The sequence below is a fragment of the Sus scrofa genome, chromosome X (genome assembly GCF_054392235.1).
Source record: "Sus scrofa isolate SSC_HxYL_T2T_F1_AM1 chromosome X, Sscrofa_HxYL_maternal_Yorkshire_Landrace_v2.0, whole genome shotgun sequence".
NCBI lineage: Eukaryota > Metazoa > Chordata > Mammalia > Artiodactyla > Suidae > Sus > Sus scrofa.
Window position 1 is genome coordinate 97,330,718 of NC_139401.1, and position 108,399 is coordinate 97,439,116.

Consider the following 108,399-nt stretch of genomic DNA (forward strand, 5'->3'; position numbering starts at 1 on the left):
CTAAAAAGACAAGAAAAAAAAAATCTCTGTGGAACTTGAAGCCACTTAAACTACTTGGCCTTTGTTTTCTTATTTGTAAAATTTGAAAAATACTGTCCCATCCAGTTCTATGATTATTTTGCCATTTTAATATAGTTATTAAAACAGTGAAAATGCCTTTGTGTTATTTTCATGAAAAATGCGGTCTTCTGTGAAGAACGTTTTAAAGTTATGATGAGATCATTACCAATTATAGCAGCTCATTATAACAAAAAAAAATGAAATTTGAGGGTTTTTGGCCTTTATTTTTTTTTTTTTAGGGCCACACCCGTAGCATATGGAATTTCCCAGGCTGGGGGTCAAATAGGAGCTTCAGCTGCTGGACTATATCACAGCTCATGGAAATGCCGGATCCTTAACCTACTGAGCAAAACCAGGGATTGAACCTGCATCCTCATAACCTGCTGAGCCACAACAGGAACTCCAAAAATTGAAGTATTTTAATCCCAGTTATTTTTACTGCTAATGTTCTTCCTAATTTGTTGCCTACTCAGTGATTGATACTTGTATGTATTTTTTTCAAAATAGAAATCTGAATTATTTTAGCTTTTTTAAAATCATAGGCACATTTTCATTGAAAATCAAGTAATTTTTTTTTAAAAAATTGAGTACTTATGCTATTCTGAGGTTATTGTATGTGATTCCAGTAGCTTAAGAACTGTAAGTTGCCCCTAACAAGGTTTTAATATCTATTTTTTTAGATGGGGACCTGAAACAGAAAAAGACTAAATGATTTAATGTAAAATTGTCAAGGCAATTAAATTGTTTGGGCTTATAACTCCAACATCTGTTTCTTTAAACTCTAAATTGAGCACAAAGTAAAGCATTTGAGTAGTTATTTTCAGTTAGCATATCAAGTTACTGTGAGATAAACTTCTCTAAATCCTGGGGCTCATAAAAATAATAGCCCAATTACTGCGTCACATATTCAGATATTTGAGTGGCCACTCTGTGGCAAGCAATGGATTTGCAAGAGGAACACAACACAATACAAGCAAAAACAGTCGTGGCCCCTGCATTCATAGAGTTGTAGAGGAGAAAGACATTCAAATAAATAATTTGAAAAATGTCAGAAAGGAAAGATACGTGGTTTATATTAGAGCTTTTTAACAAAGGAAGGTGAGGGTGGGGGAGAGGCACTGGGAAAGTCTTTCCTAAGGAAGTGAACTTGAGGTGCAAAGGCCATGCAGCACAAGGCGTGCTTGAGAACTTGAATGAGAATCGATACGGCTGGAGGGCAGAAAGTAGGATACAAAATGAGACAGACAAGGGCTCTTGCAAATTACTCAAAGCCTTATTGTAGTCCGTGGTAAGGATTTTACTTTGTATCTTCAGAGCACTAAGAAGCCATTAAATGGTTTGTGACCAGTGGATGTGCCATGATTCAATTCATCTTTTAGGGTGGTCACTGACTCCCAGAAGGAGAATGGATTGTGAGGAGGTTAGCAGAGACTACTAGCTGTACCCTAATATCCATTCTCCTCTTCTATAGTAATAGAGCGCTCCATTTTTAGCTAAGCATATGGCTATCTAGAATAAAGAATACTTTCCCCTGCTTCCTTTGTAGCTAGATATGGCCTTGTGACATTTAGACCAATGGGAATGAGCCTAAGTGCTATATGTACAATTTTGAGCCATTCCTATCAAGAGAAAATGCTCTCTTTTCCATTTCCCCACCACCACCACTTACTGCTGATTAAAATGTGAGCCTAGTGGGAATTCCCATCATGGCTCAGCGGGTTAATGAACCTGACTAGTATCCATAAGGATGCAGGTTCCATCCCTGGCCTCGCTCAGTGGGTTAAGGATCTGAGAGTTGTGTTTTAAGTCACAGATGCAGCTCGGATCCCGAATTGCTGTGGCTGTGGTGTAGGCCGGCAGCTGAAGCTCTGATTCGACCCCTAGCATGGGAACTTTGTATGCTACAGGTGCAGCCCTAAAAAAAAATTTAAAAAAATGTGAGGCTGGTGGTGAGATAATCTGGCTAATGCTGATAAGAAGGAAAAATTTTAAATTAATAATTTCAAGGAAGAGCTCTGGCGGCTCAGCAGGTGAAGGATCCAGCATAGTCACTGCTGTGGCTCAGGTCGCTGCAGTGGTAAGGGTCCGATCCCTGGCCTAGGAACTTCTGCATGCCATGGGTGTGGCCGAAAGAAATTGATAATTCTGAAATTCCCATTGTGGCACAGCAGAAATGAATCCAACTAGTATCCATGAGGATGCAAGTTCTATCCCTGGCCCTACTCAGTGGGTTAGGTCTCTGTTGTTGCCATGAGCTGCAGTGTGGGTCACAGATGAGTCCCAGATCCCACATTGCTGTGGCTATGGCATAGGCCTGCAGCCGTAGCTCCAATTTGACTGTGAGCCTGGGAACTTCCATATGCTGTGGGTGCAGCCCTAAAAAGAAAAAAAATTTTTTTTTAATTAAAAAGAGAAATTGGTAGTTCTGAAACAATTTTCGTAGAGTTCTAGCATGGTCAAATCTGGGAAAAACCTGATAGGTAAATTCTAATCCAACCTCTTTCATTGTGTAAATGAAGAAAAGTTTCCAGGAAAGGTTTTTATTTTCTGAAGATGTGACCCTAGCTGTTGCAGTATCAGCACTTGGACAACCTTTTGGTTTGTAAGGTAACTTCAAAAATGTCCAGGGCACCACCTAAAGAAGAAGTAAACATGAAAACTTTTTAGATTGGAAATTGAAGTACAATGAGGTCAAAATAAAATGACAGGAGCAGAAGTTCCCATGTGGCGCACAGAAACGAATCTGACTAGGATCCATGAGGTTTCGGGTTCGATCCCTAGCCTTGCTCAGTGGGTTAAGGATCTGGTGTTGCTGTGAGCTGTGGTGTAGGTCAAAGATGTGGCTCAGATCTGGCGTTGCTGTGGCTGTGGTGTAGGCCAGCAGCTGTAGCTCCGATTCAACTCCGTAGCCTGGGAATCTCCATGTGCCTCAAGTGTAGCCCTAAATAGCTAAAAAAAAAAAAAAAAGACAGGACCTAATCTGTCAAAACTACAACTAGTTCCTGCATTATTCATCATGTGCAAGTTACATTATCTGAAGTTCTTAAACTGTAAACATCTGTTTTTTTTTTTTTTTTAACCTGGACATCTGTTTAAAAGATGAGTCCCTAGATATTCCTCTCCGATGTTGATTCAGGATGACTGGGGGTAGGACCTGAGAATCTTCACTTTTAATAAGCTTCCAAGTGAGTCTGATGTAGGTGTTCCACAGACAAAATTTTAAAAGTGCTGAATAAATGCTAAACCATTCACCCTCAGGCAGTTACCCTAAGAGTAAACAGGAAAAGGAGTTCCCATCATGGCTCAGTGGTTAACAAATCCAACTAGGAACCATGAGGTTGCGGGTTCGACCCCCCGGCCTTGCTCAGTGGGTTAAGGATCCGGCGTTGCCATGAGCTGTGGTGTGGGTCACAGATGCGGCTCAGATCCCGAGTTGCTGTGACTCTGGTGTAGGCCGGCGATTGTAGCTCCAATCAGACCCCTAGCCTGGGAACCTCCATATGCTAGGGGAGCGGCCCTAGAAAAGGCAAAAAAAAAAAAAAATGAGTAAACAGGAAAATTGCATTGATGAGCATTTACTATTATAGGACTAATTTTGCTTAACTGCAAAATTTTAAAAACAATCTAAAATTATCTTTGTACGTTATGGCGCTCTCCGAAGGCCATAAAAGGAAACAAAAGCACTTATATACAAGGTATATAATGCTGCTTACCATATAAAGCCATGCACTACAACTTTCAGAGCACTTTAAAATAGTGTAGCAAAGTTCTCTTTAATAATGCCCCAGCACTGCTACAAGGTGCTATGGAAAGTTGTCATTTTAAAAGCATAGAATGAGGAAGTTTCCATTATGGCTCTGTGGGTTAAGAACCCGACTAGTGTCCATGAGGATGCGGATTCCATCCCTAGCCTTGCTCAGTGGGTTAAGGATCCAGCATCGCCACAAGCTGCGGTGTAGGTCACAGACACAGCTTGGATCCCGCGTTGCTGTGGCTGTGGTGTAGGCTGGCAGCTGCAGCTCCAATTCAACCCCTAGCCCCAGAACTTCCATAGGCTGTGGGTGCGGCCCTAAAAAGAACAGAAAAAAAAGCATATAATGGGAAGTGACCTTGTGGTGCAATGGGTTAAGAATCCGGCGTTGCTGTAACTGTAGCACAAGTTTGATCCCTAGTCCAGGGACTTCCACGTTGCCACAAGTGTGGGGAGCGGAGAAAGCATATAGTGTTTTTCCTTTAGAAGCAATATAATAACTGGCAGAAAAGATGAAATCAAATTTCTAGGAATTTACTAATGAATCGCCCCTTGAATGCGGATGTAGAATTTGTCGCTGATGTCTGTTAGCAATCAGCAAACCAATTTCGACAATAACACTTCTGTTCCAGTTTGATTGTTCTCTTCGTCTAGGGAGTACAGGCTTTATTATGAGTTTTAACATCAAAGTGGTAGTGCTGCTAGCAAAATAACAAACTATTTGAGTTTACTCTGACATAGACCGTAAGCTAAAACACAGGACATTTAAACTTTTCAGTTCAATTCCATGAATAATAGTTAAGTAATTACTGTGTAGAAGTTGCTACAAATACCAGGTCCCGTGAGGGAGGGATACACCAATGAGTCATCAACCGCTATAACCGGATAGAAAGGTTTATATTTGCATTGTGCATCCGCTGAGATTTATTCATCAGGTGCTACTGCAGATTCCCTCAGCTCCTCCCCTCTGCTGATAATTGTTGGTTCCCACTTGAGGGGTCCGCTCCAAAGCTAATCCAAGAAAGGACACGAAGTGGGGAGATAGCTCCTTCAATGATGTCTCATTTTCTTATTTTCTGTCGTCCTGTCCCCTTGACTCTCATGGGATTCCTGATTCCAGACTATTTTCCTTGGATTTCCAACTACCATCATGTCTGCCTTCCTTTTGACCTGCTGCTTTCTGCCTCTCTGAGAGCATGATGCCTGTTTGTCTAGTTTGCTGACTCTTGGCCCAGTCAGATGCCTGATATCTCTGTTTGTCTTGACCATTCATCTCCTCCTTCCCCAGCCCTTGGCACACATTGAAATCTCCCTTTTCCTGCAACTTACCCAGTCCAGTTGACCCCATGGCAGTTATGTCCAGTTTGCTAATGTCCAGTGTACTCCTGATTAAAAAACAGAACCTACAATAAAGGAAGCAGTGAAATAACTAACAGGAATGCGTTTGAAAGAACCAGAATTAAAAACTCTTAAATGTTGGAGTTCCCGTGTGGCTCAGCAGGTGAAGGATCCAGCAGTTGTCACTGCAGTGGCTTGGATCGCTGCTGTGGTGCATATTCCATCCCTGACCCGGGAACTTCCATATGCCATGGGCGGGCAGCAAAAATAAAATTCTAAATGTTAAAAAATAAACGAGGAGTTCCAGCTGTGGCTGCAGTGGGTTAAGAATCTGACGGCAGCAGCCCTGGTTGCTGTGGAGGTGTGGGTTCTATCCCTGCCTTAGCACATTGGGTTAAATATCCGATGGTGACAGCTGTGGCCCGGATTCAGTCTCTGGCCTGGGAACTTCCATATTCCTCAGATGTGGCCAATAACTAACTAATTAAACACATAAATAAATAAATAAATAAATAAATATAAACCCAGAACAGGATTTTGTTTGAGTATAACACGTGGGTCATAAAAATTAATGGAATGCATGGACTCAAAGGTATGAATCAATGAATATTTGAGTGCCCACAATAGGCAAGGCATTGTATTTAAAGGGAAAGGATCTCCAGCGACTGGAAGATGTTTGCTTTTCAACAAATAATCAAGGTTGCAGAAGATACTCCTTGGGGAGCCTGTTAAGAAAAATTCCACAAAGAAACAAGGAAGAAGAAAAAAAAAAAGACTATGAAATCGATTCTACTGATGCAGCAGCAGCTTAAATGATGGATCTTAACTTACTTCCCGCTGAACTGGTTGATGGCATATTTCAGCAGGGCTTGGAAAACCAGTTTGGTGTTTTAGATATTCTGAGAGAGGTGACTTTCAGTTTATCACGTGGGATTCCCAAGAGTCCAGTTCCTCATTCCAGTCCACTCCATGTTTACGAACGTTCATTAGCTGGAACAGTAGGAAGCAAAAAAAAAAAAAAAAAAAAAAAATGGCAGGGCAGGAAGTTATCCAATCCTGATAAGTTGACCTGTAGAATAAAGTTGATGGTGTTATTTATTGCTAAGGTAGTCCTGGTGAAGGGTTACATGTGTGTACAGTTGGAGGAGGGGCAGGCAAAAGAGAATGTAGATAAGTAAAGTGAAATAGAGCTGATGTATTCAGAGCTTAAGTTGCCAGAAGTGAGATCAGTTACCTCCTTGCAACTGAAATTTCAAACTTCTGCTAAGCGGGGACCTGAGTGGACGAGTGGTGACTGATAGTTGAAAATATCAGCAGACATCTTAAATTTTATGCTCCAATGAATGAGCAATGAACCAGGAGAATAAGTCCAGTCGTTTTCGGCTGCTGCTAGTTTTTACCGTTTTATTTAAAATCACAGCGCCTTTTTCAATGAATGCCTATGTGACTGTGACTTATTACAATGAAACCAGCAACGACACTTCGACAGAGACATGCGAGTGTGGTGTTTATGGATTAGCCTCGCCAGTGGCTGATGCCGTGGGGGTGGTGGGCATCCCTAAGAACAATAACTACCAAGCTTGTGACTACAACACCGAGTTTACTAATACCAAGAAACCCTGGATTGCGCTGATAGAAAGAGGTAATTGTACATTTTCAGAAAAAATTCAAACAGCGGGCAGAAGAAATGCTGATGCTGTTGTGATTTACAATGTTCCAGAGACTGGCAACCAGACGATACAGATGGCGAATTTCGGTAAGTAATAACTGGCTCCCAAAGAGGAGGGGTCATATCTTTGTTTATCTTAAAATGGTATTTCCATCTAGGACTACTCTAGGATCTGGCCATGAGGTTGTAAAACAAGAGTATTTTGAAGTTTCTTGCCTGGCACTACTCGGAATTGCTCCTCTATTACTTAATATTTGTAATTAATTTGTTCCAAGGACAAAATAACCCATGAAGTGGTTTCTGTTTTCTTTCACGATGTTCTTAGCTCTCTTAGTGTTCTCAGCGTGTATTTTAAAACTGCTTTTTAATAAATGTGCCTTTACCTGTAAGCATGCAAGGAAATATAAATATTTTATTTCATTCTTCATTTGTGCGTTTCATTTTGATTCATTTTCTCATGCAAAAAGGGTTTGTATGTATTCAAGTATGCAGTTAACTGCAAAACCGATTCATTATTATGATTAAACAGTGGCATATTGTAAGTGTGCAAAATGTTTCCAGAAATGAGAATTTGACGCCCTGCTGCAGGGAGGTGAGATTTTGATGTTTGTGGATCTGAGATATATATTTATATATAACTATTCTGTAAGAAATATTACACATTGAAAACAATATGGCTGAAATAGGATACCACTATAATTCACATCAAAAGTAGAGATTTACCTTTAAAATGTTTACATATGACTTCTTAAGTAAATATAATCATCAACTTATTAACTTTATAAAGGAATATACTTCTTAGAATTGCTGTTTTTATTTTGTTTATTTTGTAAAAAAAAAAAAAAGCCACTTTCCTAACAAATGGTACAAATGGTTTTTAAACTAGTGAAGAAGTAGACTTCTGACCCAAGCTGTCTATACTGTGGATGGGTATAGGTATTTTTGACCCCAGTCTTGGCCCAAGGAAAAAATGGTAATTTCAAACAAGGTAAGAGCTGATAGAACACAGTATCAGGATAATTGGTAATGTCACCAGCAAATCTGGCCTCTGAGAAAATTAATATAAATTGAATCAACCAGATTTCAGAATAGTGAGAGAAAATTGAATTTGTGTTAAGAGTAGAGTGATTGGACCATCCAGGTCGTATACACAATCTTACGATTTTGTACTAAAGTTTGATAATTAAGCTGCTGGTTTCTCTGTGTATCAAAAAATCAGGTAGGATGCTCTTTAGCAGTGCAAAATTATTGTAACTGAGCAAAACTCTACCTGCTACCTTTTGTAACATTACCCAAACTCAGGTATTCACGTTATTTTTTCCTTTAAAGAGCATTCCATAAGCATTTCCTGAAAGTTCCTATATTTTTTTACAAGTGACTTTTACTTCTGTAGAAATAAAATGAGGCATCTTCCTGTTGAAAATTGGAAACGAAGCCTGTTCTAAGAAATCTACTTCCTTTATGGTTCAAGTTAGAAATTATGAGTAGTCTAGGTTTCTTTTGCATGGACAATCAGATTCTGTTGTCCACTCCCCTGCTTTTTTTTTATTACTCAAATGAATTTATCACATCTGTAGTTGTATAATGATCATAACAATCTGATTTCACAGGATTTCCATCCCCTGCTTTTTTAAAAGTATGAACAGTGTCAAACAAAATAGTAGTCATGTTTTCAAAACTTGCTTTGCAACATTCAGTAGGGGCCAACTAGTGGAAAGTAGGTACCCAGCCACTGAAATTAAAAGACTGACCAAGAGTTGTTTTGTGGCTCAGCAGGTTAAGGATCCTGTGTTGTCACTGCAGTGGCTTGGGGCGCTGCTCTGGTGCAGGTTTAATCCCTGGCCTGGGAACTTCTGCACAGCCAGAAATAAACAAACAAAAAGACTGAACAAAAGAGTAAATCTCTCCAAAAGGCATATCTATCTCTGAGCAGAGTTTAAGAAACAAAGCAGTTACATTTATCATTGAATATATACTTTCAGTATAATCAAGGATTATACCTGATCAAAGACATTTTTTCAAAACTGTGGCATTGCCCTTGTTTTAAAATAAGCACATTGGGGAATTCCCAGGTGGTAGGGCGGAGTAAGGACCTGGCGTTGTCACTGCGGTGGCCTGGATTGGATCCCTGGCCCAGGATCTTCCGCATGCCTTGGGCGTGGCCAAAAACAAAATGAAATTAAAATTAATAGTAACATAAAATAAGCACATAGGAAAAAACAGCATGATCATAGTAATTGTAAGAGTTAATATCTATTGCCATTTAATATATAGCAGGCACTGTTTTAGACTATTTTTTTTTTTTTTTGTCTTTTGTCTCTTTGTTGTTGTTGTTGCTATTTCTTGGGCCGCTCCCGCGGCATATGGAGGTTCCCAGGCTAGGGGCTGAATCGGAGCTGTAGCCACCGGCCTACGCCAGAGCCACAGCAACGCGGGATCCGAGCCGCGTCTGCAACCTACACCACAGCTCACGGCAACGCCGGATCCTTAACCCACTGAGCAAGGGCAGGGACCGAACCCGCAACCTCATGGTTCCTAGTCGGATTCGTTAACCACTGCGCCACGACGGGAACTCCTAGACTCCTTATTTAATAAATATTGACCCTTAACATTGAAGCGTCTCAACCTCGAAGAATTTAGACCTGTCAACTAGTGTGTCACTGGAGTTCTTCCTTCCTAGAAATTTCTCTTACATAGACAGGATCCTATGATGCAGCTGAAAAACATAGGGAAGGAAATGTGGATATGACAAATCTATGACCAGCCCCCAGACCCTTAAAGATTAAGTCCTTATTTTATAACACAAGCCAAAATGTTGTTTGTTTTTTGCTGTGTTTCATTAGAGTTTTGTTTAAGCATGACAGCAACAATTCCCCTTCCAAAAGCTCCAGACTTTATCTTCCATCACCTTATCTTGTATCACCCCTAGAAAACACCTTTTCAGCAAACCCCACTCTAGGACCCCTCAGGCCTGTGGCCTCTTTCCACTTTCTTGGTTCATCCATGCCGTCATTCCTTCAGTTCCACTTTTCTGAAGCCTTCCTAGGCTTTCCACCATGTTACACATCTTTACACCTTACTGACGTCAGTGTCCTCAAACCAGAGCCCACTTGGAACCAATCTGCAGTTGAAAACGTTGGGTTTCTTACCTATTGCAGCGAAGGGAGAATACACACCATGGGGGGGGGGGGGTCTCAAGAAGAGGGTGTTTGAAAGGATTTCTAGAATATGGGCTTGCTTCAGATGACTTGGGGGAGGGTTTAAGGAAACAGGCCATTGACCAGTCATGCCAGTTTGCCTGAGACTGAGGGATTTCCTGGAACATGGGACTTTCGGTGCTGAAACCAGAAAATTCCTGGGAAAACCAGGCTGAGTAGGTCACTGTAGCTGGCTTTGTTCTGGATTCAGAGGCTGTCAGAAAGTGGGGGGTGGGGAAAGGTAATTCCAAGATTGGATTTCTAAATAAATCTTATTCGTGAGTGGGGAAGACTAACCTGAAGCTACAGATAAAATTGACAAAGAAGCAACAGCCACTCGGAGCTCCCCGGCCTGGCACAGTGGGTTAAGGATTTGGCATTGCTGCAGCTCTGGTGTAGGTCCTGACTGCAGCTGGGATCTCACCCCTGGCCAGAGAGCTCCATTTACAGTGGGACAGCCAAAAATGAAAGAAAAAGAAAAGCGACAGTCACTCATGTTAGCCAGGATGGGAGATGTTTCATCATTTTTGTGGCTTTGGTGCTGTTTGTATTTTAACTGGGTTCAGACATAATTACAAAAAGGCCTTATATTTGTCTTGACCCATCACATTCACAGAATGCCCTTTTCTACTATTGATGCTCTGGGAAATTATGTTCAACCAGAAAACACCTGATTGGGAGTTCCTGTCGTGGCTCAGCAGTAACAAATCCGAGGACACAAGTTTGATCCCTGGCCTCACCCAGTGGGTTAAGGATCCAGCATTGCCATGAGCTGTGGTATAGGTCACAGAAGCAGCTCAGATCCCTCATTGCTGTGACTGTGGCGTAAGCTGGCAGCTACAGCTCCAATTCAACCCCTAGCCTGGGAACTTCCATGTGCCACGGGTACAGCCCTAAAAAGACAAAAAAAAAAAAAAAGGAAAGAAGAAAGAGAAAGAAAGAAAGAAGGAAGGAAGGAAGGAAGGAAAGAAAGAAAGAAAGAAAGAAAGAGGGAAAGGAAGGAAGGAAGGAAGGAAAGAAAAGGAGAGAAAGAAAGAAAAAAAGAGAGAAAGAAAGAAAAAAAAGAGAGAAAGAAAGAAAACAGCTGATTGGTAGTGCCTGGCCAGGTCCCACATGTCAGCAGCCGATTGTGTCTTTCTCACTGACAGTACCCGATGGCCATGCTTTTACTGTTGTGCAGATACATTCTCTCCCTCCCTTTTACATATCGGTGCTTCCCCATCCCCTGTAGCCTGCCTTCAAGAACCCTAAGGAGCCTAGGCGATGCTTCTGCACCCCTTGTCTCTCATGGTTTCATGATGTGGCTACAGAATACTTTTTTTTTTTTTTAAGGCCGCACCAGAGGCATATGGAAGTTCCTGGGGCAGGGATTGAATCCAAGTCAGAACTGCAGCTATGCCAGATCCTTTAACCCACTGTGCCCGGCTGGGGATCAAACTCATGCATCCACATCCACCAGAGCGGATAGAGTCAGGTTCTTAACCCACTGCACCATAGCGGGAACTCCCAGAATGTCTTTACTCCTGGGCCCAGTCCATTCATAGCCCTCCTTCTAGCAGAATCTTTTTTCTGGAGGGGACAACTTCAATCTGAGAAGTGCTCCCACTTTGGAGGAATGGGATATAGCCTAGTACTTGGAGGTAAACTTTTTTTAAGTTTTCCAGTTTGCAGTGTGTTTTGATTTGTATTTTGATGCGGTTGGTTATCGAAAGATACGCTTATGGAGTCCTTAAGTAATTATGTAACTTCTTAACAACGCTTTCCAAATGCTTCAGAGATATCCAACTAGTTCTGTACTAGATGTGCAAGAAAAGGCAGGACTCCCCAGTTATCAAAGCAGAAATTTTGGAATCCGTTCAGTACTTGCTTGCTGACCAAACAGGTTTTGAAAGTTAAATATGCTATTCATAGGTTAATTGCCCTAAGAAACGATTTGATATGAATGTGGTTTATTTCAGCAGTTGGTAATTTGAGAGGGATAAAATAGTTCTTACATTTTCCTCATTTTGGCTGTGTTCAGCAAAGTAGATTACAGGGTGAGGACTGTCTGCAGCATTTCAGAATCCTCCAAACTCACCAATTCTAGAGCAATTAACTGCATGGAAAGGAAGGGTTTTTTGTTTTGTTTTGTTTTTTCGTCTTTTGTCTTTTTCGGGCCGCTCCTGCAGCATATGGAGGTTCCCAGGCTAGGGGTCTAATCGGAGCTGCAGCTGCCGGCCTGCACCACACAGCCCCAGCAACACCAGATCCAAGCCTCATCTGTGAACTACACCACAGCCCACGGCAACGCCGGATCCTTAACCCACCGAGCAAGGCCAGGGATAAAACACACAACCTCATGGTTCCTAGTCGGTTTCATTTCCACTGCACCACGATGGGAACTCCGAAAGTAAGGGTTTAATCAGAGCAGGGAACTCACATATTTTCATAAAACGTTTTCTAAAAATGAAAGGGGAAATAAAAACATAGTAAGTAAATGAAGTGAGAAGGTAATAAAAACATCAATAAGGGAGTTCCCTGGTGGCTCAGTGGGTTAAGAATCTGGCTTGTCGCTATGGTGGCTCAGGTCACTGCTGTGGTGCAGGTTCAATCCCTGGCCTAGGAACATCTGCTTCCCACTGCTGAGGCAAAAAAAAAAAAAAAAAACTTCAATAAGTTTTAGACTTAGATATATACCAACTAATCAGTTCCACTTCAAATGAATCTCCAATCTGTCTAGCTACATCTATCTCCAAGACTGCATCCTCAGACCAATGCAATAACTTCCTAACTCATCTCCCTGCTTCTCTTGTCCCCTTTCAAGCCCACTCCCCACACTGAAGCCAAAGTGGCTTTAAAAAAAAAAAAAAAAGAAAAGAAAAGAAACTGGAGTTCCCGTCCTGGTTCAGTGGTTAACGAATCCAACTAGGAACCATGAGGTTGTGGGTTCGATCCCTGGCCTTGCTCAGCGGGTTAAGGATCCAGCGTTGCCGTGAGCTGTGGTGTAGGTTGCAGATGTGGCTCGGATCCCGCGTTGCTGTGGCTCTGGTGTAGGCTTGGCAGCTACAGCTCCGATTTGACCCCTAGCCTGGGAACCTCCATATGCCGTGGATGCAGCCTTAGAAAAGGCAAAAAGACAAAAAAAAAAAAAAAAAAAAAATCACACCCTGTTTAAAATCCTTCAGTAGCTTCCCATTGCCCTTAGCGTAAATTCAGACTCCTTTCTATGTCCTTATCCGGCCATGAATCACCTGGCTCCTGCCCACCACTCTGATCTCATCTCCTCTCACCTCCTCACACGTCCCCCCGCCTCCCCTACTGGGCTCCAGCCACACTGGGCTCCATTCAGTCCCTCCATCCCACTGAACCCTTCCCTGCTGTGAGTCTGAAAGTACTTGAAACCGCCCGCTTCTTCACACTCCCACATCTCATTAAACATAAAATCCTGTTGATTCAAGCTCCAAGCATTTCTGAAATCCACCCCTGTTCCCACCTCTGCTGCTTCCATCTAAGCCCAGGCTGATATCCTGTCTCACCTAGACTATGGCAATAACCTCCCGGGGTGGGGGGGATCTCACTCCTCTCTCGCCCCTCTACAGAGTCTTCTCTTCCACCTGGCAGCCAGAGTGATCCCGTGGAAAATGTACTTCAGTCCCCATGACAACAAAAGCAAGGCTTCATGCCATGTCCTCCAAGGCCCGATGTGATGAGACCAGATTCCACACCCTTCTCCCCTTCATGACTGTGCCTCCGCCACTCTGGTCTTCTGTCTGTTTTTCTAAACCAACAGAGAATGGTTAGCTAGCTTTTTTTGCATTTGCTGTTCCCTCTCCCTAAGTCATTGCTCTTTCATATTTTCACATAATGCTGCCTCCAAAAATATTACCATGTCGCTACCCCCAGTCCAGTGCTGGCTCCTAGCATCTCTCATGCCGACTCCTGCAAACGGCTTCCAACAAGGGCTTCTGCTTCCACTCTTGTTGTGTACCCCAGATTTACTCAACCTGGCAGCTGGAGTGATCCTCTAAAAATAGAGGTCAGATCACATTGCTCCTCTTCTCAAAACCCCCCAGCGACCTTCCATTGTTCTTGGAATGAAATCGAAACTTTATCACACCTAAACGGACTTGCATGATCTGGCCGCTGCCTACCTTCTCCAACGGAGCAGTGCCACTCACCCTCCTAATGCCTAACTGCTCTGACCTTCAGATGTGTTCTCCAACACACGAAGCTTTTTCTGGGAGGCTCTCTGTGCTTGTTTTTCTCCCCATCATCACCATCACTATCAGACATAACAGGTTATCCAAATCCCCGGGGTTTTTTTGTTTTCTTTTTAGGGCTGCACCCGAGGCATATGGAGGTTCCCAGACTAGGGGTCAAGTCAGAGCTGTACCTGCTGGCCTACGCCACAGCCATGGCAATGCCAGATCCGAGCCTAGTCTGCAAACTACACCACAGCTCATGGCAATGCCAGATCCTTAACCCCCTGATCGAGGCCAGGGATCGAACCTGTGCCCTCATGGATTCGTTTCCACTGAGCCATGAAGGGAACTCCCCAAATCCCAGATTAAATGTCTTTTCTTTCAAGAAATTTCCTTCTGATCAAAACCCACTGCTCATTTCTGTTGAAATCTCTTATAATGGGTAATGATTCTCTTACTTGCTTGTTATCTGGCTCTTGCACTCGATTGTAAGTTCCAGGAGGGCAGAGACCATGACGTCCATTGTATAGAGCATGGTGTGTGGTCTTCATAAGTTGTTAAATGAATGAAAGTTTAAGAAACTAGAAAGCAATTCCTTTTTGTAGCTGAAAAGATGGATGAGTTTAAAAGAAGTCGATTCGGTGAATTCAGCAAATTATTGCATTTTAAAATTGTGTTTATTTTTACTTGTACAAGTAATACTTTCTCCTTTAAAAAAAAAAAACACAAGATATAAAGACCTCCTTGACTATTTCTCCCCATCTCAGGCTAGCTATTCATTCAGCAGGTCACCTTTCAGTGTTTTTAAAAATTAATTAAAAAATTAATTTTTATATATGTATACCTATAGCAAATACAAAGTCAACCTGTGTTTTATTTTTATTTTAATTTTTTATAATGATTTTTATTTTTTCCCTTATGGCTGATTTCTGTGTTTTATTTTTAACATTAGCAAATGTATTCTTCAGCTTGCTTTTGTTACTTAATACTAGGAACTGCAGTTATTTCCACGTCAACAAATTTACATTTAGACCTAATCCATTTTTAACTACTGCATAATATTTCATAGCGTGAACAGACTCATAAATTAGTTAACTACTCCCCTATTTAATGGGCATTTGGGTTGTTTTCACCTCTACTCTTTTAGTGACAATATGTCAATGAACATAATTACTGATACTGACCCTGCATCACTATTGATGTTGATCTTGCATCTGGCCACGATGTTGAATGCCTTTTCATTTTAATAGTTTGCCTGCTGAGGCTCTTGAATTTTCAAGATAAATCACCATTTCCGCTACAAAGTTTTTCTTCATCTTTTATATTAATCGGACCTCTGCATTCTTTCCTGTGGTCTTATTCTATTGCCTAAGGCTCCAATAGAGGTAGTACGTACAACTTTGACTTATTTCTGCTTTTACTAAAAATATGCTCTCCCTGCTCCACCATTAAGAGTGTTTGTTTGTTTGTTTGTTTGTTTGTTTTTTGTCTTTTTTAGGGCTGCACCCACAGCATATGGAGGTTCCCAGGCTAGGGATCAAATCAGAGCTGTAGCCGCCAGCCTACACCACAGCCACAGCAATGCTAGAACCCACTGAGCGAGGCCAGGGATTGAACCTGCATCCTCATGGATGCTAGTCAGGTTCATTAACTGCTGAGCCGTGATGGGAACTCCCCTGTTATTCGATAGAAGATTCTGGGAGATACTATTTGTCAAGTTTTGGGATTTCAGTGAGGCTTGCAAATCTTTTATTCTTACTGGCAAGCTATAATATAAATACATATGTATATATACGTATATTTATATATGTATGTGTGTAGGTAGATATAATTACAGCTATAGTCACTATTGTAGGATATTACCCAAAGGGGAAATCCAATTAGTTTACTGTCAGCTAAGGGTAAATAAGAAAGTGATATACAGAAGCAATAGCTAAAAGGGACAGCTTTGTTTTTTAAGATATTGTTTTATTGGCATCCTGGTTAAAAGGATTGAAAATGTTTTTGTTACTTGTACATCTGACTCCAAGGTGAGTGTCAAATCGTAAGCCACAAACAAAATGGAAAAGCATCTCGACGAATTAGAGATACTGTTTATTAAAACAAAATGAAGTACCAAAGGGAACGGTAAAAGAATAACAAAGGTAGAGACATATAAAATAGAAAGAGATGGGCAAAAAAGACACGGTTATAAGGAAAATATTTGCCTGTCACACGGGACCACAAATTAAATAAAGAATGACACGGTAATTTTATTTTTTAATTTATTTTATTTTATTTTATTTTATTTTATTTTATTTTATTATTTTCCCACTGTACAGCAAGGGGATCAAGTTATCCTTACATGTATACATTACATTTACATTTTTTCCCCACCCTTTGTTCTGTTGCAACATGAGTATCTAGACAAAGTTCTCAATGCTACTCAGCAGGATCTCCTTGTAAATCTATTCTAAGTTGTGTCTGATAAGCCCAAGCTCCCGATCCCTCCCACTCCCTCCCCCTCCCATCAGGCAGCCACAAGTCTTTTCTCCAAGTCCATGATTTTCTTTTCAGTGGAGATGCTCATTTGTGCTGGATATTAGATTCCAGTTATAAGTGATATCATATGGTATTTGTCTTTGTCTTTCTGGCTCATTTCACTCAGTATGAGATTCTCTAGTTCCATCCATGTTGCTGTAAACGGCATTATTTTGTTCTTTTTTATGGCTGAGTAGTATTCCATTGTGTATATATACCACATCTTCTGAATCCAATCATCTGTTGATGGACATTTGGGTTGTTTCCATGTCCTGGCTATTGTGAATAGTGCTGCAATGAACATGCGGGTGCATGTGTCTCTTTTAAGTAGAGTTTTGACACGGTAATTTTAAAACGAGTATGATCGTGAGATGTACCAACAAGTACATAACATGTGAGGTCTCCCTCTCCCTCTCTCCCCCTCCCTGCCCCCGCCTCCCACCATACAGGCACACACATGCATAACTGCATTTAAGAGTTGATATTTTTATAAGGTAGTGAAAGATACAGTACATCTCAATGCTGGTTTCCAAAAAAACAAGCAAAAGAAGTAAAGTCACTATGAACTCTTTAAAGTACATTTCATCTCCTTTTCTCCATTTAAAAATGTAGAAATAGGATTCCCCTTGTGGCGCAGTGGACTAAGGATCCCGTGTTGTCACTGAAACAGTGTTGTGGCTTCACTTCCTGGCCCGGGAATTTCCACATGCCCTGGGCCTGGCCAAAAAAAAAAAATTTAGGAGTTCCTGCTGTGGCATAACAGGATATGGGACTCGGGTTTGATCCCCAGCCCGGCACAGTGGGTTAAGGATCTGGTGTTGTGGCAGCTGTGGCTTAGGTTACAACTGAGGCTTGGACCTGATCCCCAGCCCAGGAACTCCATATGCAAGAAAATATTCTGGGAATATTTATTAATCTAAGAATACTTTGTAAGAGTCTAAACATATGCTTTTTGTTTTTTGATATATTCTTTTATTTTATTTTTAAAATTTTATTTTTTTATATAACGATTTTTACTTTTTTCCATTATAGCTGGTTTACAGTGTTCTGTCAATTTTCTGCTGTACAGCATGGTGACCCAGTTACTCATACATGTATAGATTCTTTTTTCTCACATTATCAGGCTCCATCATAAGTGACCAGACATAGTTCCCAGGGCTACACAGCAGGATCTCATTGCTAATCCATTCCAAAGGCAATAGTCTGCATCTATTAACCCCAAGAACCCCATCCATGCCTCTCCCTACCCTGCCCCTTGGCAACCACAAGTCTGTTTTCAAAGTCAATGAGTTTCTTTTCTGTGGAAAGGTTCATTTGTGCCATATATTAGGTTCCAGATATAAGTGATATCATATGGTATTTGTCTTTCTCTTTCTGACTTACTTCACTCAGGATGAGTCTCTAGTTCCATCCATGTTGCTGAAAATGGCATTAGTTTGTTCTTTTTTATGGCTGAGTAGTATTCCATTGTGTATCTATACCACATCTTCCTAATCCAATCATCTGTTGTGGACATTTGGGTTGTTTCCATGTCTTGGCTACTGTGAATAGAGCTGCAACGAACATGCGGGTGCATGTGTCTTTTTCAAGGAAAGTTTTGTCCCGATGTGGGCCCAAGAGTGGGATTGCTGGGTCATATGGTAGTTCTATGTATAGATTTCTAAGGTACCTCCATACCGTTCTCCATAGTGGTTGTACCAGCTTCCATTCCCACCAACAGCGTAGGAGGGTTCCCTTTTCTCCACACCCCCTCCAGCATTTGTTATTTGTGGACTTGTTAATGATGGCCATTCTGACTGGTGTGAGGTGGTATCTCATGGTAGCTTTGATTTGCATTTCTCTAATAATCAGGGATGTTGAGCAGTTTTTCATGTGCTTGTTGGCCATCTGTACATCTTCCATGGAGAAATGTCTGTCAGGTCTTTTGCCCATTTTTCCATTGGGTGGTTGGCTTTTTTGCTGTTGAGTTGTGTAAGTTGCTTGTATATTCTAGAGATTAGGCCCTTGTCAGTTGCATCATTTGAAACTATTTTCTCCCATTCTGTAAGTTGTCTTTTTGTTTTCTTTTTGGTTTCCTTGGCTGTGCAAAACTTGTCAGTTTGTTTAGGACCCATTGGTTTATTTTTGCTTTTATTTCTGTTGCTTTGGGAGACTGAACTGAGAAAACATTTTTTCTTTTCTTAACTTTTATTCTATTCCTCTTCAACTTTTAATATTTTATTTATTATGAATTGCTGCTATTACATTGATTTTCCCCCAAATTACTGATAAGTGCAAGGAAAGAATGTGCACACATACGTGTGTGTGTGTTTAAGTACAGAGAAATGCCCAAATGGGATTGCAGAAAATAAAATAGTTCCTCTTAAGTACCCTCTCCCTCTCTTTTCAGCATCCTTGGTTTCAAAGTCCTCTTACCCCAACTTACCCCATCTACCCCTCTTCCGTCTCTCAAGCCTACCTTCCCTAGAAAGCAAGGACTTTGTGTACATCAATTATATCCATTTCCATCTAAACTTGCAAGTCCTATTTAGGTCATTGTTTGACATGCTGGAGCTACTTTGATAAAGTATCCCAGGGTAACTTCACTTTCTGTACCTAGAAACAGTGTGACAAACAAAGAAACCAGATGATAATATCAGGACCTTTGATAGAACTGCAGAGCAGTAAATTGGGGGAAATCGTATTTCAGGGCATCTTTATCACAACGTATAAGCAACAACCTACTCCACATAATGTTTTAGATTTTTAGATGTTTGTCATATTTCTATGCAATTTTCCCCTTTTTTTGACTACACCCATGGCATATGGAAGATCCCAGGCAATGCCACAGAGGTAAGCTGGATCATTAACTTACTACGCCACAACAGGCACCCCATCCACATCTTTCGATAATCTATATAATCGTGTGATCTTCGAATGACTTCACCATTCCATGATTGTGGTCCGATGTGGTTAAATAAATTAGTCTCAGACAGTAATCAATTGGCATCTCCTCAATGGAAAGTACGACTAAAAGGAAATGAAAATTTGCTTAATAATCCATTTGCTTTCAATTTCTGTTTTAAATGACTGTCTCTGCATTATTATTCCTAGTATGTGGAGCTCTTCCTTTTCTTTCAGTCTTGCACAGAATTCCTATTAAAATCTGTTTTTCCTTGCCCTTGGGAAGGCAACTGTTAACGGTAAATATTCTATTAGCTATGTGCTGCCCATTCTTCTAAATGTAATTAAACATTTCGACAATCCATGAGGTACAAAATGTTAGTATCCCCACTTTATATATAGGGAAACTGAGACTTAGAAAGATGATAGCGAAGAACTCAAAGATCAGCAGTGAGAGTATAAACAGGAGAGCTCCAGGGTAGGCAATCAGAAAGTGGGATATTTCTGTCATGATTTCAGAAGTTGAACAGGAGTTCCCGTCGTGGTGCAGTGGTTAACGAATCTGACTAGGAACCAGGAGGTTGCAGGTTCGATCCATGGCCTTGCTCAGTGGGTTAAGGAACCAGTGTTGCCATGAGCTGTGGTGTGGGTCGCAGACGCAGCTCAGATCCCGCATTGCTGTGGCTCTGGTGTAGGCCAGTGGCTACGGATCCAATTCAACCCGTAGCCTGGGAATCTCCATATGCCACAGAAGCGGCCCTAGAAAAGGCAAAAAAACAAACAAACAAAAAAAGAAGTTGAACAGATCAGGATGATAATAATGTCCAGAGGACGGCTGAGGCAATGGGGTGACTATAGTGGAACAGAGACAAAGGTCCCTAGAGTTGAATAATAATGAGGCCTGAGTGTTGGATGACGGAAGAACTTAGGGTGGAGAGAGTGATAATGTGATCCAAATGACGAAGTCTTCATATACGTGGGGAAATGACTAGGAGGTTGGCCCATGACCAAACAGGAAAGGAAGGCATAGAAGGTGATAAAACCAAGGACCATGAAGCCTCTTGACTGCCATGATTCTCCAAGAAACAGGTTTTACTCATGAAGGCAGGGGAAAGTGGTCTGGAAACAACCATATGGGAGTAGGGAGACTCTTACAGCCCTGAAATATGTGCAGTACAGAAGGATGAGCTGCCTCTCCTAAAGTAACTCAAGGAGAAGTGGTGTCCTCTGGAGTAAGATGGATCAGAGACCATAAGGAAATATTAGAAGCTTCAGTATTATCCTCAGTGAAGAGGAAGTGAAGGACTCTTACCAGGTAAGCATGGGTCATGCAACCAGAGATCTAGAAGACCCAGTGGAAACTTTGGGGGAAAGAGAGGTGGAAGAAGAAAGTAATGGACGGTACAGAGAGGGGAGCACAGAAATGAAGATTAAACAGGAGTTCCCATCGTGGCTCAGTGGTTAAGAAATCCGACTAGGAACCATGAGGTTGCGGGTTCGATCCCTGGCCTTGCTCAGTGGGTTGAGGATCTGGCATTGCCGTGAGCTGGGGTGGAGGTCGTAGATGCAGCTCAGATCCCGTGTTGCTGTGTCTCTGGTGTAGGCCGGCAGCTACAGCTCCGATTCGACCCCTAGCCTGGGAACCTCTATAGCCCGCGGGAGCAGCCCAAGAAATGGCAAAAAAAAGAAAAAAAGAAAAGAAATGAAGATTAAACAAATGAGCTTCCATTTGGGGCAATAACTAAGGATGACATGACCATGAGATCAGGAAGCATTAGTGTGAAGGTTTCAAACCACATTTTGGAATAAAGCTGTCTCAGACAAATAGAGGACTAGGTTTGCCAGTGTAGAAGGCTGGCAGTGTAGATAAAACATAAGACAATTAGTCACACAAGAGAGCAGGCATTCTTGCAGGAGCTGAGAAGGGTAGAGATGAATAGGTTGGAGATGAAAATATGAAAGAATTTAGATTTGTGGGGTCCTAGAGCTGTAGCTGTAGATCACAAGGGGGAAAGAGGGCCATGTTAAAGTTTGGCCAGGAAGGGGGGAAATACACTGGAAGGTAATAGGTGTTGAATGACCCCGATACAAAATTAACCAGCCCTAAATCTCCGCATGGAACTTCTTTAAAGTCATTTTTTTTTTTTTTTTTAGGCATGGGAATATATTTTTTATTTTTAAATTTATTTATTTTGATTTGGATGTTACAAGGATAACTGGAAGATGTTTCATAAAAATATGAAACCCTTATAAAGAATGAGTACAGGACAAAGTTCTTTGGGGCCATTTTAATAAATCAAATGTTCTGGGAAATGATCTGTTTGCTATGACTAATGCTAATTACCTATCTCTACATTCAGGAGGCTTTTAGTAAAAACTGGTAGAAACCTAGTCAAGGCCTTAGGATGTCAAAATTGCAATGATTAAATGCCTGGATGTTCTGCATTCCAGAATTGAATTAAATCCAATCGACATTTACTTGTGTATATTTTTAGCTTTTAAATGGAAATGTAAATTGAGTTCTTCTCCTCAAAGCAGTCAATTCAGTGGAGGAGGCTGAGGAGGAGGAGTGGAGAATTAGTCAAATAGGATGTTGACATTATATCTGAGCTCCAAAAAAAAATGCCCGCATGGACCAACTAACCATTTGTCAAACTTATTTTCCACTGATTATTTTTATTAACCTTATAGACGAGAGAACATGCATCTAAAGACTCAGTAACTTGTGTGTGGTTACGATTAGCTGCAGTTGGAGGCTACAGTGGTCAATTCTGAGAAATTCAGTCCTATTCCAACCATACAGGCGAATGTTCTTAGAGAATTAGTCTTGTCAAAAAGCCAGGATATGCAAAAAGGCTGTATTTACCAAAGGGCTTTGTGGAGAATTCTTGGAACAGAACGCAGATGGAGAGAGGGGTAGGTTGCATTTTGGCTAAAGGAAGATGTGTGGTTTCTCTGACCATTTCACAAAGAACGCATGCTTTCTCCCCCGGAAAACTGTAGCCCTTTGGCTGAACAAGGGAAGCTTAAAGAAGCCCTAAAGAGAAATACTAGGGTTCTAACCTGATGCATATTACCACAGGACACCTCAACCACCTGGGATCCTAGGGGTGAGGTTAAACACTAGGGCACAAATTCCCCGGGGTGCTATTTGTTCTTGTTTACATATCCATAGCCTGAGCCTAGGGATAGCTCTGCAGTGACTAAGAGGTAAGCACTTAGGGAGGGCAAGCTCTAGCTTACAATTGGGAATAAAAGAAGACAGAAAAAATGTGGGGTTTGGAGTTCCTGCTGTGGCACAGTGGGTTAAGAATCTGACTGCAGAGGCTCGGGTTGCTATGGAGGCATGGGCTTGATCCACGGCCTAGCACAGTGGGTTAAAGGATCCAGCCTTGCTGCAGCTGCAGCAGAGGTTGCACCTGCTGCTCAGATTGAATACCTGGCCTGGGAACTTCCATATGCCACGGGTGCGGCTGTTTTAAAAAATAAATAAAATTAAATTAAAATAAAATGTGAGGTTTTCCTTTCCCTTTCATCTAAAAAGCAAGGGTTTGCTTATTCATTCAACAAATATTTGCTGAGGGCCAATGATTTGTCCTATCGTCCCAAGTTTTCCATTTCACAGGTCTCTCTCTCAGCCTTCAAGAATACAACATGGGTTCTATGAGAAGCAGTGGCATGTGTAGTGATTTAGGGTATGGGCTTTTAGGGATACAGATCTGGATTTGAATACGAGAATCTACTATTTGTTTTCCAGCTGAGTATTTTTTTTTCTCTTTTTTGCCATGGTGTGCAGTGATTAGATGTGAGATCTCAGTTCCCAGTTCAGGGATTGAACCCGGGCCGCAATGGTAAAAGAGCCGAGTCCTAACCACTAGACCACCAGGGAACTCCCATTAACTGTGTGATCTTGAACAAGTTATTTAACTTCTCTGAATTCCAGTCTTCTCATCTGCGTCATCTCATCTGTAAAACGGGAAAACTATTTTTGAGTACTATTACTGGGTGATTGTAAGGATAGAATGAGATAACACATGTAGAGCACTTAGCACGATGCTGATTCTATAGCAGACAAAAAATGGTAGTAGTCGGAGTTCCCATTGTGGCTCAGTGGAAACGAAACCGACTAGTATCCATGAGGATGCAGGTTCGATCCCTGGCCTCGCTCAGGGGGTTAAGGATCTGGTATTGCTGTGAGCTGTGGTGTAGGTTACAGATGCGACTCAGATCCCGAGTTGCTGTGGCTGTGGTGTAGGCTGGTAGCTACAGTTTGGATTCGACCTCTAGCCTGGGAACCTCCATATGCCATAGGTGAGGGCCTAAAAAGAAAAAAAATTTTGTTTTAAATGGTGGTAGTAGTAGGATGATGATGACTAAGTACTTCCACTTCTCCCTTTATTCTCCCTCTTCTTTGCTTATCCATTTCCTTCTCACTTTAAAATCTTGGACAAAATTTATGTCCTAGGAAGTTCCTGTTGTGGCAGAAACGAACCCAACTAGGATCCGTGAGGAGGCAGGTTCAATCCCTGGCCTCCCTCAGTGGGTTAAGGATCCAGCGTTGCCATGAGCTGTGGTATAGGTCACAGATGTGGCTCGGATATAGCATTACTGTGGCTGTGGTGTAGGCTGGCAGCTCCAATTCAACCCTTAGCCTGGGAACTTCCATATGTCGCAGGTGTGGCCCTATTTAAAAAAAAAAAAAAAAAAAAAGGCTATAAGGTCATTGAGTCCCTGTTTAAAAGGCACATGGTCCTGGGAGAGGTAACATCTTAACCTTCACAACGGATACCACAGCAAGGATTGATTCATTGATAGTGAGCGGAGTGCAAAATAGCAGATAGGATGAAGTGTGTGACCAGGAAGCTGTACTAGACAGTGGAGATCCAGGGACCTTGTTTTGTGCATCTCAGTAGAGCACTTAGCACAGTGACCGACTAACACTGGGCCCTCAGTGATGAATGAATGAATAAATGAATGAATGAATGTGGCTGAAAAGGAGAGCATGTGATCTCGCAAACAAGTATTACCTACTTCACAATTCTACCTCCAGCCCAACAGAGTGTGGTAATACCAGAAATATTGGGGTTCGCCAGCTTAATGACAGCCTTGCTGGCTATTGGCTATTAACATGTTCTTTTTATCTCCATTGCCTCTCCCCGAAGCTATGTGGTGTCTCACCTTCAGCTGGCAGTCAGGGACATGACTTCTTTGTTAGGCTGCTTCTATATAAAGCTCTGGCAATAGGCACTGCCTAGATTACGACCAGTGATTCACACACCTACACAGAGTGCCTATGCCCACACGGGGTCATGGAGTGAAGGAAGCAGATTCCAATTCAGGTCTGGTTTCACCGCACAGTAGTGTGGAATTAAAATTCCTCTTTTCACTTTTTTATATCATGGATTGAAGATGCAGGGCTCTGCATCATACCAGGTGAACTGGGGTAGAATAAAAGGAAAATCTCATTAATTCTCACCAGTGTTTAAATTAAAAACCTGGGGTTGACGCTTAGAGAGAGGAGTGGGGAGATGATTAGCTGCCTTCAGAGAATAGAAACCCTTTTTATGCAGTACATAAAAGCAACTATTTTCCTGCAAACAATCTTTGCCTGTTCATTAAAGGATCTCCAGCAGCGCTTCTCTTCAGCATGATTTTAGCACCAGTTCATTGATGTTCTTGTATGACCTGAAAATAATAAAGCTGCATTTTGTATTTTGTTAAAATTTTAACAGGAAGGCCTGTCTGACAGGAAATGTCTGAACCATGCAAGGGCATTTTTAAGCCTATTTTTCAGACATATGCGGTAATGTAATCAAAGCTAATGAAATATAGAAATCTGCTTCAAAGAACAATGTAAATGATTTAAATTAACAGTCCAATTGCTTTTATGTAAATGAATACTTCCTAAAGCACTAGAAAAATTGTGGGTTTTTTTGTGCAAGGTAACTATTCGCAGTGCAGAGCTTATACACATTGTAAATTTTCTTTCATCATAGTATGAGTCTTAGCCCTCCTCCAAAATAATGAAATATCACTATAGTCTACAATTCCAATTATAGAATTTGCCAACTTCAAGCAAATCTGATTTAGTAAAGTTTTATTCTGTTTGCAAAATAATTTCATAATGAAAGTAGAATACACTTTTCTTTATTCTGTATGCTTTGGCTATACTTTTGGCACTGAAAAACGTTAAATAAAAAGAATATCTATTTTGTTCCTTTGTGAACATTGATTAAACTATTGGATATCCTGTGAGTACTTCTCTGAAGAAACCAATATCCATGGCCCATTGATCCTCATTCTGAAAATAATTAAAATATTAGCAAAGTGGTAAATACTGACAGTATGTGTCTTCTCTAAGCAGTAATACCTTACAAATCTGGTACTGTAGCCTTCCATTTGAAGGACCTATGGAGTTCCCAGTGTGGTGCAGCAGAAACGAATCTGACTAGTATCCATGAGGATGTGGGTTCAATCCCTGGCCTCGCTCAGTGGGTTAAGGATCCAACGTTGCCGTGAGCTGTGGTGTAGGTTGCAGACGTGGCTCAGATCCCTCAGATGCTGTGGCTGTGGCTGTGGCTGTGGCTGTGGCTGTGGCATAGGCCGGAAGCTGTAGCTGTGATGTGACCCTTAGCCTGGGAATTTTCCGTGGCCCTACAAAGCAAAAGAAAGAAAGAAAGAAAGAAAGAAAGAAAGAAAGAAAGAAAGAAAGAAAGAAAGAAAGAAAGAAAAGAAAGGGACCTGTGCCTTTAACCTATATTTTAAAAACATGCAGTTGTGGGAGTTCCCATCAGGGCTCAGAGGTTAGTGAACCCGACTAGCATCTATGAGTACGTGGGTTTGATCCCTGGCTTTGCTCAGTGGGTTAAGGATCCTACGTTGCTATGAGCTGTAGTGTAGGTCACAGACATGGCTTGAATCCTGCGTTGCTGTGGCTCTGGCGTAGGCCAGCCACTTCAGCTCCAATTGGACCCCTAGCCTGGGAACCTCCATATGCCACAGGTACAGCCCTAAAAAGACAAAAGACAAAACAAAAACATGCTGTTGTGGTATTATATGGGCTTTTTTTCCTGATATTTATTTGGGACATTTTCATGCTATGACTTCTTATGGGAATATTTCCACTTCTTTATAGTAAGATCTTTACGATGGCATATATTTTTAAAATATCTTCTCAGAATTCCCATCGTGGGGTCAGCGGAAATGAATCTGACTAGTATCCTTGAGGACACAGGTTCCACCCCTGGCCTCGCTCAGTGGGTTCAGGGTCTGGTATTGCCGTGAGCTATGGTATAGGTCGCAGACGCAGCTTGGATCTGGCTTTGCTGTGGCTGTGGGGTAGGCCGGTGGCTACAGCTTCGATTCAACCCCTAGCCTGGGAACCTCCATAGGCTTGGGGTGAGGCCCTAAAAAGACAAAAAAAATTAAAATTAAAATATCTTCTCAAGTCACATATCCTATTTGCACTTTAGAGAAAGAAAATATTACTCAGAGTACAAGGGTAATTCAAGACTTCTTTGCCTTCAGCAAAACAGAATGGCAAAAACAAACAAAACCCTATTATCCTAAATATACCTTCAGATAAATTTACTTACTGCACAGATTGTAATATTCTGATTTCGGAGAGACTAATCAGTAAAGTCCCATGTTCTACTGAAATATGAAAAAATAATCTAAATTCCTTTGATACGTTTGTTTTTCTGTCCTTGAGCCAGTTTCACGCTTGTCATTGACATACCACTAACATTCATAACAAAAGGAAAGCAGTGAAGACTAATACACACCAAAGGCGAATTTCTAGTGCTCCAATCATTATTTTGCACCTGGTTTTATTTATTTCATTAATGGTGTAAGTAATTGGGTGTTTCAGAAAACTCAGAGAACAATGATTTCATTGAGGGCATTGACTTAAGGAAGTCCAGAAGAATCTCTGGATTTTTGTCTAGTTTTGTTGATTTTCTTCTTCTGAAGCTATAGGCAGGAACATGTGGCCAACTAAAACGTGGCTGTGTGTATAATTTACACAACCAAAGTGTATATATTCCCATTTGACTATAAGGAAGTTGTAGGGAAGATATTTGCTGAATATTTGTTACTTTACCATAGAGGATGTTAAAAAATATTTTGATCCAAGAAAAACATGGAAATAATTTTTGTGAAAGAAAACACTGAACCTAAATCCCCATTCTTCTGCATAAGCCAAACACTCTCTTAATTTATAGGAACACCTGCTGATTTATAGGATTTGGTCTCAAAACCCTTGGAATGGGGGCGAGATTAAGTAGAGATGCATCTTTGCAAACCCTGCAAAAATTTGGAATTAAAACCCACCTCTTCACAGATCTCTTATGGCAGAATTATTTAGTAGGTTTGCATAATAACATAATAATTACATAAAACATAATAATGGTAGAAATATTCAATTGGTTTATGGAGAGATTACCTGACTATCTTGCTTCATAAAACACAGAAGAGTCCCAAGCACATAACAAACTTTTTTGTTTCTTTGGGCCTAGATAACACTTCATATCTTCCTTTTGAAACTGAGCCAGACTATGCCAGAAAGAGTCATGAATCTATACTTAGGATTCATTCATCGCATGTAATAGTTACAGTAGAATTCCTTTTCTCAACCCAATGTACAATCAGATGACACAGCATTTTTCTGTTCTGATCTTATAAAAGAAAGGCCCAGCAGAGGGCACGTTGAGCATTTTTATGGCTAATCCAAACAAACACCTTGGCACTTGTCTCAAGGATTTTTAAAGAGTAATGTGCTACATTGGTATCTGAAGTAAAATTTACAATTTTTTTTTTTTTTGGCTGCGCCCACGGTATGTGAAAGTTCCCAGGCCAGGAATTGAACCAGCACCACAGCAGCAACCTGAGCCGCTGCAGTGACAATGCCGCATCCTTAACCTGCTGCCCCACAGGAGAACTTGTCAATGTCTTTTGACATCATATGGCAACTCTTTCAATGAGGAGAATACCAAGATACTCAGTCAAGTTCAGCCAAATAGATTTAAATAAAACAAAAATCAATCTAATTGATTACTTTAAAACCAAGCACCTTGAAGATGTGAATAAATTCCCGGAATGCATAAGACCAGTGAGTTCATAGATCCTCTTTGGTGGTTACATGCTCATGGAAGTAATGTGATACACAGAATATAAATATGCTAAATTATGCCCTTAATTTAATTATCAGAAAGCAGTTAGTCCATTGGCAGTGTTTAAATCTCAGGCTAACTTCCTTGATCACTCAAGCTACTTCAGAGTTACCTCTCGTGGGTCTGAAGGGAATGTCTGCATAAAACATAAGATGAAAATGTGCTGAAAAATGCATTTCAAAGCCAAATCCAAGTGTCTTTGATAATCTGCTCTTTTGTATTATCTACATGACTGCTTCCAGTCTACCAGTATTTGTAGCTGAGATCTGACTCAATTCTTTTTTAGGGAACTAATAGACAACAGCCCTGAGAAAACTACACCTTCAATATGATTGTGCTGTGTACCTAGATTTAAGCAGAAAGTGAAAACCAACCCAAAAAAATTAAAAAGTTGATTTCGATATCGGAAGTAGAGAGCCAGGAAAGCAAGCATATTGTTTATATTTTAAGAATATAATCCTTCTAATAAGGGAAAGATGATCAGTGCTTTGGTAAATGACAACTGCTTTAAGCATGAAGGCCCTCTATTCCTAAATATGTGACAAACTGCAAGGAACCAGAAAACTACTTATTGCAAGACACAAGTTCCCTTACATTTTCTGCCACATTTTTCTGCCTACACATCTAAAACGTTACTCGACTCAGTTATTTATTTTCCCCTCGAGTGGCATTGAAAATTCTGCTCTTCCCTTTGCCACAGTATCACATGTGTTTACATGACACCAAAATAAATAAAAGATACTAGCTGAACAAGGCAACTGAATATTTCACTTTTAACCAATTGTTTTGGTATTATGTAGGTAATGACTATATCCTAATACCTATTCATCTGTATCTGTGTTCCAAAGTTGCTTTCTGCACTTGAAACAATTCTTCTTATTTGCAAGTACCAGCCCTGTCTTCTGCTATTATATATAATAATTGAAATGATAAATATGTAGGGTTTTTTTAGATAAAAATTCAAGGGGATTTCAACTAATCCCTTGGTTAAACCCAATACAAAATAAGACATTTATGGATAAAGTAGAATTCATCTAAAGAGGGGGTTTGGGGAGTTCCCTGGTGGCCCAGCAGTTAAGGATCTGGCACCGCAGGTGGAGGAGTTCCCAGCTGGGGTAACTGCTGTGGCATGGGTTTGATCCCTGACCAGGGAATGTCTTCACATTTCAGGGCAGGTGCACCCCTACCCAATTTTTTAAAATAAATACAAATATATTTAAATAAATAAAGAGTGGATTCTTAGGCTGGGGTCCTTGGAGATGCAGGGAGAGGTCACCCAAGGTCTTTAGGCAGCTGAAGTATACTTGAAGTTAGTATATGTGGTCAATTTTTTAAAAATCAAGTAAATCTTATTCTGAAGGTCAAGAGCCATGCTGTCCAAGAAAATATTCTGCAGTGGAGTTCCCATCATGGTTCAATGAAAATTAATCTGACTAGTATCCATGAGAATGCGAGTTCGATCCCTGGTCTTGCTCAGTGGGTTAAGGATCCGGCATTGCTGTGGCTGTTGTGTAGGCTGGTGGCTACAGCTCTGATTTGACCCCTAGCCTGGGAACATCCATATGCCATGGGTGTGGCCCAGAAAGACAAAAAAAAAAAAAAAAAAAAAAAAAAAAAAAAAAAAAAAAGAACATTCTGTGCTGATACAAACTTCTATCTCTGTGCTGTCCAACACACAGCCACAAGGCTCCTGTGACTATTGAGCACTTGAAATATGGCTAATGTGCCTGAAGAACTTAATTTGTATGTATGTGTGTCTTTTTGCTTTTTCTAGGGCCACTCCCGAGGCACATGGAGGTTCCTGGGCTAGGGGTCTAATTGGAGCTACAGCTGTCGGCCACAGCAATGCAGGATCCGAGCCACATCTGCAACCGACACCACGGCTGATGGCAATGCTGGATCCTCAACCCAATGAGCAAGGCCAGGGATCGAACCCGCAACTTCATGGTTCCTAGTCGGATTCGTTAACCCCTGCGCCATGACGGGAACACCGATTTTTCATTTAATTTAATAATATTTAAATAACATATTTAATTATAGAAAATATTAATGCTATTTAATTATAAATAGCCACATGAGGTTACTGACTACCATACTGAACAGTAGAGCAGTAGATGAGCATCATCACAGGGTCGCAGTATAAATGTCACAAAGTCCATAAAGCTCCTTGAAATTGTGCACCTAACTGTGTGTTCATGTATTCTGCACACAGGTTTCATCACATTTTCGGAAGTAATTCTGACTCCAAAAAGATTAAGAACCATGATAGCAGAACAGAAGTAATTGCCCCTATTTGGGCTCTATGCCTCCTAACAACATCGTTAGAACATGAAACACAGTAGCTTTTACTGTTTTTAAAATTTTTTTTTATGTTATGGAGTTCCCATTGTGGTTCAGTAGGTTAAGGACCCGACATTGTCTCTGGGAGGATGAGGGTTTGATCCCTGGCCTCGCTCAGTGGGTTAAGGATCCAGCATTGCCATGAGCTATGCTGTAGGTCACAGACGCGGCTTGGGTCTGGCATTGCTGTGGCTGTGGTGTAGGCCAGCAGCTGCAGCTCCAATTCAACCCCTGGCCAGGGAAGTTTCATATGCCACAGGTGTGGCCATAAAAAGGGGGAAAAGAAAGAAAAAGAAAGAAGGAAGGAAGGAAGGAAGGAAAGAGAAAGAAAGAAAGAAAGAAAGAGGGGAGGAGGGAGGAAGGGAAAGAAAGAAAGAAAAAAGAAAGAGGGGGGGAGGAAGGAAGGGAAAGAAAGAAAGAAAGAAAGAAAGAAAGAAAGAAAGAAAGAAAGAAAGAGAAGGGAACTGTATGTTATAAGAAAACATCCAAATTCCTTCGCAAAAAAAAAAAAAAAAAAAATGGCCAAAATAATTTCCTGGAGTCAAACCCAAGTAATGTACTGTACTATACTGCAACCAACACATACTCTTCTTTTTAAAAAAAGCACAGGGAACTATACCTAGTCACTTGTGATGGAACATGATGGAGAATAATGTCAGAAAAAGAATATATATATATATACACACATATATATATATATATATGACTGGGTCACTTTGCTGTACAGTAGAAATTGACAGAACGCTGTAAATCAACTATAATGGAAAAAATAAAAATCTGAAAAAAAATAAAAACCTCTTTTGAGAAAATTGTAGATTCACATGCAATTGTATGAAACAGAGACCCCATTTACCATTTACCCTGTTTCGCCGAACGGTATCACCTTATATAACTACAGTACTCACATCTAAGAAATTGACGTTAATACAAGCCACCCACCCTATTTAGATTTTTACGAGCCTTACATGCACTCACTTGCATGTTCTCTGCAATTTTATCACATGTGTGGTTTCATGTGACGACTGCCCCAGTCACGTTTCAGACAATTCCATCACATTGCTCCCTCATGTGGCCCTTTAACAGTCACAGACACCTCCACCCCATACCTTCTCCTTAACTTGGGACAACCACTAATTTGTTCTTCGCTGCTACAATTTTTCATCTCCAAGACATTATAAAATGGGATCCTACTGTATATAATTTGGGGGGATTGGCTGTTTTCACTCAGCATAAGTCTCTGGTGATCCATCCAGATTGTTGCATATATTTGTAGTTCATTCCTTTTAATTGCTGAGCAGGACTCCATGGAATAGATGTATCATAATTTGTTCACCATTCACCTATTGAAGAACATCTGGGTTGTTTCCAGGTTTTGGCAATTATGAATGAAGCCACTATAAACATTTGTATACAGGTTTTACTGAACATAATTTTTCATTTATCCGAGATAAAGGCCCGTGACTGATATTGCTGAGTCATAGGGTAGTTACATATTTCATTTTATAAGGAAGTGCTAGGCTGTTTTCTAAGTTGGCTGTACCATTTTACATTCTCGCCGACAATGTATGTGCATATGTGATCCAGTTTCTCCACATTCTCACCATCATTTGGTGTGATCACCTTTTTCAGCCCTTCTAATAGGTATGACATGATATCACATTGTGGTTTAGTTAGCATTTCCCTCATGGCTAATAATGTTGGACATCTTTTCATGTGCTTACTTACCGTCTGTCTATCCTCTCTGGTGAAATATCTGCTCTTGGCCCAGAAAAAAAGCATCCCAAATAGGAATGTGTTCTTTTTACATAGGAATGTGAATATATTACAGTGGATAATACAGTTTTACGAACGAAAGAAATGCTTTTCAACCAGGATTTTTTTTTATTGGCTATCTGCTAAGACAGAAGCCATAACATTAACTCTTACCCCGGTGAAGATGTTTCTGTAGAGAACCAGGAAAATAGAATCCAGGAACCACATTTGGCTTTTTGATAACTTGCCCATAAAAGAGAATTGAGAGAAACAAATGAATGGAGAGATAAGAGAGCCTTAGGTAAGTATTAGATTCAGTCATCACAGGAACGCATTTTCTAGCAAGCACGGGTAATGCATGTATTTTATATCCTCGGTATGCTATTGCTATACTTATATATATGTCATTTGTTGCCTTGTTTTATGAGTCACAGTTGTATACTCACCCAGATAGAGAACAGTCTACTTCAGCTCAGGCAGGACAGCAGCATTACCTGTAGGTAGAACTATTACTCTCTTCCGGAAGGAGCTTGAATCAAAAACTTGCAATGACCATCCACTGCCTAACAAATCAAGACCAAATTCCTCAATACATTATTCAAGGTCAAAAAAGCCCTAACCTACCTCTTCTGCCCTGTCTTCTGCTACTCCTGCTTTTATGCTCTAAACAAACTGAAAAAAACGTTCCCAAAATCCACTCTGCTCTTTCCTGACTCTGAGCTTTTGTTCCTGCTCTGTCCTTTGCTGAAATATCTTCTCTCACCATACATACCTGCGAAAATCCTACCTATCCCTCAAGGCCTGGCTCAGACAGACGTTACTTTCCCCTTGAAATCACCCCTAATTCCTTAAGTCAAAAGCAAACATTCCTGCCTCAGTGGTCACACAGGACTTTGTACCCTCTCCCAGCACCCATCTCTCTGACCACTCTTGCATTTAAGTGGCATGCCAGCGCAATAACAGGTATGAAGCTCACATTCATTTTACGAAGTGAAAGAAGTCAGACACAAGAAGCAACATACAGTGTGATTCCATGTATGTGACATCCTAGAAAAGGCAAAACCATAGGGACAGAAAACAGATGAAGGGGTTAAGGGGGGGAGGCTTTGACTATAAAGGCATAGTATGTAGAATCTGGGGGGGGCGATGAATGTTTTATATCTTGATCGTGGTAGAGGCTACATGACTATGTATTTGTCGAAACTTACCGAACTGTACACTAAAAAAAAAAAAAAAAAAAAAAAAAAAAAAAAGTTTACTGTATGTAAATTATACCTCTACGAAAACAGTGGAAAATTTTCATACCAGCTGGCCAGGAAACTAACCAGTCCACCAGTCAGTTCTTGCCATCTATATACTTGCTTTTCTCTAATGTACTCTAATGAGCCAGGCTAAAAGCTGAGGCTACAAAGAAGAAATGTACACCGTCCCTTCCCTCAGGGAGCTCAGTCTCTGGTAGAGGAGACATGAAAGTAAATAAATGCAGCATAACACGGCAGATACTCTATATAATACAGGTATATGTCAGACACAATGCCGGTATAAAGGGGAAAGCGGTCAGATGGACCTAGATTGTTCAGGACCTAGTGCTCCAAGCTTAGAAATTTCTGTTCTATTCAATACACAATGAGAAGTGACATAATTGTAGCCATGTCTTAGAACGTACACTATAGCAGTAATATGAAGGATGACAGAGTGGGAGAGAAACTAAAAGCAGGGCGATCAATTAGAAGGCTATTTGCAATAGACTAAGAGAAAATTAACATCGCTTCATTTCTTCCTTAGTACGCAATTGAAATTAGACTAGGCTTTCAACGAAAGCTTCTATTGCTTATGATCTAGATGAACACAGGCAAAAACAAAGACAGGGCTCACCAATTTTTCCTTGGTACAATTTATCCCCAGTAGACTAAGATACTTAATGGAGGGACCCTGTTGCAATTATCAGAAGACTTTGTAGATGTTAGAAGCTCTAAAAATGTTTACTCTTCTAATGAATAAAGAACGGGTGGATTTTCTTTTAAATCCCCGAAACTACAAAAGAGAAAATGATAAGTCCTGTATGCCTAGTGATGATTATCACTTACCATTTTGTACGTCAGACAGCCCAGAGGGTCAAGGTTAGTAAAAATGTTTTCCTAAATGTGTATGCTGACTGCAGGGATCAGGTGGGATTAGTCTAGCACATTTTTTAACCAGGAAAGTCTGGTTGTTCACTGCTACGTGACACGACTTGCAGTGACAGGGCTAAGAGTCTGGGTGGTTTTTCTTTTTTTTTTTTTTTTCTTTTTAAAAAAAAGCTGGAAAACAGCAGGCTTTGTAAATCCACTTTGTTCCAGTATACTACTCTTGAGCAATTGACTATCACTTTGGTCTTGGATCTTGAAACCTCTGCTGAAAATGCCTTATGTAGGGCAAAACTGAAAGCACTGATATAAGATAGCCTGGTTCTTGGAATGTGTGTGCACAAAAGTTTTCATCCTGCCTGGAATCCAAACAAACAGAAGGTCCTAAGACCAGCAGGGTGCTGGGCCCTAAACGCCTTGTAGAGCCCACATGTATGCTCTCATCCGGTCTCTAAACACCTCACCCATCACCACCTAAGCAGAATGAAGACGTTTATTGAATAGGTGGGATTATTGAAGGTAAACTTGACGAACCTCTTCTTCAAACAAACAGGAGCTTTAAGCTTTCAATTTCTGCTCGCTCGCTCTCTCTTTTTTCCCCACAGAAAGCAAACACCGCTGAGCCACTTCATTGCTTCTGGTTAAAAGGCTTTTTGTGGCTCCAGAGTTGACAACATCCAGAATATTAAGCAGTCACTGACTTCTGGGTCCAAACTAGTTTGCTCTGAAGCACATGGAGTATACTGATACCATCTACAGCCAACGTTACACAGAGACGACTTAGAAAAAAGTGTCACTGGCCCCTGTTACCTAGAAGACTGTGAGCTAAGGGAGAAGTGACTCTGTGGATTCCTGGGTGTCCTGTGGTTCAATGGACCTAGGCATTTTTTTTCCTTTCCATTTGTGTTTTTCCTCGTTAAGGTTCCTATGTTTTCTACTGCATGATTCGTGGTAAAGTCAAACCAAAGTAATTGTTTGTCGCCATCAAATTGAAAGCCTTTTTGTTGAAGGCCTGTTTATCCCTTGCCTGTTTCCTGTGACCAGCACAGTCATGACACTTATCTAATTCTGGTGTGACAGAACTTAATTACTGAGTGGGAAGCCGGCTGATTTCAGTTGTCTCAACTATGTGCTAGTACCTAGTCACTTATTGCCAGATATTTGTTTACTCCCAGTTATTGATCGATTTTGCACCCTGGCCAGCTGCGACTAATCCTAATGCATATAGTTGGCAGCTGTGAATTTTTGACTTTGCCCCTTGGAATACAAAGGCTGCCTTTACCCACACTCAGGCTGACTTAACTTCGAAAGGGCAAGCTTTGGCCTCAGTAAGTGATTATGATTATGCTCTTCAATATAACTATGCTTATCCTTAAACTGCTTTTCAGAAGCCCTGGCTTTACTAGGAATTATCAAAGTCAGCTCCTATTGAAAAGGAATTCCAGGGAGTTCCCGTTGTGGCACAGCAGAAACGAATCTGACTAGGAACCATGAGGTTGCGGGTTCGATCCCTGGCCTTACTCAGTAGGTTAAGGATCTGGTGTTGCCGTGAGCTTGGGGGTAGGTCCCAGATGCGGCTTGGATCCCTCATTGCTGTGGCTCTGGCGTAGGCCCCCGGCTGTGGCTCCGATTGGACCTCTAGCCTGGGAACTTCCATATGCTGCAAGTGCGGCCCTTAAAAAAAAGAAAAGAAATGAAAAGGAATTCCATTCTTTCTGCAGGTTAAAAAACAAAAAACTCCTGCTGTATAGCACTGGGAACTATGTTTAGTCACTTTTTTTTTTTTTTGGTCTTTTTTGTCTTTTTAGGGCTGCACCCACAGCATATGGAGGTTCCCAGGCTAGGGGTCGAATCGGAGCTGTAGCCACTGGCCTACACCACAGCCACAGCAACGCCAGATCCGAGCCGCATCTGCAACCTACACCACAGCTCACGGCAATGCTGGATCTTTAACCCGCTGAGTGAGGCCAGGGACGGAACCCAGGTCCTCATGGATCCTAGTCGGGTTCGTTAACCACTGAGCCACAACAGGAACTCCATGTCTAGTCATTTATGATGGAGCATGATAATGTGAGAAAAAGAATGTATATATGTATGTGTGACTGGGTCACCTTGCTGTACAGTAGAATATTGACTGAACACTTTAAACCAGCTATGATGGAAAAAATAAAAATCATTTAAAAAAAAAACCCTTACTGCCCATGTGCATTTTAAAGAACTTAACCCCTCCCTAATTTTAGTAAACTGATCTTGTCCCTGCCTGCCAGGCCTACTCCCTTTCTACAGCAATTCTGTCATTTGTCCTCGACAATGGCAAAATCATAGATATTTATTTTAGATACACTAGCTGATTTGGTAGGCTTGAATCTGAAGGAACACGAAGTGGTTCAAAATATATCTACACGCCTTTTCATTCTGAGTATCCCTATACTGTAGCTGAGAAACAAGAAAGAGAAACTTCCTCGGTGTCACATAACCAGTCAACGGCAAAGTTAAAAATAACAACAGAGACTAGAACAGGGGAGTCCTGTGGATCTCGTCTACTGAGCAGCACAAATGGATTGAAAGTAAACGTCAAATATGTGGCTGTATCTGTAGGGCACAATTCATTAAAAACATATTTTTCTCACGCTTTCCCCAAGCAATTGTTTTTCTTTCCTTTTTAAATGTTTTAATTATAGTTGATTGACAATATCCTGTCAATTTCTGCTGTATAGCAAAGTGACACAGTCACACATATATGTACCTTCTTTTTGCTCAGGCTATCTTCCATCATGATCTATCCTAGGTGATTGGATATAGTTCCCTGTGCTGTATCGTAGGACCTCCTTGTTTATCCATTCTAAATGGAATAGTTTGCATCTACCCACCCCCGAATCCCAGTCCTTTCCACTCCCTCCTCCCTCCCCCTTGGCAACCACAAGTTTTGTTTCTTCATGTCTGTGAGTCTGTTTCTGTTCTGTAGATAGGTTCATTTGTGCCATATTTTATTTTATTTTATTTTATTTTATTTTATTTTATTTATTTTATTTATTTTATTTTATTTTATTTTATTTTATTTTATTTTATTTTATTTTATTTTTGTCTTTTTGCCTTTTCTAGGGCCGCTCCCATGGCACATGGAGGTTCCCAGGCTAGGGGTCTGATCGGAGCTGTAGCCACCAGCCTACACCAGAGCCACAGCAACACGGGATCTGAGCCGCGTCTGCAACCTACACCACAGCTCACGGCAACGCCAGATCCTTAACCCATTGAGCAAGGCCAGGGATTGAACCCGCAACCTCATGGTTCCTAGTCAGATTTGTTAACCACTGAGCCACGACGGGAACTCCTGTGCCATAATTTAGATTCCACATATAAGTAATATCATATGGTATTTGTCTTTCTCTTTCACACAGAAATCTCTTGTGGTCACAGATTTAATGCTTTGGAAGTCTTCACCTTACTAGAAGCCGGAGAGAGGGAGGGAGAGAGAGAGAGAGAGAGAGGGACTGCATGAGAAGAGATGAGTTTCCCAAGTAGGTCATCCTGATACCACGGTGGAGGGCAAAAATCACTCATGTCTATCATTCCCTCCAAGCACCTCCACTGTCCAACTTTCCCCAGGAACCATTGCTGCCCCCATATCGTGGGCCCTTCCCCACTTATCCCCACTTATTGCTAAAAAGCAATCTGAGATCCCCTCAATCATTTCCCCAAACTCAAGAAAGATTCCCCCAGTAGCAATCAAGCTGACACAATTCAGCTCAAATGTTCCACATTGTCCGCTATCTGTACAATTCCTTTCTGTGCCAGTTTTCATCAGTGGACAGAAAATATCTTTTCCACGCATCACATTTGTTCAGGCATTCCTCTCCACACACAGCATGAGAGCGAGTGTGTAAACTGAAGAGTAGACATTTATAAATGATGATGAAACCACTGGCCTAAGTGTACTTTCATAATCTCTGTTATCTAGGATTTCTGAGGTTGCTCAGCAAGAAATCAGATGAGGAGGTTCTTAGTAGGTTAAAGGTGTTACTGGATCTGGCTGAAAAACACCAAATCTTGCCACTGTATAGTGGCATATGATATCCTCACTATGTTGTGCAAAAGCAGTACAGCAGATGAAAACAGCATAGAATTTGGAGTCAAATATACGCCCATGTGAATTCCAGTTCTGCCACTTACTAGCTGTGTGAACTTTGGCAAGATACTTTACCTTTCTGAGCCTCATTTTCCTTCTGAAAATAATAGGATTTTATTACTTTGGTAAGAGTCAGATGATCTAATTAACACATGTAAAGTGGCACATAGTAAGTTCTCAATAAATGTAAGTTTCCTTCCTACTTATTTTTTCTTTCTTTTTTTTTTTTTTATCACACCCTTCAGCATGTGGAAGTTCCCAGGTCAGGGATTGAACCCGAGCCACAGCAGCAACCTGAGCTGGGAACTCCTCCACCTACCTCTCCTTTTTTTTTTTTTTTTTTTGGTTTTTTAGGGCCACACCTGAGGCATATGGAAGTTCCAAGGCTTGGGGTTGAATCAGAGTTGCAGCTGCCAGCCTACACCACAGCCGCAGCAACACTGGATCTGAGCCACATCTGTGACCTACACCACAGCTCACGGCAACGCCGGATCCTTAATGCACTGAGAAGGGTCAGGGATCGAACCCATGTCTTCATGGATACTAGTTGAGTTTGTTACCAATGAGCCATGATGGGAATGCCAACCTACCTCTACTTTTGAAGATGGTGTTATATGGAGTGGAAAGTTTCTTAAGGAGAAGAGTGTAGTTTTGTACCAAGACTTGGAGTCAAATTCCAATCCTATCATTCGGTTATTCCCTAATGGGTGAGCTGAGCAAGTTACTTAACCTGAGTGTGCATTTCTTCTTCTGTAAGATGTAGCATATAATACGTATCTCATGGGTATAAGGAGCCCTAGCAGTCTCTCGATGGCAGCTTTTACTGTTATGGGTGTGAGAAGACTGTTCTGTTTCAGATATAGCACACTGTTGTTAAAACCCTCTCTGAAATTCTGTCTTTTCTTTGATTGCATCGAAGTTTTGTTTAAAAAAAAAAATCCCCTGAGCGTTCCCTTTGTGGCTCAGTGGGCTAAGAACCCAACTAGTATCCATGAGGACGCAGGTTCGATGCCTGGCCTTGCTCAGTAGGTTAAAGATCTGATGTTGCCGTGAGCTGTGGTGTAGGTTGCAGATGTGGCTTGGATCTGGTGTTTCTGTGGCTCTGTTCGCAGGCTGGCAGCTGCAGCTCCAATCGGACCCCTAGCCTGGGAAACTCCATGTGCCTCGGGTGTGGCCCTAAAAAGCCTAAAAAAAAACAAAAACAAAAACACAACCCACTTGAGCTGGCTGAGGTTTACTTGCATGTATTCACAAGTGGTGTTATATTACTTGAAAGTATGCTGCAGCATCACATTTTGGGCTTTTTGTTTTGTTTTGTTGGGCTGCTCACTCTCTTCACACCACCATCATCTTCTTGCTATCTGTATGGCAACTGCCTAGAGAGGAAATGTGTTGCCATCTATTCTCTACACCTATATTGTTGAGCTGTGTGGCCACAGCATTGCTTTGATGCCAGGACACTAGTTGTCCCAGATGGGGCTTTGCCATTTATTCAATGGTAAGAAGCCAGATGTGGTATCTCATTTCCCGCAGACATATTAAACGCAGAATACTACCGTCCATCTCGGCACCGCTACAGAAACTTAGTGTGATCAGAAATTAAATCAGCCACAGTGATACCCTGCTGTTGCTTGGGCAGGATGCTGCTCTGTTTGCCGGTTCATCATTAGATAGTGCACCGCTCAGAATGGCTTTCAGTCAGTGTTGCTGATACAAATAATTTGGCAGGGCTAGACTTTGTGGTAAGATTTGAGGAATTCAAAAAGGCTCCTGGCCCAAATATATCTCCGTGATTGGTCACAGTGCCTGAAATGGATGCAAGAAACATTTCACATGAACTTTCTTGGGTAAAAGGCAATGTTAGAATGCGAATGGCGCTCCCCAGAGAGAAGATATTGGCTATTAGTATATTGAAGAGTGTTGGAATCCTGATTCTGTTACTAGCTACATGAGTTTTGGGGGTTGCTAATTCTTTCCGAGCTAGTTTCCTTTTCTGAAAATGGGGATCATAACAGATGGCGGTGAGAATTTAAGGAGATAACGCACGTAACGAGTATAGCAAATGCTCAATGAACAATAGCTGTTATTAGCCCTCACGACAGTAGGACCCCCAAAGGAATACATCTAGGGCTGGTCAATTTGGTTTGAGGGTCAGGAATAAGGTGAAGTCTGGTACAGGGAAACTGCTCAAAGCAAACGTCCTGGTGGGGTGGCGATAATGCAGTCAGGGAGTAGGATGGAAACTCTGGGGAGCAGGGGTTGGACGAGTTGGGTGGGAGAAAGAGGAAAGATGGAAACAAAATCACACCGCATTTATATGAATGTTCCAACAAGAAAAGTGCAGTACTCCTCAGGATGCAGTTTGCTTTGTGGGGCAGTAAGTTCTGACACTGGGAGTGTTCAAGCAGAGGCTGGGTGCTGGCTACCAGTCAGGAACACTCTAGTCTAGCCCGAGGCTTCTCAGACTTATATGTGCAGACAAGTCACCTGTTCAGATGACTTGTTAAGATGCAGACTCTGATTCAGCAGGGCTGGGTGGAACCTGAGATTCTTCATTTCTCCTGAGCTTGCTGATGAGGTTGATGCCTCAATCAACAGATCTTATTCTTAGTAGCAAGGCTCTGTTGCGGCTTGAAGGGAAGTCACGGCGAGACAGAGGGATATGATTAGGGAAAGCCAGAGAGTTACCCAGACACGTCTCCATAAAGTGGGGGGACTCTAATGCAGTCACAATCTAGGGTCTGGTTCTTAGCCTTGTAAGCTTTGAAATTTGATTGGTAGTATAAACAGAGCCTGGACTCCTGGGGATTGACTCACACTTAACCAAATTCACAAGAGACCAATATATAAGCCAGAATGCCAATTGATTAATTTATAATGAGAAGTATAACTTCCAAGTGGAACAGACACTAGTGTTTGCTGATCAGCGCATTATCTCCCTGTAGGCATATTTACATGAGGAGCTAAATGATAATAAGAAGGTTGCTTGGTGAGGATGGACTCAGAGCAAGGGGAGTTCCTAAGATGATTTTAATAGTCATGTCATCAAGCTCTGACACTCTGATACCTCCGTCTCCACCACAGGGCTAGGCTTCCACCCTTCCCAGTCTCTCTGCTCTTGTCTCACCCTCATACAATCCAGATGATCTATGTAAGCCTAGGTCTGATAACATCAATCACTTGATCCACTGACTTCGCTATACATTCACAGTCTAAACTCATCATTCGAAACAGTTTAAAATATAGAGAAAAGTTGAAAAATATCATCCGTGTGGACCTATATACCCACCATCTAGATTCAACAATTGTTATCCTGGGAGTTCCCTGGTAGTCCAGTGGTTAAGATTCAGCACTTTCACCAATGCAGCAGAGGTTCAATCCCTGATCTGGGAACTAAGATCCCACGTGAAGCTGCTGCATGCTGCGGCCAAAAAAGACCAAAACCAAAAAGCAATTTTCATTTTGTCATATGCATATTATGCACTGAGCCCACACTCTTTTTTGGGGGGGTGCTTTTTAGGGCCATACCTGAGGCATATGGAAGTTCCCAGGCTAGGGGTTGAATCAGAGTTGCAGCTGCTGGCCTACACCACAGCCGAAGCAACGCACGTCTGTGACCTATAGCTCACAGCAACACCAGATCCTCAACCCACTGAGCAAGGCCTGGGATTCGAACCCACAACCTCATAGATCCTAGTCGGGTTTTTAACCCACTGAGCCACGAAGGGAATTCCTGAGCCCACATTCTTTAACATAGTTTTCTAAACTGTTCATGTTCTGGCACAACCCATTTCACTCCCCTTGGCTCCCCCTCTTTAACTTATATCCCAGATATACCTAACTACTGAATATTAGTTCCCGAATGTTCCCTGATGGTCTCATGTAATTTACTATTGCCTATGCCTGAATATCCTCTCTCTCTCTCTCTCTCTTTTTTTCCCTTCAGCTACACCTATGGCATATGGAAGTTCGGGCCAGGGATTGAATCCCACCTTCAGCTGCGACCTATGCTACAGCTAAAGCAATGTCAGATCCTTAACCCACTGAGCCGGGCCGGGGAGTGAACCTGCACTGCTGCAGAGACAATTCCGGCTCTTCACCCGCTGTGACACAGCAGGAACTCCCACTCTCTCTTTTCTTGATTACCTCTATTTGTTCTTAAAGACTCAGCCATGCCTGTGTTGCCATAGCACCATATACTCTTCTCAGTGATAATACGCATTACCCTGGACTGTTAGTTATTTTTGTCTCTCTGACTCTCCTACTAAACCGTGAACTCCTTGAGGGCAGGGACTCTTTCACTGGTGTCTGCCTACCTGCACCTCTCGAATGTCTTGCACTCAGGAAGGGTTCAGGAATCAGAAAATTCAACTGCCTTCCAGAACAGTTCTGCCTAGTTACATCATGGGTACCTTGAAGTCAACATGTCTAAACTGAACTCATTTCTCCTCCTACCCACTCTAGACTTTGAAAACCCTCCTCCTAATTAAATGCCATCCAGTCTTCTAAGCCAAAACCCTCAGAGTAATAACCCCTGACTCTTCCCTGTCATTCATCCTCTGAACAAGTCCTGTTGATTCCATCTCCAAAATACTCTTACCCATCTGTCCATTTCTCTTTATCTCCACTACCTATCTAGTGCAAGCCACCTTCGTTTCCCACCTAGAGCACTGCCAAGAATTCTTTAGCTGGGCTCCCTGCTTCTACTTTGTCTCCTCCAATCTATTTTCCACAGATAAGCCATAATGATCACTAAAATTCAGATCAGATTACATTACTCCCTTAAACCCTGGTTATATTACTTCTTGCCTCTGGATCAAGTCCAAACTCCCTAGCTTTCCCCAAAGGACTTTCAAGAACTGACCCCTTTTTACCTCTATAACTTTATCGCTTGTACTCTGGGTTCCAAACACGTTGTGTTTATAGAGCCTGTGGTACCTGTTGTTTCTCAACATTTTCAGTTTCATGCCCCAATGCCTTTTCTTGTATTGTTCTCTGCCTAGAAAGGCTAATGCGCTCCAACTCAGCCCAGGTGTAACCTCCTCTGGGAAGTTTTTTCTTACTGCCCAGTCTGGGTTAGTTTCTCTTCTCCATCACCCACTTCTGGCCCATGCATATCATAGCGCTTCCACTGTATACATACAGCACTCTATACATATTACAGTTATCAGTTTGCTTGTTTGTCATATCGAAGGTGATTTATGAGCTTTTTGAGAGCAGAGTTAATGCCTTATTTTTTTAATCCCAATGCTTAGACCATGATTGGCATATAGTAGATTGCAATGTCTTTAAGAAAAGAATGAATGCATATGAACAAATGTCTCTCTAAAAATCCTTTTTTTTTTTTTTTCCTGATGGCATGGGATGGGGATGGGGCATGTGGAAATTCTCAGATGGAAGCCACACCACAGCAACCACCTGAGCCACTGCAGTAACAAGGCCAGATCCTTAACCTGCTGTGCCACAAGGGAACTCCAAAAATTGTACACTTCAAGTAAGGAGACATTTTTAAATTTAATTTAATTTTTTATTTTAAAGTAAGGAGAAATCTTATGCAATAGTGCCATGAGTGAATTGTCAAGGCAAGTCAGACTCTTTTTAGTTAGTGGGAAATGGGAAAAGATTAAGTAGTTAAGGTCATGAGTGGTGCAGACATATCCTTTTGGGCAAATCTGGTTTGCGGAAGATGGAAGAAAAGCAGCTTAGTTTTGAGGAGTATGAAAACGGTAATTCTTTTTTGAGGGCTAAGATTACTGTTAGAAGGGGCATCTGATGCAGTATATTTAGCATGAGGTAAGGCAAGAAGTAAATATACAGGTATGACCCTTGTTTGGAGAAAGAAAGGAAAAAGGTTAAAAAAAAAAAAAAGTAACGTGCTCTTCCTGCTCTTCCCTCCCCTCCCAGAGAATTAGTAAACAGCCTGCCTAAGCACCACCCACCTACCCAAATTCTCTTGACTGCAACTCTGACCTTTCGGATCTGTGCTTTTTAGAAGTACTTTCGCACTCTGGCACCCTAAACCTGAAAGGCCCTGTAGGCAAACGTTAGGAGGGACAAATAGATTCTTGCAATTTAAAACGGACTCGAATCCTACCAGCGAGCCTTTCTATTCACTGATTCTCGAGTTCCTCGCCTGTCCGCACCCCCCCCCTTTTTTTTTTTCATAAAACGACGCGACATACCTGACCACACAGCCTCAGACCCTATCCTAATGCCTGCCCATCCTGTTACCCTTTTAAGAGGCGGATCCCGCAGTGTCCTTTTCTCCCTCCCAGCCACCTCTACCCCCAGTCGGCTGGGCGGAGCTTCAAGCTAAAGCCCCGGAGCCCGACGCGGCCGCGGCAGTAGCGAGGAGGACTGGAGACGCCAAGAACTGCACCTGCCGCAACATCTCCAGCGACGCTACGTGCCTCTCGGCTCCGACCCAGCTCGCAGCGCGTGCCAGTCTCTCCCCGCCCCCTCCCCACCTGGCGCGCACCTGGTCCAAGCCGGGGTCCCGCCGAGAGCCAGGAGGGCGCGTGCTAGGGGCCCTAGGGAACCGCAGAGCGCGCGCGCCATGGGGCCGCCGCCCGGGGCCGGGGTCTCCTGCTGCGGTGGCTGCGGCTTTTCCCGATTGCTGGCCTGGTGCTTCCTGCTGGCGCTGAGCCCGCAAGCCCCCGGCTCCCGGGGAGCCGAAGCAGTGTGGACCGCGTACCTCAACGTGTCCTGGCGGGTTCCGCACACCGGAGTGAACCGCACCGTGTGGGAGCTGAGCGAAGAGGGCGTGTACGGCCAGGATTCCCCACTCGAGCCGGTGGCTGGGGTCCTGGTCCCGCCCGACGGGCCGGGGGCGCTCAACGCCTGTAACCCGCACACGAATTTCACGGTGCCCACGGTGCCTGGGGACTGGGGCCACAACGTGCAAGTCTCTTGGCTGGCCCTCATCCAGCGCGGCGGGGGCTGCACCTTCGCAGACAAGATCCATCTGGCTTACGAGAGAGGGGCGTCCGGAGCCGTCATCTTTAACTTCCCGGGGACCCGCAATGAGGTCATCCCCATGTCTCACCCGGGTGAGTGCAAGTACAGCTCCCGAATTGCGCCCCAGGAAACCCCTGCCAAGGCCATTTTCCTTATTTTCTTCAGTGTTCTCCCCGTATCCCTTTGCCCCAAAGGAAGACGAGTGTCCTTTCTGTCCCCACCGAGTGAGGCAGGGTCCTCTCTTCCCGGAGATTCACCCTGCGTGGGGGGTTGGGCGGAAAAAAAATCCTTCAGAATTTGCCTCTCTGGTAGAAAAGGGTAAAAACAAACGGAGTACGGAGGCTGGCCACTCAAGGAGGACTGTTTGGGCTCTTTGCGTCGCCTTTTCCGGGTGGTTCACGAGGGTGGCTTGCATTGGATTGATTGCTTGGTGGTGGGCATTGGCTCTGAAAGGACTGGGAAGAAGCCCACTGAAGAAGCCTGCCTGGAAATCCCTTCCTCAGTCCCTTCCTCCTGTTTAACAACCTCAGTCAGGCCCACAGCAGATTTTTTCCCTCCTCTCTCCCTGTATTTCTCTGCATGTTTCCCAGTATCAGGTACAAGATTGTGTTACTGTGCCCTGTTAACCTCATTGCAGTTTTGGTGGAAACTTTGCTTAGCTCTCCCGTTCTTCTCTGCCCAGGGGTCTTGGGTCCCAAGTGATTGTTGGTATCAGTGCTTTCCTTTGCCTTTGCAAAAAAATCTGATTTAGGTTATTGAATGGCAAAACAGGTGCTTGGTGTTATTTTCTTGAAAAAAGAAGGGGTTTATGCATGAGGCTAGCAAAGGCCTAGACTTTGGAAAATGTAGTCCAGGTAGGTTTTAAATTTGTGCAGAGGAGGTAGGTTACTGTTTTTCCCTCTTCAATTATCCTTCCACAATCCTCCCTATTTGTGATTAGGTGTCCATACCATAGGTACCTAGTGATCCTAGGCCCCAAAAGACAAAGGAAAAAAAATGGGGGAGAAAGAGGCAGAGACACGTAATAGCAGTATATTGTATTTGTTGAGAGCTGGGCCTCAAGTCAGACCTTGGTTAAATTCCGGCTCTATTGCTTACTAGTCCTGTGACCTTGAGCAACTTATTTGAAGTCTTTTAAGTCTGGGTTCCCTCATCAATCAAATGGGAAAGAACTAAGTATGAACCACTCCCACAGGTTTGCCTTGAGGATGAAATGAAATAACGCCAGTAAAAGAGTTTAACACATCATCCTTCTCTGTAAAGGTTAGGTGATAGGATTAGCCTTTTAGGCGTCACTGGAGAGATGAATCTGCTTGTTTAGCTACTAGAGGTTCTGTGTTTTTCCTAAAACAATATGTCTGGCCCTGCCTAGAGAGCACTTGCTTTGAGTGGCTGGGTGGTAGAATGGAAAGAGCACTGAACTGGAACTCAGGGGATTTGAGTTTTAGTCCCTTCTATGCCTCTACCAGCTTGGTGACCTTGTACAAAGTTACTCACTAGTCAAATGATATTATAGAGGTAGGAGGAGGAAGTCAAGTTTGGCAGATCGGGCAGAGACAATTGAGCTAGATGAACTCCCTTCCAGCTCCAAAATGCTCTCATTCTTAGATTTTTATAGTGTGATTAAAGGAGCAGCTGAAGCTCTTTTGGTTGATAATTCATTGATTAGAATGAAATTGCTTTTTAAAGGCTGATAGAAGCGAAGAATAAGGGCTGCGTAAATTTTAAAGTCCTTACAGTTCAATTGGCGACCTAAATGCACGGGTTTGACTTTGCCTCCTCCAAATGAGATTCATTTGCACGGATGATTTGGAATTGAAGAGTGCTCTTTAATTAGAGAGTTCCTGTTTAGACCGCTTTTATCCTACTTTTGTTAAGGATATAAACATATTTATCTGATAGTTCTAGGGGGACAATGAAATTAAATTTGTTGAGCTCCTACTATGTGCCGGGCACTCTACATACATCTTACTTATACTTTATTGAGAGACAGTATGGTGCACCAGGAAAAGCACAGGAATTGTAGTCAACACTGGGAATCAAATTCTGGATTTACCACCCAATGGCTTTGTATCCTTGGTCAGATTATGTAACTTCACTGAGTCTCAGTTTTCCCATCTGTAAGATGGAGAGAATATTTACATGGCCGTGATTATTGGAGATAACATACATAAACTACCTAGCAGATAATAAACACTCAAAGTTAGCTATGATAATAGGCTAACAAGATGCAAAAAATTAATGAGCAAACATATGCTTATGCAACTGTCAAGGTAGAAACATGAATAAATACAATGAGACCCTAAGCATGGCTCCTTTGTTTCAGGATACAATATAGAAATAAAGTCCTAAATATTGATCTCTTAATTAACATCCAGAGGAATTTTTTTTTTTTTGGTCTTTTGTCTTTTCAGGGCCACACCCGAGGCATATGGAGGTTCCCAGGCTAGGGGCCTAATTGGAACTGTTGCTGCTGGCCTATGCCACAGCCACAGCAATGCCAGATCCAAGCCACATCTGTGACCTACACCACAGCTCACGGCAACGCCGGATCCTTAACCCCCTGAGTGAGGCCAGGGATGGAACCCGAAACCTCATGGTTCCCAATCAGATTTGTTTCTGCTGCACCATGACGGGAACTCCTGGAGGAATGTTTTGATACTTTAAAAATGTATTATTATCTAAGATGCTGACTGTAGCAATGTTTACCCTTAGGCTAACTAACTAAAAGAGCTAGCTAGTTACTTAAGGAATGGAATCACATTTCTCCCTTGAACTGTGGAGAAACACAGGGGAAAATCACTGCATTTCATCCACGTTATGCTGTTAAATATTTGTTTGCAAAGTGCTGTGCCGTTTGCTTTGCTCATTCCTGAGAGTAATCCCAGGGTCATTGTAGTCTCTTGGATCTTAATGGCAAAGAGGTGGTATTGAAGTTTCAAGTGTTGATTAACTTAATATATGCCATGGGCCACCAAAGGTGGAAAAGCCATTGCTGCTATTGATAAAAACTATTATAAACTACTTTATTTACCTAAACTATTCTTCATCCACACTCCCACCTGTCACAGGCCTGTGACCATGAAGACCCATTTGTTTCAAGTAACAGAACTAACTGGTTTAAAACAGTAGCTTTTTTTTCCCTTTTATTTCTTTTTAGGGATGTACCTGTGGCATATGGAAGTTCTCGGGCTAAGGGTCGAATCAGAGCTGCAGCTGCCGGCCTACACCACAGCCGCAGCAACACCAGATTTGAGTCGCATCTGTGACCTACGCCGCACCTTGTGGCAATGCCAGATCCTTAACCCACTGAGCAAGGCCAGGGATCAGACACACATCCTCATGGATACTAGTCAGGTTCTTGACCTGCTGAGCCACAGTGGGAACTTCTAGAGACAGTAGATTTAACTTTTGTGTGTTGGAAAGAAACTCCATTTTCCAATCAATTATGAAAATGAGGCTGCTTTTTAATTAAAAAAACTTTTTTTGTCTTTTTGTCCTTTATTTTAGGGCCACACTCGTGGCATATGGAGGTTCCCAGGCTAGGGGTCTAATCGGAGCTGCTGCTGCTGGCCTACGCCAGAGCCACAGCAACGCCAGATCTGAGCCATATCTGCGACCTACACCACAGCTCACGGCAACACCGCATCTTAACCCACTGAGTGAGGCCAGGGATCCAACCCGCAATCTTGTGGTTCCTGGTAGGATTGTTTCCACTGCACCACAGTGGGAACTCCAAGGCCGTTTTTATGTATACAAAATTTTCCCAAAGGGTAGCTGTAGCCTTGCAGCAACCCATGCAGTTTATTTCTTTTGTTTTGCTTTTTTTTTTTTTTTTTTTTAGGGCTGCACCTGCGGCATATGGAGGTTCCCAGGCTAGGGGTTGAGTTGGAGCTGCAGCTGCCCGCTTTTGCCACAGCCACAGCAGCGCCAGGTCTGAGCTGCGTCTGCGGCCTACACCACAGCTCATGGCAATGCTGGATCCTTTAATCCACTGAGTGGGGCCAGGGATGGAACCCATGTCCTCATGGAAACTAGTTGGGTTGGTTACTGCTGAGCCACAATAGCAACTCCCCATTAGGTTTATTTCTGCTTATTATTTTGGTTGTAAAGTATCCAGAAAATCCTGATTCACACAGATTGCAAATGATAGGTTTTTTTTTTTGTTTTTTTTTTTTTTTTTTTTTTTTACTAACAGCTGATCCTGCAATCTCTGGATATTTTTCATTCAAATTGATCCAGAAATTGGGAAGAAAATTCAAAGAAAATTTTGGTTTTACAGTTTAATCACTATTCATATGTCTTATTTAAATAAGAAAATCATGGAGTTCTCTGGTGGCCTAGTAGGTTAAGGATTTGGTATTGTCACTGCTATAGTGAGGTTTCATTCCCTGGCCTGGGAACTTCCATGTGGGTGTAGCCAAAATAACAACAACAACAACAATAACTAAGGTAGGCTTATTTTTTTAAATAAATACCTATGAAAATCAGATAAGAAGCAGCGAAAACAGAGTAAGCAGTAAAGCCATCAAAAATGCAGGATTGTCGCACATTAGCGCATGTTCTTGTTATTGCACAACTAATTAGCCTGCTTTTGCTAAGCAGATGAGCCTGAGCCTTGCACGCTTTCTAATTGAACACAGCCCGCAGGTTGAAGTGGCATGGGTACTTCCTTGTAGAATTTTCCTTGAGTCAACATACACAGGCGTGAATTTATTGAAAGACCTGCACAGAGCGTCACCCTTCATAATCCATGACTGATGTATAAGAACTTGAAACATATGCAGAGGGATGGCAAGAGAAGTATTATTCCCGAGGGCTGTAGCAAAATGAATGAATCAAGCCATTTAAGTTAGGATTTGGTGGTGTTCCATGGAATATAGTTTGCTGTCAGATACAGTTGCTTGTCTACATCATTGAAAGACCTCTTAATAAGGATGGCCTCTGCTACTTACTATTTTTAAAATCTCAGACTGGTATTTTACTTCTCCAAGTCTCAATTTGCTCCTGTGTAAGATGGGCATATAATAAACTTGCTTGACAAGGGTTAATGGGATTAAATGAGATAATACAAAGTGTATAACACAGAGCCTGACATTTAGGAAGCTACTATAATTTTTCTTTTTCTTTTGTTCTTTTTTTTTTTTTTTTTGACTTTTTAGGGCCGCAGGTGCAGCATATGGAAGTTCTCAGGCTATGGATCATATTGGAGCTGTAGTTGCCAGCCTACACCACAGCTGTGGCAACACCAGATCCTTAACCCACTGAGCAAGGCCAGGGATCGAACCCACATCATCATGGATATTAATTGGGTTCGTAACCCACTGAGCCACAATGGGAACTCCAAGATAGTTCAGTGTATTTTAGAAAATGAAAGTTGAATTGAATGTTTGTGGTCTAAAATTTGAAAATGAATAGCCTAGAGTACTTTAGAGTCCATATTACTTGACCTCTAACTGTAACCATTTAGGAATTAGTTGAGTAGACTGGATGCTTTACAAGAAAATGATCTTTTGGCCACTTAGGTTTGTCATCCTTTTCTCAAAGAATTGCTTCTCCCTTGAGCAACCAATCTCTTTCCATTCACAAAGGACTTTGGAATAGGAATTTCCACTGATTTATCACCACCTAATCCCTTCTCAACCACTTGACATTTAGTTTTTATTCTGTTGTGACTGTTGTTGGTGGGTTTTGTTTTTGTTTTTTGCCCCCTAGGAATTTGATATCAAAAAGAATCTTTTTTAAAAAAATTTTTTTATAGCTGCTCCTGTAGCATATGGAAGTTCCCAAGGTACAGGTCGAATCAGAGCCACAGCTGCCAGCCTACACCACAGCCACAGCCATACCGGATCTGAGCCATAGCTGCAATATACCACAGTTTGCAGCAATGCTGGATCCTTAACCCACTGAGCAAGGCCAGGGATTGAACACGCATCCTCACAGACACTGTATCGGGTTCTTAACCTTCTGAGCCAGGATGGGAACTCCTGAAAAGAGCCTTTTATTGATAGAATGATAGGCCGAAAAGAAAATGAGGGCATTACCTTGTGGCACAGCAGATTGGGGATCCAGTGTGGTCATGGCAGCAGCTCAGGTCCTTGCTGTGGCCTGGGTTCCATTCCCGGCTGGCCCAGGAACTTCTGCATGCTGTGGGCACAGCCAAAAAGAAAAAAAAAAAAAAAAGAGAGAGAAAGAAAAATTAAAAAAAACAAAACAGGCAAAGAGATTGGGTGATGATGATTTACCAAGGCATAATAATAATAATACTATTCCAAAATCTGTTCCCACGGGCATCCTTTTTGAGCACTCTGCAGTACTGTATTTAATACTCTTCACCACTCCGTCTTCGAAATGCTTTCCCAAGCAGTCTCTTGCTTCTCTTGTTTCATTCTTGTTGTCTTATTAACACATGTATTTCATACCTCTTCTTCCTTGCCTTCACACTCAGACCCTCAACGCTCTCCTTCCAATAAACATCTGCCACTCCAGTTGATTCCATTATTTTCAGTCTTCTCAGCTATGTTCCTTTCTCCCTTGCAATTGTTATTCCACAGCTTTCAGTCCTAGGTCTTCTCATGAGAACAAATGCTTGGCCTCCTCATTGGTCTTCCTGCCTCCAGTGGTTTCTTCCTCCTGTTCATCTTCCACGTGGCTCCTGGAACACAGCTCTGCTCACACATGTGCCATTGCTCCCAAACCCATTACTCATCAATTTTAGTCTATGTTTCTCAACATAGCGTATCAGACTCTTAGTAATCTGGTCCCAACCTACTTTCGAAGCTTTATATACTTCTTAGCTCATGTTGATCCCTACACATGTTCTCTACCCATTATCATTATCATGGCTTTGTTCATGCTTCTTTTACTTTAAATTAAATTTTTTTTTTGCTTTTTAGGGCCACACCATTGGCATATGGAATTTCCCAGGCTAGGGTTGAATTGGAGCTGCAGCTGCTGGCCTACACCACAGCCACAGCAACACCAGATCCCTAACCCACTGAGTGAGGCCAGGGATCCAACCCTCATCCTCATGGATACGAGTCAGGTTTGCAACCCATTGAGCCACAATGGGAACTCCCTTTGCTCATACTTCCGCTTTTGCCTTCATACCCATTTCTTCCCAGCCTTGCTGGTCAAAACTTACCCTGCCTTCAAAACCCAGCACAGATGCCTCTTGAAGCTTTTCACAGTTCCTTCTTTTTCTCTTCCTGTCACAGCCCCGACACCAAAACCTAAATGATCTCTTCTTTTAGCTCCCAGAGAACTCCATCTCTTATAGTACTTTCTGCATTTTTGCTGGTAGTTTTGGTTTATATATTTTTCCTTCCTACCTGATTGGAATCATTTTAATGTTTTGTTATTTTCATATTCCCCATAGGAACCTTTGTATTGTATCTGCTCTGGAAATGCTCCTTGAGCAGCCTTTTTTTTTTTTTGTCTTTTTGCTATTTCTTAGGCCGCTCCCGCGGCATATGGAGGTTCCCAGGCTAGGGGTCCAATCGGAGCTGTAGCCGCCGGCCTATGCCAGAGCCACAGCAACGTGGGATCTGAGCTGCGTCTGCAACCTACACCACAGTTCACGGCAACGCCAGATCGTTAACCCACTGAGCAAAGGCAGGGACCGAACCCGCAACCTCATGGTTCCTAGTCGGATTCGTTAACCACTGCGCCACGACAGGAGCTCCCAACAAAATAGATTTTAAACAAAGTCTATAATAAGACGGGAACTCCTCCTTGAGCAGCCTTAAATACACAGGAATGCCAGAGGGCCATAAGATTCCTAGAAAAGTATCTAATAGAAAGGGATTGAAATTCAATTCATTGATCAGTTATCAAGAGTCTTTTGTATGCTAGGTCCTGTGCTTCTCGCCTGAATGTACAAAATAAAGAGAAATAAGAGTGTACAAATACTTCAAGCTTGCCGGTTCCCTAATTTTTATGATGGTTTCCATCGCATGCCAGTTTATAAGCTTTTAATGGCAAGATGACCTAGGTAACAAAGAAATAGTGACAGCGCATATTTACACTGAACTTTCCTTGTTCTATTTTTTTTTTGATGTTCAAAAGATTTGATTTACACCATTCAATTTATACCTCCAATTAAAGTGCTTCCCTCGAACATGTTGGTAAACGTGTAATTCCATAACATAAAAATCCTTAAAGAATATAGCTTGATTGATGAAATGTTTTTCTAAGCTCATAAAGAACTATTTCCCTCAGTCCGTGGAAGATACGTGTTTTCTCATACAGAATGCTACATTTAATCTCTATCCTCGGGCTTAAATCGTGGAAATAGAGGACAGTGCCAAAGATATTCTCTAAGTTATTTTCTGATTATGAATCCAACCATGCTTCTTGCAGAAAATTTGGAAAATACAGGCAAGTGTAAAACTAAAGATAAAAGCTACACATAATTCCACCACCCAAAGATAGTACCAGTGATATTATTGTCTTTTGTTCCGTGTATAGGTGTAGTTTTGTATCCTACTTTTATCATAATGGCTATTTTTCATGAATATTAATGGTAGTACTAAGAAAATGCAATTTAAAGGTGAAGACACAAAGCCATAAGTATAACTGTTTTAGTATTTTGAGGTGTTCTGGTTGTCATTGTCTTTGCTCTGCATATATATTATTTAAAGAATTATAATTATATACTGAATATACAGTTTTGGATCTCACTTGTTTTTATTGGCATTTCCCCATATAATTAAACATAAAGAAGTTTCTCTATACCTAGCCACTTGTGATGGAACATGATGGAGGATACTGTGAGAAAAAGAATGTGTGTGTATATATACGTGTATGTGTGTGGTTAGGTCACTTTGTCATACAGCAGAAATTGACAGAACATTGTAAATCAACTATAATAAAAAAATTTGTTTAAGGATTTGAAGAGTCAATGGTATGGTAAAAAGTGGAAGTCATAACTATTGAACATGTACTTGACAAATTTAGTAACAAAAGTTAGATAATAAATAACAAAGAATGGTAAAAAAAAAAAAATAGAAGAGTTCCTGTTGTGGTTCAGTGGGTTAAGAACCTGACATAGTGTCCGTGAGGATACGAGTTCAATCCCTGGCCTCGCTCAGGGGATTAAGGATCTGGCATTGCCACAAGCTTCGGCATAGGTCTCAGATGTGGCTCGGATCTGGTTTTGCTGTGGCTGTGGTGTCGGCCTCAGCTGCAGTTCTGAGTAGACCTCTAGCCTGTGAACGTCCATATGCCACAAAAACGAAGGAAGGAAGGAAGGATGGAAGGAAGGAAGGAAGGAAGGAAGGAAAGAAAGAAAGAAAGAAAGAAAGAAAGAAAGAAAGAAAGAAAGAAAGAAAGAAAGAAAAAGAAGGGAAGGAAGGAAGGAAGGAGAAAAAAGAAAGAAAGAAAGGAAAGAAAGAAAGAAAGAAAAAAGAAAAGAAAGAAAAAGAAAGAAAGAAAGAGGGTTCTCTTAAAAGCTGAAGATGGTGGTCTTTCACTGGGGCGGGAATTGAGCTAGCAGAAAGGAAGTGCAGAATGGTGATGGGGAGGGGTGTGAATTGGAACACTTAAAACAGAAATATGTACCACAGACAGAGCTTTACGTAAAAAGGTACTTACTAGCCATAAGTGTGATCTGGTCTAACCCATATCCATTGCCTCTTGTGGCCTTGGTCTTTTGAAAGGTTTGATCACCATCGATCCTCTTCTCCTATACTGTTCCTCCAGGTGATGTCTTCATCGCAAATGGGCTTTGCACTCAGTTTTCTTGTTACTTGGTTAAGTAGCCCCTCATTGGCTAAAATGGCTTTTCTTTTGCATGATGGCCACTGAACTGTAACCTGTTGTTGGGGTTTGCCCCAAAGATTACTTGATGGGGTACCACAAATACTGCCTCAGGGTGAATACTTTTTGTGTATTGTAAATTTTATTGACGGATAATATACATATCAAACAGGTACCAAAATGATTAACGTGTGGCTCAGTGAATTTTCACAAAATTTTTTTGCACATCTGTGTACCAGCACCTGGCTCAAGAAACAGAACAGTACCAGAACCCCAGAAGACTACCTTGTACCCCAAGGTGAAGAATCTCTGAAGCAGCACAGTTGTTAACTTTGTCTCCTAAGGACACGACTTTTTGCACCTTGGTTATGAGGCCAGTCACCCACAGAGACAAGTCCTGCGCTGCATTGGAGCCAGTTAACTGTGGCGATGCTCTGTAGGGAGCTATTGCCAAGCACAGAGCACACGCACATTTTGACACAGTTACTATGCCAGTTCATAGTTGCCACATTTTGCTGTCAACAGCGGCTTTGGAGCCCTGTGGGCAATGCAGAGCACAAGGGCTCTTTGTTATTTTTCCATTTCCTGTTCTCGTTCAGCTGTATGTATGTCTTTCTCTATATCATGCCATATAATTAGCGCCTGGATTTACCCACAGGCTTGTTACAGCATTGATTTCTTTTGAAAAGAAAGTTGAGTGATTCATGTCTGACTTGATGGAGGCTGTTAGGTTCAGAACCTCGTTGTTATTTACTTGGTTTTAATGCTTGAATGCTCACGTTAGATACACATCAGTGATTCTGAGTTAACTCTATTCATTTTGACCTTTTTGAAAGAAGATGGTACTTGAAGGCACTTATGGGGGGGGGTGTTTCTCTCAAGATATTAATCAATCATTTCAGATGTAACTCACATAACGGCGAATGTGTGTGGTCCTTTCTTGTTAACACTAACTGGTTTCTTCATATGTAAAATGAGCCTTGAACACTAAAGAACTTTAAAGACTGACTTTTTCTATTTTCATATGGAATATTTCTCTTCTCTAGACCCTTTGTATCACAGTTGTTACCCATATATCACCTTTCTTGGTATTTTTGTTACTTTCCCATAGGGGCCAGCTTCCTCTCACTAGTCCCCTTCGATATCTATTCTATTCAATACTTCTAAGATTAGTGCTAAATTTAACGGCATAGTGTGAAGACTCCAATGTATTGGCACTTTTTACCCGTGACACACTGAGTTCATCTGATGACAATAGCTTTTGTCATTCGAGAACAAAGGAAAAAATGTTATGAGGGTAAGGGCAGAGGAGAACCATGAAGCTCTTCTTTGGCACTTTATTAGTGAGATGGAGAACATACACGTGCAATCAAAATTGCGCTTAAGACATCATTAAAATTGAATTACAGATCTTCCTTGACTTACGATGGGGTTACATCCCGATAAACCCATTGCACGTTGCAAATATAAGTGGAAAATGCATGTGACACACCTAACCTGCCTAACGTCAGAGCTTAGCCTTGCCTGCCTTTAACGTGCCCAGAACATTTGCATCAACCTACGGTTGAGCAGAATCATCTAATACAAAGCCAATTTGAGAATACAGTGTTGACTCTCTCATGTCATTTATTGAATACTGTACTGAAATTGAAAAACAGAATAATTGCCTCGGTCCAGAATGGTGAGTGTATCAATTGTTTACCCTCATGATTGCGTGGCTGGCCGCTGCCACCCAGCATCACAAGTGAGTATGTACCACACATCGCAAGCCTGGGAAAAGATCAAAATTCAAAGTCCAGTTCCTACTGAATTCGTGTGACTCTTGCACCCATCGTAAAGTCAAAAAATTGTAAGTCACACCCTCACGAGCTGGGGACCGGCTGTACTCATGTTTAAAATTGGCATTTCCTGGAATTCCTGTTGTGGCTCAGCAGGAATGCAACATAGTGTCCCTGAAGCTGCAGGTTTGATCTCTGTCCTCGCTCAGTGGCTAAGCATCCCGCATTGCCAGGAGAAAAAAAAAGAAGGAAAAAAATGGCATTTCCCTTGAAATAATTTGCTATGTGAAACTCCACAAGTTGGTTTTCACAAGAAAGTCAGATTCAGGGATCGCTTCTGTATCACTTTTCCTCTTAAGGTACATTTTGTGTCCTACTTTTCTTTCTTTTTCTTTTTCCTTTTTTTTTTTTTGTTTTTGTTTTTGTTTTTGCCTTGTCCATGGCTTGCAGAAGTTCCCAGGTCAGAGATCGAACCTGAGCCATAGCCATGACAACGCCAGATCCTTAACCTGCCGCACCAGCAGGTTATTCCATGTGCCCTACTTTTTTACATGCTTCTTTTTCCTCTCATATCTTGATTAATTCTACCTTAGATATTCTGTGTGTGTGTGTGTGTGTGTGTGTGTGTGTGTGTGTTACTTTGCCCCATCTTTTCAAAAATTTTTGAGCTTCTATCTGAAGCCATTTCTTTTGAAGTGAAATTAAACATCATAAGAAACCAGTGCTCTCGGGGTTCTCATTGTGGCTCAGCGGGTTAAGAACCCAATTAGTACCTATGAGGATGTGGGTTCGATCCCTGGCCTTGCTCAGTGGTTTAAGGATCTGGCGTTGCTACAAGCTGCGATGTAGGTCGCAGATGTGCCTCAGGTCCTGCATTGCTGTGGCTGCCGTGTAGGCCCGTAACTATAGCTCCAATTCTACCCCCAGCCCAGGAACTTCCATATGCTGCAGTTTCGGCCCTCAAAGAAAGAAAGAAAGAAATCAGTGCTCTCAATATCTAATGACCTTGAATGTGTCCATAACTCACTCCCAGAACCTCCACAGAAACTTCCCATCAACCGTGTAATCCTCCTGATTAAATATGCATTTTGTCATGTCCGAGTATTTAAGACATTTTAAATGTTTTGGGGTTTTCTTTTTGCTTGAATTATTTCTGTGATTTTTTTTTCCTGAGAACTTTTTTATTGCAAATATGGGTTAAATAAAAACTTTTATTTGCTTGAAAGTGTTTAGTCCTCAAAGCATTTCATATGGAAGTAAGCTGTGAGTTCATTTGGGAACTCAAACACTCTTTAGCAGCATTATTGTGGGAAAATGTACTGTCTCTAATTCCAAACAACTCATTGACCGATGAATTTTTGAAACACAACCCATCAGTGTTGCTGTTGTGGTTATTGTTCATAATGATAGCTCCATTAAATATCATTTATTATGTTCTCCCCAATCATGCTGGTTTAAAGAGTTTTCTCTACTTACTCAGCTTCTGTGTAATGTTGACCAAACCTCTACCCCATCTTTTCCATGTGTTTCAACTTAAGGGCTTTGTGTTTGGTTTTCCTAACCTATGATCATCTCAGAAGTTGGCTTATTTTAATAGCATTTATAATGTCGCCCCAGTTTTAAGAACAGAATTTTGACTTGTGGCTTAGTGAGCCATTAACAGATTTCCCAGGCGCTACCTCTTTTCTCATTTTAAAGGACTTCAACAGTCATTGAGAGGAAGGCTAGACAAGAGTGATTATATTGAGTGAGGTTTTCATTCACAGATCTACAAGCCACCTGTATTTAACACAGTTTCAAAGTGCTTTGAGGTGTAGGAGCATTGCGGGCTTTTGTTTTCCACCACCATCCGTTCATTTTGGCAAAAGAACAGGATATGTAAAAGAAACTGAAACTAGCCAGTGCAGAAGCACCAGTCACCTCCCTTGCCCCAGCCCTCAAACCCCACCACCACCACCACCCATTTTGCTGCTTCTTTCTGGCTGGTGCCTTCTGGTTGAACTGGCAAACAAGACAAGGAAATTGTTTTACCTTGAGTAATATAATTAAAGGCTAACAGATTATCCTTTGATGCTACGGAAAGCTACATGATTGCTCTATTTTTATTTCATCCTGTTGTACCAAAGGCAAATGTGTTCCATTTGAAATTGCAGATAACAGTGCAAGAACAGGTGTCCTTGAGTCAGACTTCTCTGCTTGAATTCCAGCCCTCCCAATTAATAAATATGTGATCTTGGGCAAGCAGTTGACCCTGACTTCAGTTATCTTGATCATAAAAAGGGGGATAATGGCATTCCCCTTGTGGCTCAGCAGAAATGAATCTGACTAGTAACCATGAGGACACAGGTTCAATCCCTGGCCTCATTCAGTGGGTTAAAATCCAGTGTTGCCGTGAGCTGTGATGTAGGTCAAAGATGTGGCTTGGATCCCAGGTTGCTGTAGCTGTGGTGCAGGCCTGTGACTATAGCTCCTATTGGACCCCTAGCCTAGGAACTTCGATATGCCTTGGGTGCAGCCCTAAAAAAAACAAACAAACAAAAAAAAGTGGGGGTAGGGGGTGGGCCCTAATGCCCATTTTTCTATGGAATTGTAAATAAAGTGTTTGGCATGTAGTGGTCATTTTGTAAATGTTGGTTCTCTTAAACCTTTTGCTAAAGATTTTTTACTAATCATTGTATTTCACTGTTGGTTATTATACTGTTCACTACCGCATTTTGAAAGATGTAATTGTTTTATATGTCGACCTGGGGAAAAAAACTTGTGACATCCACATTACTATTTTTATGGCAATTTCTGAGAAATGCAGGTAGAAATATAATCAAGAAACTGAGGAATTCCCTTGTGGTGCAGTGGGTTAATGATCCAGCATTCTCATTGCAGCGTATAGGGTCACTGCTGTGGAGAGGGTTCAGTCCCTGGCCAAGAAACTTCCACATGCTTCAGGGTGTGGCCGAAAAAACCCAAACCAAACCAAAAAGTAATTTAAGCCATGCTTGTCCTTCTCCCATGTGTATTTCCATTTTAAGCAGCAGCAAGACCTTAAAATCATGATGTTAAGCTTTAACAATAGAAATGGCTTTGGACCTTTTAATGGCAAAGTGGTAAAGATAAGGGGACTGAGGAATCAGGTGGATTTATATTTGGATCCCAACTCTATTATGTAATAGCTTTTTGACCTTAGCCAACTTAACCTGTTTAAAACTCAGTTTTTTTTAATCTGTAGTTGGGGGATGATAATTGTACTTCCTTCATATGGGTAATGTGAGTGATAAATTAGATAATATAGATTAGATAAATTATAATATAAAATAGATAAATTAGCACTTGGTACACAGCCTAGTTTGTTTATTTATTTATTTAGCTTTTTTTTTAGGGCTGCACTTGCAACATATGGAGGTTCCCAGGCTAGGGGTCTAATCAGAGTTATAGCTGCTGGCCTACACCACAGCCACAGCAACGCAGGATCCCAGCTGTGTCTGCAACATATACCACAGCTCACAGCAACGCCAGATCCTTAACCCACTGAGCAAGGGCAGGGATCGAACCCGCAACCTCATGGTTCCTAGTCGGATTGTTTCCCCTGAGCCACCACGGGAACTCCCATACAGCCTAGTTTATTAAGGGTAGCTTAACCACCTCCTCACCCTCAGGTAAAGCCCTGTCTTGGGGAAATGTGGGGCTTCTCAAGGCCTCTGATATGCTAACTAAACACTGTTATCTCAAAATACTTAAAATCCGAAATATCATTTGGAAAACACTGATTGCTACGCACTTGATAAGGTAACATCTTTCCTCTCTTCCTGCCCTCTCTCGCTCTCAGATTTGCCTCATATCTTCATTGTATCAAAGTTCTGTCAATGTCGAGAAGCGACTAGACCAGTTATACTGATTGGATGCCTGTAGCTTTTGCACCTTTGGGTTCTGGTGGCAAGGTCAAAATGAATACCCTCTGTCTCAACATAATGCGGTTCCTAATTGTAATGATTAATGCAATTTCCAACCGAATTCCCCTATTGCAAACTATTCCCGAAGAGAATGTACCCAAAAAGCAGTTCTAATTTCAACAAAAAATTTGAACACCCCTTTTTGGCCAGTCTTGTGGCTGGATGTTGTGGTAGGAGAAGAGTGAACAGGAAGTAGCTAAAGATAAACTATGACCTAGTCCTTTCCGTCTAGCCGTCTAGCTTACATTTTCAGCCTATATTGCCTTTTTTTTTTTTTTTTTTTGGTGTGCTAATAATAACATTTTAGTTTGGCACTCATCAATTTAGGTAGGGCTTTTAGACCTCTACCAAAAAAATGTCCCTCTCTAGAGTTTGGTAATATTTAAGGTACAGGGTACATTTCCCTTCCATACCTCCTTGTATTAGTTTTGCCTCATCTGAAAATTGGAGGGTAAGGTGGCAAGTGATGAAGGCCATGTTCAAATTTTAAGCCTAGGCTATGGCCTGTTTTTGTCTCGTGTCTTTTTTAGAGCCGCACCCACAGCAGATGGAGGTTCCCAGCCAGGGGTCGAATCCGAACTGTAGCTGCTGGCCTATACCACAGCCACAGCAACACAAGATCCCAGCCGCATCTGCGATCTACACCACAGCTCACGGCAATGCCAGATCCTTAACCCACTGAGCAAGGCCAGGGATCGAACTCACATTCTCATGGATACTGGTTGGGTTTGTTAACCACTGAGCCACAAGGGAACTCCTGTGGGCTGGTTTTGTGCTCATTCTTCCTCCCTGGAATACAGCAGGAATTTATTCAGTGGAATTCACCTCCTTCCCAAGGTCTCACATTACAGGAAAACAGAATCATTGGCTACAAGGACAAAAGAGCACCGTAATTTCTAATGCTCATTTGTATAAATTTTTTCTCCCTGAAACCTTTCTCCTGCTTATCTTTTTACTGCCCAACAAATGTCTAATTGTTTTTGACCTGTTGTGTATATGTTGTTAGTCAGCAATTACATCGCCTTGAGCCATGAAGTATTCCTACCAGATTCTGAAGAGCTCTGGGTATTGTGCAATTTATTACCCCCAAAGGCTGAATACATTGATGCTGTGGAGTTTACGGACCCCAGCATTCCTCCAGAAAACATTAATAAATCGTAATGACAAATGCTGAATTTGGTTTCTGGAAGTCTGACTACCCCCAAACAAAAACCATGACAATAGAAAACTTTCACGTAAACATTTTAATATAATGGCAGAAGACCCTATTAATCAAATGAGACACACACGACAAATGCTGCGTGGCCTGGCAATAGCATATCTTGTTATTTTCTTTTCTTCGGCATCAGCACAAATTTAAGGATGTACAAACAGTCAACCTGTTCCGACTGCTTCAAGACTTCTCTTTTATGGCCTCTGAACTTCCTCATAAGTGCCTAAACAGCCAGTCTCTTAGTGGAACAGGATGGCTGGGTTCTAAATTGAACTTGGTCCTAAAAATGGCATCTGTCCTAGCTCCCGAATGGAAGTGTGAAACTGCCGTGGGCTCAAGCCCCAGGATGAAAAGGGATTATTGCCCTAGCAGTATGGTGACTTCAATGAGATCAGCTCCTGAGCAATAAGCAGCACACTAAACCCAAGGTCTGTAGAGTAGGATTAGTATTGAACTTGTTATCTGTGTGTAGATAATATGTCCTTGCTGTAGGCAGCCTTGTCTTGAGTATGTGTCATCTTTGAATGTAGGGAGGAGACACATCTTAGACTTTGTTCCCCACAGTTATCTTTCAGGATGAATTTGTTTTCAGACTCAATCAAGATTCAAAGCATCACTAAATATAGCATATTAAAATCGCATTCCTCAAACATTTGTCCGATTTGTGTTATTGTGCCCGGTACTCTGCTAGACGTTGTAAGTTGTAGTTACAGTGATGAAAGACCCCCATCCCTCACCTGAAAGAGTTAGTTCATAGTTAAGTGAACTCAAGTGAACCAGATAACTTCAAGGGAGGCCTGCACTAGACAGTGTCAAAGCCGAATATCCCACAAAGATGAGTCAGGATCTTATAAAAGGAGGTTGAACTTTATTCTGCAGGTGACATGGCGCTCTTTAAGGGCCTTTGGCAAAGGGATAACACAAACGTTTTTCCCATTTAGAAAAATTTATCTGGTAGCCATGAGCAGAACGAACTGGAGGACCAAGACTGGTGTCTAGGAGACCAGTTGGGAGGTTGATACGATGATTTAGGTGACAGACAATGGTGACACCACAGATGTATTGTCACAGGAAAGAAATGGGCCTGTTTCTTATGTGACTAATTTTCAAACTTCCCTCTGTGAAGTACTCACTGAGAAAAACAAGTCTATCGGCAAGAGTTTTTCTATGCAGGGTGAAGGATTGGCATTGATCTGGCTGGAATGACTATAGACTACCTTGAAACTGCTCAACCATAACAGCAGTCAAGCTAGAATCAAACAAGAATCAAACAAGAAAAACAGATCACAGTAGATCTAAGGCAGAAGCAGATCTGAAAATCCAATGCTCGTCTATTAAGTCTGACATTAGAGATTTGCACAAATGTCAGTGCCACTCTAACTGCATTTTGGGGGAAAATATAATTATTTTCAATTAAAATGTTGATTACATTAATACAGCTATTTAAAGTGAATGGATACATAAATATTTGTAAAATTCCTCTGTTCATTTCTAATATGGTTCATGTAAATAGGAATAATCTGTATAAACACAAGTTCTCTTTGGAGTCCTTATTGGAGTATAAAGGAGTTCTAAGTCCAGAAACTGGGAGAAATGCTGATCTAGCTCTTGGGATCCTAACCATATGTTAAACATACCGCAAGTGGAAATTAGAATAGGCCAGGCAGGACTAGTTTTTTAAAGAATAATTCTAAGGATTGTTTACCTGTGAATATGATATGTCATCCACAAATTATGCATCTGTGATCTTTTGAACAGCATTGCTTCTAATTCCCTAGTGTCTTTAATATGCTGTTTCCTGAGGGTTCCATCTGCCAGAGATTTTTTTGGTGCGATGTCAAATCGGTGACCCATTCCCTAGTGTAGTATTACCTTCAAAACCTATAGCAGGAGTATCTGGAGGTACAGGACAGAAAGAAGGGCAACTTGCTGAACTACACATGGCGGGCCATGAGCCTCTGTTGCATTTGTTGGCTTAAAAGGATGATAATAATAAAAGGTGATTTTGTTCATCTTCACAGTCACCACCCCTCCCGCAAAAAGATAATTTGTAACAATGCAAAAAGTTAAGAACCATTGCTTTAACCAACAGGCAACCTGTGCTAATGCCTATTTCACATTTTGCAATAGATTAGAATTTACCTAAAGGTTAGTTAGGAATGGAATGACATAATAAAGAGATGTGCAGGACTGATTTGTCTGGTTCCCAGTAAACCCCAGACATACATTTGCAGGTACTTTTAAGAAATCATTTGTATATTTGTTGAAATGCAATGATAGAACTAATTTTATTAAGTCAAGAGAGCTGCTATGAAGCAGTCAGTTTAAGAAACTAAATTTGGTTCACTGGTGACTGGCAATAACCAAAAAGGGGCAAAAAAAAAGTTTTACAAAACAGGAATTTGAAGAAAGAGCAGCTGGTCTGGCTTAAAATTTTAGGTAATTTTTTTTTTTTACTGGTTTAAAAAAATGGCACTTTCCTGTTGTGGCTCAGCAAGTTATGAATCTAATTAGCGTCCATGAGGATGGGGGTTCGATCCCTGGCCTCACCCAGTTGGTTAAGGATCTTGCTTGCCTAAAGCTGTAACGTAGGTTGCAGATGTGGCTCGGATCTGGTGTGGCTGTGGCTGTGGCGTAGGCTGCAGCTCTAGCTCCGATTAGATCCCTAGTCTGAGGTACCTCCATATGCCACAGGTGTGGCCCTAAAAAGCAAAAAATAAAAATAAAGAAAATGGTACTTAGACATTTGATCAGGCCAATGGATCAGTGACTCGATCTGGGGAGCTTTAGCATCCCTCTTTGTTTTGTTTTGTTGGTCTTTTTGCCTTTTCTAGGACCACTCCTGCGACATATGGAGGTTCCCAGGGTAGAGGCCACAGCCACAGCAACTCCAGATCCTTAACCCACTGAGCGAGGCCAGGGATCAAACCTGCAACCTCGTGGTTCCTAGTCAGATTCGTTAACCACTGCGCCATGACGGGAACTCTGGGGCATCCCTCTTTGAAATACCCTGAACTCCCCCAGTTTCCCAGAGAGTTTGGGCTATATGGGGGAAAACAGCCTTTAAAAGCTCCTGTAGACAAAACGAATATCCAGAAGTTCACTTGAGTTGGTTCCAGATTTTCTAATGGAGGTTTCTTAGAGAATTATGCTGAAATTCTTCACACCTAGAACTAGTTCCCTCCAGACACAAGTGAATTCAAAAGTGCTGACCCTATTGAATTATCAGGATATTGGGCAATCTCGAATGTCTGCTTTGCTTTAAAAGAGCTACTTTGGCCTACAGTTGCCCTTATTGGCTTGTAAGCTGCTCCTGGTGAATACTTCTTTTCTAATATAAAAAGTGGAAAACCGGTTGAAAGGCATACAGGTACAGCTTTCTTCACCTCTTCATATTTTGTGTTTGAATGTCAACATACTGTAAGTATGCCATCATTATACTTAGGATATTTCATATATTGTAAAATGTTTTAGAGTTTATTTCACATTTTGACATGTTAATACTAAAATGTGGAGGGAAAAGATCAAGAAACACAGGGCTCACTGCATGGTTTGCACTTGATAAATAATTTATTCAATGAATTGGTCTGTGTTCACAGATAAATAAGATTAAACCAAAACCACAATATCATTAGTTTTGTGTTTTTTTTTTTTTTAAGAAATGCATGGGGTTGGCCACTAGCAGGATCCTAGGATCAAATATTATATATTATGAATAATAACTAGAAAGTGGTTTGTTGTTGTTGTTGTTTTCTCTTTAGGGCTGTACCTGTGGCATAAAGCAAGTTCCCAAGCTGGGGGTCAAATTGGAGCTGCAGCTGCCAGGCTATGCCACAGCTACAGCAATGTGGGATCCGAGCCACATCTGTGACCTACGCCACAGCTCACGGCAACTCCAGATCCTTAACCCACTGAGCGAGACCGGGGATCAAACCTTCGTCCTCATGGATATTGATCAGATTCGTTTCTGCTGCGCCACAATGGGAACACCCTAGGTAGTGTTTTTTAATCTGTTCCTTCTCTCCGAATACTCTAGAGAGCAGAGTGAAAATGTGAAAAAGGTGAGCAACTCATGTTATTTATGATTTTTAAGTACTGTGCTCAAGGATTCCCTATAGAATTGAGTGACCGCTACATTTGTCCTATCAAGATAAGTGGTCTTTAAGTTTTGCTAGACCCAGGAGCATGTGTTTAAGCAATAAGGGTCCAGATTAGCTCTTCTTTTTTTTTTTCTGTCTTTTTGTTTTTAGGGCCTAACCCACAGCATATGGAAGTTGCCAGGCCGGGGGTCAAATCAGAGCTGTAGCTGCTACCCTAGGCCACAGTCACAGCAACGCAGGATCTGAGCTGTGTCTGCGACCTAAACCACAGCTCACGGCAATGTTGGCTGTTTAACCCACTGAGCAGGGCCATGGATTGAAGCTGCATCCTCATGGATACTATTTGGGTTTGTTACCACTGAGCCATGATGGGAACTCCCAGATAAGCTCTTGTTGACGATTAAATTATCAAGTATAAAGTGCTGCTAATACACTGAAATTGTAAAAATAACAGTTTTTAAAATCAGATACAACGCATTAAAATTTATGAATATGAGTTCCTGTAGTAGCTCAGCAAAAATGAATCTGACTAGTATCCATGAGGACGCAGGTTCGATTCCTGGCCTTACTCAGTGGGTTAAGGATCTAGCATTGCCTAAAGCTGTGATGCAGGTAGCAGACACGGCTCAGATCTGGCGTTGCTGTATCTGTGGCATAGGCCAGCAGCTGTGGTTCCAATTCAACCCCTAGCCTGGGAACTTCCATATGTCAAGGCTGCGGCCCTAAAAAGGCCAAAAAAAAAAATTATGAATAAATCCTTGAAACAAAGTGCAGATTTAGAGAGATTCAAATCCTGAAATGACAGCTGTTCTGTGATCAGGGTTTACACCATAATGGTTTGTTGTCCAATTAATGATCAGTTTTCCTCATCGAACACTTTTAGCATATTAAGGATTTATATTGAAGATTTTTCTTTTTGGGGGGGTGGGTGCAATGATTTTTGGAAAAACAATGAAATTAATAGTTGATTTGGAAATTCTGTAAGGATAGAGGAAGAGATGTAGTCATATAACTTTGTCGGACTTCATTTCAGAGCTTAGTATAGCGCCGTCTCCTTCCGGCAAAAGCTGCAACCCAGTGGTCTGATTCCCACCTCAGGGTTATTTTTGCCACTTTATACTTCCTTCCGTCAAACTCTAGTCTGTTTCTGAGTACCACTTTTTAAAATAAAGAGCACTGCCAAATTCAGAAATATCAAATTAGGAGTTCCCGTTGTGGCTCAGTGGTTAACGAATCCTACAAAGAACCATGAGGTTGCAGGTTCGATCCCTGGCCTCGCTCAGTGGGTTAAGGATCCGGCGTTGCCGAGAGCTGTGGTGCAGGTCACAGGCGAGGCTCGGATCTGGGGTTGCTGGGGCTCTGGCGTAGGCCAGTGGCTACAGCTCTGATTAGACCCCTAGCCTGGGAACCTCCATATGCCGCAGGAGTGGCCCTAGAAAAGGAAAAAGACAAAAAAAAAAAAAAAAAGAAAAGAAAGAAATATCAGATTAAATACAGTTTTTTTATATTCAAATTATTGGACATTAAAGGAAAGTAAGTTGTCTTTTTTAATACAGGAAGCTATTTCTTCTAACCCGGTGTCAGTTTGGAATGTGATTTAGAAATTATTTTTTCTGCTACTGGCCATGGTAATGGATATGCACAATTCGTTTCACTGGCTTAGGTCAGATTGTTCCTGGTGCTGAATGGTTAATATATACCAGACATTTGCAAGTGCCTAGAGGGCAGAGATTATATTTTATTCCTTTCTGTAGCCCCAAGGCCTAGCTAGCACAGTGTCTGGCATGTGGGTAGATACTCAACAAAATACTTAATGAGTTTGGAAGTACTGTCTTCTGGATAACTGATCCATAAGAAGATGACTTGAATGATAGCCTTGATCTTATTAGCACTGTGTTTTAATCAGTTGGGCTGTGCACCCCCATATTTGGCTTCTTATGCCTGGTACTTTTCAAAGGAGATCGTTTTTATAGCAGATTTTGGATAGAAAAGTGGAAAGCTTGACAACTTGTATAAGAGGTTATATATTAGTACATCAGCATTGGTTTTAAAGATCAACTTTTAAGTGGCCCAGTGGGTTAAGAATCAGGTGTTGTCACTGCGGTGGTAGATTTGATCTGTGAACAGGGAACTTCAATGTCTGCAGGCAAAATAAAAACCATCAACTTTAAGAGTGGTTTAAGGAAATAGCAGTTTTTGTTTTGTTTTGTTTTTTGCCTTTTGTCTTTTGTCTTTTTAGAGCCGCACACGCGGCATATGGAGGTTCCCAGGCTAAGGGTCTAATCAGAGCTGTTGCTGCCGGCCTACAGCACAGCCACAGCAACGCCAGATCCGAGCCGCATCTGCGACCTACACCACAGCTCTCGGCAATGCCGGATCCTTAATCCACTGAGCAAGGCCAGGGATCGAACCCGCAACTTCATGGTTCCTAGTCAGGTTCGTTTCTGCTGTGCCATGACGGGAACTCCGGAAATAGCAATATTTTTAAAGATTGTGGTAAAACTATTTCCATTTAATACACTGTTTACTACTGTGAGAGAGTAAACAGATATGCAAAATTCTGCCACATAAAGAACACAGATTCAGTGATATGTTAGTTTTCTGTTAACTGCACTTGTTTCTTAGGTGTCTGAACTCCCGTATTCAAGAAAGATCCAATTCTATTTATTTATTTATGTATGTATGTATGTATGTCTTTTTAGGGCTGCACCCACAGCATATGGAGGTTCCCAGGGCAGGGGTCGAATCAGAGCTGTAGCCGCCGGCCTATAGCAGGATCAGATCTGAGCTGCGTCTTCGACCTACACCACAGCTCATGGCAATGCCGGCTCCCTAACCCACTGAGGGAGGCCAGGGATCAAACCTTTGCCCTCATGGTTGCTAGTCAGATTGGTTTCTGCTGAGCCACAGCAGGAACTCCGATTCTTTTTTCTTTTTTTTTCTTTTCTTTTTAGCGCAACACCTGCAGCATATGGAGGCTCCCAGGCTAGGGGTTAAATTGGAGGTGTCCCTGCCAGCCTACACCACAGCCACAGCAATGCAGGATCCAAGCTGCATCTGTGACCTACACCGCAGCTCCCAGCAATGTCGGATCCTCAACCCACTGAGCAAGGCCAGGGATCGATGGATACTAGTCAGGTTCTTAACCCACTAAGCCACAAATTCCCATCCATTCTTTTAATCAGTAAAGAAGCGCTTTGAGCTTCTCTATCTAGGAAGGGGATGGCAATACCTCATCCTTCCAAATAGGCAAAAGATTGTATTTTAATTATAGCTTTGAAAAGAATGTCATTCTTCACATTTTCTAAATCTTATGTAAGATGAGAAAAACTTCTGGCCTTTGTGTGCATTTTCAGTGTTCCCTTCACTTTATGTTCCTCCACATGCCAGAAATCAGAGAAATTCAACGTTCAGAATAGGTTCTGAATATGACCACATCTATATTATAATAAATGGCTAACTTAAGATACAGAATAAGTTCTATGATGAGAGTCCTTGCACTGAAGCCCTCGAGCTCTCTCTGTAAGACTGTTTTATTCTTTGTTTAGATCCCAGCTTGATTGACTTTTCAGAGTTACACTTTATTGAAGTGTGAAATTAGAAAGAGGGGAGAGATGCTGCTAGAAGCAGCAAGTGAGAACCTCTCTCTCCCTGAAAGAAAATTTCCCAAAGTGAGAACTCAAAAAAGATTCCGACTGGGTGACTTCTAAGGTCCATTCCAGCTCCCCACATCTATAATTTTGGTGATAAATCATACCAGTTTGGGAACAGGTAACCTAACTACGGTATTACATAATGGCTTACAAAAATGATCCCCTGTCAATAACAAACCATAATTAGTAATCGGTATATCCTTGTTAGGAAAAATAGGGCAGCATAGATGACTTTTTAAAATGTTCATTGAAAATGGTTGAAATTAAGAAGTTCCCTGGTGGTACAGCAGGTTAAGGATCTGGCATTGTCACCTCTGGGGCTCAGGTGTGGTGCCGTTTCAGTCCCTGGCCCCAGAACTTCTGCATACCACAGATGCAGCCCAAAACAAACAAACAAAAATGTTGAAATTAAGTAGTTGTATAAGACTTTTTTGTGACTTGGAAATTCTACTTATATGGAATACCTAATTCCCTGACAGTAGCAGATAAACAGAAGCATTACTGTAGTTATTTAAAAGACAGCCTCTGCCCTTAAAATGTTCCTGATTGAGAGAGGGAGCATGGCATGCCAATTGAAAAGCAAAGGAAAATAAAGTACCAGCTAGGCGTTAAAAACGACGTGACCGGGGACCGGAGAAGGAATTTACATTTTTCACTTGGAACTTGGGAAAATAACATTTGAGCTGGGACTTGAGTAATACACAGACGGGCAGAGAAGGAAGGGGGCGTGTCAGAGCAGGTATAAGACGTTTTAGGCTGAGGGAACAGAATGAACAGAAGGCAAGTTCGGAAAAATGAATAACAAGAGCCGATCCCATGTGGCTCGACCTAAGTGTTCATGAGATGGAGTGTAGTGGGGATACATCAAATTGGAGAGGCTGGTTTGCGACCAGATCTTACAAGGCTTTAAATGCTAGGCCCAGGAGTCAGAAATTTAATGAGTAATAAGGAGCCACTAAAGACTTTTGAGCAGGAAAGAGGCGTGATCTAACCAAGTGATGGCAAGAGGCAGCCTGGAAGGTAAATGCCAATGAAACTTTAGGGGAAGGGGAAAAATTGAGGCCAGAGTGACCAGTCAGGAGGTTACTAAAATAGTTTGGGCAAGGAAATTATGAGGCCTATATTATATAGGCAGCAGGAATGGAAAGAAGGATCTCTTAATGGGCGATGCCAAGGAAGCAACATCTACAGGACTGCCTAGGTTAGCAGTCAGTATTCAAACGTGGTTCTGACATTACTAATCCAGGTGACCTGAGCATTGCAATGCCATTAACTGTGATTGGGAACAGTGGGAGGGGAGCAGTTTTTAAAGAGTTTCAAGAGAGTGAGGAGGAGGAGATAAATAATAATGCTTAGAAGTAAGTCTTTTATGGGCGTTCCCTTTGTGGCTCAGCGGTTAACGAACTGGACTGGGATCCATGAGGACGAAGGTTCAATCCCTGGCCTTGCTCAGTGGGTTAAGGATCTGGCATTGCTGTGAGCTGTGGTGTAGGTCACAGTCGAGGCTCGGATCCTGCGTTGCTGTGTCTCTGGCATAGGCCCGTGGCTACAGCTCTGATTAGATCCCTAGCCTGGGAACCTCCGTGTGCCTCGGGTGCGGCCCTAGAAAAGACAAAAAAAAAAAAAGTCTTTTATGTGACTAGAAAACTAATCAACAGGTAGTTGGACTACATATAGCATATATGAATATGAATTGGGACAACTGGAGCACAGCATTGTTCCTTATGTGTAGACAATGTACGTTCCTTGACTATCCTTTTAAATCTCTATTTGACCACAATGGCCAGTATGTTCCTGAGTATACACCCCCACCACCCACCTCATATCTTCTAAAAGAATGCAAACTTATTTCTAGGAGTCAAAAGTATTTAGAAGGGCACAGCTGTGATTTTAAAAGAATTTTTTTTGTCTTTTTTTTTTCTTTTGCTATTTCTTGGGCCGCTCCCTCGACATATGGAGGTTCCCAGGCTGGGGGTCGAATTGGAGCTGCAGCCACCGGCCTACACCAGAGCCACAGCAACTCGGGATCTGAGCCACATCTGCGACTTACACCACAGCTCACGGCAACGCCGGATCCTTAACCCACTGAGCAAGGCCAGGGACAGAACCTGCAACCTCATGGTTCCTAGTCAGATTCGTTAACCACTGCACCACGACGGGAACTCCTAAAAAGAATTTTTTTATGGCTGCACCTGCAGCATGTGGAAGTTCCCAGGCTAGGGATCAAATTGGAGCTGCAGCTGTCAGCCTATGCTACAGCCACAGCACCACTGGCTCTGAGCCACATCTGAGACCCACACCGCAGTTGTAGCAACGCTGCATCCTTAACCCACTGAGCAAGGCCAGGGATCGAACCCAAATCCTCACAGAGACAACTTTGCTGCACATAAGAAATTAACACAACTTGTAAATCAACTATACTTTAATAAAATTAAATAAAAAATAGCCAAAGATATGAAGGCAAAACCAAATTATCATGTGTCCTCAGGCCTCATTTTTAGAATGATCTATGCTTTCAAAGATTATACAGGTTACAATATCAGAAATGAATGCTAGGTTATATAATTAATCAAAACATTATAACCAGAAAGCTTTCCTGCTAGCTTGTCAAGAGAAAACAAATAACGGCAACAAGAATAAAAAAAAACTGAAATAATTTCTGTACTTTTAGCGCCAAAGCTAGAAATTTAAAGGCCCCAAATAAATAGAAAAATGAGCCTCTCTCTTGCAAAAGAGCCAATTCTCTAGGGATATTTGGATTATCTACTGATAGAAAAGATGCAGCAGAAGACACGTCAGCTTCCTTCGCCTCCCATTGCTTTTGAGCTTTTCCTCATGTAAATGAGAAGAGTGAGTCGCCAGTGTTACCAAACTGAGTAATGGCAAATGAGTCAGTAAAGTTATATAGAAGGCTTTAACTCGATGGCTATCATTGGTAAAAAGTGTCTTTTGGCACATCTAGGATCTTTAATAATACTCTACACATATATTTTTTGAATCAATAACTTCAAGTGGGGAAAGGCTGTTGATCTGAAGACTTTGGCCACTGAGGGCTACAGATTTAAAGGATTACTTGGGTAATAATTCTCTGTTCGTTGCCTTTTAAAGCCTCTACTCTTGGTTTGATCATTGAAAGTATGAATACTATTAACATTCAAAGAAGCCTCTTCTTTTCCTAAATATTATTGGTCTCAGGTGATTTAAACTAGAAGGAATATAAACTTTGATAAGCATTGGAATATTGTGAGTAATCTAACATTCCCACACCATTGGGAAAGATAAAGTCTGTCCTTTATTTTTATCACAAGATTATAAAGTCCATAAAGAGAAGAGTGTTACACAGATTTGGCCTTTAGACTAAGACTTAGACTATTAAACAAGTAATAAGTTTATGCAACAGAAGAAAGGGTGGGGGAAAAATGTAATTGTAATGTATACATGTAAGGATAACCTGACCCCCTTGCTGTACAGTGGGAAAATAAAAAAAAATATATTAAAAAAAAGTAATAAGTTTAGTCTTGACCTTAATTGTGGTTGAATAAAAACACATATTTCTATCAATTTTACATATTACAGTCATTACTCACCTGATTAGGTCCACGCAAGACCTTAGAGAACCTTGGACAAATTTTATATTGCTTTTGAGGATATAGAAAAATGGCACATGGACACACACATTTATATACAAATATATATGTTGTACATTTGGGCTTGTAATTATTATTTGTCTTAAATTACTAATCCTGATATGTTGATCTTTATACATTTTAGTAGTGAGCTCATGAGACAATCTATCTCTTTATAAATTGGGAAACATAGAGTTAAATATTTTTGTCTTTCCCAAATCTCAGATTCTCTAGAATGATTCCCTACCATCCAGGTGACTATTTGTCTTTAAGTAAGCCTTCAGGAGTTCCCGTCGTGGCGCAGTGGTTAACGAATCCGACTAGGAACCATGAGGTTGCGGGTTCGGTCCCTGTCCTTGCTCAGTGGGTTAACGATCTGGCGTTGCCGTGAGCTGTGGTGTAGGTCGCAGACGCGGCTCGGATCCCGCGTTGCTGTGGCTCTGGCGTAGGCCGGTGGCTACAGCTCCGATTCAACCCCTAGCCTGGGAACCTCCATATGCTGCGGGAGCGGCCCAAGAAATAGCAACAACAACAACAAAAAAGACAAAAAAAAAAAAAAAAAAAGCCTTCGTATAAGAGGCAAATTGGGCCCCAAACATGATATACTTTTGAATTATAGGGGGCAAACATGAGGTGAGAGGAAGTATTTGTTATATGTCATAGCTTCCTTACTAAACTGTGAGTTCTTAAAGATCAGTAACTAAGTCTCAGTATATTTATATTCCCTGTAACTTACATATGTGTATGTCCCCAAAAATGTTAATTGAGCGAATGAGTATCTTTCCTTTGTCTCACTGGGTATCATTTGAAATCACTTTAGCAATTGGATTTTTATACTAAGAATGCTTTACCAAACTAAAACTGAATTATTCTTCTTTTACAGGTGCAGGAGATATTGTTGCAATCATGATTGGCAATCTCAAAGGCACAAAAATTCTACAATCTATTCAAAGAGGAATACAAGTGACAATGGTCATTGAAGTAGGGAAAAAACATGGCCCTTGGGTGAATCACTATTCCATTTTCTTCGTTTCTGTGTCCTTTTTTATTATCACGGCAGCAACTGTGGGCTATTTTATTTTTTATTCTGCTCGGAGATTACGGAATGCAAGAGCTCAAAGCAGGAAGCAGGTTTGTAATGGTCCTTATTTTCCAATATAAAAATATTTCACTGTTTTAATTGTAGACGCAGTGTCATGCATTTTAATATACTTCACTTGCTAGACAACAATCCATGCATATGTAAGTATGTTGGCTTCCAGCCTCTCATATCTCTTATTTTCTGAAATTTGTTGATGGCCTTAATCCTTCCTGGTTAAGTCTCCTAATACCTCATTAGGGAGCACAGCTGGCATTTAAGTATATATGGGTGCAAATACATATGTTCTTTTACACATTTTTTCTAAATTAAAAAAGCATTTTACATGCAATATAGAATATTTAGAAACCAGAAAGTACAAGAGCAAAGACCTTCACCCCAAACTCCATATAACAACAGAAAAACCGTATTCACCACCCAAAGGGAACCATGGTTATTTTACATATGTGTGTGCCTTTGCATGTGGGGGTAGGGCTGGGAGGAGAGACTAGGCCGACTGTCATGAGCAGGCAAGTTTAAAGATCTAATTGTGCATAATATAGTGCTAGGCTCCAAACAGAGTCACACATTCATAATGTCTCCCATATTTTACCCACTGATGTAGAAACAGGTGCAACGTATAGAAATAATAGAGCAAAAATCCAAAGGTGTTACTGAACAGGGAAGTTTGTATGACATAGATCCTACCACCTTTAAACCGCCCCTCATCCCCCTGACTGAGGGTATTCTCACTTCTCTCCTTACCCAGCTTACTTCTGCGGCCGCTCCCATGCATACATCTTCGGTTTCCTTGGCCCTTCTCTCCCTTTGTTACACTTGCTGTCAAACCCCAATCCGGATTCAATCCTCCTTCCCACCTACTACATGCCCGTTCTTTGCTTGACTAAAATAGCAGAAAAACATTGTTATCTATACAGGCTCATCTCACTTGCAGTTTATGACCACAGACTCAGTGTGAGCCCTTAATGCTGCCCAACAGTCACGCCATGTTTTCTTAGCCATTTCCTCTCCTTTTCTAGGTGACTGATCAAGCATACATATTCCTTTCTCCTTAAACCTCCAACACTTCCTCCAATTTTTTTTCTCTCACATTGTATTTTGGATCCTGTTCCACTGAGAAAATTGAAGTCCTCAAGAGTACACAAGCTTCCACCACACGTACCCATCTAATCTGCATCTATGTCTGTCTGTATCTTATATCTTCTGCCTTGTCTTCTGTGGCTGTAGACACACAAACGTGCTGTTAATTGCTTCCGTTTTCAAAAGAACTTTTCTTGGCCCCAGGCTGGAAGCCTAGGAGTTATTCTTTATTCTTCTCTTTCTCTCATTTCCCATATAACCTCCATCAGCAAGTCCTGTTGTTTCTACCTTCATTATATATCTGGAATCTGAGGACTTCTCGCCACTTTCATTGTTTCCACCCTGGTCCACGCCACCATCATTTTTTTAACCTCTTCTCCCTCTCCAGAATTCTCAACACAAGAGGGGAGCGTTGTGCCACTTCTCCAGAATGCTTACTAGGGTTTTAATACTTTCAACTAACCATATAGTAGGGGCAAGATTGTATTTTATATGTATGGAGAAGTTGTTCCAAACGCAGTGAAATCCTGGCCATTTCATGTACTTTTTTCTCCAATAAGCAAAGATGAACCCAATTTATATGAGAATAGGGGAGCAGTGAAGATTTCTATATGGCAAGAAAATCAATTAAATTTAGGAATGGATGAAAAATTGAAATCTTATTATAAAACCTTGGTGAAGATTTAGACACCAGCATATGGTAATAAGTGATCATTATCTCAATGTCTAGAGTTAATTGCCTTCTGTACTTCTCCTACAGAAGCAGCTTATCACTTTGGTGGCAGGTTCAGCCTGTTACTAGCTGTGGTCAAAAGGATGTTTAAAATTCCTGTGTCAGCCCATTCAATAGCTCCACACTGTGTTAATATTTGCCATTTGTACATTGTGCTGATTTTATCTCTGAGGTTGGAAAAATATTGGTATCCAGTATGACAGACTATTCAAAGGTTATAGTTACAATGTCACTGTGTTTGATTTGGGTATGTTCATGGTGGCATTTGGATTTCTGTACTCCAGGTGGGATAGCGAATCCATTAACATGATATTTAAGCCCCATTAGCTAGTAATATAGTATATAAAGAAATGCCTGGTGTTGCAAAAGTCCCACTGGATATTTAACTCTGGTCTCATCGCTCATTTAAGTCATTTTCATAGTTTGTAATTTATCTTAAGAAAATTAACGTATATACAAATGTTCAAGAATAGCATTAGGAGTTCCCATTGTGGCTCAGCAGAAATGAATCTGACTAGCATCCATGAGGACACAGGTTCGATCCCTGGCCTCGATCAGTGGGTTAAGGATCTGGCGTTGCTGTGGCTGTGGTATAAGCCAGCAGCTGCAGCTCTGATTCAACCCCTGGCCTGGGAACCTCCATATGCCATGGGGGCGGCCCTAAAAAGACCAAAAAAAAAAAAAAAAACCCAAAAAACTTCTTACCTTTGCGAAAAGTCTTTCAAGAGGGCATCTTTCACTACTTACTGGGCTTTATCTGTTTATCCTTTGGTGACTACAACATTAAATATATGACTAGTAATGCCTTTTGCTTATATATACTTGAGAGTGCTAAAATCTTATTTACATGTCTTTTAATTTTCCTGACCTCCTATATATTTTTTAAAAGTAGAGCTCGATGCATATGATGGTTATAAATATCACTAAATATTTAACTGCATTATTCCCATTTTTGCCGGTAGAAATGGTATTGAAACTGAGTTATGGAAATTTACCTTTATTAGAATATTGGGAATTCATTAGAATATTCAGGATATCTTTCCTCTGAACCATTATGACACAGTATATAATGTCAGGCAAACTGATAAATTTCAATGACCAAAATGTCCAAGTATAATGGGCAGCACACGGTGGCCTCATGCCTGTAGTATGATGTATAAGAACACACATCATCCCTGGTTTTGTGAAGGAAAACTTTTAAACAAGATGAAATTATCAATGGGTCGTAAGTGAAAAATAAAATATTAGGCATTACAGAGTGGATTCCTGTCGCCTCTGGGAACAAACCTAACCTAAGACAAGGAAGATTATGGGAAACCTAATGACATACTCAGACTAAACTGCATGTGAGAGTGACCACTATACACTTGACACTGGCGTAGGACACCCAGCATTTTGGGGATAGAGTACATGCACCTTAACCATACTCAAGCAGTCAATACTCACTCAATGGAAACATAGTGTGTGTTTGATTAAACATTGGCAGTGAAACAAAAAAGGGCTCTAAGTGAAATATAAGCTGTCCTTGGTGTAATGGAATAAGCTCAATTTACTTCTTGTTTTTGTTTGTTTGTTTGTTTGCTTTTTAGGCCCCACACCTGTGGCACATGGAAGTTCCCAAGCTAGGGGTCAAATTGGAGCTTTAGCTCCTGGCCTGCGACACAGCCACAGCAACTCGGGATCCGAGCCTTGTCTGCGACCTACACCACAGCTCACAGCCATGCCAGATCCTTAACCCACTGAGTGAGGCCAGGCATCGAACCCGCATCCTTATGGATGCTAGTGGGATTCATTTCTGCTGTGCCACAAGGGGATCTCCCTACTTTTTTGTTTTTGTTTTGTTTTGTTTTGGCCACACCTTCAGCATATGGAAGTTGCCAGGTCAGGGGTCAAATCCAAGCCGCAGCCATGACCTACGCCACAGATGTGGCAACACTGGATCAATCCTTTAAGCCACTGTACTGGGCCAGGGATTGAACCCGCACCTCTGCGGTGAGCCAAATGTCTGCAGTCAGATTCTTAACACACTGTGCCACAGTAGGAACTCCTCTGAATTTACTTCTAATGAAGGGTGACTTTTGGAAGAAATGAATTTACTCTCTGATAGAGAAAGATTGGTAGGGATCATCATCCAAGGGCAGAGAAAAGAATGAAAATCCACTTGGAAAGATGGTAGGACTTGGAAATATGGTCAGGGAGACCCAATACGTAATTCTATAGAATGTTAACACTCAACACTGGGAAAGAGTGTATATACTTCCAATGCAAACCCAAGTAGTCATGGGGTAATGATCTTCCATTTTTACTTAGGGAAGTTCAGGAAGAACATCTTTTTTTTTTTTTTTTTTTTTTTTTGGTCTTTTTGCCTTTTTCTAGGGCTGCTCCCACGGCATATGGAGGTTCCCAGGCTAGGGGTCGAACCAGAGCTGTAGCCACTGGCCTACGCCAGAACCACAGCAACGCGGGATCCGAGCCGTGTCTGCGACCTACACCACAGCTCACGGCAACGCTGGATCTTTAACCCACTGAGCAAGGCCAGGGATGCAACCCGCAACCTCATGGTTCTTAGTTGGATTTATTAACCACTGAGCCATGACGGGAACTCCTGCATTCCTAGTATTTTTTTCCAGTTTTATTGACATATAATGATGCACCGTGTAAGTTTAAGGTGTACAATATAATGATCATAAAATGATCACCACAGTAAGTTCAGTGAACATCCATCGTCTCATGTAGATACTCAGTAAAAAAAAAAAATTCTTTATGATGAGAACTCTTTAAGATTTACCCTCTTAATAGCTTTCATTTATATTGTACAGCAGTGTTAATTATGCTTGTCAGGTCATGCATTACATCCCTAGTACTTATTTATCTTATAATTGGAAGTTTGTATCTTTTGACTACCTTCATTAAATTCTCCCTCCTGCACCCCAACCATCTGCCTCTGGTAGCCACAAATCTCATCTCTTTTTCTATGAGTTTGTTTGTTTTTGAAGTCTAATTGACCTACAAGACTATGTTAGTTGCTAGTATGTAACACAGCAATTCAGTATTTTTTACATTTCAAGATGATCACCATGATTAAGTCTAGTTATCATTCGTCACCATAAAAAGATCTTACATGATTATTAACTATATTCCCCACGACTCATTTATTTTGTTATCTCCCCATATGCAGTGGAATATTACTCAGCCATACAAAAGAATTAAATAATTCCACTTGCAACAACATGAATGGACCTCTAAGATATTATGTTCATTGAAGTAAGTCAGACAGAGAAAGATACATACTGTAGGTTTTCACTTATGTGTAGAATCTAAAGAACAAAACAAATGAAGAAACACAACCAAATAGAAACAGAGTCATAGATAGAACAAATGTGGTTGCCAGAGGGGAGGGTGTGGGGGGAGGAGAGAAATTGGCAAGGGAGATTAAGAGGTACAAACTTCCAGTGACAAAGTAAATGAGTCGTTTTGGGTTTTTTTTGGATTTTTTTTTTTTTTTTTGGTCTTTTCTAGGGCCACACCCACGGCATATGGAGGTTCCCAGGCTAGGGGTCGAATCAGAGCTGTAGCTGCCGGCCTTTGCCAGAGCCACAGCAACGTGGGATCTGAGCTGCATCTGCAACCTACACCACAGCTCACAGCAACGCTGGATCCTTAACGCACTGAGCAAGGCCAGGGATCGAACCCGCAACCTCATGGTTCCTAGTCGGATTTGTCAGCCACTGAGCCACAACGGGAACTCCTAAATGAGTCTTTAAGTAAAGTATTCTTTATGTTAGTGATTGGTGATTTTGTTAAACACATCTGGAGCAGTGGACGATGTTTTACCAGCTTGTCATGGGTGCTTAGCACAACAATCAAGATTGATTATATCGACCCAATTTCATTGTTGAGGTCCTGAATTTTGAGCAGGATGTCTGAATGCTAGCAGATTATCTAGTGATCAGTCCCCCATCTTAGCCCTGGACCCCCACATTGACTTCCTGGGCAGAAATACATCACACATGTCTTTGTAGCATGCTGCCAAAGAGATAGTACTCCTGTGTGGTCTCAGATGAGGAAGAACTTAGTTACATTAATACCTGAAAATTTGTCCTTGAACTTAAAGCATGGCTAAAACTATCTGAAACATTTCTGGTTACATTAAATTTTCTCTACTCTCCTGGTGTATGAAATTAACTGGAAGACTTAGCAGGTATCTGCAAACCGGACCACTATCAATGCATACATATTTGTAGTGGATCTATTTGTGTGCATCTGTTTCTGCTCAAATTTGAGATTTAGCTCCCTTTACAAACACCACTGCTTTGGCTCTTGTATAAGAACAGATTAACAAAGCCTTGGCTGAGCAGGACCTAGTTTTATCGTCTTCTCTGACTTTCTCACTGAACAAAAGGAAGCTCTTATGATGGGTCCCTCGGGATTTTTTAAATATTCACTTACTCTAATTTTATATTGCTATCACTAATTCTAAAGATTTTTATTGTCGTCTTTGGAAAATGCTATGATCTGAGCCATAATCTATCTACTGGGTCAAATTCCCCCTTTTCTCACTGCTCCTCCATACAGTGCATTTCCTCACACTGTTCACGGTGATCACCTTTAGCAAGGTCTCTCCTCCTATTTCTGTCGTTCCATAGACCTATGGGAAACTGTTTTATGGTCTTTACCACCTCTTTCCTTAGGAGTTTTTTGGCTTTATCGTTTTTATTTTTTTTTTATTTTATTTCGTCTTTTTGTCTTTCGAGCGCCGCACTCGAGGCACATGGAGGTTCCTAGGCTAGGGGTCGAATCGGAGCTGTAGCCTCCAGCCCACACCAGAGTCACAGCAACACGGGATCCGAGCCACGTCTGTGGCCTACGCCACAGCTCACGGCAACACTGGATCCCCAACCCACTGAGCAAGGCCAGGGATCGAACCCGCAACCTCGTGGTTCCTAGCCAGATTCGTTTCCGGCTGCGTCAGTCATGATGGGAACTCCGGCTTTATCTTTTTTTAATTGAAGTATAATTGACCTGCAGTATGATACCAGTTTCAGGTGTACAACACACTGATTTGCTGCATAGGTTTTCCACTGGGGGAAAAGTTGATTTCTCTCAGGTCTCATACATCTAAACAGTGACATCACTCAGACTTTGATTTTGTTCACAGGACTACATCTGAGGAAAAGAATCTTCTTACTAAAATTCTTTTTTTTTTTTTTTTTGTCTTTTTGCCATTTCTTTGGGCCACTCCCGCGGCATATGGAGGTTCCCAGGCTAGGGGTCCAATCGGAGCTGTAGCCACCGGCCTACACCAGAGCCACAGCAACGCGGGATCTGAGCTGTGTCTGCAACCTACACCACAGCTCACGGCAACGCCGGATCCTTAACCCACTGAGCAAGGCCAGGGATCGAACCTGCAACCTCATGGTTCCTAGTTGGATTCGTTAACCACTGCGCCACGACGGGAACTCCTTTTTTTTTTTTTTTTTAAACTTTACGTATTCTGTTTTATAAATTCTGAGACAAATTTTTATGAAAAAAACTTTTTTTCTTTTTAAGGCCGCACCTGTGGCATAGGGAATGTCCCAGGCTAGGGGTCAAATAGGAACTGCAGCTGCAGGCCTATGCCACAGCCACCGCAATGCCAGATCTGAGCCACAGCTGTGACCTTTACCACAGCTTGTGGCAATGATGGATCCATAACCCACTGAGTGAGGTCAGGATTGAACCCACATCCTCATGGATACTATGTCGGGTTCTTAATCCCCTCAGCCACAATAGGAACTGCTATGAGAATTTTTATTCTAAAAAGGTAGTGATTTCAGAACAGGAAACTCTAGTTTGCTTATTATCCACCCTCTTTCCTTGCTTTTGCATACCCTGTCCCCCCCCCCCATCAGATAATCATGTTTGACTACACGCCTAGTGTATTCATGTGGGTTTCGGTTAAACTAAAAACTGAACGCCTTAGGACGCAAAAAGCAGGCCAACAAATCACCAGACTGAACCGTTTCTTTTACTTCTTTGGGTATAAATTCACAAATGAACTAGGTAGCATATTTTTTAGTTCACTGTCATTTAAACACTTAACACTGTAATATAGGATAAGAATTGACCTGACTTGTCATTTTCAGCCCAAAGAAAGTGTCACTTAGAACCAAACTATAACTACGTAGCTGAAATTTTTCAGTAACAAGAACCTCCCAGCTTTTGAATAGAGTAATGACATTAAGCTTCTGTTAAGAAAACTGGCTAACAATCAAGCTGCTTTGAATCAGTCTTCTACTCTAACTGCCGCATATTCTCAGACCAAGTATCTCTTAGGATCAGGGAGGAGGCAGGGAACATCAGTTGATATAAAATACTTGTTTAAAAGAGTTTTCCAGGAGTTCCTGTCATGGCGCAGTGGTTAACGAATCCGACTAGGAACCATGAGGTTGCAGGTTCAATCCCTGGCCTTGATCAGTGGGGTAAGGATCTGGCATTGCTGTGAGCTGTGGTGTAGGTCGCAGACATGGCTCGGATCTGGTGTTACTGTGGCTGTGGTATAGGCTGGCGGCTACAGCTCTGATTAGACCCCTAGCCTGGGAACCTCCATATCCTGCGGGTGCAGCCCTAGAAAAGACAAAAAAAAAAAAAAAAAAAAAAAAAAGAGTTGTCCAAATCACAGTAAGTAGCCAATTTAGGAAGGAATTGAAGATGGGATAATAGCTGACTTTGATGGGGGGTTTTTCTTATTTCTTTCATTTATCTCCTTCATGAGGAATGTGGATTCCTTTAAAGGCTTCTTTGCTATTACACAATGGAAGCAGTGTACTATAGTGGAGAGATCATGGGCTTTAAAGCCAGATAGAACCTAGGCTTGAATTGAATCCCAGCTCTGCAACTAACCAGCTGCCTGGACGTTAGTCAACTTTCTGAGCCTTTTCTTGTCTATAAAATGTGGATATTAAAATACCTATTCCATAAGGTCATTGATGATTAAACAAGATGACACATGTGAAAAGCTTAGGGTTAAACCTGATGCATGGTAGGGACCCAATAGATGTTCCTTAAACTTTTCTTTTTCCCAAATTTGATAGAGGAGAGGCTTTTTAATGAGTAATACTGACTTGGATGAGAAAATCATGAAAAACTATTTTTCTAAATTCAGAAGCTATCTTTAAGCAACTATCAGGCATTATGAGAAAAATTTTGAAATGATTCAGGCCCAGTCATCCACCCACTCACTACCTACTAGGAGGAAAAGACACATGAATAATACAACTATGGCATATCATTCGGGGTCAAAACAATATGCTGTTATTAGCATCTAGGGAATTCTGATATAATGGAGACCGTTTATGGCCATACTATCCTGAACACGCCCAATCTAGTCTGATATGGTGGAGAGGTACTGAAAATATGACCAAAGTAATTTGTGTAACAAAGTAGATATGCTCTTGATGTTCTGGTTTTTTGTTTGTTTGTTTGTTTGTCTTTCTGCTATTTCTTTGGGCCGCTCCCATGGCATATGGAGGTTCCCAGGCTAGGGGTCGAATCGGAGCTGTAGCTGCCAGCCTATGCCAGAGCCACAGCAACGCGGGATCCGAGCCGCGTCTGCAACCTACACCACAGCTCATGGCAACGCCAGATCGTTAACCCACTGAGCAAGGGCAGGGACCGAACCCGCAACCTCATGGTTCCTAGTCAGATTCGTTAACCACTGCGCCACGACGGGAACTCCGATGTTCTGTTTTTTAAGGAATAAAATACAAATTCCATTTTGCATTGGGGCATACTGTCTTGAAATGGTAAATCATATTTGGGCACCCAGAAGTTTGACCTAAATAATATCATCCAAATGTATATTTAATATGAACCTCTTGGTCTTAAGGTTGTTCTCATATATCGCTTTTTAGAGGAATAGGTGCATCTTGGAAACTCTTGCTCTCAGCGTGACAATGAAATATTTTAAGTACTAATGGTAGTTTTAAAAATGACCTTTACTCTAAAGGTCTAAAAATGCAGTTATGTGCTTTTTAACAAAACCACGTCGCACATCCATATTTAAAGAAATGGCTTTTCTTTCTAAGAGCTCGGTAGGAGTTATTGGGAATATTCAAATTTCCTTTTAAATGATTTTAAAATTCTAGAGCTGCTTTGTTAAACATTGGCTTATGCTATGCTGCCGGATTTTTTAGAGATCTTTCATAATCAAGTCCTTGCTTAGGATCTTCTGGAATCTTGGATCTTTCCCTACATTTTTTTATTCCTCCCCCACTTTTTTTTTTAGCACTGGTCTTAAAGTAAGTTCCACTTTTCTCATCACCATACACTTGGATAATAAAGTTTGCCTTCGATCTCACCTCTCAAATTAATTTGCATTAGTCTTGGATGTGATCAAAGTTATCGTTAGCATTCATCCCTAATTAATTGATAAGCACTAGCACTGGAAACTCATGCATTTATATTTTGTTGAGTATTCTAGAATGAGAAATCAGACCGTTAGACTTAATCAAGTGAATATACTAAAGATGGAGGACTTCCTTGGGAGTGCATTTCCCCAAATGTGTCATAAAGTTTGTTGCTTAAACCTAAATCAGAAGTGCTCTAAAGACAAAGTGTAAAATGATTGTCAAAGGGAGTTCCCGTCGTGGCTCAGCCATAATGAACCTGAACCCGACTAGTATCCATGAGGACATGGGTTCGGTCCCTGGCCTCACTCAGTGAGTTAAGGATCTGGCGTTGCCGTAAGCTGTGGTGTAGGTCTCAGATGAGGCTCGGATCTGACGTTGCCATGAGCTGTGGTGTAGGTCTCAGATGAGGCTCAGATCTGGCGTTGCTGTGGCTGTGGTGTAAGTCGGCAGCTGCAGCTCCAATTCAGCCCCTAGCCTGGGAACTTCCATATGCCACAAGTGTGGCTTTAAAAAGCAAAAAAGAAAAACAAAGTGATGGTCAAAGACTTATCATGAACTACGTTTTTTTTCTTTGTCCTGTTTTCTCTTGTTGGCTCTGTTTTTGTATCATTTGCATTTTTCTCATCTTGGTGTCTAAATGGCTCATGCTTTATATGAAAATAAAGTAGTCATGTTTGGAAGTCTAGGCCAGGACCAGAATCCTGTGGGCATACTGGCTGTTCGCGCTAAGGACTGGCCACAGTTTGACCGTAGAATCCAAGAGTTGGGAGGACTTCAGAGGGTTTTGGATGGATGTATCATAATGGAATCTTGGACTATGAAGAGCAGATTTCCAGTACTGGCTCTATCATTTAGGGGCTGCATGCCCTTTCAGACAACTTATTTTACTTTTTCCAAGCCTCCACTTGCTTAATGTTAAAATGGAGATATCGTCTCCTTAGGGGATGGTTGTGAGGGTTAAATGAGGTATCAAAAATAATTCTAGGAGTTCCCATCGTGGCGCAGTGGTTAACGAATCTGACTAGGAACCATAAGGTTGCGGGTTCGATCCCTGCCCTTGCTCAGCAGGTTAAGGATCTGGCGTTGCCGTGAGCTGTGGTGTAGGTTGCAGACGTGGCTCGGATCCCGCGTTGCTGTGGCTCTGGTGTAGGCTGGAGACTACAGCTCCAATTCAACCCCTAGTCTGGGAACCTCCATATGCCATGGGAAGCGGCCCTAGAAAAGGCAAAAAGACAAAAAAAAAATTCTAAAGTTTAAAGTAACTATATAAGGAGTTCTCTTGTGGTGCAGCAGGTTAAAGATGAGGTGTTGTCACTGCAATGGCTTGGGTCACTGCTGTGGTGTGGCCAGGGAAGTTCCACATGCCATGGTGTGGCCAAAAAATTTAATGAAATAACTATATAAATACAAGGAAGTAGTAGTACTAGCTTCCTGCTCCAAGCCACAGTGTTTTTTTGTTTTGTTTTGTTTTGTTTTGTTTAAAGTAACTTCCTTGATGTTAGAGTTAAGTGTTCCCAAACTCTGGGCTTCAGTAAGACCAATACTGAGATTTCAAGCAAAGCATTCTTTCTGTTTGGGCATCAGTTTTCTTTTCTTTTCCTTTTTATTTTATTTTTTTTCTTCTCATGGCCACACCCACAGCATATGGAAATTCCCAGGCTAAGGGTTGAATCAGAGCTGCAGCTGCTGGCCTACACCACAGCCACAGCCAACTCGGGATCCGAGCCGTCATCTGACCTATACCACGGTTTGTGGCAACCCCAGATCCTTAACCCGCTGAGCAAGGCCAGGGATCGAACCCATGTCCTCATGGGTACTAGTCCCGTTTGTTACTGCTGAGCCACAAGAGGAACTCTGGGAATCAGTTTTCTTGTCTCTCAGATTAGACATCAGGCTAGGTGAACTCTTAAGAGTTTTTTGAGCTCTAAAGATCCTAAGTCTACTTCCTTTCATTGTCACTCTCACTCTATCATTTAGTTGTGAAGTGTATAACAAAATAGAAGGGGAAATGTTTGTGCTCGAAGTTAGGTACCATCATAGAATGCCCCTTGTGAGTGAAATCACAATTAAGTCCCACAGAGGGAATGAAAGGGCTTCAGTTAGCACCTCTTTCCTTCTAAGGGCTAGACTTTCCTATTAACGATTTCTGTGAGCTATATTTGCCAGTCAGGTAACAATCTGAGAAGTTTCTGCTGTTCCTGTGACAGCAAAGAAATGCTTTGGCAGGAATCCCCCTGGCATCAAGCCAAATACCTTTCATTAAATGATATCTTATTATAGGAGGCGGGTTTGGGCATTAGGAATTTCCTCACATAGATAGAATACTCATGAATTATTCCATACCAAAATATATTTGCTATAGATATGTTTAAATCTGTTATGCTTGTTGACAAATAGTATTTTATATTTTCACTTAATAAATATTTTTAGTGAGTGTCTGCTATAAGCTGGACATTATGCTGGATACTTGACTCAGCTCACTCCATGTCCACTAGGGGTCTCCCTTTGGGGGGCTGGTGGTACATAAGGAAGCTGTTACCATTCTCACAATGACCTCTGGTTCTGAGCACCTCCTGTTGGCTGAATTTCTTTTCTATAAGTACAAAATAGGAAGATTGCTTATCATCTTGCCATGCTGCACATGCTATCTGTCTATCCTACACAGCACCACTCAGGTGTGAGACGTAGCCTCTGCTTCATTTACACATATATTATCTTCACTTGAGGCATTTGTGTTCTGTGGTAGATATTACTGACATGGAAGGAAGATTTATTTGCAGCATCACAAGTAATTTTGCATCAACACTGAAAATCTCATACCACTCATTGATTCTTCTCTTTCACACCTTTCTGTCACCTTTTAGATTTCCCTCTATACCACAACCTCACTTCGGATTCAAAAACATACATATATACACATGCCCTAAATGAGCCATGGCCTTGCCTTTGCATATCTAATGTTATCTAAGTATATGTTTAGTGAAACAAACCGAAAAAAAGGGGTTACCACTCTCAAGTTCCACCTTCCTTATAAGGCAGTAGTGATGATAAACAGCAGTTTTTTCCTAATACCAAATAACACTGTAAGGATTGGTATTATTGTCATTTTATAGGTGAGTAAACAAGCGTAAAGATTTAATACCTTGTCCAGGATTATTCATTTAATAAATGACAAAGTCAAATTTTAAATCTAGGTCCATTTGAATCCAAATCCTATGCACTTTCTACCAAACAAGATACGATTCATAAAAAGAAATTGGAAAAGACACACTTTATAAAAGATCCTCTGGGCTTTTGAAAATAGGAAAATTGCTTTGAAAATTCATAGCATCTGAATCCATTTGGAGTAGGGACACATAGCTTTACCATTGTGGCCCAAAGCTGCTGTTTAAGAAGGTAGGGAAACATAATAGGTGAAAGGTTTCAGTAATTTAAAAAAATCCTGTTTGATATCAGATAAATGGACATTTATTATGGTTAATTTAAAATTCACCTATACATTGACTTTTGCCTGATAAATATTTATTAATACTCTCTACCTTTTTATGGTATTTCTTTTAAAAATAGTTTTTTGTAATACCTGTTTTTTATTACAGAGACAATTAAAGGCAGATGCTAAAAAAGCTATTGGAAGGCTTCAACTCCGTACACTGAAACAAGGAGACAAGGTGCGTTTGTATGACTTTTAAATGCCATTTGTTTAAAGCAATGCTACCAAGCCATTGTTAAAAGCTAAATGTTCTTTAGGAGTTCCCGTCATGGCTCAGGGATTAATGAATCTGACTAGGAACCACGAGGTTGCGGGTTCCATCCCTGGCCTTGCTGAGTGGGTTAAGGATCCGGTGTTGCCGTGAGCTGTGGTGTAGGTTGCAGACGCGGCTCGGATCCCATGGTGCTGTGACTGTGGCTTAAGGCTGGTGGCTACAGCTCCAATTCGACCCCTAGCCTGGGAACCTCCATATGCCACAGGAGCGGCCCTAGAAAAGGCAAAAAAAAAAAAAAAAAAAAAAAAGCTAAATGTTCTTCTGTAGCATGGTTTTCATTGGAGTTTATAAATCTTAGTGATATTTTAAATCTATTTGATGCTGGAGGTAGGCTGAATTCATCTAGGTCCTAAGTTCCCCAAATTCATCTCAGTTCTAATCCCTAAAACCTGTAAATGTTCCCTTCTGTGGCAAAAAGAACTCTGCAGATGTGATTAAGTTAAGGATCTTGAGATGGGAAGATTATCCGGGATTATCCAGGTGGGTCCTACATATAATCACAATGTTTTTATAAGAGGGAGGAAAAGGGAGATTTGACTGCAGTTCAGTAGGAGATGTGACAATGGAAGCAAGAAGTTGGAGTGATGTAAGACAGGGGCCATTGAGCAATAACAGTAAAAGTTTGTGTCATTTTAAGCCACTAAGTTATGGTAATTTGTTACAGCAACAACAGGAAATGAATACAGTGCTCCAGCACAACTTTACTTGACTATCCATTTTCAGATGCAGCACAGTTGAAAACTACCATTGATGTATAGAACATGCATCCAAAGATAGCTATAGAAGTCTGTACTATACTTCAGTGAAAACAGAGCTGTGGAACTTACTGAAATAAAAAAGAAAAGACCATTTATAATAGCACCAGAATCATTACATACTTAGGTATAATCTTACAAAATATGTGCAAGATCTATATACTGAAAACTGCAAAACACCCATAAAAGAAGGAAATCAAAGAAGACCTAAAGAAATGGAGGGATATACTGTGTTCATGAGTTAGAAGATTTTCTGTTGTAAAGATGTCAGTTACCCCCCCCCGCCCCCTCAAAACTAATGTATAGATTCAGTGCAGTTTCAGTCAAAATCCTAGTTGCATCTTTTGTAGAAATTGACAAGTTGATGCTAAGTTTATTTGGAAAAGCGAAAGAACTAAAATAGCCAAAACAATTTTGATAAAGAGCAAATTTGGATGACTCACATTATCTGAGCTGCAGAATTATTTTAAGGCTACAGTAGTCAAGAAAGGATGGTATTAGCAAAAGGATAGACCTGCCACGTCCAACGCTGGAAACAGGGAATCCTGGAAGAGGGACAGCGCGGTATAACAGAACGCCCGAGACTCTTACATTTAGAAAGTGGGGGACCAGAAGACACTCTGTTCCGCAGAACAAAGGCACCTAGGCTTTAGCCCACACGATTTTTATTAAGGAAGGTGATGAGATTATTATTAATGGGATTAATGAAGGTGACAAGATTGGGCAGGGAACCGGCATAGGCAATGACGAGATTATCTTCTCTAGTGATATCAAAGGGGGTATCCTTAGGACCTAGTGCAGTTGTTTATGGAATAACATGGTTAATGCATAAGTCCTTTATTTTGTCTTTGAAGGAGACTCTGTACTTTAGAACTCTGAGTCCATGGATGTTTGCCTTCTGCAGGGTTCTGCTGTTCCATGGTCTCCAACACAGACCTTTAGATCTTTGAAACAGAAAGGAGAGTCTAGAAATAGACCCACACATTTGTGGTCAATTGATTTTCAACAAAAGTGCAAAGGCAATTCAAGGAAGAAAGGGCAGCCAGTTGTTGTCTCACGAAGATTACTTTGCTATGATACCAAAAATGAGTCTATTAAAGAAAAAAATGAGGGGAGCTCCCTTCATGGCTCAGCAGTTAAGAAACCTGACTAGCATCCATGAAGATTCGGGTTCAATCCCTGGCCTCCCTCAGTGGGTTAAGGATCTGGCGTTGCCATGAGCTGTGGTGTAGGTTGCAGACACAGCTTGGATCCTTTGTTACTGATCCCTGTTGCTGTGGCTGTGGTGTAGGCTGGCAGCTGGAACTCCAATTCGACCCCTAGCCTGGGAACTTCCAAATGCCATGGCTATGGCCCCCCCCAAAAAAAAAAGAAAAGGAAGAAAAAATGAGAAATCTGTCAAAATTAAGGTCTTTTGCTCTTTGAAAGACACTGTTAAGAGACTGAAAAGACAGTCACACATTGGGAGGAAATATTTGCGAATCACATATTTGATAAAGGCCTGTTTCCAGAATATATAAAGAACTCTCAAAAATCAACAAAAGAAAACAAACAACCTAGTGGAAAATGGGAAAAATAGACATTTTACCACAGAAATGTATGGCTGGCAAAAAAAAGCATGTAAAATGATGCTTAACATCATTAATCATTAGGGAAACACAAATTAAAACCACAATGAGACACCCAGGGCACATTCATTAGAATGGCTAAAACCAATTCAGCTGACAACACCAAGAGCTGACCAGATGTGGAACAACTGGAACTCTCATTCATTTGCTGGTGAGAATGCAGTGTACAGCCAGTTTGGAAAACACTTTGGCAGTTCAGATATACATACGCTCTCCAAAGAACCCAGCAATCCCACTACTAGGTGTTTACCCTAGAGGGAAAAAAAGTATGTTCACATTAAAACTTGTTCACAATTATTCATGTCATGGCAGGTTTACTCATAATTACTAAAAACTGGAAAGAGCTCATTTGTCCTTCAAATGATGAATGGATTAAAGAAAAAATGGTGGTACATCCATATCATGGAATATTATTTAGCAATAAAAAGGGGAGAACCCTACTGATATTTACAACATGAATGGATTACAAATGCATCATGTTAAGTGAAAGAAGCCAGACTCAAAGAGTTTATAATGCACAAGTCCACTTATATTCTGGAAAAACCAAAACTGTAGGCACTGAAAACATCTGTGGGTGCCAGAGGATAGGGGTTAAAAGGAGGAGTTAGCTACAAAGGGGTATAGAGGAAATTGTTGGGGTAATAGGGCTATCCTATATCCTGATTTTGATGGGGATTCAGTGACTGCACATTTGTCCAAACTTGCAAAAACGATACTCAGCATTTAAGAGGGAATTTTACTGCATGTGAATTGTGCTTTAATTTTTTTAATGGCAAACCATAGCCATAGAACTTTTGGCATTTTGTGAATTCCAAAACCAGGAACAGGTTTAAAGCAGTGCTATGTGTTTCTCTTTGTCCTTTGCCTCTTTCGTTGACTTTATTGTTTTACTTTTAAAAGTCTAACTTTTTTGTTTTATTCTCCAATTTCAGTTATATAGTACAGTGTTATTGACTATGGTCACCATGTTTTATGTTAGATCCTCAGACCTTATTCATCTGACAGTTGAAAAGTTTGTACCTTTTACTAAGTTCCCCCCATTTCCCCCATTCCTTAGCCCCTGGAAACTACTTTTCTGCTCTGTTTCTTTAAGTTTGACTTTTAAGATTCCAATTAAGCCTAAATAATTTTAAATGCTTTATTGCAACAATTAGCTTAGTGACGTGATCCTCTTCCATCTGTAGGAATTTGTGTTATTTATTTATCTTTTTGCCATTTCTTGGGCCACTCTCATGGCACATGGAGGTTCCCGGGCTAGGGGTCCAATTGGAGCTGTAGCCACTGGCCTACGCCAGAACCACAGCAACATGGGATCCAAGCCGCGTCTGCGACCTACACCACAGCTCACGGCAACACTGGATCCTTAACCCACTGATCGAGGCCAGGGATCGAACCGGCAACCTCATGGTTCCTAGTCGGATTCATTAACCACTGTGCCACGATGGGAACTCTGGAATTTGTGTAATTTAAATACATGTGTATGCTGATCTTGCTCTGTAGTTTAATGAATTTTTCTTATCTATCCAAATAACAATAACTATTCGTTCCTAGGAAATTGGCCCTGATGGAGATAGTTGTGCTGTGTGTATTGAGCTGTATAAACCAAATGATTTGGTGCGCATCTTAACCTGCAAGTAAGTTTGATTTTCTTTTATGTCTGTAATAAGAATAGCTGACTTATCTAAATGATTGTAATGGGGGAAACTATTTTGCATATTTCCAAGTTGATGTAAAGAAAGTGTTTATTTTTAACTTCTTTTCCAATATCATTGGAAATGGTATAAGGCTAATTATATAAAGTTTCCATAATCTGGTACAATTTGGAAACCAGTTCCATAAAAAACTGAGAACTTAGCCAGCACGACTGTTTATTGATTATTTGTGTGTGTGTGTGTGTGTGTGTGTGTGTGTGTGTGTGTGTGTCTCGGGTGGGGTGGGGGGGTACTGGATTATTGAATTCAAAATAATTCTAACAATCCTATTGAGAAGAAAGTAAAATCAACTAATGAGCACCTATTTGGAAGTTTTCATTCTTCAGTTTCTTATTATTCCTCTCCTGGAAGTTGTTCTTAACACTCTTCCTTTTAGCTATTAAAGAGTTCCATCCTTGGAACTTATCACATTGCCCAAAATATCCGAATTATGTTACACACAATACTTTACTAGATTATTGAGAATGACTAACTCTATCATTTTATGATTTGGGAATAACAAGATAATTACGATCTGAATTACTGAACCAAATCTTAGGTCAGGTAACATCTTAGCCATTTTTCAAGTAAGCAGTAGTGAAAATAATTTTTATGAAGCTAGGGTAATGAGGCTTTTATATTTAAAAGTACTATATTATGAAATTTCCAAATTTTGTTTCTGTAGTAGTGTGTTTAAAAGGGGGAAAAAAGCATCCACTAGAAGACTAAGTAAAATTATAGGATAACTGAGATTATTAGGGTAAACTGGGTTATTAGGCAAAGTCTTGTTGCTCATTCACAACTGATAACCAACTTATGTGTTTTTCCCTTCATTAGCCATATTTTCCATAAGACATGTGTTGACCCATGGCTGTTGGAACATAGGACTTGCCCCATGTGCAAATGTGACATACTCAAAGCTTTGGGAATTGAGGTAAACATTGCTAACTACTATTTATATAAAGGAATTTAAGGACTGTGTTATTTATATATCTAGGCCTTCAGGAAAATAACATCCTTATATTTTTAGCTATATAATGGGCTAGACTTACAGTTTATACCAAAAATTGGACCTACGTACATCATAATGACAGGTGCCATGCCGGACCCACCTCCATTTCCCTCTTTCTTCCCTCTCCTCAAATGTCCTTATTATTTGGTCAGAATGTAAAGTGATGACCCCAGCTGATTTCTGATACCTCTTGCTATTTTTTACTCTTTTTACTATTGCATAGCAATCAAATGTATAGTTAATTGAGCATGTGAAGTTTGAGAAAGCATAGCAAATCTCGAGTGATATTTGGTAAACGAAAAGAACTGTCAATTTCACGGTACACACAGCAGAAACTCAAGCTCAACAAAGTCTTCCTGAGTTGAGGAGATATATATTATGACAATGATTCTCAATACCCCTAGGAGAAAGCATAAGAATTTTTTTGAGTGCCTTCCCTGTACTGGGCGTGATGTTAGGAAACGGTTCACCCAGATGAACATGTCAGATGTGATGGCAATCTTCCTGTAACATCTTTCACCCCACTGGACCCAGTTGCTCCAACTGCTGTGGCTGGGACCAGCAAGAGATTTTTGGTGATCATCAAAAAAGGATTATATATAGATTAGAAAGGTTAAGAAGCATTGCTCTATTATACATAGATTGGAAAGGTTAAGAAGCATTGCTCTAAGTCACCTGTGAAGAAACTTTGTAACATTATGTCAAGAAAAAGCATATACCCCGGGACCTCTTAATGTGTTCAAATGCTTTCCAAAGGTGGATGTTGAAGATGGATCAGTGTCTTTACAAGTTCCTGTATCCAATGAAACATCCAATAGTGCCTCTCCTCATGAAGAGGATAATCGCAGTGAGACTGCATCGTCTGGATATGCATCAGTTCAGGGAGCCGATGAACCGCCTTTGGAGGAACACGTGCAGTCAGCAAGTAAGCCCCGTGCTGAGAGGCAGCCAGTGCCCCCTAAACGATCCATTGTGGATTAGACACCAGGCAGGGTACTCCTGCTCTTTAGCATTTATTCTCTTCATCCATTAAAACATTCCAGGTTTTGATTTCTAGGAGCAATGGTCAACACAGGATGCGCCCCTACCTTAACTTAATATATACATATGCAAATGTACCTGAAACAGAGGAAGCATTAATAGTGGAGATTATTCACAGAAGAAAAAGATTTTTTTATTGGAACGCTTCTCTCCAGTGCACTTAAGTGATGGCTTATTCACTTAGAGAAGCTAAGGAGAAACTTGGAACTTGAGAAGCCATTGTTGATTGCAGATCAATCAGAGATTAAGATAAAGAAGGCCTATAATGATAAAATAATAACATTTACTTTTCAAAAACTTGATTAATATACAACTTCTCCAGAACCCATCTTTGGCACAGATTGGAAACTGTCTTTAAGAATGATGTGCTACCACCTGTTGATTATTTACCATGAAGTGAACAAACTGTGGAAACCAGAACTGAATGTATTAATTTCAAAATTCAGAGTTCCGCTGTATGTTGCTCAGTGGGTTAAGAATCCTACTGCAGTGGCTCGGGTCTCCGTGGAGTTGTGGGCTGGATCCCTGGCCCAGGGCAGTGGGTTAAAGGATCCAGGGTTGCTGCAGCTGCAGTATAGGCCGGCAGCTGCAGTAATCAAAAGCCCTCAAAATCGTGTGAATCAGTATTAACAACTTAGTCATATCCCACCAGTAGAGACATTTTAGAGAATTCTATTACTTTTTTCCTTAGAGAAAACCCCTATACAAAAGTATTTTCTCATTCTTTAACTTCTACATTTTTCATGATTTTTGTTGGTTTAATAGATTTTCCTCAATCCTCATTTTGAGATAACCTAATTCTGGCATAGAAGTAGAAGGAAAATAAAACATCAGGAGGGCTTGTAAAAGTTTCAGCTTCCTTTGACAGGAACCTTTGTCCTTAGTAGGCTTATCGTGCCATAGATAGCATTTCTGCAGATGTCACAAGGAATACCATCACACAGATGCAAACCCCACGTTGTAATCACAAAAATCTTTTGTCTTTTTTTTTTTTTTTTTTTTTTTTTTGACTGCTACGATGGCATGCGGAAGATCCAAGGCCAGGGATCGAATCCGTGCCACAGCAGTGAAGTGTTCTGTTCTTGAGGGAAAGGGTGGGAGAATTTGAGAAGCCAAACAAATGATGATCCCATTCCTTCTCCTGTATTCTTTATCTGCACGAGTGGTAGTAGCCCCTACCCAGGTGCCTCAAACTGGAAACTTAGGAGATCCTAGATTCTTCCCTTTTCTGTTGATTCAATATCATTTTTTTTCTCTAAACCATCCCCTAATTTCCAACCGTAATTCAACAGTCATAGTTAGAGCCACTATCTTCTCTCTGCCCACTCCTTCCACTCTTTCTCACCCAAGAAACTGGGGAAGCCCAGTTAACTCCTGTTCTTCCTTTAAAACTTTCTCCCCTGGGAGTTCCCATGGTGGCTCAGCGGGTTAAGAACCCAACATAGCGTCCCTGAGGACAGGCCGATCCCTGGCCTCACTCAGTGGGTTAAGGGTCTGGCGTTGCTACAAGCTGCAGTGTAGGTCGCAGATGTGGCTCAGATCCAGCATTGCCATAGATGTGGCGTAGGCCAGCAGCTGCAGTTCCGATTCGACCCCTAGCCTGGGAACTTCCATATGCCACAGGCCCTAAAAAGCAAAAAAACAGCAAAAAATCCAACCCTTTGAAAAGCCTCCCTTGCATCACATGTGTGGCCCTACTGTCTGTTCCATACAACTCTGTCATTGCACTTATTGCACTGGTTGTATTAAAACTTTTCAAAGTCTCTTTGGGTAGGAACAGTGCCTTATTATTCTCCACTGTATATCCAGCACCTAGCACTGACTGCCATGTAGTAAATAATCAAATAAGTGTTGAATGAGTGACCACATAGAATAGATTGAATCTAATCTATGATTATATATTAATAGTTTGGAAGTCTTTCCTATTAAACCATAGATTATGGTGATAGTTGACTTAAATAACTTTGTAGACATACAGTTGATTAGTTCATGCCTGTGTGTTCCATCATCGCACAGAATTTTCTTAGAGCACTGGCTTTCAAATTTAAACATATAAACATCTATCAAGCCACTTGGAGGGCTTGTTAAAACAGAGGGGCAACCACCAGTTTCTGACTCAGTAGGTCTGGGGTAGGCCCTGAGAATTTTCATATTTTTTTTTCAGCTGACTGTGTTTTTATTTTAGTTTTTCAATTGACTTATTTTTTAGAATTGTCATTTCTAAAACGTTTCCAGGTGACACTGATGCTGCTGGTCCAGAGACCACACTTTGAGAACTGCTGACTGAGGGCCCTAGTTCGTAACTACCCTGGCTGCACATTAGAATCCCCCAGAGAAATTGAAACATTACTGATGCAAGGGCTCAACCCTAGAATAATTAAATCAGAATCCATGAGATGTGGGGCCTGAAAACAAAATTATTAATTTTGAAATAATAACAGCCTGAGAAAAAAGTTTCAAAAATATTACAGAGAATGCCCATATATATACCCATCACGTTACTTCTCCAAATGCTAACATCTTGTGTAACCATATACAATTATTCAAAACCAAAAAATTAAATGATAAATGTGATTAACTAAACTGATCTTACTTACTCCAGTTTCACCAGCTGACCCACTAATGTCCTTTTTCTGGCCCATGATTACCACATTGCATTTCCCCTTTTCTCATTTTTCCCAAGTTTTATTGAGGGACACTTGACATATAACCAAAGTAAGATTAGGTAAAAAATCCATCTTCTCACATAATTACAAATTTGTGTAAATGTGCATGCACAAGTGTGTGTGTGTGTGTGTGTGTTTGTTTGTGGTGAGAACATTTAAGATCTACGCTCTTAGCGACTTTCAAGTATTTAATGCAGTATTGTTAACCATAGTCACCATGCTGTGTACCCCAGAACTTATTAACCTTGTAATTGGAAACTTGTACTCTTTGATGAACATTTCCCCATTTCCCCCACCTTCCAGCCTCTTTCTGCTACCATTCTACTCTGTTTCTATGATTTTGGCTTTTTTTAGGACTCTGCACAGAAATGAGATCATACAGGATTTGTCTTTCTCTGATTTATTTCACTTAGGACCGTGCCTTCAGGTCCATCCATGTCATTGCCAATAGCAGGATTTCCTTCTTTTTCATGGGTGAATAGTATTCCTATCTTTTATACACACGAACACCGCATTTCCTTTATCTGTTCATCAGTCAGGAGACACAGGTTATTTCCAGGTCTTGGCTATTGTGATCAATGCTACAGTGAGCATGGAGGTGCAGATATCTCTTCAACATGGTAATTCCGTTCCCTTTGGATATATACCCAGAAGTGGGATTGCTGGATTATACGGTAGTTTCAATGTATAATTTTTCCGGCACCTCCATACTAGTTTTCCATAGTGCTGTACCAATTTACCTTCCCACCAACAGTATGCTAGGGCTCCCTTTTCTTCACATCCTTGCCAACACTTATTTGTTGTCTCTTTGATAATGGCTAGTCTAACAAGTGTGAGACAATATCTTACTGTGGTTTTGATCTGAATTTCCCTGATGATTAGTGATGTTAAGTATCTTTTCATGTACCTGTTGGCCATTTGTATGTCTTCTTTGGGAAAATATCTATTCAGTTCCTCTGCCTTTTATTTTTTATTTTTTTGGCTTTTTAGGGCCACACTTGCAGCATATGGAAGTTCCCAGTCTAGGGGATCAAATCAGAGCTACAACTGCTGCCCTACACCAGAGCCACAGCAATGAAAGATCCAAGCGGTGTCTGCGACCTACACCACAGCTCATGGCAATGCCAGATCCTTAACCCACTGAGTGAGGCCAGGGATCGAACCCCGCATCTTCATGGATCCTAGTCGGGTTCATTACCACTGAGCCACGACAGGAACTTCCTCTTCTGCCCATTCTAGTTTTAATTTTTATTTTTCTTCTGCCCATTTTTAAATCAGATTTTTTGCTTTCTTGATATTGAATTGTATGAGTTCCTTATATATTTTTGGATATTAACCCCTTATCTGATATATGCAAATATTTGCAAATATTTTTCCCATTTTGTAGCTTGCCTCCTCATTCTGTTGATTTTCTTTTGCTGAGTAGAAGCTTTTTAGTTTGATGTAGTCCTATTTGTTGATTTTGGCTTTTGTTGCTTTTGCTTTGTGGTATCATATTTTAAAAAAAAATCATTACCAAGACCAGTGTCAACAAGCTTTTCCCCTGTTTCCTTCTATGGCTTGAGATCTTATTTTTAAGTCCTTAAACTGTTTAGAGTTCAGGGTTTTTTTTCCTTTTTTTCTCTAGTGTTCAGTTTTTAAGTGGTGTAAGACAGAGGTCCAGGAGTTCCTATTGTGGCTCAGTGGTAATGAACCTGACTAGTATCCATGAGGATGTGAGTTCAATCCCTGGCCTCACTCAGTGGGTTAATAAAAGATCCGGCATTGCTGAGCTGTGGTGTAGGTCACAGACGTGACTTGGAGCTGGCATTTCTGTGGCTGTGGCATAGGCCTGCAGCTGCAGCTCTGATTTGACCCCTAGCCTAGGAACCTCCATATGCCATGGGTGCAGCCCTAAAAAGAAAAAAGACAAAAAAGATGGGTGCAGTTTCATTCTGTGGTGTATTTATCCAGTTTACCCAACACCGTTCATTGAAGACTGTCTTTTCCCTATTGAGAGCTTTTGGTTCTCTTGTCAAATATTAATTGATCTCATGTACATGGTCTGATACCCATTGGTTAATTTCTGGGCTCTCTCAGTTCTTGTTTCACTGATCTGTGTGTCTGTTTTTATTCCAGTACCGCACTGTGTTGATTTCTGTAGCTTTGTAGTATATTTTTTTGTCTTTTTAGGGCCACATCTGTGGCATATGGAAGTTCCCAGGCTAGGGGTCCAATTGGAGCTGTAGCTGCTGGCCTATACCACAGCCACAGCAATGCCAGATCTGAGCCATGTCTCCGACCTACACCACAACTCATAGCAATGCTGGATTCTTAACCCACTGAGCGAAGCCAGGGATTGAACCTGTGTCCTCATGGATGCTAGTCGGGTTTGTTACTGCCGAGCCATGATGCAAACTCTAGCTTTGTAGTATATTTTGAAATCAGGAAGTGTGGCGCCTTCCATTTTGCTCTTCCTTCTCAGAACTGCTTTGGCTATCCAGGGTCTTTTGTAGTTCCATATTAATTTTAGGATTTTTTAAAAATTCTGTGAAAAATGCTGTTGGAATTTTGATTGGATTTGCACTAAATCTACAGACAACTTTGGTTAGTATGGGCATTTAAAGAGTATGAATTCTTCTGATCCATGAACGTGAGATATCTTTCCACTTATTCGTGTCCTCTTCAACATCTTTTATCAATGTCTTACAGTTTTCAGTAAAAATCTTTTACCTCCTTAGTTAAATCTACTCATAAGTATTTTATTGCTTTTTGATGCTATTGCAAATGAGACTGTTTATTTCTCTTGCAGATATTTCATTGTTAGTGTGTAGAAATACAACTGATTTTTGTATGTTGATTTTGTAACCCACACCTTTAATGAATTCATTTCTTAGTTCTAACAGTCTTTTGGTAGTAGCATTCACATTTTCTCTATATAAGATCATGTCATCTGGAATCAGACATTTTTATTTCATCCTTTGCCATTTTGATATGTTTTTCCTTTTTTTCCTTTGATGTGTTTATCTTTTCCTTTGTAAGCGCTGTGGCTCTGGGTGGGACTTTTGGTACTATGTTGAATAGGAGTGGTGAGAGTAGGTACCCTTGTCTTTTTCCTCCTGAGTATGATGTTAGCTATGGGTTTGTCATATGTGTCCTTTATTACGTTTGGATATAGTCCTTCTATGCTCAATTTGTTGAGAACTCCATATTGCATTTAATTGTCATATCTTCTTAGTCTCCAATCTGTGGCTGTTTATTAGTCTTTATCATTTATGACCTTGACACTTCTGAGGTACACTGGTCAGTTATTTTGTAGAGGGTCCCTCCATTTGGAATTGTCTGCTGTTTCCTAATTATGACATTAATTGTCCATTGTCGATTTCTGGCAAGAACACCACACATATTATGTTGTGCCCACCTTTGCCTCATGTCATATAATGAGGCACATGATGTCCATGTCTTAATACTAATTGTTTTAACTTTGTTCACTTGTTTAAGATGGTATCTGCCAAGCTTCTCCTTTTAAAGTTATTATTTTTTCCTTTGTAAATATTAATTATTTTATAGAGAGACATTTGGAAACTGTAGAAATATCTCGTTTCTCACCATACTAATTTTAGCAATCATTGATGTTTCTTGCTTGCAATAATTATTGCTGAAGTGTGTGGCAAATAATGATTTTCTATTTTCATCCTTCTTTCTATATTAATTAAGCTTCTGTTCTGAGGAAGATCTATCCTTTCTCCACCTGTTCAATTATTTATTTATAGTAGTATGGACTCATAGATATTTCTTTATTCCATATTATTCTCATGATTTATTCATAATTAGATTGTCCTAGATTTGGTCATTCATTGGGAACTCCCTCAAGTTGGTTTGTTTTCTTTGAACATGTCCCAGCTTTTTTGAGCACTTCCTTGCTTTTTAGCACCACAAGATGTTCTAGGCCAGAGATTGGCAAATTTTTCTGTAAAGGGCCGGATAGTAAATATTTTAGGCTTTCTATTTATTTATTTGCTTTTTAGGGCCACACCCACGGCATATGGAGGTTCCCAGTCTACAGGTCTAATCAGAGCTGTAGCTGCTGGCCTACCCCACAGCCATAGCAACACAGGATCCGAGCCTCATCTGCGATCTACACCACAGCTAACAGCAATGCCGGATCCCTGACCCATTGAGGCCAGGAGTCAACCTGCATCCTCATGGATACTAGTTGGATTTGTTTCCACTGCTCCACAACAGGAACTCCCATAGGCTTTGAAGGCCATAAGTCTTTGTTGTTTTGGGGGAGAAGGTTGTTTTGCCTTCTAACTTCTTAAAAATGTGAAAGTTACTCTTAGTTATGGATTTGGCTTGCAAGCTGTAGTTGCTGACCCCTAGGCTAGAATCTAGGTTAATCCTGTGCTCTTCTTGCCCTAGTCCTAGAATCAGTTATGTTTTGGTGGGGGTGGCTTTTATTGAAGAACAGTACCTTGAAACCAACATCTAGGCACCAGGTATGCTCATTGTTATTGGGCTGGCATTGCTATGTGCCCTTTCAAGGAACGAAACTAGGGAATATGTGTATGTATTCACACAAATATACACACACATCTATATGCACCTATCTGAAGAACAGCTAGTTCTTACCGAGACATCAGATTCCAGTTCAGAGTTTATTTTAGCCTTCCCCTTTTCCTTATTTGTAACTCCTTTTTCTGACATCAAGAAACCTGGCTGTTAACATCCACAATATGTTTACTTATTTGTTCATTCCTAACATACAGATAAGTTTCAACATTGCTAACACATCCCTGTGAAAAACAATTTCACTAATCAGTGTAGTTCTTTGATATTAGCCTTATAGGATATAGTCAAAATACCATTTAAGTCACTTAGGTTTTCTTTCTCACGCTCTTCAGGATGGCAATATATTTCATCTGTAGTATAATTATATTCACTTCTTACTATTTGCATTCCATTTTGGGAACTCTCCCCCAACAACTTCCTGGTTGATTATTTTAGTCTTTCTGTCTGTCTGTCTGTCTATCTAACTATGCATATGAAAAAGCATAGGTAATTGTTTAAAGTGCCCAGGTGATTGAAACATGAACTCAGTATTAAGAACTGTCACCTTTAGAATAGAGAAGAAGTGGAAGATATATCTTTTGCTTTTAAGGATGCTATCATCCAGGTAGAGGTAAGCACACATACAAATCAATAAAAGCATAATCATGAATCAATATATGCCATATGTGTTTTATGTAAGATAGCACAAATTATAAAATTATTAAAGGAACAGGGAATGAGTGTGATAATGAGAGTATGATGGAATTAGATAAGAAAGGCTTCCTAAACATGTGTGTTGAACTTGAGCGAGGGGTGAAACCATCCTAAAGGTGCCATTTCTTTTTAAAGATGAAAATCTACAGCTGGTAAACCATGAAGCAAGTTCCATGGCAGTGGATGTTGTTCCTCACGTTGACAACCCCACGTTTGAAGAAGATGAAACTCCTGGTCAAGAGACTGCTGTTCGAGAAATTAAATCATAAAATCTGTGTCAGTAGAAAACTGGAAGCTTTAGTAATAACAGAACTGCCAATCAGGGCCTAGTTTAGTATTAATGAACTGGATAAACCTAATAAAATAAGAATGATACTGAAAGTGCTGAGATGACTAATATTATGCTATAGTTAAATGACTTAAAATATTTAACCTATTAACTTTTTTCCACAAACTCATTATAATGTTTTTCATAGGCAAGTTTCCTCTCAATAGTGGTAGCAACATTTTTAAACATTCAAAACTCTCGTCAAGTAGTCATGTTTTTCATTTATAACAGTTTTCTTATTAAAAAAATGTTGCTTTTAAAATGTGGAATAGCTGTAATCACTTTATTTTATGATAGTATCTTAATTAAAAATAATACTACTTTAGCTTGGGCTATATGTGTCAGGGTTTTTCTCCAGGTGCTTATATTAATCTGGAATTGTAAAAAGCAATGCAAACTTAGGCTAGTACTTCATGAAATGTCTATTTAAGCTACATTAAGTTGATAGAACAAGATTAAAGCAAAATAATCATTTTACTTCTTTCTTATTTTTAAAATTAGGCTAAATGTACTTCATCTGAGTGTCAAGCATAGTTTATCAGAGAATATGGACTGGACTGGATTGATTGGTATATTGGTGACACAAAGTTGGCAAAAGATTATAGACAAAACCTTTCCTTACAAAAACTCTGTATAACTGTTTCTAAACTTACGGGATTTTCAAAAGCAGAGTATATAAATCACCATACTATTTGAAAATGATTAAGTCATACAAAAATTGGTAATTGATCTTTGTGTATGAATTTGTCTACAGAACTTAGTCTGTAGAAAATATTTTCCAAACAGTGCTGACTTTGCAAATTGAGTTTACATTTTATCTAAATCGGCTAAAATAACATTAGGCAAACTAAAAGTCTGTCCATGTAGCTATAAATTTCGTGAAAGCATTTTCTTGGTGTTTGAAAAAGAATGGGGGGGGGGGGATTCCAGGTGCCTTAATATAAAGTTTGAAGCTTCATCCACCAAAGTTAAATAGAGCTATTATAAAAATGCACTTTAATTATATTCTCTGTAGCTTATCTTTGGTTTTAGCGTTTTGTTTCCACTGCAAATTCCAGCAGAATTTAGGCAAAAGCGGAATAGACATGTATTTTTGTTGGCTAAATGTAGAATGGATGAAACCATTGCATTCTTGTACACTGATTTGAAATGCTGTAAATATGTCCCGATTTGTATTGATTCTCTTTAAATATAAAATGTAAATAAAATATTCCAATAAAAGTTTGTGTCTGGTGTTTAGTTATCATATACTAACTTTTAATATATGCTTGGATTTAGGAGGGGAAAATGCTTTGATGTAAATGGTCATGGATATATGTGATCATTAAAAATTAAAATTTTAGGAGTTCCCGTCGTGGCGCACTGGTTAACGAATCCGACTAGGAACCATGAGGTTGCGGGTTCGGTCCCTGTCCTTGCTCAGTGGGTTAACGATCCGGCGTTGCCGTGAGCTGTGGTGTAGGTTGCAGACGCGGCTCGGATCCTGCGTTGCTGTGGCTCTGGTGTAGGCCGGGGACTACAGCTCCGATTCGACCCCTAGCCTGGGAACCTCCATATGCCGCAGGAGTGGCCCAAAGAAATAGCGAAAAGACACACACACAAAAAAATTAATTTTATTTATTTATTTATTTATTTGTCTTTTTGCCTTTTCTAGGGCCACATCCGCAGCATGTGGAGGTTCCCAGGCTAGGGGTCTAATTGGAGCCGTAGCCACCGGCCTACGCCACAGCCACAGCAACTCGGGATCTGGGCTACATCTGCAACCTACACCACAGCTCACGGCAACACGGGATCCTTAACCCACTGAGCAAGGCCAGGGATCGAACCCACCACCTCATGGTTCCTAGTCAGATTCGTTATCCACTGTGCCACAATGGGAACTCCTGGACATTACATTTAAATGGAATCATACGATATGTGGTTTTTGTTACTGCTTTCTTCCACTTAGCATAGTATTTTCAAGGTTCATCCACGTTGAAGCATGCCACAGTACTTCATTGTTTTTCATTGCTGAATAATATTCTATTGTATGGGTATTCCATATTTGGTTATTCATTCTTCAGTGAATGGATGCTCATATCGTTACCACTTTTTGGCCATTATGGGTAATGCTGATATATACAAGTCTTTGTGTAGATGTATGCTTTCACTTCTGTAGGGTATATGCAAAGAAGAGGGATTCCATTATCCCTTGTGAATTTTCTTCCTGTTATCTTTTGATAATGAAAAAAAGTTTGAACAACAGACTATTACTTTCTCATAGTCAAAATATAAGCTAATTACTGTAACAGTGGCAGTAGGATTCGTTTATGTACAGGTGGTCTCCAACTTAAGGAGGGGTTTTCTGAGTTCATTTGTAAGTTTAGCAGAAGTCAGGTTGCATTATCTTATAAGTAAGAATATACATGGTTCCCAGGTAGATCAGTAGAAATATATTTAAGGATACAATTGGAATGCTAGGAACAATCCCCCCCCCCATTTTGGTTCATTTACTGAATATTTTAATTTATGTTCTATAATATGTGGATAAATTTTATTATCACTTTGGGTTATAATTTTTTTTTCTTTTTTGGCCAAACCCCCAGCATATGGAAGTTCCAGAGCCAGGAACCAGATCTGAGCCACACCTATGATCTACACTACTGCTGTGGCAATGCTGGATCACTAACCCGCTGCACCACAGCCGGAAGTCCTAGGTTATAAAAATTTTGAGTTATTTATCTTACTCATTGTCTCTTCTGTTGGGACTGGATTTTTAAAATATTTTCAAACATATTAAACAATGTAAATTTTAGATTCATATACTACATGAGACTTACAAGAAATTCATGATTATGGTAGGCACTTTGACCTCCAGAGAAAAATGTTCATTGTTCTCTACCTTAGAGGCATTTCAGTGAAAAATTTGAAAACCACTACTCATCAGTTCTTAACTTTTTTTTCTCCAGAAACATACATCTCATGAATGTGAACTCTTGGGAACAAACCTAGATTTTTGATAGGGAGACAATTGTATGTATAAATAGGGTTTTGCATGGATAGCAGCAATTTCTCTTCCAACTAGCATCCTGGTTCTGAACCACTGCCTGGGAAAAATTTAATGGGCATATCCTGATATAAACTTTTTAAAAAAAGCAATTCAATCATCTAAAATTCTTTAATAGAGCTTATTTAAGAAAAAAAAAAGATGCCTATGGAGTTCCCGTCGTGGCACAGTGGTTAACGAATCCAACTAGGAATCATGAGGTCGCAGGTTCAATCGCTGGCCTTGCTCAGTGGGTTAAGGATCTGTTATTCTCGTGAGCTGTGTTGTAGGCTGCAGACGCGGCTCGGATCCCGTGTTGCTGTGGCTGTGGTGTAGGTCAGTGGCTACAGCTCTGATTCGACCCCTAGCCTGGCAACCTCCATATGCCACGGGAGCGGACCAAGAAATGGCAAAAAGACAAAAAAAAAAAAAAAAAAAAAAAGGTGCCTATGTAGCACTTAATGGAAATGTGGTTGAATAATCACCCCCAGTTTGCTATAAAGTTTGGTTTTGTCTTTCTATGCACCTAAAACGTTAACATGCCTACAAACTACCTGGGGATTTTTTTTTTTAATGCACTCTCTGATTCAGAAGGTCTAGAATAGGTTCTGAGATTCTGAATTTCTAGCAAGCTCCCAGATGATGTAGGTGTCACTGGTCTGGGGTCTGTATTTTGAGTAACAATGCTTTAGGTGGCTCTCCTCTCACACTGCTCCACCTGTTTGGAATCTTACTGCTTCTAAACCTGCTGCAGACTGTAAAACCTCAACTAAGCTTGTGAAATTCATTTCAAGAATCCAGTGGAACCTTGAATGACAGCCTCAGCTTTTCCATAGCACAAGGGTTGAATTCTATTTGGGGGTTTCCTAGTACCTTTTCGCATAAGTGTTTTAGGACTATGATTTAGAAACCTGAGTCAGCTGGAAGACTGACCTCTGGATATCTGAGATATTATTCATCTCTGCATGGTATAACATTGTGTCCATAAATACATAGTCTGGATAAGTCAGAAAACAAGGATGGAAGCAGACAGATGAGTTGGAAGCTACTACAGTGTAGCTGTAAAAAAGAATGAAATAATACCATTTGTGGCAACATGGATAGACCTAGAGATTATCATACTATGTGAAATAAGTCATACAGAGAAGGACAAATACTATATCACTTATATGTGGAATCTAAAAAATAATACATGCATTTTAAGTCAACTATACTCCAATAAAATTTAAAAAATGATCCAGCTAATAAGACAAAGTGTAAACAGTTATTGAATTTGAGGGAAGGGTTATATGGCAGTTCCTACTGCAACTTTTTCTACATCTTTGAAGTTACATAAAAAGAACATAAAGCCATAAGAAATAAAAAACAATACAAATGAATCTATTTGCGAAATAGAAACAGACTCACAGATAGAGGAAACAAACTTTTCCCAAAGGAGAAAGGGAAGGGGGAATGAATTAGGAGTATGGGATTAGCAGATACACACTACTACATAAAAGATAAGCAAGTATTTACTGTATAGCACATGGAAAAATTTTCAATATCTTGTAATGACTATAATGCAAAATAATCTGAAAAAATGCATATAACTGAATCACTTTGCTGTACACCTGAAACTAACACAATATTGTTAATCAACTATACTTCAAATTTTTTAATTAAAAGAAGAAAAAAACTATTCCAAGGTTCTTAGCTTGAGCATCTTGGTAAACAGTGGTGTTCTGAATTATGAGAACTTAAGTAAGAGAAACAGCTTTGGGCAGGAGGGGTATTGGAGAAATAAGCTTGGCTTTGACATAC

The 108,399-nt window shown here is 40.9% G+C and overlaps 1 protein-coding gene across 8 annotated transcripts; it reads left to right on the forward strand.

Annotated features, from left to right (window-relative positions):
- Positions 1-6,346: 6,346 nt before the first annotated feature.
- Positions 6,347-104,795, forward strand: RNF128 (ring finger protein 128). 8 transcript variants are annotated; one of them, XM_021079706.2, is made up of 7 exons: positions 6,347-6,905; positions 75,027-75,274; positions 89,042-89,113; positions 93,144-93,226; positions 94,121-94,217; positions 95,052-95,220; positions 103,382-104,795. In XM_021079706.2, exons 1-7 carry the CDS (start codon positions 6,500-6,502, stop codon positions 103,513-103,515), a joined length of 1,209 nt encoding a protein of 402 aa, XP_020935365.1. In that variant the 5' UTR covers positions 6,347-6,499; the 3' UTR covers positions 103,516-104,795. The 8 variants fall into 8 exon arrangements, 6 of the variants coding, with proteins under 6 accessions (XP_020935365.1, XP_084864225.1, XP_003135339.3 ...); XM_003135291.7 differs by lacking the exon at positions 6,347-6,905 and adding an exon at positions 45,402-46,162; XM_085008100.1 differs by lacking the exon at positions 6,347-6,905 and adding an exon at positions 66,059-66,184.
- The last annotated feature ends 3,604 nt before the right edge of the window (positions 104,796-108,399 follow it).

Excerpts from the sequence above, each read along its gene's own strand:
- RNF128 (XM_003135291.7), top strand. The coding sequence starts at position 45,670 with ATGGGGCCGCCGCCCGGGGCCGGGGTCTCCTGCTGCGGTGGCTGCGGC. Across the intron at positions 46,163-75,026 it reads CATCCCCATGTCTCACCCGG|GTGCAGGAGATATTGTTGCA; the intron begins GTGAGTGCAAGT and ends CTTCTTTTACAG. Across the intron at positions 93,227-94,120 it reads GTGCGCATCTTAACCTGCAA|CCATATTTTCCATAAGACAT; the intron begins GTAAGTTTGATT and ends TCCCTTCATTAG.